This window comes from Dermacentor albipictus, chromosome 4 (assembly GCF_038994185.2).
Source record: "Dermacentor albipictus isolate Rhodes 1998 colony chromosome 4, USDA_Dalb.pri_finalv2, whole genome shotgun sequence".
NCBI classification, from domain to species: Eukaryota; Metazoa; Arthropoda; class Arachnida; order Ixodida; family Ixodidae; genus Dermacentor; species Dermacentor albipictus.
The window spans coordinates 156741664-156871066 of NC_091824.1; the positions used below are offsets into that span (position 1 = coordinate 156741664).

A 129403-nucleotide genomic window follows, 5' to 3' on the forward strand; every position below is an offset into this window, starting at 1 on the left:
AATTTTGCTTTCTTCCTTGAATAGGTAACCAAAAGCAGCAATGGAGGAGTCTTACGAAAGGCTATACGCCCGTAAACATACAGCAAACAGATGTTTTATTCGACATACGATACGTATTTACCCAATCATATGCATTAAGAACTCCTGAAGTTCCTATTTCTATCATGTCTCGGAAATACAAAACCTTGCATTCCCGAGAGTGAAGCGATAAAGCAGAATGAAAGGATCGAGCATCTCACACATTAGTCAAATGAACGGGTGTATTTGCTAGAACCATGTTGCTGAACCACAATCTCTGCTTTAAGGTAAGCTAGATTGTTACATAGAAAGAACATAAACCCTAGTTAATGAATGACTTTAAAAGAAATACTTTGTAGAGCCCACCATTTAGTTTCTGTTGTTAATGTTACCTGCCTTTTTTTTTCAACATTATGCACGCATGCTCTGGAGTTGCAGCATTCACTGGCAATTTAACTCGCGGTAATATAGCAAAAAGTCCTATGCGACTTCCTCCAGACGGTAAACAAGTTCTTCTCATATTCACCAAAAACGGTTTCGTTTCAGTGGCGTCCACACCGACGAGACGTCAGTACGTTGGGCAATAATCCTATACGTGCTAACTGAAGAAAAAGTTGTGTTATAAAACAAAATACCCGCAATGTAATACGTAAAATCTTTATGGTGTCTTAGTTTACATCCTCTACAATGTTTCTGAATAAATAAATAATGCGCCTGACTGCAGTGCTTATATACGAGTTTTGAGATTTGAAATTCAGATTGTTTTATTCCACCATATTGGTACATCAGTACAAAGCGAAAATCTACCTAAATGGTGAGAATAAGGCGGAAACACTGCATTTTAGTAGCTTGACTAGCTTCGCCACCCCCGATTACAAAGGAAGCAGCGGAAACAAGCTCCGATGGAACAGTTCAAAACAATTTTCACGTTTAGAAGTACCAAAACATTCATGATATCATAGCTAAAATAGCGTTTTTCGATACGTGCGTAAAATTTCATCTGTTTGTTCAAACCTGTTTAGTGTGCTCGGAAGAGAATACAGCAATAGTTGCAATCCATAATTAGTTCTCGGCCGGGAATATACCAATGGTCAGTATCTCTTATTAAGCGTGAAGAGGAATTAGGAGTTAAATTTGCAATAAGGCCGCCACATGCACGCTAAAGCGTGCATGTGGCGGCCTTATTAAATCAATTCGTACCTAAAAGCTGTTGAAGGGTGGTATTAGGATGGGTTTTAGCGTTTGGAACATGAAATTTGGCAAGGAGTTCGGGCGTGTGCGCATTGTACGACAAACCTGCAATGCCCTGCAAGGAATTCACTTTTTTTTTTTGCAACATGATCAAGTTGTGCAGTGAGTTCTTGATGCCAGTAGCCCAGACTAGATGACAGTAACACAGATGAGGAGAGAAGAGAGCGTTTTAAAACATAAGCTTTTGTCGCTCTGGCAGTATGCGTTGACATTTTCGCAGGATACCTACGGTGTTACTATGTTTATTTCTTATGTAATCTCTGTGGTGCTCCCAGGACATGTACCCGTGAAACACAACACCCATTCTCTATGCAGACGGCTAAATTTACATTGTAACGGTATTCAAACTTAGGGAATAAATTATTTTTCATTATGTAGATTTGGCCGGGAAAAGGACACGTTTGTTTTAGCACAGTTATTACATGGTGAATTCTTTACTGTCCAAATGTGAAGTCTCTTTATTGCGTCATTTGCAGTTGTTATGGTGGTATCAGCGTTCGTTCCTGCAAAAATTAACTCTTATCGTCTGCATAAATTACGTATTGCGCTGAGGTGTCTAAACTTACGATATCATATATGAAAATAATAAATAGAAGTGGACCGAGTATGCTGCGCTGAAGTGCAACATATCTAATTTTTTCTAATGCCGACAGTTTGGTACACACTTTGGTATCGATCGGTGCAGTAACTTTCATTTAGTTTTAGGACAACGCCACGAATTCCATAACAATTTGATTTGGGTGACAACGCACCATGATTTGTGGTATCGAAGGCCTTGGAAAAATCTGCGTAAATTCCCAAAGTTATTCTTTTTGTCTCTATTTTGTTTAGGGCTAGTTCTTTTTTATAAAGTAACGCGCTTTGTGTTGAAAGACTGAGGGGGGGGGGGGTATTCCGTAAGAGTCCACCTAATGGATTGTCCATTTCGGCCACTCCTGATTGGATGTAGCTGTACGAGCGAGGAGGAAACGGACGGCCTTAGCCAGTCAGGAACGGCCGAAATAGACGATCTACTAGGCGTACTCTTACAGAATAACACCCCCCCCCCTCCAGGTCTAAAATCATATTGTGATGGCATTATAACCGAGTGTTCATCAAAAAGTTTTGACAATATAGTGAATAAAATTTTCTCCGGTCCCTATTAGAATGTTGGCAATATTGAAATCGGCCTATATTTACTCAAATTATTTTTCTCAACTCTCTCGTATATTACGGTTATGTTGGCAGTCATCACACGCTGTGGAAAGGTTCCGGTACTTAATGAAATATTATATATGTGTGTTAAGTATGGACTGAGTATGTCGATAAGAAAAAAAAATTGGCTGTAGTTCTAAGCCATCTAGGTCCTCACTCTCGCTCACTATAGAGCATCTAAACATATTTATTACCTCGTATTCATTAGTTTGCAAAGCAAATAGGTAATTCTGTATTGGATGCGGTGGGTAGTTCAGATCGTCTACATCATTTGGGCTCTCAACTAATGTAGTGAAGTGCTGATTGATTTTGTTAGCCGATTCTTTACCCTTGTACACTTTATTGCCTATTACGGGTTCATCAATATTTTTTGCTGGTTGCCTTGCAGATATTACAGCGTTTTGCCTGTTCCTCATCTCTTCCACGTTTATCACAGAGTCAGCCATCGTGAAATAATGATTAGGCTTGGCTTGCCTCTGAATTTTTGTGAAATTATTTCGAAACTGCTTGAAAGTCTTGAAGGCAACTTGTGATGTGTTAGTCTATGTCTTCCCAGTTTCTCACTTGAATCATCTTTCATAAATGCCTCATTTTAGGCGCGGTGCTTCAGAGCACAAGGAAATGATGAAATTTTTAACGACGGGCACAATTCTTCTTAGTCACCTTTTATGTTCCAAGGTATCCGCACCCGACGAGCTCCTTGTAAGCTTCATTGTCCGTAGACAGGGACGCCGTTCACTGTAGCACCATTATCCTAATGCATTCATTGTGTGCAGAATTGTCAACTATCAGAACTTTAGCGGGACGGTCCCGGTATTTGAGTAAAAGTCCAAACTCCCAACTTTACCCAGTCGGATGGCTAGATGCTCTGACTATAGCTTCTTTTCTGCTGAACAGCAAACAATAAACAAGATTTCCTTCTTACAACATGCCTGTCAGCTCGACGGCATATTCTTCTCTTTTGTATCATATTGCATTGTCATAAACATCAAAGCAGTTTCATTTTTGTCAAGGTTCTAGTTTTGTTGTAGACCCTAGGCGTCCTCAGTACTTCGATAGCTATTTACTGGCAGTCGTATTAGCCAAGCACCTACTGCACCTTTGTTGTTATAACTTCGACATAGTAGAGCTAAAAAAAAAATTGTGCAACTTTGTTGCACGTGCAGATTGGCGGCTCCAGGACGTGACCTATGCATAAAGGGTTAATTTTACAGTCTGACAGTTTTCTTTCATCAGCGAGCAGCTTTCATTTAATTCAAAGAGTTCTTCATGTAGCATAAAAACGTAGCTGAATGAAGGGGTGTAAGCGCTCCCGTCATGTATCAATTGTGGAAAAGCCAACGACAAAAGATACTCGCACGTGAGTTCACGAATTTAAACCAGTAAATGAGCTGACGCGTTAACGTTGTTGGTCAACAGACAGAGCCACAGACGTACATGAGCACACACACACACACACACTCGTTCATGCACTCGCACACGTATGTAAACGTTAGCTTTTGACAAGGACAAGAAAAAACAATTGTGAATAAGCCCTTGTCCTACACCTTTTCTTGTTGTAGTTGTTGTTGTTGTTGTCGTCGTCGTGTTTTGTTGTTCTTGCTTTTTTAAAAGTTGCTATTTCTTTTATTCTATTATTACCAAACTTAGCCGAATGTCTTCAATTTTCTCTATCATTTATTTTTCGTGAACGGACAAAATTGGCCAAAAACTTTCATTCACTAGCGGAAAGCGAGCCCTTTCCTTTTTGTTTCCTAGCGCAGCTTATAAAATACTATGATAAGCCCTTCTGAACAAGCCTCACAGCAATTAAGCCGCTGCAACAACCATCGTCGATGAAGTTGCTCTACAGCTATAACACAACTGTTTAAGCTGAAATACCTTGTGCGATGATTCTTTATTCTGATCCACTATATTCCTATTTCGCATTGATTGCGTCCATTAAAAAAGATTTGCTGAAAGGCGCTCCTACGAACATGAAAAATTTCGCTGCTCAGCAGCAAAGCTGCTCGTCCGTGGGTGTTTTTTTTTTTTTGGCTTCGATTGCGATTAACAGCTTTTTTTTTTTTCAGGAAGCGCTGTCGTGGAGCGTTTATGCATGAAGGGTTCAGGTGGAAATATGTCAGGTAAAGTACGCAGCCATCTTACAAGATTGGTTGCCTGCCACGCTCATGCAATTTTTCTTATCACGCTGCTAGTTGCGATATTCAATCTTGAAGGATTAGCGAAGTACACCACATGTTGCCGCTCCCAAAACGTCTACTTTCAGGCCAAAACTTTGCTTTTGTAGTTGATATCGTTTCTTTAATGGCACCGTACGTCTTTCCCTACTCCACGCTGAACACCGACAGAAAAAAGAGAACATGTGGCATGAAAGATGATTCTCACGGAATGCAGGTCATGCTATAAATATAAGATGGTTGGGTCATTATGCAAAAAAAAAAAATCTTGGGCAGGCATAAATCGCTACAGTTCAACACTGGAAACCAATATTAGGTCTGTTGCTCATACATTCGCTTCGCAAAGGCACTTGAAATGAGTTCTGTTGGCGCCAGTTATATTATCTTCGCATTAACTGCTTTCTACTAAATGAACATGGGTATTTGATTTTACTCAATTTCCTCGTGAATAATGACGCAGAGAAAGGATTAGCCCGGAATACAGTGCACTTGAATATACACTTGGACGTATACATCTTTCTTTCGGCATCTCAACTACCGAAATAGGGGGGTAATCATTACAAAATCCGCAACCTGACATGAGGAGCGCATAGAACAAACACTTTGGCAGACAATACACTGGTGAGCTTTTCCCTCAAAATAGAATTTTATGGAATACATGAAGCACAAACGGTGGCCCCGGGTTGACACCTTCATGGTACCTTAATGAACTTCCTTTCTCCGAAAGCAATGTGCTACGGTGTTTTGTCCCCATGGCAACAAGTGCCCGTTTGTTAGACGGACAGCGAGGTACATTTAAGCAAAGCTAAGAAATCCATTAAAGGCAGAATAGGCGGCAACAGGAAGGACTCGATTGTGCCAAGTTTCTTACAAAAGAAAAACGTGCCCATGGTTGCAGCAAAGCACATAATAACCACCAGAAGACCTCAATATTTTGGCCATGATGGTTTGCGGTTGTCTAACATCAAACACCAAAGCCCGTCCAGAAAGCCTCATGTGACAGGGCACATGAAGTGATATGCACAATCCTCTAAGAAACCGCCTAACTGAACTAAGCAAAGTATAAACAGCTAACTCAGCAAATGATGTTGCTGAAGCAATCGTGTGCACATTTTGAGAGAGAGAGAGAGAGGAAGGAGTGGGACGGCAGGGAATTCAACCAGACGAGCACACGGTTTGCTACGCCGCACTGGGGTTAAGGTAAAGGAGGTATAGGAAGACGAAAAGAGGGAGAGAGTGGAGCACTGAGTGCTCGTGGGATGATGCACAGGGACACTACGAGCGGTCTCTTAAGCCGGTGGGCTTCAAGTAGCGTATTAGTGTATGAATCGCTTTTTGTGCCAGTGATGGGTGTAGCCACGACATATTTTGAAACTGCTGATAAGATTAGGCATTGCTGAACAACGCTGCGGGTCGCCACCCGATGCTTGTCTCGTTGACCACGTAAATATGACGCCAGAAGATTGAAATAAAATCAGAATGGAACAGTTTTAGGTTATACGGCTCTAGGTTCCATTACTTTCTTTCGGCTGGCACCCATTTAATCTTATACTTATAACGTATAGCACGAAAAGGACGGCAACACGGGAAAATAGGGACGACGCGGGCGTGGTACATGATACATGTACTTAATGAAAGTATTCCAACATCAAGGGTTATCTATTTTCGTGGAGATATTATTCTATTACCCTGTGAAGTGTGCTAGTCCCGAGCTGTCCAGTATTTGTGTTTCTCTATTGGTTATTGTTTCAGCTCACTTACAATCTTCAAAGAGAGCACAAAACCTCGTAAGCGGCGAAACTACACATATACCTCGGTCCTTTAGACCCCTTTTTAAACAAACCTAATTGATTTCTTTTTCACGACGGCCTGAAACATTTTATGCATGCATTGATCTCAAGAAGCTAGTCGAATATCGAAAAACAGAAGGATCTGCGTGCGTGGCGGCCGTTCAAGTTATTCTCGTCAGTAGCGGCTGGACGCAGTTAGCAGCAGATCACGTCCTTTCTTTTTTAAAAAAACAAACCCCTTATTGTGTCCTCACTAGCAGGAATATAATAAAATGAACTATAGCGGACACCCAATTTTTAAGTAATTCTCTCTCAAGACTAATCAATAATGACCATCCCCGGTAATTATACCACGCGCACGTCCACCCTTGAACAAAGCTACAGTTCTTGCAGATCATCTCAGAAAACCATAGACAAACATACGCTTTTCGACCGTATTATGGCGCACGGAAGATCATTTCTCGGAAAGCCATGTTTTTATAGTGTTCTGGCTAGGAAAATGCGAGGTTAAAATTTCGAAGCCGAAGCGCAGTGTCCTCGAAAGACTGAACAAAGAGCTGTCAACACAAAACATTAACTTTCTTTCGACGCAGCGTATGAAATTTGGGATAATAAGGCTCAATACTTGCTCGATGAGCTCCGAAGAAATATGGGCGGGCCAGGAGTTCCAAAGATGAAAACGTGACACGTTCCCGGAAGCTCTCTTGGCAGATCCTGTCAGCATGACTGAGCTTTACTTGGGCAGCGGGCGAGCACTTATTGACATATTGATTCGCTCTCATTTTTCGAGGAACAACAAGACCTCGAGACTGGCGTTATTCTTCCGATGATCGAACATGCACGTCTCTCACTTTGCGCTTTATTTTTCTCCAGTAAACTAATCGGTTATGCTAGAAGAAATGGGCTTACAAACACGAAGAGTATATAATAAACAACAGGAAACGCGCTAGTAATGTCCGCAACGCTTACGCTGTAACGTACTTAAGCAAGAAAGTAAGTGGAGCCCTGCGCCTCAGGACGTCATGCACAACTATGAGTTGTTATTTGTTGGGAGGCATATGGTGAGCACTTAGCAGAGTTTCTTAGCAGAGTCCCTTACTTGGGCTGAATCGATACAAAAAATAATTCTGTGCTTTCTGTTGATTTCTTGTCCAGCTTTTAATCCGCAATGAACTTTGTACGTAATGGAAAATACTTGATTCTACACATCTACAAAGCTGCAATTTCAGTTTAAAACACATAGTATCCAACGCATCCTTTATTACGTGAGCAAGTGTTTGAGCTTTGTCTTGTCTGCTATTCTTTCACTGTATTCCCCTTGTTTGAAGTATATCAACCCAAATATACCCAGCTCTCTCTTTTCGTTGCTGAATGGGTGCCTTCGATTAATCTATAACATGTTGAGAAAGAAGGAGGGAAAATTCAAAGGCGTTACAATTTGCGCCATCATTATTAAAATTACTTTCGTGCGCATAGAAAAATTATGCTGCCCAAAACGAAAGCGGCAGGTTTCATGTTCTGTCACGGGTTCCAGATGTCTTTTCTGTAGGGGTGTGACCGAAATTTCGAATACAAATGGAATAATTCTTACGATTCTATTCGTATTTGCTTCGATAATTTAGTGTTCCAAATATTAACGTATTCGTTTCGGTTCAAATATAAGAGATAACAATGCTTATTGGAGTATCGAGGGAGAGAGATCGATGCCAGCCGATTCTACACTTAAAGGACCATGGTTATTGCTCAGAGGCACCACTCTCAAAGTGAACAACTTCCGAGTTCAAGTCACTCAAGAAGAATGCCTTTCTTTCAGGCAACCTATGTATAAATTGGTTCTCTTCATTATGGCAAAGCAAAATTGTGATAATCATCATATTTGCATCCCTTTAAAGTATTTGCGGTGATGTGGTATCACAACGCTCCCCTTGTTCTATTACTGTCGTTGTCATCACGCCCCAGTTAACTGAAAGCACTTGTTTCTCAGTTACAATCTTCTTAGTTGAACTGACGACAAGCTTTAAATTGCGTCACATACATGTAATAAATACAAATAATATTCATTCTTGTACCAAGCATACTCTGCACAAATTTTCAATTTTGATTTGTACAGAAGTGAACTTATTCAATGTTCAATTTGATATTCGACGTTCTTTTTTTTTCTTGTATATTCGTATGCGAGTGGGCAATTACGGTGTTCTAACACCTCTACCTTATGGAACCGCGAAACAAAGAAAGAAACAAAGAAACAAAGCACCCTTACTTCACCGTCATCGGAAGTTACCATAGCTACCAGCGTTTCACATCTGCTTCATTGCTCCTGCATGCTTCTTGACTGACGTTTTCTTTCAAAGTTACCGGCCGAAGTTTTCAGAATTTTCTTTCATTTTAATTTTGCCTATTCGGCCCCAGTATGAGCATAAAACATGAAGAACCCCACAGATGCACACACCTACATTCAACTTCATGAGGGGACCACTATACTGGTCCTGATTGATTGATTGATTGATTGATTGATTGATTGATTGATTGATTGATTGATTGATTGATTGATTGATTGATTGATTGATTGATTGATTGATTGATTGATTGATTGATTGATTGATTGATTGATTGATTGATTGAAAAATAAAATTGTAACACCATGGTAAACACCTTGGCGAAATAAAAGTGAGCACATTCGTCTAAGTTTATTCTTAAAACGCACAGAGTCTGAAGTGAAAACTACAGCCACACAGATGAATAAACGGCGCTTAGAGTTCCATATTCAAGGCTATGAGTTGTCAAAAAGCAGAGCTGACCGCTTTTCTTAACGTGATTGTTTTCAATTATCTGCATTTAGTGAGTTCGCGTGAGCATCATTAGAGACTTTGGTCTCGAGAACCCGTGTTACGTCTACTTGGATTTGTTGCAGCATATAAAGAACTAGGCCTGGTATTCACTGACATTTATTTCTAAAATACCTTGCAAGGTCCCTACATGGGCCATGGAGTAAGAGGGGCATAGAACCAAATAAGCACATAAATGTGGCAGTCTCGTGACTACATGAAAGTGGAAGACAACACCAGCCTACGTAAAGAAAGAAAGCACTACCTAAAAATTACAGAAACATATTAGCGGCATAAAGCTGTGTACCAAAACAAAAAAAGGCTCTAGAATCGTGCTCAAGAAAAATTTGCAGGCAATCCTGATGCTGGACACATTATTAGGGAAGGCGGCCGGCCAATCCCAAAAAGCGCTAAGGAATAACAAGCTTCGTGAGATTGGCCCGTGTTATTTTTTATTTGATTTTTTCAAGTGACACTCCACAATAACAATGCCCACTACGTTATCAAGATTTCCGCTGATTGCTGGCAGTTCTCATAGTACTGGAATAAATGGGAGTAAGAAATAGATATTGCTACGGCACAGTTACTTAATAGAGCAAGATCAAGCATGTATGTGCTTGTAAATATACTTGTTTATAATAATTCCTCTTCAAAATTAAATTATGGGGTTTTACTTGCCATATCCACGATCTGATCTTGAGGAATGCCGTAATGGGATACTCCTGAATAATTTGGACCATCTGGGGTTTTTTTAACGTGCACATAAATCTAAGTACACGGATCTTCTCGCATTTCGCCCCCGTCGAAATACAGCCGCCATCGCCGGGATTCGATCCCGCCGCCTCGTGCTTAGTAGCCCAACACCATAGCTGCAAAGCAACCACGGCGGTTAATTCGCGTGTATCTTCATACGTAACAATATAAGGCTTTCTGAGACAAATGCCTTTACAAAAACACATCAGGTACATATTTACAAAAACAGTCCCCAGCGAGTTAATGACATTCACCCCATGAATTTGAGGTAATCGCAGGCGCATACATAGCCTTGTCAAAGCTCAGAACACATTCCAACACTCCAACGCTTAAGTGATGCCCAAGCCAAGCTTTCTTACTTGGAAACCGCCAAGTAACTGGGTGTAGAGCATTTTCGCAAATGCATGCACAAATACCTAAAGAAGCAATCCTTGCCGCAACGCCAATTTTCTGTGTTCCCTCTGCAGGAGCTTATCCAGGAATTTCATACTGAAGAGGATGGGGGGGGGGGGGGGGGGGCGTGCCTCTTCCTCCATCATTTGTCTATGCCTCGGCATCTCTGCAATAATGTGTAATTCTTTAACTGCTGATCACCTTCAGATCTGAAGACCTATCTTCATTTCCGGACGTGTACCCCACTACGTAACAGAACGAAAGCTAAAGACATGAATAATGAGATATTTCGTAGGTCCATCATACTTATTCCTCTCTGCATTGAAATTGTCCTTGAAGCGCGCAATGCTCCTTCCGTTAGCGTTAGGAAAGCTACACGGACAGTGCAACGTTAACAGCGTTCGTAATCCTTTAACTGCCGCAACTTTTATCAAGAAAGTGAAATAAAGTGATAATTTTCTTTCACTTGAATTCTACATAGTGAATACATTGAATATGAAACCCTGTTTTGGGAAAAGCAATTCTGTCGCAACTTCTAAAAGTCTTCAATGACATTCTGTTAACGCATGACAGCAAAATAAATGTAGAATACAAAAGAATATACATAAGTGCTCAAACCCCGAAGTAGGCCGTAGGCACGTGAACTGACTCATTCGCTGTAATTAAAGTTGTGCAAACTACGCCGCAGACTAGCACAGGACTCTTGTCACTGACGATACTGCTGCAAATTGATAGCAAGAGCACATTTCAGGCTAGGCGCAGCTAAAGGGCTAATGTGAACACAGAGCTTAAAACAGCTCTACTGCGAGGAAGGCGAAGCATTCGAATGAGGTGAATGATTCTGGGCAGCTAAACAATTGTAAGATCACTTCAAACTGCAACGCACATTGATGCAGACAAATGACCCGGGTCCTTTTTTGCTTCCTTCTCATCGATCCTAATAGCAAGAACTGTTTTCACGAGAGTGTAAGCGAAGAGATCTCACTATTTTACACTTGGCAGCTGCGCATCACATTTCTTTACTGACAACAGTAAAGCGAATGCGCTTCTTTCCGTATCAACGACGAGAAATCAGGGAACTAATGTCCTTCGCTCATTCATCCCCGGTACTGCTGTTCTTTTTTTCTTTCAGTCCCCCGCCCCTATCTTACCACTTAGTCGCGAATACCTGCCAGGAGCACTGTATTATTCTTTTCAGCAGAGTGTCGCGGAGAGAGAAATGCAAATGAGAGAAAGGCAGTGAGGTTAACCAGACTTAAAACCTCCGGTTTGCTACCCTGCACTAGGGGAAGGTAAAGGGGAAGTAAAGACGGAAAGAAGAGCGTGACAAAAATAAAAGCGTGAGAAAAAAATATGAAAAGAGATGAAATGGGGTCATTATAGTCTTTCTAATAGGCCACTGTCACGTAGAAAAGTCTACAAACCCTTGACCGACTTTTGCTGCGACGACAGTTCACGTCGGCATTCCAAAACTGACTGTTCTGAAAGTGGCCTGTCGTCAAGGCGTGCCAACGTGGTCGCTAGTGACAGCCGGTGCGCGCTATATTGAGGACAGTGGCAGAGCACGTGTTCGATGGTCTCCTCGCCGCCGCAGTGTCTGCAAGCTGCGCTGTCGTCTATACCGACTCGGAAGGCGAAGGATCTTGTGTAGGCGACACCAAGCCACAGTCGGCAAAGTACTGCTGTTTCTAGTCGAGAGAGTCCAGATGGGGGTCGAAGTCGAAGGGATGGGTCCAGTCGGTGTAGACGTGTATGCTTTAAGCTTGGTGTGTTCCATATAGTTTTGATGGCTTCATTTGCAAGCACACGAATTTTCGTTGCAGCGTCTGTTCTTGAGAATGGAATGGAGTCTTGCAAGCCCTCCTCATGTGCAGATCGTGCTGCTGTGTCGGCAAGTTCATTGCCCATTATGCCACAGTGGCTTGGAATCCACTGCAACGTGATGTCGTGTGCTTGCTCGACGAGGTGGTGAAGCAGCAGTCTGACTTCTAGAGCTAGTTGTTCGTGGGGTCCTCGGCGTAAGGCAGAAACCAAACAATGAAGTGCAGCCTTGGAGTCAGTGAACACGCTCCATTTCTTGGGTATTTCTTCAGAAATTACACGAAGTGCACAACGAATAGCAGCAAGCTCGTAGTGTCGCAGGTTCAATGATGCTTATTATCATGAAGATTACATGGCAAAATACACTTCCAAAAAAAGGGACTCCAAGCTCTCATACTACACTTAGCAAGAGAAACTGAATGCGTTAGCATACACCTTTTGCGAAACTGCGTTCAAGCAAGCGCAAGACACATATTCTACACTGGAATTACCATCGGCGCGCCTACATCTTTCACTGCCTCTGGCTTGTCTCGCAACGTGTCGGCGCCTTTATTATGGAAAACTCGAGGGACCTGCACAATGCTACGCATTTAAATACTATTTATCTCCACCTAAGATTTCATCCTGTGTCGGTGTCGTGTGAGCCATCACTGTCGTCGTGCAACTGTTGTCGTGCTTGCTATATTTGTTGTGTCTGTCTTGTTGTTATAAGATACAGTGAGCTGACACAAACATGCTCTACATTTATTTATTTATTTATTTATTTATTTATTTATTTATTTATTTATTTATTTATTTATTTATTTATTTATTTATTTATTTATTTATGCTGCAACACCACCTTGGGGTTTTTACAAGTTCCATTTCCTGGGTTTTGCACATTGGCGAACACCTGTAGCAATAAAAGAAATACACAGACGGGAAGTGCATAAGTTGGCAATGCAAGCACAATGCTGTATCGGAACGAAGCACAAGAGTATACAGTAAGCTTGGTGCGACATACGAGACAAGTCACTGCTCTAGGTGCACAGAAAAAAGGTTTACGGATGGTTGTGAAACGATTTCGGCAGTAACATTATTCCATTCAGTTATTGTGCTAGGGAAAAAACGAATTCTTGAAAGTGTTATTTCGACTGGAAAAAGAATTTAATGTTCAAGGCATGTCTCTGCCTTATGGCATATACTGTAGAAAAAGGAAGTATCTGCGGTATGTCTACTCCATAACAACCTTTAACTAACTGGGGGAAAAAATTCATTCTCGAAACACGCTTTCTCTCCGGTTGCACAGCGGTAAGGATGAACTTCCACCAAGCTGCACAGAATTAACGAAAAGCTCGTGAAAGCCATTTGCAAAACCCATGCGCACAAGCAAACGCACGCCATGCGACCAGTTAGAAACAAACAAACGAAAGTGCGAGTGTTCGTGCGGTGACACATTTCCTTTACGGTCGGAAAATGTCACAAGTTTCCGCATGCCATGAATTAGAAATAAATTTTGAAGAGATCTAACTGACTTCTTAAGTCCTCTAACAAGATGCGTTAGAAGAATTCTACCGGTAGCAACTTTTAACCTATGTTCTTTGAAGTGAAGGCGTTTTGCAAGCCCGTTACAAGCGTTGCAAGGCCTTTGAAGTGAAACTCTGGCAGCGCATATGCGCTCGAAGTTACTTGTCAAAAGTAATGTAGTCAGGTTCCAGAATTCCTGCATTAGCAGCCTGTACGTAAAAGGAAAAGAAAATCCTTTCTTTATTTTTTTGAAGATTACATTAGCGCACACGTCTCGAGATATGCAGCACAAAATTCCATATTCTTGCAAATCAAGCATACCACTTTGTCCACTCTATGCCAAAACAGCGGGTTCACACACACCTTTCTTTTTTTTCCGCTTGATCGCCAGATGTTCTCCAGGTCACGTGCGCCTCTTTTCAGGACACTGGGTAACGTCGCGATGGGACGAGACGTCACGTCGCGGGAGGACTTTCCGCACCGCCTCCTACGACACACGGGGTGGGAGATATATGCCAGCGTGATGGACGATCCTGCCACGTAGCAAAGCGTTCAGAATTCCTGCTCCTGTCTCGCAGAACACTGCCCGTGCTTTGCTGCCACGTTCGGGCGCGGTCTCCCAACAGTCCGCTCCCACTCCCACTCTTGCGAGCCGGGGCCGTGGCTCGTCTGGATATTGCCAACGTGTGCCGAGCAGTTCCCAAGGCTCCCGCGTTGTTTTCCCGTGTGTCCCCATCCATTATCGGAGGGAGAGGGTATTGTGCCGCTGATCCTCGAAGCACGGTTGACGCTGACGAGCATAGATCATCTGGTTCTCTTTCGTGGATCTTTCTTGTTAGCCCGCCTGGTTAGCCCAGTCGCATAATGAAGTTATTCCAGCTTGTTCGACATGATTAGCCGATTAGGTAGAGGGGATTACATTATCAGCAAAGAACAGCAGGACTCCCTACAAGCGGTGGCAGACACTGTCACCCAATACTCTGAATATAGCAGCCTAGAATGCTCACAAAAAAATCGGAGCTCCTCGTCCTCAAAAATAGATCGAGAAAGAAAACATAGGTATAGAGGCCATTTAAATACACCTCAACCGAAAACCTATAACCGGGGTTCAAACATACTGCATATTAGATGTTCACATGCAAGGTAATGGTCGCAGTAATCACACTATATATGGACTAAGACAAACTGCCTACAGCATAACTAGCATGATCAATTGGGTCGCGAATCGAACACAGGTAATGAAGGAAAAAGACGCACTACGCTTGACTCCTGACCCTTATCATCAGTACAGTCACCTACGCGACACCTTATCTCAACCTAACATCAACAGAAAAGCCCAAATGAATGTATTACTCCGAAAAGCGTACAAACAGCCCTTCGGCCTTCCTCTGGGCACGGGAACAACGATACTTCGATCCCTGTGTATCCGCGACACCTTAGACGAACTAAATGAACCACACCGTCGTGCGCAAATGACACGCCTCAACCTCAATAGAACAGGCAGACCAACAGTCAACAAGTACTCCTCCGATCCCTACATAAGCAAAGAACGGTGGCCCCCCATTCCGCGTAACATGCACCTGGAATGTCACATAGACAGGAGAAAAGCACGAGCCAAAGCAATAGATAGAAGATACGGCACTCTCTCCACTGGTCGCTGGACCGATGCGTTCAAGTACCACAAGTAGAACCACAATGTTTCCAGAGCTCGTTGCGGAACATTGAAAGAAAGAGATTTGCCGAGTGAAAGTATGTACGTGCGCTCGTGCTCTCTCTATTATCGACTGTTGTTTTTCGACTTCTGACATCTCGAGGTTGAAAAAGAAATAGTTAAAAAAATATTCCAGCATTACTAATGCGTATGTAGCTTATTTCCTCCTTTATACTCTTCTTTTTCTTTACCCTTTTATTCCCTTTACCCCTTTCCCCTGCACAGAGTAGCCAGCCGGTACTTACACTGGCTAACCTCCCTGTCTTTCCTCCCCTTTGTCTCCCCCTCCTCCTTTCTCTACGTCTCCCGCTTCCTCCTCACTTTCCTTCTTTTTGTATCAGAAACACATTATAACGTCATTTCGTAAACGCTTGCGAGAAAACGGTTATGCAGTCTTCCGCGATGTCTTCAATTTCGGCTTCAGTACGTGGGAAAACGAAATACCTGTCTTTACGTTTTGGTACATGGGGGCTATGTTTTTTTTTTAAGTATGACGTTTTTTTTCGCAACACTATTGATCTTCGCGATAGTGTTGACCCTACAACCGGACATTTCAGCTTTCATTGCACCCGAACAGCGGACGTACGTATGTCCGTGTGCGGAGCCTTCTTGCCAGCGAGGCCATCAATTTCGTACTCACCGTTACGTATGTAGTTCTGATTCGTGGATGGCAGCCTTGTTGTAAAGAAATTTAATTTAGACGGCTCACGCGCTATTTTAGTGAAGTGCGCTTACACGTACTCAATGCTCGTTTCCATATACAGCGCTCGTCCGAGCCGGCAGTGTATTGCCACGTGTCGCTGCTTTCTTTATTGCAGTGTTCATTTTAACCCAACTATCACAGTTATCGAGCTCTCGCTAGACAGGAAGTGCGCCTACCATAGCTGAAATTTCTTGAACATTGTAATTCTATAAGGGAAAGGTGTTATTACATTGTAGGTGCTTCTCCAATTTGTGTTCGATATTCTCGAATGTACGCAAGCACCAGCGATCATTCTGAAATGTTCGGTGAGACACGTATAAATCCTAATCAGATTTTATTACTTTATATAAGGTTGTTCTTAGAGAACATAACATGCAAGGCCAGGTATTAGAGTCAGAGACTGGATTGCGACCTCCTGTATATGATAGACAGGAAAAAAAAAGGTAACGCGGCAGAAGCTATGACATTAAAGAACATTACGTGTAAAACGTATCAGGAATACATCCATTATAAATGTCTGCAAAAGCAGTCATATGTCGGCAAAATAAACGGAACTCACTTAAACTTACATGCAGAATTCGCTTTTTTGCTTAAGGCTCACTCGGACTCCAACTCACCAAATTTCTACTCACTTGGGCTGACTAAGGCTCACGGATAGACTTGAGACGGAGGGAGTCTGAGTTACTGCCGGCATACCTGCAGCAGCGCTGGAACACCTCGTTTGCAAGATGTTCATTGCATTTCGTAGCTCCAGGCCGAGCATATTTCTCTACTTTCTGTGTTCGGATAATGAGTGTCCCCTCGTATAACGCACTCAAAGAAAACCGACTCTGCACATAGCGTCGTCACTTGACGGTGTCGAGTAAACGAGTGGAGCCGTGTGCACCAAGCAAAAAGTGGCACCCGCTTTTGTATCACGTGACTCAGCTGTTACGTTTTGCAAGTCCTTCCGTTGAGTCCAAACAGCGCAGTTAGTTCGGCGGGAAGCAGGTATTTGAATGTAGCGTCCTCTTATCGCAAAGCTGTTAGTGCGACTAGAAGCACTCGAAAGCGTTATATTCTTGTTTGCAGGTTGTCCTGGAAGAATTCGATCATTCACGGAGTATATATTAAGAACAAAATCGGGTAGTAGCATAATAGGGAAGAAGGGCAGACAAGTTTCGATGTATGGTAATTAGGGATTAAGTAAAAGTTGTTAAAAGCATTTTTTATGCCTGTTCATGGCGTTGTATGACACACCTCGAAGCTGCCACCCTTTAAAGCAGTAGTTGTAGCAGAGTTACTCTCAGGTGAATTGGGGACCATGTCTCGGGTGATGTGTGCCGAACGTTTTAAGTGTGGAGCAAATTATCAGCTTTGAAAATAATGACTAAATACTCATGTTCTCCCTATTATCATGCATCATAGTACGCGCGAAATCTCCACGTATTCTTGTGAACTTAATTAGGCACATTCTATGCATTTCACGGAAATATGAAGCAGGTTCTGGTCCGGGTGATTCAAAAAGAATGTTTGAATTGTTCATGATAGAGTGTGTGTAAGCGCGACTGAACCAGGACGTAGAAAGAAACGGATACACAGTGACAGCGCTAACTTTCAGCTATAGATTTTATTTTCGCACGCCTCGATAAATGTATACCGTACAAGCGGAAACAAATGAGACAACCAAAAAGAACGTTCGGTGTCAGTGAACCGTACACGTGTCCAAGGCATGTTCAAAACACACACTGCAATGACCATGCCTTGGACACGTGTATGGTTTATTGATATGCTCGACTGAATGTTCTTTTTTTGTTGTCTCAGTTGTTTCCGTTCATATAGCGTATATTTATCGATGCATGCGAAAATAAAATCTAAAATTGAAGGTTAGCACTGTCTCTAGGTATCTGTTTCTTTCTGCGGCAGCTGGTGACACTACGCTTTGCTTCTCACGCTTTCTTCATACCTTCTTCCTCCGCTTTCCTCCCCGCTGCAGTCCGCGTTCGCTCTTTCATTCTCCGCTGTGCTTGTTCGCTCGGTTATGCCCAGGGGCACCGACGCTAAACGCCGGTGCGGGTGCCTAAGGACTGCGCTCTAAAACAAATTGCCGATGCTACCATCGTCCTTTGAAACCGGCACGTTTTATTCATTACACAGAGTGCGATAGGTTGCGAAATGTCTTTTTTTTCACCGATTCCCCGCAAATAAAAGCCCATTTTCTGGCGACAGTGTTTCGCAAACGAAAGAATGTGAGGTTAGTTCAGCTCTGAACCCATCCACACAAGAGGCATACATACGCACGAGCGCTCGCGGATAAAGACGGACATCGACGCTCATTCGCACATCAACACGCATCTATTCACGAAAACATATAACCGCGCACGTGCGCGTTAACATACATGGTGTCCACACATATAACCGCAAAGAAGCTCAAACACAATCCAGACCACACAAACATACGTACAGACGCAGGAACAGTACATAGCGCAAGCGCACAGCAAACAAAAAACACTGAACCCGTTTGAAGACATGTGGTTCTTTCAAAAAAAATAACGGTACAGTTGTTGCCCACGTAGTTTGAGGCCGGCATTGCCGCTAAAGATGCCCACGTGGCTGCTACAACAAACGCGGTTTCAGTCCACGCTGCACTCGAAGCAATCAGGGTAATGCTTGGCTACCCTTTCTGAAATAAAGGATAGTAGCACGGATAAGGGCTTCTCGCCACTGCACGTGGTCTTGTGGAAGACCTCAAGTAAGAAAAGAAAGCTTTAGCTAATAACTTCAGAATTGATAAAGGAGTACTGTTCGCCATTTAATATATCGGTGCCAATTAAGAAACACTGCAGGAGATACACTGGATTACTTGTGATGCGAGAGCATCAAGTGGTCCATTGAGCAAAGAAGCCGGCATCTGTCGTCTGGACAACCGAAAAACAACACAGAAATTCCCACTGTCTACGACGCCACGTCACAAGCGCGCCAGTTGTTGCGTAAGCGGCGAGGGCATCACCGCGACGCTACGTCACCCTCGCTCTCGGGAGCCAGTGTTATCCGCGTAAGTTCTCGCCTGCGTTCTAACGCCTCCTCCGTAATCGCTATAAGAAAATTAATCTGTAAAAAAAAACAATAATTTCGAAGGGAAAAACTTTGGCGATAGTAAGTTTCGAACCTACGAACCCATGCTCAGAAGCCGAGTGTCTACCCACTAAGCGGAACCAGCGATTCCTAGATAGCACGTATCTGCACTCTGCTTTATGACGTCACGCTACTTTGACCGAGATTTTCGTTGCCAAGACCGGCGTGACGAAAGCGGTGACGTCAAAATCACCGCGGCTTACTCAGGCGATTTGATGTTAGATACTACGGTAGTCGAGCAAGGTAGCATGACGTCACGGATCGAAGTGCACTGGCCAAGGTAAATATACCTGGCAGCGAAGCTTCCATAGGAGCCCATACTTACAAAACATGGCGGTCCATCGGCGGTTCATGGGGCTTAGCGCCATCTGTATGTGGTGGGAACACTTCCGGCGGAAGAAAATATAATGTGACGCCATGTCTATTAAAAGCAGAAGTGACGTCATTTTGTTTTCGAAGGCGCGAAATTTGTTTTGTTGGCCTGCTTTTGGAACTCTATTTTCAAGTGCCCCACCATTCGACTTCATGGGCGTTTCGAGCTTTCAGCGCGGAAAGCGATGCAGGAAAAGCCTGCCGTACGGATGTCGAAATTGAACCCCTGCACAGAACATACTTTGGAGGCTGACGAAAGCTTTAGGTGTAGGGTGCTGATCCCATCGTCGGACGCCAAGCCCGTGGGGCCGGCGCAGGCGCACAAAAACAACTACACAATTATCTGGCGATCGTAACTCACTACTTTTGACTGAACTGATTAAGAAACGATGAAGCTACCCCCGTTACCAAATTCAGACAAACTTCGACAAGCAGGAAAGAACAAACTGTGAGGGGAGTGTATTTCAACAGGTGAACTTTACGAGTGCGCCTTTCTGCCCATTTCAATACGTGCATTGCATTGCGAGTGATAATGGCGTCAACGCCCCCTCTAACGATGGGCGCTGAAAATAAATGCATTTATTAATAATAATACAATGGAATAAACTTGAATTTCCTAACTCGTCAGGAATATACATAATTGACCAGGAATTTTATTTTCGTTGCATGAATCTAACTGTGCCTCACTTGAATTAAAAAAAAACGCTTTTTTTCTTCCCCAATGTTTGTTCCCTCCAAACATAGTCGAGCTTCAATCGCTGCTCCCATAACCCTTGCTGATGTCAGTGACAATCTGTACTGAACCGCTTTTCGCCCGAAGCTTCACGACCTATTTGGATCGACCTTGCACTGGTCTTGGGCTACCTCGGAGGCGTTGTCCAAGCGTTCCAACGCGCTCGCTTGCCCACGGGGAGTTCATAACTCGAAGGACCGCACAACGCCGTTCAATTGGACATTAATGCTTTCTCATTCACAACTCATAAGACGTGCTTAGGTGTCGTCGAACTTTGCTTCTCAGTTTTGCTTCTCAGCGTCGAAGGGATCTGCCGAAAAGGACCGCTTTGTGTAAGGGCATCAAACCCCGCAATGACGTAGGACGACAGTCACATGAAGATCAGCAAACGCTCCAATGGCTTTTGATCTTCCTAATTGTTGCAATAATTAGCGTTATCTGGCAATGCCAAGTCTTGTCATTTGGTTGCGTTGATTATAAGGAGCGTAACCTAAAAAGGTAAAAGAGGCCTAGAATTTTTATGCATTGGGAAACTATGTGCACTTATTTTATCAAGTTATGTTCTTCAACTAAATGTAAAGCATCTGTTTTATAGGATATTTACGTATTTTTTTATTTCTTTTATTTATGCTCAGGATTAACATGAAGTATTGTAGAAAGGCGGGGCTAATATATGACAAATATGAATAATGTACGTGCTAAAAATACTCGATACAAAAAGGTAACGGTAACAATATTGAGAAAAGGGTGCCTTCGTACAGCAAAGCGCCGCAGCAATTGCAGCAATAACTAGAAAAATAGCACGTACAACAGTCGACAAAAGTAAGCACGTGTAAGGATTTACTATGAGATATGTGTTAGGCGCCATTGGTGGCAAGCGTGGTGTGAAAGCAAAGGGGATCTGTGATCACGGCCAAAGCTATACAGGCTGCTGAATACTATCTCGAAATGTTTCTGAAAGTCGTCCATTGACACGTACCAAGTGGTCCACATATATCGGTTGTTTATATTAAAATCCCAATGAGAGACAGAAGACAACGTAAAAAATGTTCACGCTGACATTTCTTGAAATTTCACAGCACTTTTAGAAATGAATTGTGACATGATTACCGCTCTGAAACATGCAGGTTTACTGAGAGCCCTAAGAAATTTTCATAAGCCGTTTCACATTGTGAAGATAAAGGACCAGTGAAGCTGTCGGAAGCCGCTACTACAACTTCTTACGGCGGTATGCAATTCTTTAAGGCTTCAGAGCAATGGTAGTAGTGCTATGTTAGAGTAATGGTAGAAATGGGTGTAATGTAATTTTGACAGCACGCCACCACTCATAGCGGTGCTGCAACAACGTTGAGTTGCTAGGCTGGTCACTCTCTATATTATATTACATTATATTATATTACATGTTTATTTTGTATGCGAGAGGCTAGCGACGTCAAACCTCACGTTCAAAACTGGCGTCACCGCGACAGCTCGCGCAACGGTAATCTTAACCGGGAAATGTTTGCGGGGAGGGCTACGTGCTTTGCATTACTATAACGACAGTGTTATAATCAATTATGTGGTTTGCATGCCTTTTTTTAGCTTGTTCGTCATTGAAACATATGCGGTTCCCTATGTTGTATGCGTGATTCCAAAGAATGTATGCACTGTTCCCTGCACTTTTCTGAGCACTTGTCACCTCTGCCTTACGGGGGTATGAGCCACGGAATTATTTTTTTTCTTGCTTGCGGGGGTATGACTCATTGATGGTGACAGTTTTATACATGCTGTTTCGTATGTTGTGTGAGAGATTGCAAGCAGTACAAGCACTGCTTGCTTCGCTTTGCTGAGTACTTGTAGCCTCAGCCTTACGAGGCCATGAGCCATTGCATTTTTTTCTTGCTTACGGGGTTATCCAACTAACCTACCAAGCCAACCCCTATCAAGCCGGCCCTCAGCAGCTCGCGCAGATCCAGGAGCCGATCCCGAGACCCCGGCGGTGAGGATGGCGGCTACCAGGACCGTGCCCCTTCTAGGGATCGCTCAACGGAACGTTCGTCTTCCAGGGGCCGCAACGCACCCAGGACCCGCTCCCGCTCCAGAAGCCACTCTCGTGCCAGGGGACCTGCTGTTCAGATCCAGGATCCTGCTGATCGTGGTACCACATGGGCTGACCGGGTCAAAGAATCACCGAAAAAGGTAACGGGTGGTCAATCGCCAGAGCACAACAGGATTGCACAATTGGAAAGAGAAAACGCTTCGTTAAAATACGCGATGGAGCAGCTCGCAGCAGAAATTGCAGAACTCAAAAAAGCCAGCAAGCGAGATACAGTCCAACCCACTCAGGCCCCTGCAGTAGAAACGCCCATGGAGATCCGCGTAGCGGAACCGACGGCCAATGGTCTACCCAAAAAGAGGGCGCTGGCAGTTCATGCCTCAGACAAGAGCGCCAGTGTTCGTAAATTGGAAGAAACGATAAATAAAATTGATGAATCCCTCGAAAAAGTTCAAATTGTGATTGACAAACTCGCTGAGGCGGTCAGATCACTAGGAATCAGATGCGACAATCTGGAGTGCCACGTTTCTACAATAGCTACAACTACATCGTTGGACAAAGTAAATAACACCGACACTGAAAGGTCGGCAGCGGCTGCGCTACGCAGCATTGTATAACACAAGCTAACTGCTACGTCCCACCATGGCGGCACATCACAGGGTAATTAATATCTGGCAATGGAACTGGTAGGGGATTCCATCGCAAAAGGAATGTCCTCCAACAGTTCATTCGGACCCACCAGGAAAAGCCACATGTAATCCTATTACAAGAAACGCTCGCGGATACGGTCAGCCTACCGGGCTATAAATCGCATACCCAATATGGTGATGGGAAGAAGGGAATCAGCACATTCGTCACCAACAAATGTGCGTTCATAGCCCACGATCTGAATCTTGAATCCAATAAGGTTGAGCACTCACTCGTTGAAATCATCCCCAGCGGACAGCTCAAGACAAGTATATTTATACTTAACATATATAGCAGACCCAAAGACCTAAGGCAAAGATTCGCGGCAATTATCAACAAGGCTACAAGCAAGGCCAAGACATTCCCACTACTGGTGGCCGTAGACTTTAACGCTCCGCATCAAGCATGGGGGTACCAACAAGCTAACCGCAAGGGCGTTGACCTATGGCAAACTACAGTCAATAATAACCTCACGCTTATAACAGATCCGGCTTTTCCGACCAGGATCGGCAACTCCTGCTCCAGGGATACCACACCTGACCTCTTTTTCATACGGAATGTGGAATCAGCATCTTGGTCCAACCTCCAAGTGGACCTTGGCAGTGATCACAACATCCTGGCCACCTCCGTCAACGTGAGAAGCGGGGACCTCAAAGAGTTCACTATTACAGATTGGGATTACTTTCGCAAGGTTAGGGAAGAGCGAGCACAAACACATGACTCAGCACTTAGCCTAGAGCAGTGGGCTGAACAGTTAAAGGAAGATATCAGCGCGGCGACAAAGAAAATCCAGACTGAATTGGAGGTAGACAGGATGGATAGCCGCCTCGCTCATCTTCTAGAAGCTAAAACGTCACTGCTGAACAGATGGAAAGGGCAGAAACTCAACCGAAGGCTCCGAAAAAAGATCGCGGAGCTCAACAAAACTATAGAAGATCACTGCCGAACCTTGAGCAGACAACAGTGGGATGAGGTCTGCAATTCCGTGGATGGCCAGATGAGAGTTGGAGCTAAATGGAACGTCCTCAAGCATCTGCTCGATGATACCAACACCAAGTCAAACCAAAGACACGTGATAGTGAAGGTTCTACACCAGCCATCACAATCAGAGATCAGAGACATTGCAGACCGTACTCGACAGACTCGCTCGCAAGTATCTGCCACTGGGCAACTCGAGTGACGAAGACTATCCCCCCTACAAAGGTTCATCTTGCCCCGAGCTAGATAACCCCTTCAAGGCATGCGAAGTAAGGGAAGCTCTCCAGAATCTAAATGGCAGGTCGGCCCCTGGTCCTGATGGCATCCCCAACCGGGCCCTCAGAAACCTGGACGACTGCTCTATAGAATGGTTGACAGAGGAGATTAATGGAATATGGGAACGAGGGCTTGTTCCGGAGTCCTGGAAAATGGCCTCGGTCATCCTCATTCCAAAGCCTGGAAGGCCCCCGAGTCTCTCAAACCTCAGACCTATTTACTCAGTCCTGCGTGGGGAAAGTAGCAGAACATGTTATACACGATCGAATTTCCAAGCACATCGAGAAACAAGGATTGTTTCCGTACAACATGATAGGCTTTCGTCCGGCTCTGTCAACGCAAGACGTGATGAAGCTTATCAAGTGTCAAATCATTGACAACACCACAAGAGATGTAAGAGGCATCTTACGCTTAGACCTGGAGAAGGCCTTTGACAATGTATCCCATGCTCACATTCTTAACTCCATCTCCGAGCTCAATTTGGGAGACGCCTTCCACAGAAACATGAGCTCGTTCTTACGGGATCGCAAGGCCACGCTCAAAATCGGTGACCTGAAGTCCGACAATTTCAGTTTGGGCCCCAGAGGCGCGCCACAAGGAGCGGTAGTCTCACCACTGCTTTTTAACATCGCCATGAAGAAATTATCGCAAAGACTCTCCAACATAGAAGGGATCAATCATACGCTCTACGCTGATGACATCACAATCTGGTGCACCGGAGGAAGCGAGGGAGCTGTTGAATTAGGCTTACAGGAGGCTGTAGATCAAACAGAGATGTACCTGGAAAATACGGGGCTTAGATGCTCCCCGAGCGAGTCTGAGCTCCTCCTCTGCAGGCCAGTCAGGAGAGGTCCCAAACCTAGAGGCTGGAAACCATTGTCAGAAATAAGCATTAAACTCCACACTAAAAGCGGCTGTACCATCCCCAGAGTAGGCACAATCCAGGTGCTTGGCATGTTCATCGAATCCAATGGCAGTAGCAATACGACGCTCAACAAGCTCACTGCCAAGACAGAGAACATGATCAGACTTATCAACAGAGTCTCGAATAGGCGTGCAGGCTTAAAGGAAGACAACCTCCTCAGGTTGTTCCACGCCTTCCTCATGAGTCATATAGTTTATGTGGCAGCCATGCACAACTGGTATAACTCCGAAAAGAAACGATTAAACACGCTCATCAGAAAAAGTATAAAAAAAGTACTAGGCATTCCGTTACGGGCGAGTACGGATCTCCTTATGACACTAGGAGTGCACAACACATTGGACGAGATAAATGAGGCCCAGGAGTCAGCCCAACTGGCCCGTCTATCCTGTACCCCGGCTGGAAAGAAGATCCTGGCGGTTCTTGGGATCAACCCTATCCTCCTGGAAGAGCGGAAATATGAAATTTCAGAAGATCAAAGGAACAACATACGAGTTGCACCATTTCCTCGTAACGTTAATCCTCAACACAACGTAGGCAGACGCAGGGCAAGAGCCCTCGCCCTCCTCAAGCGTACCAAGGACGATCCCTACTCGGCATGTTTTGTCGACGCTGCCCATGTGGACAGTCGTCTAACTTCGCTATTGCCCTCGTTGACCACAACCGACAGATAGTGAATGCGGCTTCCCTGAAGTGCTCAACACCAACCAGAGCGGAGCAGGTCGCAGTTGCTATAGCACTCCTAGACAACAGCAGATCACAAATCTTCACTGATTCGAGATCGGCGGTCAGGGCTTTCGCTTCAGGATCCATCGCTGAGGAGGCTCACAAGATTCTCAAGAACAAGATCATCTCTCCGCACATCATCACATGGTTTCCGGCTCACCTCGAACCCCAGCTTGACTGGTTTCCCAATCTTAATGACATTGCCCACTCCCAAGCGCGTCCACTAACCCACCGCGCGGGAGCAGGATCGAGCTCAGACTCCGGGGTCCTCGAGTTTCGGGACACTCTCACTACTTTCAGCGAAATTACTACGCACTATCACCTGGGTAGGAGGACTTATCCTCCCCCTCACAGCAAACTGGCTAGACCTCTGGCGTCCACTTTACGCATGCTTCAGACTAAGTGCTATCCAAACCTGGCCCTTTTCCACACGATCACTCCAGAGGCTTTTAGCTCTACTTGCCCCGACTGTGGGGCTGTTAGCAATCTCGCACACATGCTCTGGCGATGCCCCTCGTTACAGGGACCCAGTAGCATCACAGAAGACGAATGGAGCTCTGACATCCAGAGCTCAGACCTTTCACGTAAAACCTGGGCTGTCCAGAGAGCCCACGATGCGGCGGTTAGGCTCGGCCTACCCGTCCCCACGTGGGAGCGGCCCGCAGCTCTGCCCTAGGGCAAAGCTTCTCAGGACCTTGTAATTAAAGTTCTTTGTCTGTCTGTCTACGGGGGTATGAGCTAGTTTCAATGATTAGTTTTTTTGATGAAGAAGAAGAATACACGGAGCCCTCGCCACATACAGCTTCGCTGTAAGAGCACTCACGATGTCATCATGTCACAAGAGATCGCAAACCACGACTGTTTTCAACAAGGTTTTAGATCTGCGCTGCTAACGACTTATCTGCGAGAAGTTTCAGGGAAGACTTTTCTTTCACCGTAAGCATAGTTCAATGCTATTTTGAGTGAAATAACAAAAGGTATATGAAGAAAAAGTCGAGAAGAATTTTTTTCTTGAGGTTACTGCTAATTCAAGAAATGGAATGGCAGAGAATATTATGGCTGAATTATCGGCGGGAAGACCGATAACATTATCTGAAGAGCACACTTTTTGGCTGTATGCGATGGAGTGTATGCAAAAGGTATCTTCTTGCTGACCGCGTGTCAGCAAAAAGACACCTTTTAACAGCTGTTGCATAAGTCAGAAAGCCGATGAAACTGGCAACTGTGTGTTAAACGTCACTTCTTTTAACCGGTGTCGACATTAGCTCCTGAACACAATTTCTGGCGCTCAATAAATAATGCTGAATCCCGAATACGCAAGCCCTCAAACAAATCAGCAAGCAAGTAAAGTGCGTCTTAACACTCGAGGATTTCGTAAAACTCAAGAACAATCACACATAAATGGAAGAGAGCACTCCTTTTAAAGTCGTCCATAATGTAATTCGGTCTTATGCAAACATGTCAAGAACATGGCTGGGGAAATGGCTTATGAATGTTGCTATGCATCCCGTACATCGTCTTAACCAAGCCATTTTAGTTTTTTTTATACTTGACGCAAAAAGGCATTAACGTCGCAATTAACAGACCAGTCAACTGCGTCATGTGCAAACTACAATGGGTTTCACAATTTATTTTTCGATGTCATGAGACATGCAGCACAGCTACCAGAGGCACCTTACGGACCTGCTAGTACTTCTAGTACTTCTTTAGAGACCGCCCACAAGCCAACTATGGTGAAGGCATGGATAATGTGAAGTTACCTGTTGCTTATATTCTGCGCCCATGCGTCCCTTTCTTTCACAAGTTTCATTCGTAGGCTAAGACTAACCGGCGCATGGACTTCCAGGAATGATATAGCATGGTATAGAGCCTGTGAACTTCAGGCATGTTGTATCCCCTAAGAATGGCATCGAACCAAAAACGCAACCTCGTTTTAGAAATTTTAATTCCTTAAAGCGGCGATTAGTTACTGTGATGCTTATGTTCATTTTGTTTTCTTGCTCCTTTTGTACCAAATTACTTCTGCGATACGCAGCCCACTCGCATATATAGTCAAGCTACGCTTTCCTTTTTATAGTTATCGTGCTCTATATATACTTTATTTTATTCTTTAATTATGAATAATTCTTTTGGTTTTGCATCATAACGTAAAGTGGACGTGATTTTACAACGCAAGCTTTTCCCCCACTGTCTTGCAATAACACCGTATAATAGGACATCTGTGGGAAATGAACTATAGCTTCCGACACTGCCCTCGCTTCCCCAACTTCTCTGTTTGAGTACACATTTGGGCTACTCGATGTTAATTAATAGGCCTTCGTTGTATCTCGAAGAACGGCAATGAAACCAGATGGTTAGTATACAGATTTACATAGATAACTTCACAAATACTTTTTTTATTGTCAATACTCGCATAACAGCCATTACTCCTTCGTTTGGCAGGCAATTCCCTACACGCGCGCCATTTTCTTTTCTTCTTAGAGTGAATTTTAGGCATCGTCTAATTTATTTTGGCATTCGCTAAGTCAGCAATTACATCAGTATTGTTCAAACTCCAGGCACGATAACTGCGGCACCTGTGCTTAGAATTGTTAAAATTATTCACCCAGTGCTCTTAAACGTAAACGATCATCAGCGATTAAGTGTTACACTGTAATCGTCATCGACGACAACCCGTTTGTTGATTTTCCGGCAGTAAAGTCTGTTTAACTTGCTTAATGTCAGACTAGTGTTCGTCGAGTGTGGCCGCGTATTACGGATCTTGTGGTTGAAATAATGCGCACTTTTGTCACCTGATGAGACGTGATAGATCTGCCGTGGACTAGCAAGTTGATGCGCGGAATACTGTGTTCTCCCGGAGGGATCGGATAGCGCCCTTGGGGATCATGATTCGAAGCAGCAACTGCCATCCGCCATGTTCTAAATAGGTTGAGTATACAGGTACACTATTTCGGCCTGGCCGGCACACCTACGACAGTGCGATTGTGCGAAGCAGGAGGCAACTGTCACGAAAAAAAGAAACAGCAGTACCACAGGCTACAGTTGTAGCCGAAAGACTGCTTCATGTCCAGCGTAAGTATTCTGGAATGTGCTTCGTGAGTTCCCGAGGGCCGCGACTGGCCCAATTGCTGCCATTCGTGCTAGTAACAGCTTCATAATATCGAAATTAGGAGATTGCAATAGTCGCGAACTCTGTAGGAGTAGTTTGTGTTGCTTATAAACGCTAGATTCCTGGTGATATAATTTTTTTAATATACTCGTATCCGGCATTTCGTGGCAACAGAATGGTTAAGTGGCGGGTGTTTCGAAGTATTTCGAATTTCAACGTGTTCGGTATGCATATTCAGTGTACTCAGAGTGGCACCATCCCGAAAAAATAATTATTTGAACAGCTTAGCAACACTTTGTGCTAGATAATGAATCTGGTGCTAATTCAATTTTCTATTCCATTCTTCCAGTGCTTAAAGAAGAAAAAATCCGAGGACACCTAGGTAGGTCTTCTGAGGTGTGAATGCGAAAGTATTAACGTCCAATTGAACGTCGCTGAATGATCGTTCGAGTTATGCACTCGCGAGCAAGCGAGCGCGTTGAAAAGTTTGACCGACGCCTCCTAGATAGCACAAGGCCGGTGTGCTTGATCCGTGACGCCATACTACCGTGCTCGACTGCCATAGAATTAAATGTGGATGCTCCCGAGTAAGCCACAGTGATATTGACGTCACCGCTTTCATCACGCCGGGCTTGGCAATGGGAATTTTGGTCCAGGTAGCATGACGTCATAAAGCAGAGTGCGCAGGCCTGCTATCTAGGAGGCGTTGGCTTGGCGCGTTTTTGACTAGGCCTTACAGAGACTCATTTAGGAGGCAGGCGAGAGCTCGCGTAGACAAGGAACGCGCGGATAACACAGGCTTTCGAGTGCGAGAACGAGGATGACGTAGCGTAGCCTTGATGCACTCTTCCGTAACCTAACACACGGTGCGCTAACGTTACAGCTCTGCTTCGTCGAGGTGCACTCGTTACGTAGCGTCGCAGCCAATGGAAATATAGGCGTCGTTCTTTGCTTTTCCAGATAGAAGAAGCCGGCGTTTTCGCTCAACAGGGCTATTTGACGATTTCGCATCAAAAGCTTCCTCGTTTTTTTTTTCGCTCTACACTGCAACGTACCACGATTTCAATAAGGTTTGAAATCTAAGCGAGAGACTAACATGAGACTACATCGTATTCGTGTGTTAAAATATTTCATGCAATTCTTTTTCATAATGAACGATGTAGAAGAGACGTTTTATGGAGTATTCCAATATGTTTTCCTTTCTTTATATAGTGCGTGATCCTGGCACATTATACGTTATACTATGTTTGTAATAGCACACATTGATGTACCTTTTATAACCCATCAATCGTTCCTTTCGACATACAGTATTCATTACGACCATGGTATTCAGCCTCACTGCTTTTGCTCTTTTTTTTTTGCTAGCCATGGTAATAACGGTATTCGTTGACTGACACCATTTCTAAAATCTACGTTTACCAAGGTAAACATCTGTTAAAGTCTACGTTCTTGAACTGTATGCGGACGTTTTACGAGTGAAAAGAGTTCTAAGCCTGTTCCGGCTCAGGTTAAAATTCTGTCCAACTAGAATAAACCTCAAAAACATCTAATAGCATAAAACTACGGTATATATATCACTTGCGCAACGTTATTTTATGACACTTTCTTGTTCCACGTAAAGGTACCCCTTGATATGCCTACGTGAACGCTGAGCTTCAGGCAAATAATCACTTGAGCTTCAGCAAGCTAGTGCAGTATGTCTCAACAGCGATCTAGAATTTTCGCATGATAATGCCATTTCAACACTCACACAATTGTATTATTATAATACGAGTGTTTTTCGGCCTGGTAATGGTTGCCCAGTGTTCATAGTTCACCCTATATGATAGAGCGGTTTGTAAAAGCACGCCGATGCAAGTCATGACGGCCGACACATACGCTAACTGAAGCCTGTGGCAAACATTTCTTATGAAATAAACAAAATTCAGCTCGTCGTTTCCACCATATTTTCCAAGCAAGAAACACAAGAAACATTTTAGTCTACTTTGCCCATGTAATCTGCCACTCTCATAACAAGGCAACATATAAGAGAAAGCAACCGGACCACTACAACGTGTAATCTCTCCTAGACTTGGGTGATGTATAGGCAAGTGTTCTTCTGAAAAGAATAGCAGGCGGTAATTGAGTATTGGTTACTCTGGCTATAGCTCCGTTAAACGCGCTAAAGAAAACTCTTGTTGGCGTCCACGTGCGCTATCTCAGAAAGAGAAATGAAAGCTTGCGAGACGAGTTGCATGGAGAACGAGGGAAAAAGAAACTGATTATAAGATTATTGGGCTTCCTACAGAACGTGCGCAGGTGAAAGCTTTTATGTCAGCGACTGCGCCACGTGTAGTCAATTTAGGCTATCGTTCTTAGCCAGTATATGCTACTACCTATATCCGAGTTTTATGGCGGAAGCTGGAGAAAAGTGTTTGAATTACTGCGAGCAAATTGGATCGCACGGCTTTTCACTGCGGTGTTCTTTGCTTGGTGTGAGACTGGGCCATTTGCAGCTTCTGTGTAAAGCATGCTAATCCACTAGAAGTCCGGTGCTGTGACTTTGTGGTCTGCGGTGTTCGTTCGCGCAAGCGTATTACTTCTTGTCCCAGAGTTAACGTGTTCAAAGCATGAGCGTTAAAAGGCAGGGATCGGGTGGGGTAATATTCCACGTGCCTTAGTTAGGCTGGGTACAGCAGTAACTCTTGCCACTCGTTCTTTTTTTTTTCCTTAGCCACAACGACCTAGACAAGCGGAATGCTCTCTTCTTGAGAAAATGGACAAGATGCGAAAGTAACTGTACGTCCGTAAGTACATTTGATCCTCTGGGATAAGGAGGGAACTACAAGAAGCACTATAGAGGCAATACAGCTGTTCCCCTTTCAGAGCGAAGCTTCCCTTGTTTACGCCTCCTTCCCTTTCAGACACCTACACGCATCAAGCATCGCCTTGATGCGTCCACTAATCCAGCTACGTCCCGATTGTACTCGGGACGTAGCTGCGTCGATGTCTTACAGCGTCCGTCCACCCGAATTGGTTTTAGCATTATGGTTTAGCTTTTGGACGGTGTATTGCGTAACATAAAACAATGCACATAATGATGTTGAGATGGGCGCTGTCCCCAAACACACAAAAAAAGAACTCATTACCTCTTGCATGGATGCAAATAAAGACAATTGTACGCATCGCGTTTAGTTACACGGTATTTCATTACTGGCGTTGTGCGAATAGGGATTTTCCAGACTGAATGAAATACGAATCGAATATTGTCAGAAGCGAATCCAATTGAATATCGAATAGTTCTGAAATAGTTTTCGAAAAATGAACAGCCGTTATCACAACTAATATAAAAGGATGTTCACGTCCTAGTATTGTTAAATCTCCCTGTAAATTTCCGTCATTACATAGTACGTTACGAAGCGTTTTTTATTAAAAGCGCAAATGCAGCGTTAGGAGCAAACAAGTAGTTTTTTTTTTTTCACATGCACAGGACTCTTGAGTAAGCACGAATTATCCCTGTATACAGCCAGTGAAATACGGCTACTTAAGCGACGTAGCCTGCTCTGCTGTGCAAGTTCTCATGTGCTGTGTCTACACTAGGCCCGCGAAGGGGGAGGGGCGGAGTTTACCGTACTTTTGCTCCAATTTTATGTTTAATTGAGTAAAGTTGACGTTTTGAAGTATTCGAAATGTATTCGGAAAATATTCGCATTTACTAATGGTGACTATTCGATTCGCAGACCGAATCGAATCAAATTGTTATTCAAAATTTTCCAATATTTTCACGCTCCTATTAATTACCCACTTCACAAAAGCTTCGTTCAACATTGATTTCAACATGTGCATGTTATATGAATATATATTTCATTTTATATGGCTGTATTTGAATTTTTCTGTACGGGCTCGATGTACACCAATCTTCTGATTAGTACAGGGTGAGGGCTATCTCTCTAGCCAACTTGATCGAAAAATTTCGAAGCAGTTTTCTTGCTTTCATTATCACGAGCGCACCAGACAAAGGCTACCAGCTTATATACTTTCCTAAAAAAAATTATATGCTCCAGAGGCGATCGTGTTCCACTGTTTCTACGGGCGTTTCTTCTGCATGACATACCTACTGCAATGTCAGCTATACTTGTTACCTATAGCCATTTCAAGAAAACATGAATGGGGATAACGGGTTGTCTAGCGTACCCACCGTCAAATACTCCGCCGTTTGCATACACGTACGCGTGCCGTGCGTGTATGAGAAAGCTTTAAACATGCGCGATAATTTATCTACCTATTTATACCGTTTAATACGTTATGACATGCCATAATCACTTTGCTATTTTGCACCTATCCCCACTAGCAAAACCGTTTGTTTTCTGTGGTGAGTTCCCCGCTATGATTGCTCATGTCACCCATCGCTGACAACCGGAGATAGATCCGAGCAGCCTCATGTCCAGACGAACCCTTGGTGGTCGTTCGCGCGATCGCTTTCCGCCCGCCCCTGATGTCTCAGTCAACCGCCGAAGTCTCGCTGGCCTTCTTTCACTCTCGTCTGCCTTAGGCTTCCGATCGAAACGTCGACTGATTCGATTATGCCGAGTGCGGGAAGCGGCTCGGCGAAGTCGATAGCAGCAGACTGTGCCTTGGAAGGCTTTGTTGGGCTCGGAACGAAAGATAGTATGCTTCAGCTTAGAGCTTTTCCCGTGCCCTCAGGCGAGCATGATTGAGACGCTCGGGGAATAAATCAGAAACGCCGTTTCGATTATCCGCCGCCTGCAGCAATACTGCGAAAGCAGGGCCGGGTTCTTGGCCCTTCGGGCGTCTTTAGAATCTTGCAACAGCACGATATCCTTGGAGCCTTTGTTTGAGAGAGGCGACGTCGCTGTGACAATTTATTTTTATTTTTCTTACACGTACGTGGCAGTCAAGACCCTGGTACTAAGGCGAGCTATTAGGAAGAAGACTTAATAAATCGCAGCATATTTAATGCGAGCAGAAATTATTCATACGAAGCACAAGCTAAAGATTAAGCCAACAGATGTCGATGCTTCAAAAAACATGAAGCACATGCATTCTTGTGAGTGAGAAGACGTGTGAGATTGTAGTTGTTGCTCGGTGTGCTGTATTTGAACTACTTTCTTTCAGGTTCGAAATCATGGGCTTCTTTTCTACTTCCTTTGTTAACATTGCAAGGGTGCAATATGGGTAAATTCTTCTTTCCCTCTTAATTTCTATTCCCTTTCTGTCTGTAAAGGGGCCCTATATAATGAATTATTCATTTTCTATACCGAACAGTTTGCGCACCGTGGAAATCAAGTGCCACGCAACGACACTTAGCTGGTTTTCTACTCAAAACAAAACGCAAGCGGGCAGTGTCGGCCAGAGCAACTTATGCATAGGGTCGCGGTCACAAATCTTTTCGCTCGAAGGAACTGTTTCCCATCGGCCGGACGTGCTCGGCAATAATGTGGCCGACATCACTATTGCCTAGTTTTCTGTAGATACGCCAAGCGTGTGCGGATAATAGCATCGCCGCGTCTTTTCTCGAGGCAGGTATCTAGACCATTTCTCTCGAAGTATCATGTGCAGCACCCGCCGTGGTTGCTCAGTGGCTATGGTGTTGGGCTGGTGAGCACGAGGTCGCGGGATCGCATCCCGGCCACTGCGGCCACATTTCGATGGGGGCGAAATGCGAAAACACCCGTGTACTTAGATTTAGGTGCACGTCAAAGAACCCCACGTGGTCGAAATTTCCGGAGTCCTCCACTACGGCGTGCCTCATTATCAGAAAGTGGTTTTGGCATGTAAAGCCCCATAATTAAAAAAAAATTATGTGCAGCTTTGGCAGCGCAGTCAGCCTGTACGTTGCCTTGTACACCGCAGTAGGCTGATAAACAGTGTAGCACAACGCTGTGGTGCAGTTCTCAGGTTCTGACGCATAGGTGTTTCATGTCCTTGACTAGTTGTTCGGGCGTGCGTGGCAACTTCAGGGATCGCAGTGCCGCTTTTGAGTCGGAGAAGATGACCCAAGACTGAATTCTCAGGTCTGTGATGTAAACAAGAACTGCCGGCTGTGCAGTGAGTTCATTAGCTGTAGCTGACTTGCGGTGACTTAGAGTGGCGTTGATCACAACACTCGAAGGCGGAACCTACACACCAATGGCAGATGGGGTAGGTGTCACTGAGCCATCAGTGTAAATATGACAGTGAGACGTGTAGCTGGTCTTAATATGATCTAGAGCAAAATTCGTCAGCGCATGGCCATGAGTATTTCTCTTGCTATTGAACCCAGGCACTAACTAGACGTCAAACAAGCACGTACTTGCTGGGCCGTAACCCTAAGAGAGCAAAATGGGAACTGGCTGCACGATAGCTTGGCAAGAAAGTGTGCCGCGTGCAGTGTAGCAAATGAAGTCCAAGCGCTCGACATGCTGCTAAAGTGGCATGTCGAGAAACTCGCAGTGATCCTGTAAAATGATCACTGCGAGTTTCGCGTGGCTCAGATATATAAAGTGAGTTTTGAAACAGCTGTTCACTTATTGAATAGTATTATTTTTGGCTTGGTTGCGCAAATTTTTTATTTATACCAGCCATGGCTGACTTAAAGCTCGAGTCCAGCATTTGGAATATTGCCTGTGTAATGGCGACAATCTGCAGCGTGATAAACGCCGAGTCTGGTTTTGGACGCTACAGCTTTGTGCGCAGATTGCCAAGACACGCCGGAGGCGTCGTTGCTCCCACTAGTCAGCTGTGTCGAGGGTGTCTACCGAGCGCTATCGCCAGGTTTTTTACTACCTATGTGAAGTCCACATCATGACGCATTCTTGCTTAAAACTTTCGTTTGACGCTTCTTTTGTGCATTGGTCTTTCAAAAGTGGCGCCATGTAGAAATTGCGCATTGTGTCATGTTTTGTAATTTAACAAAAAAGAAGGTCGTGATGTGCCATTCTATGAGTTTCATTTTGACCTGGGGCGCTATCATCTAAAGCTTTTCCAAACTTTTCTATTTCAATTCTGCAATAAGCCCGCTGCAATTGGTCAAAAACTTTTTGGAACCACCCCCACTTCACCTGTCCGTCACGTGACGTCACGAAAACCACGATAGCTGCCCGTCTGATATGACGTGAACACACTGAGTATGCACAGTTGTACCAAACAAAAGAAAAATAGTCATTTCTCATTCGACGCCTTTTCGCATTAGACCTCGGCTATTGCTGAAAAGTTTTCGGGCTGCAGCCACTTCACCTGCCTGTCACGCGACGTCACAAATTCGAGGGAACACAAACTGACGCAGGCCGCATTTACAGCGCTTGTTGCCTTACGGCCTAGTGCAGTCATAGATCGTCTGTACTCCCGAGTTAGCCATACTGCAACAACAGAAGGAAGCTGCAACAGTCGCGAGCTGCACTGCCAGAAAAGTGCGTATATTACGTAAACAGTGCACAACAGAGCGCTATGAAGGCGTGGCTGGCGCAGCACAACTAAAGGTAGAATGAGAGCAGCAAGCTAACCGCATTTCACAGCCGCAAGTATATTTGATGAGCCTCATTACAGAGAAGCTTGCGCAGGCCTTGCTTGTGAACATAAACAGAGGTTGACCTCGACAACAGTAAGAGATGGTCGCTCGTAACCGTGTGCTTTAAGCACTAGATCGCTGTCGGTCAAATAACTGCCTCTTTTGCTACCGTGTTGTCTTTGTGGCCAGGAGTCCATTCTTTCGCGGGGAATAATAACATTTACGAAGTTTGTTTCTCTCAGGTTTTGATGCTCTCTTTGTTTTTCTTCTTTTGGCCACGCGAAGGCACATAAAACCCCACTGCAGCAAATTCAAGAATATGTATGCAGTGAAAAGAAAGCGAGGCCGTGGCTGGCGTTAACTGCGAAATAGTATGCACCCTCGAGGACACATGTGGTATCTGTTGTCTTTTTATCCGTTAGGAGAAACGGAAAGAAATTATTGAGCCCGAACGCACGTTGAAAGGTGACATCAAGATTTTTTAGAGCAGTGAGCAAAGTCGCATTTGTGTGGGCAATCAGCACTCGCGCTGACAAAGCAGACTGCGCACGTAAACAGACCATTGCGCAGGCCATGTTCAAAACGTGAGCTGCGCACTCCAGACCATCCGTGAACCAGCACACGTTTATGTTCAGGTAACTAAGGGCCGCTGCCACTTTTCTGCAGTCTTATCTGTTTGGCTACGTGAGCAATCAGCCTATTGCTTGCTTGCTTGCTTGCTTGCTTGCTTGCTTGCTTTCTTGCTTGCTTCTTGCTTGCTTCTTGCTTGCTTGCTTGCTTGCTTGTTTGTTTCTTTGTTTGTTTCTTTGTTTGTTTATTTGTTTGTTCGTTCGTTTGTTTGTTTGTTCGTTTGTTTGTTTGTTTGTTTGTTTGTTTGTTTGTTTGTTTGTTTGTTTGTTTGTTTGTTTGTTTGTTTGTTTGTTTGTTTGTTTGTTTGTTTGTTTGTTTGTTTGTTTGTTTGTTTGTTTGTTTGTTTGTTGCAGTTATTTTCTATCTTTACTGTATTCCAAGTATTCCCATTCTAGGGGCCGTAGTACGTAAAAAGAAAAGTTTCTAGCTATTCTCTTCTTTCACGCACCCCAACGTGTGCCGATGTCGGAGACAGCCTAGGGGTGGTGTTCTGCCAAATAATGACGAAGTCGCATGAATAATAATAAAAACATAAAAGCACCATTACGTAATACTAGCTTTCTGCACACAAGAAAAGCAATGTTCCGGCCTACGTTTAACGTATGGGGGTTGGCTGCGAGTTGCCATTATTTTTTTTTTCTTCTGATCTAGTGGTCTCTTTTGCTTTTCTTGTTAGGAAAGGTGCCGTTTTTTTCTTACAGCATCACCAAGGAGCCCTTTTTAAAGAACATTACCGTCGTACTTCGTTGCAGTTGATGTTCATCAAAAAGATCACTGCCAATAATTGTCGCTTTTCTCTGATCGTGCAAGCTTTTCTCGTCTTTGAGGTGAATCGACAGTTATGAATCACTGTTAAACCAAAATTTTCTAGCGTGCAGCGCAGCTAATGCCCCGCGACGCGAACAATTATAATTACAACGCTGTCAATGTCGGCACGCTGGCTCGCTACCTGAGAGACGGCTGGCGTGTGAAATGGCTCATATATATATATATATATATATATATATATATATATATATATATATATATATATATATATATATATATATATATGTGTGTGTGTGTGTGTGTGTGTGTGTGTGTGTGTGTGTGTGTGTGTGTGTGTGTGTGTGTGTGTGTGTGTGTGTAGTGTGCAAAGTCACATTCACAAAGGCTTACCACTGGTCCACCAGCCGAAACGTCAGTCCAATATACTGTGCTTATTAAACGTACGTCGTACTATTTCTTCTACATTATATATATGACAAGCTTCGTGCCTTTCTGTAGCAGATGCTAGCCGCTTTTAACAAGGCTTCTTGTCAGAGTTCGCTAGTTTTCTTCAGAGGTAACGTTAATAACCTTCTCCCTCATGTCCATTTCTTCTTTAGTATTTAAGCTAAGCAGAAAAAAGGTAGCAACAAAAATCTATTTTCGTCCTAAGACTTTCTATATGAAATCGTAATTGGGTCATTCCATGCCAACTGGCCCAATCTTGTCGCTTGACCATCAGTGATTTCCTTGAAAAAAAATTAGGACTATCTGTTCATGCTTCAGTGCTTGCACGTGTTTGCCCTTCGTAGGAAAGCGTCCTAGCGGTAAGTAGAACTTGCGCCCACGCAAAATTTCCTGAGCCGATGGAGGAACACCTAGAAAAGATAATCAGCTCCTCAAGTTTTTATTTGAGTGCTGTATTAGAAATTATTAGCCTAGCCAATAAAAACGCGAGCCCCGATAGAGCGCATTTAAGCGGATGCCGCCGTACAACGACGGCCTGCATAGCGCCGTCACGCGGCATCGGAAAGTTAAGCCGGTGAGTACAGAGTGCAGTTACGTACACTAAGATTTAGAAATGGGCGAAAACTTCGTGAATAAGAAAACAATCTGTTGCTTTATTACGGCAAATATGTAGCAAATATCAGCCAACACAACCGTGTTTTAGCGATCATGTTAGCAATGATGTTAGAGGAGGTGATGTCGACTCGTCATTTAAAAAGATGATGGAAATAAATAAATGCTGTGAGTAGCTTGCTTTCTCTGTCTTTACTGTTAAATATTAAATTCAGACCGAATGAGGCAGTCCGCTCACCTTTGTGAAGTGCAGGATTTAACATCCAGTTTGCGATAACTGAAGAAAAAAATGGAAAATCTCGTTAGGGCTATCGACTGTATAAAGGTTGCGGCTATAATCCTAAAACGCGCTCTTATGCTACTCAGATGCATTATATTTTTTTCACCCCAAACCTAGTATGTTTCTATGCTTGCACTTCCCTTGGTAGTCTTTTTGCAGCATTGTTCAGAATAAGGTAAGAATGACGTCTCTGAGGCATTAACAGGCCACAGTAATTGGTTTAAATAAAAGGAGGGAGATTTCAAGTGCAAGTATTTCCGGTACCTACAGCTACAATGTAGTGTAGTCTGTAGTGGCTCTAGCAAGACATCAGAACATTTATTGGTGATATCTGCCAGAGAAGTCAGACTATATATGGTGAAGCGTGGAAGGACTCATCCAGATCCGCCTAGAGGATTACAGTTTTGACTGTGCCACTTTAGTGTTATATAATAAGAGGGGCATCAGATACTTTTCTTCGCGATTGTGCCTAATAGTCTTTTTGTATATGCGTGTTTAGAGTGGTCGCACTCATTCTTTCATATGTCGGAACGTAGGAATAAAAAAAAAGTGCTATTGATTTCGCACACGTTTATTACATCCGACATGGAGGCAGGAAACCCAGCACAGGCCCCGACCAGCCCGAACGTATTAGAGAGAGTGTGGCGGTAGTCACGTGCTGTTTTCCACAGAGGAGCACTGGGATAGGTACCTCAACTGTCAACATTGCCATAGCAACCGTGCTTACGAAGCTTTCGCTGCTGCTCTCGGTCTCTGAAAAGTGAGATAAGATTTTTCCACCGGTGTCTTTTTCGCAGCACATCTTATTCGCGAAAGAAACCTGACATTGGAGTGCAAGTGTGTAAGCTTGAAAGTTGTGTTTAGGTCTGTGAAGGTGAGTGTCAGCCAGCAACATATTCACTCAAACTATCACGGCGCGGGTCTTCGTCGTCTTCTTCAACGTGCCACGGAAAAAAACAGGAGTGCGTCTGCTTCACTAAAACTGCTACAGAAGTTTCGTAGGCTTTGTTTTCACGCACGTCGACAGCACACACTTCCGGCGGTTCGTAACAATGCGAGTTCAAACTTCGCGCCCATCTACTCCGGCGAGCTGCAGAACCGCTGATGCGAGGCGCAGCCTTTTTACAGTCGATAGCTCTAACGAACCTTCCCAATTTTTTCTTCAGTTATTGCAGACCGGATGTTAAATCCAGCGCTTCACAAAGGTCAGCGGACTGCCTCATTCGGTCTGAATTTAACATTTAACAAGAAAGGTAGAGGAAGCGAGCAACTCATCGTATTTATTTATTTATTTCCATCATCTTTTTAAATGCAGTCATTTGAACTTAAACATGCCAAAACATTTAATGACGAGTCGCCATCACTCCTCTGACATCATTGATAACATGGTCGCTAAAACACGATTGTGTTGGCTGATATTTGCTACATATCCGTCGTAATAAAGCAACAGATTGTTTTCTTATTCACAAAGTTCTCGCCCATTTCTAAATCTTAGTGTACGTGACGGCACTTTGTACTCACCAGCATACCTTTCCGATGCCCCGTGACGACGCTATGCAGGCCGTCGGTGTACGGCGACATCCGCTTAAATGTGCTCTATTGGGGCTCGCGTTTTTTATTGGTTTGGCTAATAATTTGTAATAAAGCACTCAAATAAAAACTTGAGGAGCTGATTATCTTGTCTAGATGTTCCTCCGTTGGCTCAGGAAATTTTGCGTCTGCGCAAGTTCTACTTACCGCTAGGACGCGTTCCTACGAAGGGCAAACACGTGTAAGCACTGAGACAGGTATAACACAAATTCAAAAATTTATTTCTTGCTTAAAACAAAACTTAATTCGATAAAAGTTTTTCAGTTTGTAGAAAAGGGATGTTTCTGATAAATACACTATTTAGCGTGTTTTTAACCTGAACACCTCAGTGGTAAATTTATGACTAAACATAGGCTAAAACTAACTTTTTTGCAACTTTGTCACCACCTGTACAGGCTATTTTACGTTATATTCGTCCCAAATTATTTTTCGCTTACTGGACAACTTGCTGGTAATTAGTTATTGCGAAATATAACCTTTGCATAAAAGTTATCTTTCTGCAAAAAAATTCCCGATATGCACAAAATTTTGCATATTTAGCGCTGTATAAGAACACACGGAAAATTAAAGAACGATAACACCTTTTTTAAGTTAAAGGCCTATCTTTATTCTCAGGGAAAAAATGTGTGCTCACCTAATTTAAGAAGAGAACATTTTTTGAGAATGCGTTTTACGACTCATACTTTTGACCTGTCTAAAAAACTTCACATGTTCCTAGCGGAGCTGAAAATTTTATTTCGCAACAATTCTTCAAAGAAAGGCTTCTTGCTTTAAATAGATAGTCCTGAATTTTTTTTTTCAAAGAAATCACTGTTGGTCGAGCGCCAAGGTAGGGACTGTTGGCGTGGAATGACCCAATTAGGCTGATATAAGTGATATTTTTTGCGATGTTTCGCAGTAAGCCATCAGAAATTACAAGAAAAGGAAATGAGAATTCAATATTCATAAATATATATTAAGGCTAAACACCCTGAGAAAATGTTTGAACCGGTTTCCATATTCAAGCCCCCGGCTCGGAGACTGCACATTATGAACACAGTTTTGTAAAGATAGCGATAGTGACCTGAAGACTCAGAGGTACGATAAAAAATTCTTTTGTAGGAAGTTTCTGGGAGCTTATGTTCAATTTGTAGTGGCACGAGGATCGAGTGACACTCTCGTTTCTTGCGCAGCACTTCCGGTTCATTTCTTTAGACGACGAGGGAGCAAATTCAAAATAAACCAGAAAAAAAAGAAGATGAACTAGTACAGTACAAAATTTATAGGTTTTATTATAGATATGATATCAGATCATAAGTTCAGTGACAAGTTGAATTACTGAAGTGTCTGGAATAATTAGAATTAATTATAAATGGATGATTACCGCACACCAAAGCACAGAATCGTGGACTGTAGTAGGGACCCGCCACGGGAGCACAACTCTAGCGAAATTTCTGGAAGCCCGGAAGAAGAAAACGGTAGTAATGGCGTAACTAATGACGTAACACACAAGAAGATAGTGTGACATTTAATCGGCTAATTAATAGAAAACAGTTGCTTCCGAGTTCTGTTTGAGCATTACGTTCGCCTAATGCTAGCGTAAAGAGACCCAACGCCGAGGTTCGAGTGCCACTAAGAGACACCTAAGTCAAATATTAGGGTCGCCTAGAATTTTTTTTTTCCTACGAACCGTTAATCATCCTGCCACCACCCCCTCAGCTCTCAATGTTAAATTTATATCTGAGCAAAGCCACAACTCAAACAACCGAAAAGGCGTTTTCACAACCACAAGAGATTTTAGTTTTATTTTGCAAAAAACCTTAAGTAATAGACCATGAAATCTAAGAACCCATTGTAAAGCTCGATGAAAATTTTATTCAAACAATGGCAGAGAAGGCAGCTGGTTATGGGACGCAGCAATAAGAAAAGAGTAAAGCGTGGTTGGATACAGGGGTAACCTTTCCGAAAGGTCACGCTTCGTCTGGCGCCATGCCCCCAGACGCAGTGTGGGGAAGCTTGCGTCTCCTGCAGGGAGACCGCGCGGCTTTGAAGTCAGCGCAGCGTGCGCAGGGAAACTGCTCGCGGGAAACTCCCGCGAACTGCGCTGCTGTTTTGGTTGCAGCGTTGGCCCCAAAGGCCTTTTACTCACTGGGACACGCACTGGATCTAACAGCGCCAGCAGCGCGTGGATTGAGAAGTGGTTTTGTCGGTTTGAAATTGTTCCTTTGCGACGGTTTTACAACGAACAGCTGCCTTTTAGGCACGTGGTGCCCATCTAGTGCGACTCAACAAGGGTTCCGCTCGGCTCTCACGCGTCAACGTGCAGGACTGCAGTTTAAACACTCGCCCTTCGCTACGCAGCGCCGCGCAGCGCGCTGCAGCCCCTTACGGTGTGGCCATTCCAGCGTATTTCCCGCTTGTTCTTGAAAACTGATGGCTCATTCGGAAGCGAAAATGCGCCTTTAGCGGATCGACAACCTCGAATGCTTTTCATGTTGGTTTTCCCCCATACAGGCTTAGCTCATTCAGGATATTCTTTAAAGGATTGATTGATTGATTGATTGATTGATTGATTGATTGATTGATTGATTGATTGATTGATTGATTGATTGATTGATTGATTGATTGATTGATTGATTGATTGATTGATTGATTGATTGATCAGCCGTGGTGGTCTGCCAAAAAAATGGAGCACGGAAAGAAGAGACTTTACAAACGACACCATAAAGTAAGAAAAAAATTATGGATGTCCCGTAATCGAGAATAGATGCAAGCATGAAATGGCTACCGGCAAAGTATATTGGTTGGAGATGGTACTAGCCACAATCTTAAAACGGGTATAATGCATGTTTGCAACGGCGCACCCCACCACATCACACCACACGAACCTGTTTTTGAACTGAACCTCATTGCAAGTGTCGCCTTGGCCAAACAGCCATCAGCTGCGCGCCGGACGCTGCCGGCTTGGTCACGCAGCGTGGCGCAATCTCTCGAGCCGCATAACCAGCGGACTGCTGGAGTTGAACAGGCAACCCTGTCTTAGCACCATAAGATGACAATCACGTCAATCGACAATCGTCACGACAATCTGCCTATTGAACGTCGCTATTGGAAGGGCGAATAAAACTTAAGCGTACTAGAAGTTACAGCTTGAGTGATATTCTGAACAAACATTAGGAAGAACTCGAAAGCAACACTTTTTTGTCATTTGTATGGGCACTAACTAGCGTTTATAATGAAGTCCTGTAGAAAAGGCTGGGGCCAGCGAACAAATTTTCTCAAGTTTTGATTGGTTTCCCGTTCGCAACCAATTGATTATTCTCGTTTGACTGCCCTGATAACGGCTAAAGGCATTTCTTGCTTAAAAGTTAACCCCGACACCCACTTAACGTCCAGCATTGTGCGTCCATAGAGAAAGAAAAAGACTTTTTTTTATTTCTCTATGGTGCATCCTCTAAAGGTTGTGCGATAGCACTCAGAGCAATCTTACATTTTAGCTGGGATGAAAACAGTTATTTAAAGTAACTACCTTTAGTGATGAAGAGGGTCGCTTCTCGTGTTTCTGATGATTACTTAGCACGTCATTTGAAATGCGACGATGACAAATAGTCACCTAGCCTGCTTGAGTTATACAGGTATGCTACATATGCTTTTCGTTATAGCACTTTTGTATACATTCCCTGAAAACCTTTGAGCATGAAATGCTTTTAGCTCCCGTTGTCTGTGACCTCCGAGTTACCTTGAGCCAATAACCAGAGCCTTTATCTGAACATTCAAACGAGAACATGCAGGCAAGTCGCGACAATAAAACGAGATCTCCCCACCCTTTGTACAGGACCGCATTGCACACGCTATAGTTACTCCACAACAAGTAACAAAAAATATTGCGTCCGAGTAAAGTTTGTTAACAATATCGCTCATGCTGTAACTTCCAGTACGCTGAAGTTTTATTCGTCATTTTCAATGGCGACGTTCAAAAGGTAGGTACAGGGCACCACACATTTCAATTCTTGGAAATGGAATTAGCTGCGGATCTACTGTGCTTGCCGAGCTGCTCTGTGGCGGGGCGCCGGACGCATGTGGAAGTGCTGCTTTGCCTTCGTAGACGAAGGAAAAAGAGATGGCATTACGTCACGCAGGCAACCTTGGCAAGTGAACGCTCCGTGAAGCCAGCCCTCAGCTCACTGGTGGCCCAACAAGTGACCTCTTGCGTCTACATCACGGAGCAAGAACTGAGATTTGCTGTGACGCTTGGTAGCGACTCTTTCAGGCGCTTCTAGCTTGGCAGTACGCTCGGCCTCCCTGGCCTCTTTCGCTGCCTGTCGTGCCTCCATCAGCCGGTTTTCTTCATCTAGCTGGACAGCGTCCATGTGGACCAGTGCACAGTATGGGGTGGTGTGGCGTGGTGTGGCGTGGTGTGGTGGGGTGTCCCGTTGCGAACATGCGTTACCCCCATTTTAAGATTGTGGCTGGTGTCATCTCCAACTAACCTGCTTGCTTCTACTCTCAATTACAAGGGAGCCAGCAATTTTTTTTCTTCCTCAAAACAGTTCTATTTACCTTCTCTCTGGATATTCTGTGCCATCTAGCAGCGCCGTCGCGAAGTCCACGCGCACCCAATCACCTAATTTGTTGTCAGAGAAGCGGCGGTCGGGCAAAGCCTGACTGTCCCAACGTGGGAGCGGCCCGCAGCACGCTGAGTCGCGGACCTCAGGACCTTATTAAAGTTTTGCATCCATCCATCCAGAGGCTTATTGAAGAGCGTCGCATACACAGTGACACGTAGGCACATACTCACAGGAACGGCCCACATTTTTTTTTCTTTTCTCGCGCGCGCCCGCTTAGAAAAAGTTTCTTTCAATAACGTTTCAGTCCCAATAACGGCACAATTCCACTGCGGGAGCATATACTCCGTTCCATACATAGCATACATAACATACATCGCATTGAAGGCTGTTGAAGCTACGCAAGAAGTTTGGTCAAGTTATCACCCCGCGCGGAACGCCCATGCTTCCCGGCACGCCAACAGCGTTCGCTCGCGAGAGCATGCACGTGAGGCTCCTCGCGACGGGTTGCAAAATAAAAAAGCCCGAAAATAACAAAAAAAATTGTAGGATGCTTAAGCTTCGCCCATTGCTTCGCCTTTAAGAGTGGAACGCGATAGCATTCAAAGATCCCCGAGTGTTTCTCGCGCCTTCCCGGCAACTGCAGCTTATGTAACCGTAATATTTACCGGAAAACGCTGTCGGCGAATGCTATGCATGAATCGAGCTTTGCGATTCTTTTTTTTTTTTTATGGTGTGCGAGGAACCGAGGGAGCCGCGTCGTTCCTACTAAGACAGACCTCAAACGGCAGCTGGGAAACGCTATCGCATTAAAAGGGGTTTGTGTTTGAGTTTCCGCGTAATGTAATTATGTTTTCTCGTATACTCAAATTACAGTCCGACGCTATCATGCCTGCAGGTTGGGAATAAGTCGTACTTTGCGATTTTGCTGACGCACTTTACTTTGAGAGATTCAATTAGTTCAGTAACTTCATTGCCCTACACGGAGGGCTGCGTGGATGGGTGTGCGAATACTTCGTTTCTTACATCCGATGCAACAGTGTGGAAGCTACACGAGTAGTGCGGTCTTCAAATTTTATCACTCCGCGCGTTTCGTCTATGCTTCGCTGGGCACCAGCGGCGTTTGCTCGCGCGAGCATGCACGTGAGTCTGCCGCGGCGGCATGAAAATAAAAAAAACTACGAAAAGCAAATCGATGTAAAACAATGTGTTAGTAGCCGAGTAAGCGCATGGTTTGTCTGCTTCTAAAGGTAAATTCTTATTTTCATTCGGAATGGATCTTATATAGAGAACATATCACAAAAAGCGGCCAAAAGACACCGAACTATTTCTAGGCGCAAATGGAGCCACCGCAAAAAGTATCTCTAGCCTCCACAGCGTTGCACCTGAAACCGACTATAGCTTGATATGCGTCGTCCGGAATGATTATGGCCGAAATAACGGTCGATGTCGGACGCGGGACGCCGGACGACGGCGCCAATGTTTTCTGCGACACGGGGCCCTTAATACTATTGTGTAAAAAAAATGTGATCTAAAACAACGCACTAGCAGCCGTATAGCACGGCGTGTTTATTTCTGAGGATTAAAACTAGTTTCATTCAATACTGAGCCTCTGTAAAAAGCTGTTGCACTCAACTGCGGTCAAAAAACATTGAACTTATCCAAGTGCGAACTAAGCCATTGAAAGAAATCTCTCTAGCCTCCCCAGCGTTGGCTGCTATTCATGGAACGGCGTGTAGGACGGAGTGAACGCAATGTGCGCCTTTAGAACGTTCTAGCAACCGGAGCAGAGCAAACCGCACTAGGATGGAGCCTCGCACTATCACAAGGTTCTATTTTTTTTACTTAAATCATTCAGTTAGTATACGGAAATTAAGACACCTATCTTAGCCAGCCGGTAGAAGCAATTCCTTCATCGAAAAATGGCTGTGGCTTAGCTATGGTTAAGCCCAGGATGCGAAGCATACTAGCCTTTATTTTAGTTGTTGAAGCACTGTTTAGCCTGGTGAACTGCTGTTGCTTGGCTTTATTTGGTTCGGCTAGACGAAGAAACAACTCATGCAGGCGAGCGCACGAGCTGAGACCCGGCTACGTAGCTACGCAGCCGCAAGCGAGCGCACGAGTTGAGCCTCCGCTTTTGCAGCTGTTATGACGTCAGATGGTAGCTACGCGGCCGCGCGCGGCGCAGCAAGGAAGAGCGTGATTGTGCGGCTAGTATGCTTCGCATAAAATTTAGGAGTCGGCAAGTAGTTTTGTAGGACGTCGGCGCTCCCGTCAATTCTGGGTCGTTTGCGAAAATGATTAGGCTCGCGTAAAGAATAGAGAAAGTGATTTTGCAGTAAATGCGAGAGCATCCACGGTTACTGCTCTCGCATTTACTGCAAAACGTCACACCTCTTTAGCTTCACATATGATCTTGCAGTTTGTTGCTATTTCATTTCTCATTCCACACGCGCCTGGCCTCTTCGACGAGCGAGGTGTAGCTGACGGTGGTCCGAGCAGGCTGAGAGAGAGAAGTGGTTCTGCGTGAGGAAGGGCAAGGTGGGCGCTATCTTCTGCAGCCCTTGACGGAACACGGCTCAGCGCTAACAAATCGAGGCGATGGCGGCTCTGCGCCGCCACCCTTTCCCTCTGTCAAGCAGCCAGTCCCAGCTGCGCTGCACTCTCTCCCTCTTTCCCAGATCTGACTGGCTACTATAACGCGCGCGCTCTTCTAAAATTTCACCCGCCGTGGTTCCTCAGTGGCTATGGTGTTGGGCTGCTGAGCACGGAGATCGCGGGATGGAATCCCGGCCGCGGCGGCCGCATTTCGATGGGGGCGAAATGCGAAAACACCTGTGTACTTAGATTTAGGTAAACGTTAAAGAACCCCAGGTTGTCCAAATTTCCGTAATCCTCCACTACGGCATGCGTCATAATCAGAAAGTGGTTACGGCACATAAAACCCATAATTTATTTAATTTGATTTCTAAGATTTCCCATTGACAAGCCCTTGTAAGCTCTCCCCTCTCTGCCTCTATCAGGTGGCCCACTTTACACACCTATGACCGGCTTCACACACATACACTTTTTCAACTTTGAAACTTCTTATGTTAACGCATTAAAACTGCTTTGAAAATGCCAAAAATTTTATTCCTCTAGGTTTTGCACTTTTAGCATTCTACATCTAAGCGCTGATGTCGTGTCGTTATATGGTTTCTTTAGGGTGTCATGTTTATGATGGGAACTAAATAAGCATCGAAAAACCTTGTCATGCCTTGTCACCTCTTTCCTCCACGGACGTCATGAACTTAACCATCACCAAAAGTGACCTGACAAAGGCCAACAAACACTCAAGGTCTAGAGACAAAAATTATGTAGACTACAACGTGAACACCGTGCGCGCTACGTCGTTGACAGAATGATGTCGCTCACTCTTTTTCATCGTAGAACCATCCACATCGCATGTCGGCTTGCTTCAACCTAATTACTTCAGCAGCCGCACGATGTTATAAGCGTAATGACATGACTTTTCAGCCAAACAGTGATGGCTAACAATGTCATCAAGCTCGTTCTGAGCTGAGAATTGGGAATGGGGGAAAATATAAATCGCAGCACTTTCTAAGTAGCAAATGCAAGCCTAAAATGCCGACAGCTTGATTGTCAAAGCAAGAAACAATTAGGGTTGTGCTTTGTACAGCTAGCATTCAGAAAAAGAATGCTTGCTTTCAAGCCACACCGCGAAAAGGGTATGGCGACCTAGAGTGACTTGCAAAACAACCAAGTAGCCAAAGAACAGCGAACTAAGTAGAGCTCGTTTAATGTAGATGGCCGTGCTAATTATGTAAGTTCGTTATCTCTCGACGTAGCACGCTCGGAACTTCTTACAAAACCTACCGAAGATCCCTGTGACAGTGAGGCAGCAAGCTTCATCAAATGAAACGACTTTTAAATGGCTCCCGACAGACTCGAAAATTAATGCTTCTCGTTAATCTGCAGTTTCGTAACGCCCGATCGCGCATCCTGACTTTCTTCTTGTTCATTATTTTTTTTTGTCGTTCTTTAAGGCGGTCTATTTTCTAGGCGCTTAGAAAAAACGGCATGCGATCCTCAGCGAATTTATCTCATCCGGGCGCTGACTACTTTGTAAGATCGGTGCATAGTTCGTGCTGATTTCTTCGTCGTATGGGTAATGATACGTAACTCGGTCAGACCGGCACCCTCGTCACCCGTAGTACCGCGCAAGGTATTTCTGTAGGCTAATACCTCCAGCTCTTACTAACGTCTCCCACACCACCTCTTCTTTCCTTCTTTTTTTTTTAATTCAGCCATTTTCTCTATGGCAAACGACTTATGGGGATCAAATGACGTGCTTGGAGTGTATGGCACCCTTTTCTTTAAAATGCACAAGAACCCCATAGCCTATTTTCACAGCCTCACTCTTTTCAGCTGGATCCATTGCTCACCAAAGCAATGCCTCGCGAGAGAGAGAGAGCAACGAAACCACTTCCTTTGCGTCTCCAGTCGGCAGCGTTTCATCACCGATGAAACATTTGTCGCTAACAGAATATCGATCGTTTCATTAGCAGTGACGAATTATCCACTGTGATCCATCATTGCAGTGATGTCTTGTAGCTAATAAGTGAAAACAGGCAAAGATTTCCATTCATCCAACATAGTCCACTTTCTTAATTGAACTCAAAGCAACAGACCACGAATCAAAATGGCCACAGTTTCTTCACTTTATCAACGCTTATAATATATTTGCCCCTTCGAGTCTCTACCGCCGAACATCAGAATGCCGTTTACAGCACTGCGTCAATACTAACGTGCGGTTAGTTATAGTCGCCACTACCAACTTATAGAAATTACAAATATATGCTCTGCTCATAATAACTCATTATGATGTAAAATGTTAGCGCCATTCGAGAGCGTCTGTCGGCTTCTGATTAGTGACATTGCCATTTAAAAGGTCATTCATCATTCAAGATTCGGTAGATTTGGAATCTCGAACGCTAACGATCAACACTCCACGCAAAATTGGAAAGACCACTTAAAATTGTGGGCACTCCGATTCAAAAGAAGAAAAAAAAGAACCTGAGAGCGCGACAAAGAGAACGTCAAGCAATACCCACAGACGTGTTTAAACACACGAAAAGAGAGGAAGACAAAACACAAATCACACATTCGAAAGCCTTACAGAAGCTCGCGCACACTTATCTACACGCACTCGCACACGCGTTCTAGAAAAGAAGCTTCACTTATACGAAGAAGGTGCGCATTTTCCTCACTACCAACAGGGACGTTGTTATTTTACGGACAAAGCCTCCGCATCGCGTATCCCACATAATGATAGCTCCTGTGGATACCCATTCAAAAAATACCGTACCGTCTGCCATGCGATCACGCAAATGCTCATGCAAATGGGTAGATGGACGTCACGAGCATTAGAAAGAGTTTAATGGCAGCTTCTGATGCGTCACATAATGAAAGCGCTATCGGCAATGAGGCTTATGCCCACCTAAGGTGTTCGCACTGGGACCACTGTTCCATTGGGACCAAAAAATTTCATTTGCTCCTCTTCTTTCTCTGAAGGGCATTAAGGTCACAGCACCGTTTCCCTCGCCAATAGTGTTGTGCACGGGGCATGTTGAAGGTGGATGTATTGACACCAGCACTGAACATTTGCCAGCATGCTTTGATCACTTGCTGACGGGTGCAGCTGTTCGTGACATGAGCCGTCGACTCGTGTGCCGGTCTGGTGCTGAAAGGTGACGCTGATGACACTTGTCCCCGCTTGCGAAATGTTAGTGTTATTCGACGAAACCGGTACAAGGTGCGTGTACCGTAGACGGTGTATCTCCCGCAAGGCGCCCTAATCTCACTCACTTCACCATTTTCCCAAGACCGATTTTGTTCGCTGTTACGCGTAAGCGTACACTTTTTTTCTCGAAGCAACCAAAGGGGTGGCAGTGGAAAAAGCGAGAGAAATGGTCGGGGGAGGGAGGACAAGTGCGAGAAAAAGACAAGGAAACGGCAAAGCTCAATGAAATAAGCCCGCTGCCTTATCTATTTACAAATGGTTGTTGATAAGATATTACTTACTAGCATCAGAAATTCACAAATTTCATCAAAATTGCAGAGTGCAAATAAAGACATCGCAGCACCGCTATTTCCTGCTCGTGCACCCATCTATCTATCTATCTATCTATCTATCTATCTATCTATCTATCTATCTATCTATCTATCTATCTATCTATCTATCTATCTATCTATCTATATATCTATCTATCTATCTGTCTATCTGTCTGTCTGTCTGTCTGTCTGTCTGTCTGTCTGTCTGTCTGTCTGTCTGTCTGTCTGTCTGTCTGTCTGTCTGTCTGTCTGTCTGTGTGTGTGTGTGTGTGTGTGCGTGCGTGCGTGCGTGCGTGTGTGTGTGTGTGCGTGCGTGCGCGTGCGTGCGCGCGTGTGTGTGTGTGTGTGTGTGTGTGTGTGTGTGTGTGTGTGTGTGTGTGTGTGTGTGTGTGTGTGTGTGTGTGTGTGTGTGTGTGTGCGCGCGTGCGCAGCAAAGCTTTTGCATCGAAGCTAATCATAAGCCAAAGCATAACCAGAACAGCCACCAGAAAGTGGCTCCTGGATGAACGAAGCAGGAGATTAGACAGTAATTGATACGGTAACGTTAATGAAAAAACATTAAATTGAAGAGTTTGAGGTGCTATAATCACAATCTGATTACGAGGCAAGCCGTAGCGAGAAACCCCGGATTAATTTTAACCACCTGGGGTTCCTTAACGTGGGCCCAATGCTCGGCACTAGGGCTTGTATTTCGCCCCTATCAAAATGCGGCCACCGCTGCCTGTTTTTTTTTTGTTGATATGATATAAGGAGATGTTGGCGCGCAATTTAAGGCACCGGCTACTCCTTATCTCTTGGGTGGTTCCGTCATACATCATTCAGGGTTCACGGTTACATATCAAATAATCATTTCACACAAGCACCAGGACTTATAAAGCAACGTTTCCACAGGAAGACTATGGCAAATGTCTCCACACCTATGTAGTCGAAAGTCTCAAAAGTAGAAACGATACTGTCGCCTAATAACACATTTTCTAGTCAGCGGGTCAGCGGGTACATACAGTATACATGGCAAATGTCTCCACACTTATGTAATCGAAAGTCTCAAAAGTACAAACGATACTGTTGCCTAATAGCACATTGTCTAGTCAGCGGGTGGTATATACATCGTGTAAACAATCATTCACAGTCACAACAAAGCAGTCAACATAACATAATTCCCAAACAGATTGATATATAGAGTCACATTGAAATGAACAAAACAATGAAAGCACTAATAGCGTCCAGCGATGCCGCTGTCTTCAAAGAAAGTCTTTAGTGCTTTTAAAGCGCTCTTCTGCAAGGCCGTTGTTGGCCAAGGGCCCAAAAGTTTCCTTAAACTGAAAGGTCTGCGGTCTAATTTACTTAGCGCTGATTTAAGTCGGCATCTTGGTGTGTCGTGATGTGGGCAATCTAGAAGGAGGTGATATATATCTTCATCTACAAATCCGCAATCACATTCGGGGGTTTCTGCTCGGCCAATTCTGTGTAAGAAATGCTTTGTGTAGGCAGTGCCTAGCCTTAATCGATGAATAAGCGTTTCCATAGTTCTATCTAATGACAATGAAAATTTGAATTCAATAAATGGATCAATATGATATAAGTCAGAGCTCTTAGAATTCTGGTCAAACCAAGTGTTTCTAGACATGTTGAAAGACGTTGTCCTTATAATGCAGCGTAATTCATTCTTTGATATTGGGAGCGGAGCCGTATCATCCTTCAGGTGCGCTTGTCGTGCTGCTTCATCAGCTGCTGTGTTGCCAGGAATGTTGCAATGCCCTGGTATCCACTGGAATGCTATTGCATGTTTTGCTTCGCTTGCCTTTGTGAGGTATTTAAGTGTTTCATATATTATACTGTCGCTGAATGTTTTCCCCTTTGTGCTGCAGAGTGATGCTAGTGCCGCCTGTGAATCGCTGAAAATTACCCATTTTTGCGCTTCTGCTACTGACAATATAAATTTTACCGCACGTAGGATTGCGAACAGTTCAGCCGTTGTGGACGATGTCGCACGAGATAACTTAAATGATTCTTGTTTGTTGAGGTGCGGTATAATGAATGATGAAGTTGAAGAGGTTGCTGTACTGGAGCCGTCTGTATAGACGTGTGTGTATCCTGAATACCGCATATATATCTGGTATAGTGCTAGTTGGTGAGCAGCTTGAATGAACATGTCTCTTTTGCTGAATATCCCTTCTACTGATAATTCAATTTTTGGAACTGCAAGCAGCCATGGAGGATATTCGATGTCTGAGTTCCAAAATTCATTTTCTGGCAATATGTGAAGATTTTCTTGAATTTCCATATGAACATAACTTCTATCTCGATTCATTATGTCTAGAGCCAATGGGTGGTTTTTATGCTGGGTTTGAAGGCGGAAATAATGCCGGCATGTTTCTGTAGTTCGCATAACTGGAAATGGTGATTGGCGAGCCTCAGCTATTACAAGAGAACTCGAAGTCGCTCGTGGAACTCCTAGACACAGGCGTAGTCCTCTAGCTAAAAGTCTTTGAAGTCTCTCTTCTGACGTGTGGGAAAGTCCGTGTAAGATGGGCGCGGAATATGCAATTTTTTGTCGTATTAATGCATTGTAAACAGTCAGCATGGACGATACTGATCCGCCCCATGATGTGCCTGCAAGTCTGCGAAGTACAGTCACTATGGCATTGACCTCGTTTTCGAGTTTTTTTAAGTGGGGTGCCCAGGATAGCTGCCTATCAAGTATTATGCCAAGAAATCGATGCTGTGTGACAATCGTTAGAGGGTGTCCTTCCAGATTAAGAGTGAAATTTTTTAACACCTTCCGAGTGAAGGGCAATACAGCAGTCTTTGCATGTGATAGTACCATTCCTCTTTCTCTCAAAAATTGGTTGATGATATTTATGCCGTCTTGCAATGCCATCTGGAGAAGTTGAGCTTTAGACCCAGATGTCCAAATACACACATCATCTGCATACAGTGAAACTGTGATGGCAGTCTTCGCGTTAAATCAGCCATGACGCAGTTAAAAAGGAAGGGGCTGAGTACGCTTCCCTGTGGTACTCCCTGTTTGACAATATGTTCAGAACTCTTTCCTTCACCCGTCTGAACAAATATTTTGCGACCTGATAAAAATTCAGAAATCCATCGCAAGGACCGGCCAGACAGACCAAGTTCCAACATGCTTAGCAGAACATGAACGTGACTAACGGTGTCAAATGCCCTCTTGATGTCTAGGAATACTGCTATCGTCATGTTTCCACGTGCACGCTCGTGCTCCACACAGGTTACTATATCTAATATTGCATCCATTGTGCATCTATGTTTTCTAAAACCTACTAAGTAGTTGGACAACACCTTCGTTTCATTACACCACCATTGAAGTCGCGCGTCAATCATTTTCTCCATTACTTTGCATAAACAACTTGTCAAACTAACGGCGCGGAAGGATTCAAGGCACAAGGGCGTCTTACCAGGTTTTAAAATTGGTATGATTCGAGCGACTTTCCAAGAGTCAGGTACAGTTTCCTCTATCCATAAGTTATTATAGATGTCTAAGAGCGCATTTGTACCTGTCGGTCCGAGGTTTCTTAGCATATTGTACGTAATGCCGTCCGGCCCAGCAGCGGACTTTTGGCGACATGATGCAATTGCACATTGGAGCTCGTTTAATGTGAAAGTGTGATCTAACTGAGGATGTTGGGCCCAGTAGCAAGCAGTAATTTTTCGCTTAGCCAACTCTACTGAAATATCAAATTCTGCACATTGTGATGAAAAGGCAGATCTGGAAATTAGCTCACAAAATTCATCTGCAACTAATATTTCACACGTGTCCCTGGCTACAGCGAGAGCACGAAATGGGAAGCTTTGTGTTACAGGTCCGCTTAAAGAACGAATTACTAGAAAAATTCGTGGGACAGCCGTGTGAGGAGACAGCGTGCCGCAGAAATCGCGCCAGCGCCGTTTGCCTAAGCTTTCCATTCGTCTGCGCATTACATTGTGTATTTTCTGAGCGTTTCTGTATGCTTCTAAACTTCCGCTCCGTCGGTAAGCTCTTTCGGATCGGCGTCGGATGGCTCTTAGGTGTTCATATTCTCCGTCAACTGCAGCATAGTCTTTTGGTATTGGGACCTTCTTTGTGCATATGTTCATATTATCCTGCAAAAATTCTGTAAATTTTTCCACTGTTGCATGTTGGTTAATTTGATCCGTTAGGCGGTATCGAAAAGCTTGCCAGTTGGTTAGTCTGCTGTAACGCCTGATATCATAGTGCATGCTAGGGTGGTTAACAAGAATGGGAAAATGATCACTTCCGCGCGTTTCCATATCTGTTGTCCATCCCACACCATTCACTAGATCATGTGAACACAGGGTAACATCTATGCAGCTTGAGTAATTATATCCACGAAGGAATGTTGGCGACCCATCGTTTAAAACAGCCAAGTTGCATTTATCTATGGCGCATTCAATAACATTACCCCGTGCATCACAGTGATCACTGCCCCAGATGATGTTGTGTGCGTTGAAGTCGCCACATATAAATACATTAGAATGAGCTATTTTGAATATATCCACTAGCGCTTCTACTGAAATCCGGTTTGAAGGTTGTAGATATAGATTAATCACTGTTATACAGAGCTTGCCAAAGGATACTTTACATGCGATGAATTCCGGGAAGTCTGAATCACTGGACTGAATTTGATAAGATGGTAGGTCCTTTCTGACGCACAGGAGCACTCTGCTAACAGCACCTTGACGAGAAGTCTTATATATCACATAATTTGAGAGGCGAAAGTCGTCAGTGATTCCCGCCTCTTGAATGCAAAGTATTGGGAAGTTGTATTGCACAAGCAGTTTACGAAAGTCAGCGCACTTTCTTCGAAGACTGTTGGCATTCCACTGAAATATGGAGACATTTTTGTAGCGGTTATTCATGTAGTGCCTGCCGCAGTTTCGGCCCGGATTGTTGACACAACAGTGCTTCTAGAGGCAACAAGGCTTTTACTTCTGGTAGGTTGTTTGCTTCCGGCAAAGCAGATAGGATTGCCTTAAGAGCTGCGAAAAGCATTGGCAAAATCAGTTGTGTCACCGATGCTGTAGTATGTTCGCTATTAGCTGGTGTTACTTCTGCAGTGGATGCGTAAGGTCGCTGAGAGAAATGTGTGGGAGTACAGGAGCTTTCTTGTGTATTACTTTCTGCCTGTTGTCCTCTGGGTTTCCGTAGTACTGATGCATAGGACTGGGCTCTTGACTGTGATCCTCTTGATTGGTCGCTTGATTGCACTGTTGGTTGTTCTCTAGAGGAGGGATATCTTGTTGGTGGTCTTGGCTGTGGTGGTTCCGGTGCCCGCTGAGGTGGGTGATCTGGCACTGGATGAACAATCTCGAGGTTTTGTGCGGGTTCATTGCGTCGCGGTTGTCTTCCATGAATTAGTTCATGTCGACGCATTTGCGCCGCTGCTTTGTTCTGTGGGCAGCCTGAGAAGGAGGCGGCATGGTTCCCCGCACAGTTCGCACATTTAGGTTGAAGAAGTGACTTGCACTGCTTGTGGTCATGGTCTTCTGAGCATATTTTGCATCTACGTGTGCTACGGCAGGTTTTCGCCATGTGCCCGAATCTCTGGCAATTATAGCAGCGATGTGCGGGTCCTAGGTATTCCTCGACAGGGTGACTGGTGAAACCCAAGTAAATTCTTCCAGGAATAGGGCGGTCGTCTCTGAAAGTCAAGATTACCGTGTGAAGTGGATATGACTTCACTGCTCCATCTTCTTGGCGGGAATACCTTATCTGTCTGCGTACCGATATAACTCCTGCGTCTTTCAAGAAGTCTAGGAGTTGATCGTCTGTGTACTGCAGAGGCACATGTTTTATTTTCCCAACGTTTCGCGTGTACGACTCTGGGATGAATGGCTTGACTTCCAGGCCACCTACACTTGAGAGCATCAAAAGGCGTTTCGCCGATGCTAAGGAAGCAACGCTAACACTGAAACTTCCATCTCTGGTCGTCCTGAAAGACTGTACTTTCTCTTTGGCAGCAGAAACTATTTCGGCAGACACTCGGTTTGGATTTACTTGCCAAAAAGTAGTACCTTCATTTGTTGGGCGAAAGACAACCGGAATGCCTTCGGCTCGCTTTTTCTTAAACGTGACCACAGTAAATGGCGCATCTTCACCCATATCTTCATCATCACTTAGCTCATAAGTCGATGTTCTATCATCGTCCTTGCCGTCTTCTAGGCGAGGTTTCTTGGTCTCGGCTTCACCATCAGCCATCATTCCTGAGTTCGCTGAAGTTGATTCTGAGTTGGGGAGAACCAAACGTGCCGGCTTTATGAAGTTTTGTGACGCTTGCAAGGCTCCAGGCTTTTCATTACGGCCCGTAGCGTCATTCATATGGCTTGTTAGGTTTGGACGAGCATAAGGCTCGTGACGATGTTCTCGGCTTCCGACCACCGTAGCGGCGGGGTAATAGACAGGTCTTCAAAAAAGAAATGTCGTACCTGTAAGGCGCCTGGCTCGTCGAATCTTCACCCGATCTTCACCCGATCTTCAATCGTCGTCAAAGGTAACCGTAACTATCCAAAAAACCAGAAAACTCAGAGCACCACATAAAAACAGCGACCGAACAGATACACTTCTTCTTCCTCTCCACCGCTGCCTGTTCTTGATGCCGCGACCTCGTTCTTAGCAGCGTAATGCCATACACGCTAAGACATCACCGCCGGTATTCCGCAATGTCGCAGGACTCATTAAGCTAAATTCAATGTTAGTTCTTTATATTTTTCTCGTACACCGAACAGAACACTAACGAAATTACAACTACTGCACTAAAGAAAAGCCTCGTACTGTTTCTATATATATCGCTCATTGATATCTTCTATCCACTCAGCGAGAGAACAACGACTTGAAAGCATGAGGGAAACAGCAATACAATGCTGTCACTACAATCTTCAATTAACTAAGTTAGACATTTCATACATGCTGCAGAACGCAGAATTCTTACCATCAATTGCGTCCAAACTTGTGTTATGAATGTATGATTTTCACAGCATGATTCTCCAAAATATTTTTGATCAAGCGCATTTTATCACAGGCCCACAAGCGACTGCCACCAAGCGTTCCTAATTGTCTTCTGCTTTCTTTATTATTTCCGAACCTACTTACGATGGACCTCTCTGTCCGTCTCCAGCAGCCTAAGGTCATCACCTTAACTATGCTCCCGGCATGTTTATCATCCTCTTTCATATTTCAACTTTATTTGTGCTTCCTGTTTCTTTTTCGCTACCAACACGGCCATAAAAAAGCCCGGAAGATGATTACCGGCCACTTCCGTGTTGTCTTCATCATATCTAGCGCTATTCGCGCTTTATCCTGCGCGATGTACGAGAAAACGAAAAAGAACGGTAGGAGGGTAAACTGCAAGGAAAGGCGGCGAGGAATATTGGCCTGTACACGCGACCGCCGTTGTGGTCGGAAATGAAATACGCCGAGCGCCTCCTTGTGGTGCAGTCCCCTATACCGCAGCAAAAACAATATTCTTCGATCGATTCCGCACTTGGGGAACCATCACCATTCTTGTTCCGCTACGGTGAACGAGTTCACTCGCTCTTTTCTTATTATTATTACTATTTGTCATGCCCTATCTTTAGTTGTGCTACCACAGCCGAATTTTCTCAGGAAATGAGGTCTGTTCCTTCGAGGAGGGAAGAGTATCCTGGCCGTTTCGGCCATGTGGCTGGTACATTATTTGCGCTTTCCTATTCTTTTATATTATTTCTGTTTGTTTCTTTGTTTGTTTGTTTGTTTGTTTTCGTTGAGGTTATCTTGGTTTCGCAGACAACAAAAGTTTGCCGCATGGTATCCGTCTTTAGCTGTGCTGCGCAAGTATGGCCGCGCGTACGTTCACATATTAGTGCTGTCATAAACTATTTGAATATGATGTGAGATAATATAGCATAGTGTTGCATTGTAAAGTATAGTGTGGTATCATCAGCGTGTGTTGTAATTGATGAGCATACGAATAGTTCGACAAACTGGTGCACACGCCGTGGTTCCCCAGTGGCTACGGTGTTCGGCTGCTGAGCATGAGGTCGCGGGATCGAATCCCGGCCACGGCGGCCGCATTCCGATGGGGGCGAAATGCGAAAACACCCCTACATTTAGATTTAGGTGCACGGTAAAGAACTCCAGGTGGTCGAAATTTCCGGAGTCCTCCACTACGGCGTGTCTCATAATCAGAAAGTGGTTTTGGCACGTAAAACCCCATAATTCAACGAATCGGTGCGAGGGGTCAAGAGAGCATCTGCTCGATTCGTCTAAACGTCCGGTTCTGATAGAGGTGTAAGTAAATGCAGGCACTTTCATCAGTCAATCACAGGATTGCCCCATGCGGCAATTTCTCCCAAGTCTTCCCAAACAGCAGCATCATGGCGAATAAGCAAGAGAGATACACGCTAACGCATTTCAGGACTTTCTGCAATTAATTACAACATTGAGGGGGAAAATGAGAAGACTTCACCAATTCTTACGGCATCTGCCTAAGCAAATGGACTCCTCCTTCATAAAAACTTCTTTGAGAGGCAAAAAGGGTCGTCTTCATTCGCTACACTATTACCTGTTATGTTCCTCGGAAATGCCAGCAGTTTATCCACCATTCTCAGAGTATGCGTTCTGCAGAAAACATGGCAGATATTATCATGCACCGAATCTGATTGATATTGCAGTAATCAGCTGGTATGGTTTGGAAAAACATGTCTTGCTTGGGGTTTACCGCCCTTCCTCCCTTTCCTCCTTTTTCATTTCGGTTATGTCTGTTTCTAGCTTCTTTCGTGGGCCAATCCCTGAAGTAGTCCAGTTTAAAAACGTGGGCTGATCCCGTAGGTCCACCCTGGCCGCTCCATAAAAACAAAAGGTGCGACCGGCCGCGTGCATCGAAAATGCTGTCATCCGCCGCGGCACCACCAGTCGGGGACTGTTGTCTGGAATCGGCACAGAAAATGCGTGAGGAACGCGCTTCCAACACTGTCGCCCGTGGAAACCTATGCGTTCCGTCGCCGAGAGCTAGCGCCGTTCGGCCCAGTCAAGCGGCAGGGAATGCAACTACGGCTGAGACATTCACTCCCGTTGCAGCCCGCCTGATGTGGCAGGCCGCACTTCTTCTTTCTTTTTATCCAGCGACCGTCGCAGTACAGTCTTGACTCGCCATCCCGGCACTGTGAAAGTAGATCTCCAGCGAACCTCTCGCAAAACCTCAACTACAACTGCTGAGGGCGGTATTTATGGTTCGGATGCTTGTTTGGCCTCGTTCATAATAGAAACGTATGCTGTTTTGTGTGTTGTACAGGTGTTTTCAATGAATGTATGCATTGTTCGCTTTAACTTTCCTGAGCGCTTGTAGCCTCTGCCTTACGGAGGTATGAGCCATTGCATTTTTGCTCGCTTCGGGTAATATGGGCCATTCCTGATGATGATAATTTTTGTTCGCGGACGGACATGAAAGATGCCGACCACCAACAGACTAACAACTTCACTGTAAGAATGAGGGCCGTTCCCCTGGGCACGTGCAGTCTGAATATCGGGGCCAATCCCGAAGGTTGTGCAGTCTAATAGTGTGGGCCGTTCCCGATTGTATGTGCGTTCCTGTTTGAGCTACTGCACTCCTCTCCGATACTCGAGCGTCAGCCGGCTTTCTAAGTATACAGCTGGCACAGACCGAGGCAGTATAAAGACGACGGCTTGGCGTCCCGAAAGTCATGAAGCCAAAAATAGTGCAGTCCAAACATTTAAGCAGTCCGACGCTTCTCCTACTCTTCTCACGCGAAGGGTGGCGCGACATAGTGTCGTGTGCAGTGACTCCGCTCCATTCTCAAACCCAACTCGCTGAGAAAGACATTGTCATTTGATCCCATTCAACCGTAGTTTCGAGACCCTTCCAACCTAAATGCATTACCGCTGGGTTATCAGTTCGATCTCCAACGTGGTATATCTGCCCCCACCTCTCCCCCCAACACACACTTTTGAAAGCCGGCTGTAAACTAGGGACTGCATACTGCCAAATCTAAGAAAACAACAGCTGAGGCCAAGTTTTCTTTAATGAAAGCGCCCACGTAAGCATGCGTTTGTTTTGTTACGTGTCTCCCACTTTCGGAGCAAAGTTTCCTTTTCCAGCCTCGCCACGACGTACGGTAGCAGATAACGCTCGGCGGTCTCACTCGGCAGTTAAGGATTAGGAGCGAGACAGACAGACAGACAAAGAACTTTATTTACAAGGTCGTGAGAACCTTTACCCTAGAGCATAGCTGCGGGCCGCTCCCACGTGGGGACTGGTAGGTCGAGCCTAACTGCCGCATTGTTTTCTCTCTGCACAGCCAAAGTTTGCCGTGAAAGTTCTGAGCTCCGTATGGCAGAGCTCCATTCTTCTTTAGTGGTGCGATTGGGTCCTTGCAATGATCAGCATCGCCAGAGCATGTGTTCGAGATTGCTAACAGCCCCACAGTCGGGGCAAGTAGAGCTAAAAGCCTCTGGAGTGATCGTATGGAAAAGGGCCAGGAAAAGGACAAGGAGCGAGAGAATAAATTTTAATAAAATACCAGCCCCAATCCCGAGATCTTTAAAAGTTATAAGGTTCTCCGCTGTGCGAGCCGCCTGCGTCACGCGCCCTGCTCGCTTACGTTGCAGAGGAAGTTGTCGCCGGTTGGTCCACAGCGTGTTTCACCTTGGGCCGCTTGCATCATTCAATTTTTCTTGCGGTCATCTAACCAAACCATCTTTGAAAACACAAACTTAGCGTTGCTTTCAATCATTTGGTGATCTGTAATTAGTGTGAGCTCATGAGCTTAATGAGCTCATGAGCTCATTAAGCTCATGCAATTTCCCCTATGTTGTACTTGGTGTCAGTGTTTGTTAATTGGCTTCTCATTATATGACTAATAATTATCGGGTCCCTCGGTTAACCCCCTCTCTTCTCGTTTGTATATATATATATATATATATATATATATATATATATATATATATATATATATATATATATATATATATATATATATATATATATATATATATATATATATATATAAACGAATATGTATATAAGCCAACAAACGAAGACACCAAGAACAACATAGGAGAAATTCCTTGTACTTCTTACGTGAATTAAGGAAATTATAATTCAATGGAATTGCACGTGGATGGAAAAACAAGTTGCCGCAGGTGGGCAACAATCACAAGTCTTCGCATTACGCGTGCGATGCTCTACCAATTCAGCTACCGCGGCACCGTTTTCCCATCCACTTTCTTGTGTATTTATAACCAACGGGCGCGGTGGTAGCTCGGTTGGTTAGAGCATCGCGCGCGTAATGCGAAGACGAGGGATCGTTCCCCACCTGTCGCAAGCTGTTTTTTCAGCCACTTTCAATTCCATTAATTTATAATTGCTTTAATTCAATTGGTAAGGACAATTTCCCCTATGTTGTCCTTGATGTCCTTGTTTGTTGGCTTCTCATGACATGATTAATAAAAATCGGTCCCTCGGTTAACCCCCTTTGTTCTCATTCATATATATATATATATATATATATAACATAGAAGCCACCAAAGGCACTAAGGACGGCATAGAGGAACTTACGTGTGCTTATAAATCGAATTAAAGTAACGATAAATCACTGGAAATGAAAGTGGATGAAAGAACAACTGACCGCAGGTGAGGAACGATCCCACGTCTTCGCATTACGCGCGCCATGCTCTTCCCACGTAAGCTACCACGGCGCCCTTTTCCCATCCACTTTCTGGGGTATGTATGTTTATCTTCTACTTAACCTGAGGGTGTTAGGCAGCGCCACCCCTCACAGCCTTGACGGCGGATGTGGGGCATCCTTTCTGCCGCAGGCGTCACGTGTATGCGATCTTTTTAGCTGAAGTCAACTGGTTAATAAATCTATTCTTGCTACCTGAAGGCATCAATGTTGTCGTATTAGAGGCCTCGATATGTAACGAACAGTCATTAATTACCAGTGTAAAGCTTCCAGCCCGTAACAAAAATTTGCAGTTGGGCTTTTAAGTAACGCTCTCGCATACCTCATGTCTACTGCTTTGAAGAGCGTTGAATCGAAGGTCAATCAAGCTGATCAGTTCGTCCTTTTCCTTTGATTCTTCCACTTTCTGCACCTAAGCATATTTCATTTTGAGTGTTCTTCGAACATTGAACTGTTCATTTTGCTTTTTCCAAGTATGACTCCTTTCGTCGAGCCGCTTTTGCAAAGAGCATAGCTTAATGTGTCAGGAAGCATAGTCCTTTCGGAAACAACAAGCGCAGAAGTAGTAACGTAAGCACCGTACTAAAATTTCGCCAGGAACCCCAGACCCGCTCGCATCACACTCCACGAATTTCAAAGGCCGCAGACCGACGTGCTCACCTGACAATATTTGCTGCAATTCATAAGCAGCAACTGCATACTGAGAAATTACAGAGATTAAAAGTTGCGCTCAATCTACCCTCTTCCTGTATTGTTTGTGCTTAGCTGTTGGGTAATAGTATTCATTTTCGTTAGCAACTGTCGTCAAAAATGTCGAGAATCGGGCTGAATGGTCTCAGTTTCTTACCTTTCTCACTGGCCGATCACCTCTCGCAAGTTAAGGAGACACGGGCCGCCCAAGTGCAGCAGCTTCAGGAACCTACTCCCTGTTCCCCTTGCGCCACCTGGCGCAGCTAGTAGAAAATGTGTGGTTGTCATTGATTTCAAGCGGCGCTTTCAAATGTGCCATGGTTTCTAGCGACTGTGCTGGACTATCAGTTTAGATGACCTATTGCATCGTGGTGGTATGTCATTTTCTCAGCAGCTGAATGGTGTATAATGAACTTACATAATACAGATACGCTTGTCACACCCTGTCCTGTTTTGTACAGACGAAAGCCCCGCGAATTCCAGAAACGTTCACGTCATCCTGTAATTTTGCTTCTTACTGAATTGTTGCTGATATAGCGTGGAATGGCTGGATACTCAATGAGAGAATTGCTCATTCTCATCTGTTGAACTTCGAGTTAGGCACACACCTTGGCTTAAAGAGCGCCAAAACTAGTGCAGCAGATTCAACTAGTTTGAATCTATATACAGCGAGGCTTTGGGTGTGGGCATAAAGAGTCGAAACACACACACACATTCACAAACACACACACACACACACACACACACACACACACACACACACACAAACACACACACACACACACAAACACACAAACACACGCACGCACTCAAATTACACCGAGCCTTTTGTTAAGCAGAGTTGCTGACTATAGCAAGAAGGGCAGGTGCCTTGAGCAGCATGCGCATGCGGACGTAGCGCAATTCGATTGACTTCTATCTGAAAGACGCGTTTGCTTTCTCAAAACAAACTAATGACGCGATGGACCACTTGCATGCGTATTCTACTGAAAACGGCGCGTTTAACCTACCCATTGAGAACGTTGCCTACACCTTACATTTACCGTGCTGCTAATTTTCTACATACATAAGAAATACGCTTTGTTTAGCTCACCGAGGACACCGGAGAAACAAACTATGTATATCGTAAGATGCATGAAAACACATGGAAAAACGAGGGTTTAGTAAATATCTGTGACGCTCACATTCTAAACATTGCAACTTGATGTTTTCACGGAATTTCAAGTTCGTGTCTGGTGCTCTTGTCTTAGAAGTCAGGGAAACGTTTCGATTAGCGGCAGTGTGACACTCTGGAATACTTGGATGAGAACTTTATACAAAAGCTGTGTTGAACCTGCAAAGAAATAAACATTTATCGCTCGCCACGCACCATAATGATTCGTATACTTCTTATAAATATAAACACTGTGCCGTACTTCACAATGATTATTTCGCAATGAGCAATGAGCAACTGTTTTCAGAGAACATAACCAACCTATACAATTAAACAGTTCGAACTTTCGGTACACGACACCAAAAGATGGCCCTCATTTCTTCAAAATGGGAAATACCTGTTCTCGCTCCTGCTGGGAAAAAAGTAATAGTATTGGGGCGCTATAACGTAAAACTATTCCAAACTTTTCTATTCCAATTTTGCAGTCTGCCTTCCGCGATTGGTCAAAAACTTTTTGGACCACCCCACCTTTCACCTGTCTGTCACGCGACGTCACGAAAACAACGATAGCTCCCCATCTGATATAACATGTACACATGGATTATGCGTGATTTGACAGAACAAAAGAAAAATAGTTATTTCTGATTCGACGCCTCTTCGCCTCTTAACTCGACTGTTATGCCTGTAAAAGATTTGATCAGAATTTTCATGGTGACAAGATACTGAGGCAGCAACGCTATGTACGCTACCTCTGGACCGAGCTTCAATAGTCTCAGTATTTGTTAACCCTACGATTTCATGGCGTAAGGCACGCCAGTCGTTCGGTGAGACTCGTTAAAAAATTTTACCCGGGCTTCCCCTCGCTGGCAGTTTCAATTACCTAACTGACTGCTTTAAAATACAGATATAGCGGTCCTCAAAAAGCTGAAGTGTTGCAAGTAGCGCAAGCTTACATTTGTTAGGGTGGGAACTGCCAAGAGCCTGGCCTTCGCAACGCGAGCGTGTATAAAAAATCCCACGCTTCGTCCGCTACAGTGCGTGCCAAGCAGGCACAAGATATAATCCTACATTCTTTACAAAGTTATTCCTCGAAATATTGACAATGACAGCTCATAAACAAATGTCATGAAACAACACACCCACAGCGCTTGCCTTTTATGTTTTTGTGACATGGCCAGGTCTAAATCACGTCCCGTCACGACCGACATTATTGGAGTGCATCTCTACCACGTCCCGACGTGGTAGAGATGCACGAGCGCCGTGCAAGGCCAGAGCAGCAGCAGCAGCAGCCGCTGCAGCGGGAAAGTCGGAAAAAGAGGCAAGGAAAGCTTCGCTTTAATAGAGCTGTCAAGAGCTTAATGTGGCGGCGCCAAGGAAGCACAAGAGGGCATTGTGCCCGTTCGACGCAACTGGGTCCAAACGAGTTTCCTGCGTCGCCTTTCCTTTCTAACTCGCTCCTGTTATGCATACACACGCTCTGAAGCAACCCCCTTCCCCTCGACAAGGTGTGCCAGACAGCAGCAGCCACAACAGCAGCAGCACTTGCTAAGTCGAAAGAAGAGGCAAAGAAAGGTTCGTTTTAAAAGCTTCGCTTTGAAAACGGTATTTAAAACAAACCGGCCTGTAGGCAAACTGGGCAAAACTACCCGGTACTCACTGTCCATTGATGAAAATCTGTTACAGCAGCCATTTTTTCTGATATGCGGGTAAAGCAATGATATTTAATCATTTCAACGACGCTGTACATCATAATAAGGATGTCGCTTTCGACTGCAGAAGCAGCCGAGTTGGTTTACTGTTAGGTGTTATGTCGAAACGCAGTTTTATAACAAATTTTTCAGGGGTAGAAAGTTGGGCTAGTTCATAAGGATTCATGTTAGAAGAAAGTGAAGTGGGCAGGCGCGGTCACACGAATTGGAATATAGAAAGCACAATGTATACCCGCCGTGGTTCCTTAGTGGCTTTCGTGTGGCGTCGCTAAACACGAGGTCACGGAATCATTACCCCGCGCCCCAGCAGACACATTTAGGTGGGGCGAAATGCAAAAGCACCGGCGCACTTTGATTTAGGCCCACATTAAAGAATCCCAGGTGGCGAAATTCATTCGGAGTTCCACACTACGGCGTGCCACATAATCATATCGCGGTTTTGGCACGTAAAGCCCCGTAATTGAATTAAACAACACACAAACTCTCTTGATAGTCGGCGTCTGTGTTATCCGTATCTTTCTTCTTGCTTCTTTGTCTTCAAGCATATCTTTTTCAACGGAAGCTTGTGTTGGCTCACAATTTTCGGTGGCATTGTGGTCACGCAAGAAATTCCAGTTGCTGCCAAAGCACAGCAGCTAAGCGAAAGTGCGGTTTGATGAGTTCACATCTGTGCCGGCACTTGAGCGTGAGGTATTAGCAAGGATGCAAGCTGCATAGGCGCGGGCTCACTCCACGTGCGCGACCAATAAGAGCAGTTTCGATTCTACCGGGGAGGGAAAGGGCAGGAAAGGGTGTCGCGCACACATGCGCCGGCTTCGTTTCTGTTCATGTCATTCTCGCAAAACAGATGACAGGCCCACGCGTTGTGCATTCCCCCGAGAAACTGGCAGCCTTCGACGAGCGGCGCCGAGAACTCGCCCGTGAAGGGGTTCGCCGTCAGCGTGCCGATCCAGCCGTTAGAGCCACCCGAGTCAAGGCAATCCGACAGCAACCAAAAGATCCCGAGCTAAGGGAGCGGGAAGCTTAAGCAACCCGGCGCCGTCACCTCTGGGTTATTTAACCGTGACGAAGGTGAGGTGCACGAAGGACCAGCTTCGCTTACCCCCATTTTCCTGTAGGAGAACGGTTGGTCATTTTTTCTACCAAAATTTTCATTTGGTTCAGCTATGAGGTTATTTGCATTGAGTTCTTGAACACCCTCTGTGCACTTGAATCCTTGTGATTTCGCTTAATGAATTTGATCAACTCTACTCTTTTGGTATCGCTTGTTCCGACTTATAACAGGAGTATCGTGACTGGCTTGCGCACTAATTTCTGTGCTATACTCAAGTTACTGCACCTCGAATACCTCTGGAAGTGAGTTGGTTTCTTCCGTATACCTTTGTTCGTACTGTCATATAGCTAATTCTTGGTGTAAATTTATTTATTTATTTATTTATTTATTTATTTATTTATTTATTTATTAAAATGCCTTTCAGGCCCGAAGGCATTCCAGAAAAGAGTGCTATACAGGAACAACAATAATATGCATGTGCAGCAACAAAGTTTTAACACAACGTGTCAGTAAAGTTTGGTTCGTTCTCCGTCCTCGCTTCACCGTTGGAACTTGAAGCTTCTCGGACGATGATCGGCAGTTGTTGGTCAAACGCAGGCAGGAAACGATGAGGTCAGATGTACAAGAAATATTTATACGTGAACTTTTCTATATACATGGCAGGTAAAACAAATACATTACAAACTTGAACAATTGAGAAACAAAGTCTCACTCTTCTACTGTCTCAATGACTGTTAGAGCCCAGACTCGTTTTAACGTACATAGTACGGAGGCTCACTGGTCTATCAGCAATCCTGATCTCAGCCAAGTCTAACGTACATGGTACGGAGCCTCACTGATCTATCAGTAATACTGATTTCAGCCAAGTCTGAGGGACAGCATGTCGTCCCGATTTTTATAGCCCAAATATACAAAGAAAAAAAAGGCGGTAGGGCCGTTGGCCCGTCCCACAGGTTCAGTTGCCAATCAGAGTCAACCGTTTGTTAAGCCACCACCCACAGGGATGGGCTTACCCTTAAAAATAAACATATTGGAAAACAAAGCTCTTTTCCTTCTTCGCCAAAACTCCGTTGCCCTCTCATTTCTCCGTAGTGAGTGACCGGCTCAGTAAAACACGCCAGGCCCGAACAAGTTATCGCTAGACCGTTTCAAATGCCAACGGCGTCTAGGCTGCACCTGTCTCGGAAGCAGGGGCACCGGCACCACGAAGTGCCGCTGTACTCAACGTTTGGCCGTCTGGGAGACGGATGACCCTCCTTGTCCTTCAAATTTATTGTCTACAAGACAAAGTTCTTTGAGTGCGTGTTTCCAAGACGCCGTCGTGCGAATGCACTCTTTACGTGCGCACCGCATTCCTACAGCGTGCACGGTAAGCTGGTCTTAGACACCACGCAGGCAGTCGCACCCAACAACAATGCTGGCGATTACCTTCCGGAGGCGTAGAGGATTAGGTCCATGCTCACTGCATGCAGCACGGAGTCAGAGTTGCTAAGTCCTTCTTAACCTCGGCGGCGCCTCCAATTAGTCAGGGACTCGGGCGCCAGGCTCACAATACCTTTTGTACAGCGGTTCGTTTCAAGGCTGGTCTGTGTGACCCGTCGGCGGACTGGCAACATCGTGCGCACAATACTGACTCCTAGGAATCGGCACACGCCCACCTGGCACCTGCCGCGACGCGTGACCCAACCCCGCGCGTTGCCTGTGACCCCGCATAACACAGCAACTGTCGCCCCGCTGACATGGGGGGAAGTGAACCCCCTCTCTATACACAAAGCACGAGGCCGATTCGTGAGACTTAAGAACCCGAACAATCAGAGCGACCTTACACGTCCCTCCTAAAGAGTATACTGGGCTTACAATGTTCCCAGCTATACTACAAGAGCCAAAGGGCGCTGTATCATAAGATTTAGGCTCTGAAGGTTCCGTCGTCAAAGAAAATTGACATACGCTGCCCAACACGGGTGCTGCGGAGTCCGTAAGGAACAGGAAAATTAACTGAAAGGACCATGGAGAAAAAAACAATTTTCTCACAGCGACAAAAAAAAGGGGCGAAAGCTCAACACATTCATGACAGTGAGCATGCAAAAGAAACACTCATGTATGTACAGGAACACTCCAACGCACTGCACGGCACAACAGCAGTAAAGTAACATATGCAGGTTATATACATAGTATATCCATAGTCTTATAACCCTCACACACATAGACGACAACAGCCACAGAAAGTTCCACCAAGGCTGAACTGTCCCACGCACACATCCTTCGGGTGAACGGGAACATTCACGCCTGTCCCAGCTGGCATGGCTGTTTCTGTCTATCCTTTCTTTCCTGCTCTTTACTCGATTGGCTCCCACGAACGATTCGAGAGCCTTGACAATGCATCAGCATTGGCGTTACATGTTCCTTTCCGGTGACGCACCGTTACATTATAGCGCTGTAGTGAAAGCGCCCATCTTGCTAACTTGGCCCCCTGGGGGGTGCTGGTTGTCAAATATGACAATGGGTTATGATCAGAGACAACATTCACCACTGCTCCGAAAAGCCAGTAGTCAAATTTCTTGAGTGCCCAACCTGTGTCAAAGAGGAGTACTTGGTCCCCGACATTAAATTCTTTTGTCCGTGCCCTCCTATCGTAAACTAGAGCATATTTGCTCTGGCACTCGGTGCCTGTCAACTCAGCTACACTCTCGGTTAGTTCTAGCTCCCGCTGACTGGGCACCGCATTGACATCCTGCATCAAACTATTCCCTTGCAATTTAGGGATTTCATCTGTCGTTTCTTCGCAACTTAGACCGCAGTCCGGCTCAGTGTTATCGACCATTTCGACTGATCGGACCCCTGCCCGCGGAATATTTTCCTCTCCAAACTCCTCTTTTTCCTGCGCCCGTAGTAGTTCCCAATCTTCCTTTGACAGCAGGCAGTCAACCCCGTTTGCAAGTTCGTCGGTAACCGCGCACACCAGATCGATCCTCTGCGGTTGTATCACAGCCCCCGGGCGATGCATGCCTACGGGCAGCGTAGCTAGCTTAGCTCGAATGGTGTTTCCGAATGCCGACTCAAGTCTTACTGTTCGTGATGGCTCCTGTAAATCGATGGGCAACATACTTTTACGGACTACCGTTATCTCACTACCTGTGTCCAACACAGCTTCCGTTGCTATATCCCCGCACATGATAGGGATTAGGTCCAGCTTCGACCTCCCCGAGCTAGCATTTTGAGCTACGACATGTACTCTAGCGCTTAGCACCCTTTCTTGCTCTGGTGGAGGTTCTTCACTTACAACAGCAACCTTCTGTACCCTTTGTTTTTGCACAGTCGGTGGCTTCCCCTGCGGTTCTTTATCTGAAGCTTTTGGGCAGTCTCTGGCTAGGTGACCCTGTACATGACACACGTGGCATTTTAAATTTGTCCTCTGTGGGCTAGCTAGTTTTGAGTGCTGCAGCAGTGAGGCTGTTGAGGCTAGCTTAGTTGCTCGTCCTTTCCCTTTAGCTTGCTCGAAAGTCTCGAGCACTTTCGCCACCTCCACTGGCTTAAACCAATCTTCGCCTTCCCGCAAAAGAACATATTCTAGGGCTTCTGAGCTTAGACTAGCTTTCATACGGTCAGCGACCATAAGCTCCGTCATAGCTTCTTTGGTGTTTGCAGTGCGAGACTGAAGGTAATAGGCCAAATAGGTTCTAGCGCGGGACGCGAACTGAGCCCAAGTTTCCTCCTTTCGTTTAGATGCCTTCTCAAACCTCTCCAAGTATTTAGCTGGCGTGAGCTTAAGTTCATCCAATACTGCCTTCTTTACAGTCTCATAATCTGTACATTCCTCGTCATTAAGGCCACGCAACAGATAACGGACCCGCTCGGCCAGCGCAGGCATGATCAAATGTACCCGGCTATGTGCCGGTACTTGAAAAGATGTAAACAACTTTTCGACCTCATCAAACCATATCGGAACGTCAGCGTCACACGGCAACCGGTATGCCTTAAGCACTTTAGCACATTGCGCTATTACATCCGTGATGGCACCGCACCGATCGCTTCCTTCCGACTCCGAAGGCGGCCTGCTCGACTGCTCGAGCTCCACTCTCCGTAGAGCAATGCGCTCGCACTCTAGCTGTAGGCGCATCTTTTCCAGCTCCAGCTCCAGGCGTCTCACCGCCATGGCCTCTGGATCTGTCGTGCTCGGAGCCTGCGAAGCTCCTTGCGTCTCACTATCCATTTCAGTATCCGACGTCTCAGACTCGGTCTCTCCGATGCGTTGTAGTTCCTGCCGTCTCTGACCCTCTCTTTGTTCAGATGCCGTATCAATGTTTACGTTAGCCTCACTCGCATTCGCTGTTCTGCGCGTGAACACCATTAACCCCACTAAACAACAGCCATGCCAACCTAGACAAAACGCAAGGAATCCCGCTCACCCGTTGCTGCTGGGGGCGCCGCCTGACGTCCTCGTCCAGATGAATTGCAACCGTTGCGGAATTGGCTGGTAGCCCTCTGATGCCTTGCGCCTGGCTCGCTGCTCGTTGTGGGGCTTGCCGATCCTGCCGACTGCGCCAGTAAAGTTTGGTTCGTTCTCCGTCCTCGCTTCACCGTTGGAACTTGAAGCTTATCGGACGATGATCGGCAGTTGTTGGTCAAACGCAGGCAGGAAACGATGAGGTCAGATGTACAAGAAATATTTATACGTGAACTTTTCTATATACATGGCAGGTAAAACAAATACATTACAAACTTGAACAATTGAGAAACAAAGTCTCACTCTTCTACTGTCTCAATGACTGTTAGAGCCCAGACTCGTTTTAACGTACATAGTACGGAGGCTCACTGGTCTATCAGCAATCCTGATCTCAGCCAAGTCTAACGTACATGGTACGGAGCCTCACTGATCTATCAGTAATACTGATTTCAGCCAAGTCTGAGGGACAGCATGTCGTCCCGATTTTTATAGCCCAAATATACAAAGAAAAAAAAGGCGGTAGGGCCGTTGGCCCGTCCCACAGGTTCAGTTGCCAATCAGAGTCAACCGTTTGTTAAGCCACCACCCACAGGGATGGGCTTACCCTTAAAAATAAACATATTGGAAAACAAAGCTCTTTTCCTTCTTCGCCAAAACTCCGTTGCCCTCTCATTTCTCCGTAGTGAGTGACCGGCTCAGTAAAACACGCCAGGCCCGAACAAGTTATCGCTAGACCGTTTCAAATGCCAACGGCGTCTAGGCTGCACCTGTCTCGGAAGCAGGGGCACCGGCACCACGAAGTGCCGCTGTACTCAACGTTTGGCCGTCTGGGAGACGGATGACCCTCCTTGTCCTTCAAATTTATTGTCTACAAGACAAAGTTCTTTGAGTGCGTGTTTCCAAGACGCCGTCGTGCGAATGCACTCTTTACGTGCTCACCGCATTCCTACAGCGTGCACGGTAAGCTGGTCTTAGACACCACGCAGGCAGTCGCACCCAACAACAATGCTGGCGATTACCTTCCGGAGGCGTAGAGGATTAGGTCCATGCTCACTGCATGCAGCACGGAGTCAGAGTTGCTAAGTCCTTCTTAACCTCGGCGGCGCCTCCAATTAGTCAGGGACTCGGGCGCCAGGCTCACAATACCTTTTGTACAGCGGTTCGTTTCAAGGCTGGTCTGTGTGACCCGTCGGCGGACTGGCAACATCGTGCGCACAATACTGACTCCTAGGAATCGGCACACGCCCGCCTGGCACCTGCCGCGACGCGTGACCCAACCCCGCGCGTTGCCTGTGACCCCGCATAACACAGCAACTGTCGCCCCGCTGACATGGGGGGAAGTGAACCCCCTCTCTATACACAAAGCACGAGGCCGATTCGTGAGACTTAAGAACCCGAACAATCAGAGCGACCTTACAGTGTCGTTTACGCCTGTTTTGAAACTTGCAATGTCCGGAATAGCGACGATGGAAACAGGTGGTGGTTCCAATCCAGAGTTGTTCTCGGAATAAAGGGATTCAGGCACAACTTTGTTCGACAAGACGGATCGCCAACTTTACGTTGGGGATCCCAACGGGATGTTCTGCATGATGGACGTGTTAGAAAGTATGCATTAAGGGCGGGGTTGAAATTATAGATCTTATGAATAAGAAACGCACAATCGTGCGCATTTATGACGGGATGAAAGTTCAGCTAGACTAAGGGTAAGTTTCGTAGGCGTAACGAGAATAATTAGACAATATTAAACGAGAAAAGCGTTTGCGAACACTTTCAATGAGTTGTATTAAAGTAGCATTATAAGGATGCCAGGTTGCCGAAACATACTCTAGTTTAGAGCAAACAAGTGTTTTGTAGAGAGTTACCATATGTTCACTCAGTACGGCTTTAAAGATTCGGCGTAATTACCCCAGTGCACCATTGGCATTGTTCGTACTGAACTCGCTAAGTCAGTCATTTGCTAGTTGATTGTGGCATTACGGGAAGCGATCTGCGTTTGCGTCGAGACCAGCCTTGGAGTCGGCGTGAACGCGGAATCAACCTGCTGAGGCCTCTCTGGTGTCAGACAACGCAGAATTCAAAGCACTGTAGAAACCGCTAACTGTTAAGTGCACCTACCAAAATTACAAATCGTCCGTGTAGGCGTAGAGCTACTCACTCGAAAGTCACGGCACCTGGAGAAGTAATTCTGAATGCAACAAAACCAGTAAGTTTATAACTTCTCCCTTTAAATGATATTCGCAGCTTGTACCGCGAGAGCTGCTAAGTTTATTTTTACAATTCTTCTTGTTCAATAATGTGAGTTTGGCTTCTAAGTTTAGTAAAAAAAAAACGCAGTCAGGCGTTAGAAGTTTCGCCACAGCGTGCACGCGTCTCCTTCCATGTAGTCCAACAGGCTGTACTTCCCTGGTTGTAGCCACATAAACTTCGGCTCTTCGGCTGAGTACGCGGGCCACTCGATCCCATCAGGTGCGGCAGGTTTCCTGCACAGTCATTAAACCACTGGGTGAGACGCACAGCTATTAGTGTATGAACTACTATAAATCACTGAGCCGAGAGAAACTGGATATTACATGGACAATACAAGACAAGGTTTGAATGGTTAATCTAATGACCCTAATGCCGAAGAATATAACCAAAAAGCTGGAACCCAAACCCACGTTTTCAATAAACATTGTCAACCGTAAACTGGCCCGCATGAAAAGCACATAAAAGAAGCAGGCAAGGCTTACGTCAATCGTTCTTCGTAGTTAGTGACAAATACAAACTGGGCCCATACAACGCCAGTATCCTTTCAGTGATACCACGCTAATTTCTTTTGTTGTGTCACCCCCGGCTTATAGCATCGAGTTCCGCCTTCTGATTTGGTAACATGCGACTAATTATTTATTTCTTTACTCATCTATGCTTTTGCTTCGCCTAAAGATATACTGCGGGTTGGGGGGAATCGTGTGCATCAGGCGATAAATTAAATCCCACGGCGAATTCTGAAACAATGCTATGTCGCAGCATAGGGATCAAATCACAACGTGTATGCCTTAGCCGCACGAATTTGTACGATTTGTTTTGTTGTGAAGAAAGTGCTAGATACATGACGTATTAAAGGCATACGATTGCAATAGTAACGTATTATTATACAAAATAGAGGTAATGTTCAACAAGTTTCTAGGTGCTTTGTTACGTGCTATTTATTTCCGTCGAGATAGGTTTCCCACGAAATGGATGTACATTCGACAAGGCATGCAGAACTTAACCATAGATGGTCGAGCACCACAAGTGGCGGAAATGTTTTACGTACCACTGGTATTACTTTGAACGTCAGTCTGTGCTCGTTAATCTGTATGCCAAGATCAATAGGGATTTTGGTTTCGGTTTCGCTAGTGTGTATCAAATGCTTCTTCACATAAATAATTGTAATAGATGGCGCAATCTTTGTAAAGCACTAAGCAGGCATCGCTTAAAAATGTTATCAGCGCTTTTACTATTACAGCCTTTCTAATTACATTTATCGAGAAACACGAACGAACACTCTGATAAAAGAAATGTCTATTAAGAAACTTGCAAATAACGACCCACATACTTAGCACAATGGCGAATTCATGTAGAGCAATGAGCAAAGTTAGGGAGAGCACGCGAGCGCATGGCCATGCTCCGTGAAGCCCCAGTGCATCCAGCGTGGCCGTGCGTCAAAGCAAGTCCCCGCAGGTGCAGGGGTGCGCGGTGTTCGGCCTCGTGTCGTTTGCTACAGTTTTCTGACTCGCCAAGCCTGCGTTGCGTTGAAAATAATTCCGCTTTCAGTACCGTATCGCCAGCCTTCTGTTTGCGTACAGCATGTGTTTGTGTGCAGCTTGTAAAAGGCAGACGGTTTCACGAGCTTGGGCCTTATGAAAATGCATAGAGGTTAATAAATATTCTGTCAATGCAACACACTGTGCTCCTATTGTTACCTCCGGCTGTTCACGAAGGGAACCAAATACTTTTCCCTCACGAGAGAACAGTTTGCTCGAGGGAATGCCGTTCATTTGGCTCTGGATGAGGCATTTCCTTGCAGTTCATTTTTGACTAGCCAACGAAAGGCTGGCTTCGCAGCTACGACTCTGCTCGTGCAGCACTACTACCAACGAAATTTGACTCAGAGCACGTAGCTTTGGTGCGCCTAACAGTGTGACAGACGACACGATGCCACGCTTGCAGGGTTTACTGCACCACCGCAGGTTTGATTCGATATATGGTCGCGCTAGTTGCACTAACGCACCCTGGTGTGCAACCCCTTGCTGTAGTGTCCACCCTTGGTCTACCTCTAGTATATTTATCGTCACCCTTGGTTCATCTATCGTAGCACATCTCCAGTGCACCTAAATCGGGCCATTCACTTGAGTATCGGCTGCATATATCGACGTAAATCAGAATGTTACACCCACGACTGCATCGCCGTGACTCGAACTGCAATGTTCACTTACCCATCTCGAGCAAATGACACCAAAACCTCCATGGCATATGTGCTGACTTCCCGGTCTTCATCAGTATAGTTAACACTGTTCAGAAAGGGGATTCCAAAAAAGTATGGTATTTCTTCCATATGCGTAACGTAAACCCATTCCGGATCAGTCGACTTTTGAGAACGATGGCCAAACACCATGCCGTACACGTCACCTCCGTGGTCCGAGTGGGCTTCACTAAAAAGCTTCGTTGGGCAGTAAAAATGGTGCTTGGCGATGAAGTCGGCCGTTGTTTGCCTTAGGCCCGCCTTGGTTGAAGAACTGCTGTTCTCCAAGTAGGATAATCCTAAAGGAACGATCTTTTTCTTGAGCCATCTCTGGAAGGTGCTGTTCAAGGCTGTGAGGAAAGCGGAATATTCGTAGTCACTCAAGTCATCTTGAAGGAGTTGTTTATCGGACTGCATGAGGAAGAAAAACCCGCCTTCGTTTGCTAATACTGAAACCGCTACATCCACATTACTATATAGGCCTTTGTCACACGCAATTGATGGCAGGTATGGGATAAACTCGGTGTTGAATGTGGGGAAAAATCCTAACGTACTTGGAGCGGTAGCATTTTCTGTAGCATCGACAATTTCCTGTGCCGGTTTGCTTCGGAGACATTGCAAAACCTTTTCGGGGTGTGTTGTCAGATCTTGGAAGACATTCGCGCATCCCAGTATTGCAGCAACGGCGTTCCCTGTATTTATGCTTTCGAAAACCGAGTCGACATCGGAGTTGCTGGTTACCGTCCCACTCATTGAAAACATGCGATGGAAAAGGCCCGCGCTAAATGGTGACATGAGGTGAAGGTGAATGTCCATGGCTCCAGAACTCTCTCCGACAGCAGTGACGACATCTGGATCCCCTCCGAACGATCTAATGTTTCGCTGAACCCATTGCATAACCATACGTTGGTCCCAAAGCGCCACATTTCCTGGCGCTTCCTCGGTGTTTGCATCGAGAAAACCAAACATGCCTGATCTGAAATTGCAAGAGACGACGACGACATCTTTTAATGCCGCTAATGCAGCCCCATCATATCTTCTCTCGTAAGGAGAGCCAATATTGAAGATTCCACCGAAAAACCACAGCAAGACAGGAACTTTTATCTCATGTGACGCTTCTGGCGTCCACACATTCAAGTAGAGGCAGTCTTCTGAGAGAGGCGTTGGTATATAAAAAATCTTGGGGACACGCGGCTGCATGCATGAGTCTTTCACGCTGGTTGCATTGTAGATCCCTTGCCATGGGGCCAGCGGCTTCGGTTTGCGGAAACGTAGATCGCTGGTCGGTGGCACAGCGTATGGAATTCCGATGAATACCTCAATGTCTTGTCCGAGGACTGTCTTCGAGATGCCACAGACCCTTCCTTCTGTAGTCGACACAACCACGCCCCCCAGCGGCAAGACCCATGAAAGTAAGACAGCTGCGAAGAATGGATCCTTCCACGTGCCTGAACTTCTCTTGCTTGGATGTGGGCTGCATGAAAAGAAATTGTCCAGATTAATTAACCGCTGAGAAGTGTCAACAACATTCTTTACTGAAATGTACAGAGGCCTCTCTCAGTAAAGGCACTCTCTGCCGCCTCACTCAATAAAGTAACACACAGGCATTGCACATCCTTCTTCCTGGTTAAAGGTTATTTGAATTCGTTTTGCACTGCTGAATTGTTTCATGTAGTGCTATATATACCTAAAAGCGAGGAGGACTTCCCAATATGTATTCATAATCGCTACACGGGACTACCGTAGCTGAAAATGAAGGTTATGTCGTGTACTGCTTCCTATGCTCCGCTTTTACATGATGCCATCGTTCTCGATGAGCTCTTTTCCGTGGCTTCCCTATCGTTTGCCTATCGTAAACTCCCCTTCATACCTTAGTGACAACCCTTGGTAACATCTTCGCATTCATATTATAGGTATGCTTAACTGCTGAATATGGAATGAATAGTCATTGAATGCAATTGAATGTGCATGTTATTCTTTTTCCAATCCACGAAATTATGGTTTACTTACAAGCAAACGCCGGAAACACGGCTGGGATAAAGCAAACACAGCCGGGATTGCATGAAATGCAGTTAAAGTAAAGGACCAACATCATTTTGGAATATGAGCGACATGAATACGACGTGAATACGACATGAACCACATCCTTTTGGAATAGTTGTAAAAGTGACACCAATATTATAGTGCAGAATTTCTCCTCTAGCTAAAACGAGCAACCGCAGACTATTTCATTATCATTTTAATGCACAAAGCTTGGCATAGGTCCTATTCGTTTTTAGTCTTTATCAAGCCCGACACCATTATGCACTTGTATCAAGAGCTTCATGTGAAAGGTCCCAACGTCGTGGTTTTCTCACAACGTATATCTGAATTTTCGCTTTCACCACCCCCATGTGCTAGCTTTCTAATGGGTCTTAAAGGTGTTCTTGATGGCCCAATGTTCATACTTGCTAGCCCAGAGATTCTGCTCCGCACCACAAGAAACATCTCTTCTAATTTAGATTCTGGAGTCTACACATGCGCAGTGACACATTAAATGCTAACGTTAAGGATAATCATACCCAATATAAAGTAAGTGCGTACTATAATTGGAAGGGTTGCTTACGTAGCCCATGTGGGCGTGCTACAAGGGGAAACACTTACATTCACGATTACTCAAACTCCAGAAATTTCTGACGATAGGCGTAAATGCCTCACAGTAACCAGGTAAAACTATAATTTCTTTCATTCGTCTCCGAAAAACCGAATATTTATATCTGGACATTCATTCTAATTGGGTGATTTGCCTTCTTTCAATTAGGTCTTTAACTTCGCTCTTTTGCTTGTCCTTCGGTATTATCCTGAAAACGTATCCTGACAACTTACGTCTTTTTCTTACTGCTCATCCCAACATAAATACGCCCCCACTAATACCAGGTAGTCGAAGTTGAGATTAGATAATCGTTTTGCAGAAATTACATGGCTGTCTTTCTTTCCCTCTATCACCTCTCGTCATCTGTCATTCTTATCCTACGTACAGGCAATGTTTTACTTAAGGCACCCTTTATTAAGGCATCCTTAATATTACGCCCATCGTGGCGATGTACTTGTACTTGACGTCACAAAATTAACCTTCTTTTTTTTTTTGTTCACACACCCTAAGGGCCCTTACGGGCATTACATAGAGGGTTAAAAAAAGCTATAAAGTGATCATATTGCGTAACACAGTGAAAAATCAGAAAAGCATAAACAAACATGCGCTCAGGAAACCGGGAACATATCTGGATAAAAGAAGTGTTTGAGGACGCGCACACACGTGGACCACAATGCTCAAGACAATGTAAAAAATAATACACTTCTGACAATAATCTATTAAGGACCAGCACAGAGTAAGCACTTCAGTTTGTTCACAAAGGCGTCGTAATTATTTTCGAAAACGATTATTGCAGGTGGGTTCTTGCTGACGTCACAGTCTGAGCTTTGATTGCTCCATTCTTCCCATAACCATCATGTCCGGCATCGCTTCTGAAGCTGGAGACAAAATAAAAGTTGTTTCCAAACATTGACCTACGTGCTTACACATATCTGAAAAGCCTTACGATATAAACAAAGAGCCGTCTGTGTGCCATGTGCCAGTGGATTTGATTCATGAATGCAGAAAAATATTTCCCGCAAATTCATATGGTTAGTGAAAGAGAGAGGGAAATCAATTACAGGCACTTTGCATGGCTTCATTGTGCCGAATTATAGATGCATGGTAACTTAACTTGACCCACTTGGTGGCCAAATTGGTCCGGAGCCCTCCATAACCGCGGCTATCGATAAACACTGTGTTGTTTAGGAAAGGAAAATGCCATCAATAAGTCACATCGAAGTACTTCGGGCCCCGTTCACCCTACGGATGGAATAACTATGCCTTTATATATTTGTCAGAAAGCTGCGGTACTTCATCTTCATACATCCGTCACGGTGGCTTAGAGGCTACGGCATTGTGCTGCTGAGCACTATGTCGAGGGTTTCATTCCCGGCCGTGGCGGCCACATTTCCAGGGTGCGAAATGCAAAAACGCTCGTGTAGTGTGCATTGGGCGCATGTTCGACAACCACAGCTGGACAAAATCATACAGGAGCACCCCACTATGGCGTACCTCATAATCTGATCGTGGTTTCGGCACCCGAAATAGCAGTACAATTTTCTTTTATCTAGCAACGAGGATGTTTTATACGCAGCTGCCAGAGTATCTCACTGAAAAAAAAATTCGGCAAAGACACTTAAGACTGCTTACGCGTGGGAATGCGAAAGCATTGCAGTCGCTTTGGTGAAATGTTTTCGCTGAGGTATTCATCCGCATGTCGTCGTGCACGTTGTAAACTTGCACGGCGTTCCTTTTGAAACATGATAGCGCTGGTACACCCCATTTTATACGCTCATGATTTGGCGTTGAGAGTGTTGTTTTTATTGTTGTGGTTGTTGTTTTTAATGTTTACTGTCACATATGTGGCTCCTACGCACCATGGGGGATTGGCCAAGAAATTGATACTCCGAGCGCAGCGGTGCCACTTCGTACTGAACAATCGTTAGTGCTTGATAGAACACGATGACAACGGTGACTCACACACCATCAGAGGGGACCTTTTGCACTTGAGGAAAACGTGATGCCGGGTTGTGTGCGACACTGAGAAATTCGACGTCAATCGGAAAATGTCTGGACATGTTTGTTTGCGCCGTCAGCCATTATTGGTACCATGTTTTGGTCACGTCGACGCCGTATGTTAGCGAAATGGGGCATATAATGCTTTAGCATTTAAAATCATTCGTGTGTGAGCCTCACCTAGTTGAAAAGCAATTGCAAACGCAGCTGTGTTTTCCGTGGTGAATCCAACTCCTTACAAGTGCACAAGTTTCATTTGTCTTTTGAAAAACTAAGAAGTGATCTGAACTGAACATACTGCGTTCAATAGCGGCAGATAAGTGCTATCAGAAATTGTTCGAAAAGCTTTGTTAAGTCGCTTGCGTTGCGTATCGTTAAAGAATCCAACGCAAGAACAACTGCTTTAAACACACTTGCCCCTATTGAATGTATCACGAAACGCGGTAACCTTTCACTTACCCCATAGAGCAGTGCATGGCTGGGAAGCATATGGTTCGGCCATGAACATGTCACGCTTTAAATGCCTAAATGTGCTTGAAACCGGAGCACCTTCCTCTTTTTTTTCTTTTGAACTCTAGATCCTCACTGTCCAACAACTAAAGGCATGGCACTCAGTAAAACGTAGAACATGTACCCGTGCGACTTTTCCAGGGTCGCTAAAACAGCTGCCGCAGCATGATCAAGCTTCAGAGGACTTACGAAATGGAATGAGGCCTGTTGTCACTTGCTGTTTTTAGCGTGTATTTTAATGTCAATCAATAGTTTTCTTTCTTTTCTTGTTCTCTCGCTTTCGTGGTCGGAGGCGGCGGGTTTTTGGTCCGACTTTCACCGCAGGTGCGAAAGGCACATGCCCTCACGCAATCGGTTCCGTGTCGCATCTGTCTCCGAACGACAGCAGCAAATATGTCATATTACAAAAAAAAAACATTCCATGTGAGTCTCACAAACTAATAAGTTATAGATATGTCATTTGCAATGGTAAATAAGTATATGTCATTTGCAATGTAAAATAAACTTTCAATAAGCATACAGGACTATCGCGGAGGTTGTGCAAGTGGGCAATGGGTGACAATTCTGAAGGCACGGCTCGGCTTCGTTGTAAACATGCCTTTGTAACATCGTCTCTCAAGGGTAACGGAGTTGCGAGTGTAAGCGCACAGCCCAGCCTGCCGGAGCGTGCTGTAGCGCGACAGCTTACAGTCATGTGATGGTTGGGTGGTGTTGTGGCGCACTCGAGTATGACAGTCCTCCCCCTCTTCAGCCTCCCTCTCCCTCTGTGGAGGCGAGTAGAAGGCTCCTGCACCACTACACATTTACTGTTTAACTGCTCTACTCTCTAGGGTATTACGCAATGAAACAACAAACGCCATCTGAATGTTCTTATTGTAATAAATACAGGGTGTTTCAGTGAACACCTTCAATTTTTTTTTTCAAATTGCCTGTGGCAGGTAGCACAATTCTAGTCCATAAGGCCATCTACTTGAAGTCTACAGCGCTTGTCTTCGCCGTTCTTCCTGTCTCTTTGATCTATGTATGCGCTGTAAGTCACGTTTGCAATGGAATACCAACTAGTCCGTACTCAAACCATGCTACTGGAAGATACATACATTGCTTGCACAAAAAACAGAAATCAACAATCGGTTAATTAAAGAAAATTTATTAATTAGGTCCCTAACAAAGAACCTTGTGGCACATGCTGCAGTTTACAAATTCTAGCGGGTGAAGCTGCAAGACATATCTACTTGAAAAGAAATGTGTGAATGACACCATTTATGTGATATGCACCGTCCAACTTGCGGTAAAAATGCACTTTCCGCATACTTTCCTAACAAAACGTCGTTTTATGCATTGAAGCACAAAAGTAACTGTAACACCATTTCATTTCTACGCAAAGTTCGGGAATTAATATCTCGAAACTGGTGCCATCCTGAGAATTCGTTCCTAGTATATCCGCTTTGCGAGCTGCCTGGCTAGAATGTGTAAATTCCAATGTGTGTCATAAGATAATCAGTAAGAAACTTAATTAGTTACTATTAAATATTTACTACGATTAATTATATCTCTCCACCTTGCAGGTTTCCGCAGAACTATTACGTCAAACTCTTGAATTGGTTCGAGTTGATGTATTCGACTTCGCACTGCCATCTGCTAGCCGCCTGGTTAACTCAGATGGTAGAGCGGCTGCCCCGGAAAGGCGGTGGTCTCGGATTGGAGTCCCGGACCCCGACATTTTTTTCTTCAACTGCGACGCTTTTATTTCGAGCAATCCGTATGGGTTACCTTTCTATCAATTAGCTAGGTCTGGGTAGATGTCTCATTTGCCCCTTATTATTTAATTAGTGAGCATTTGTTAATTAGTCTATCACGCATTCATTTTTTTCTTGTGCAAGTTGTGTCCGCCCTTTCGAATAGACCAGCTCAGGGACTAGAATTGTGCTTTCTGCCACAGGCAATTTCAAAACATTTTTGAAAGTCTTTGAATTTCGAATTAGGATTTTTTGATCGCTTACTAGGAGCGTTCGGCTATTCACTTATATTTACAGTCATCGTCGATGGTTTCTGCACCATTTGCTTTACAGATGCTGGTACCTCATTTCTCACACCAGAATACAGTGTACTTACAGGTGATAAGCTTTCGTAAGGTTGTAGTGATGCAGTTTGGTTATGAACTACGATTATCTGAGAAAGCGCACACTTCTCATACGTCTTTCCCTGTGGCTTTGTTAAGCTATTAGAAGAAAACACATTTATTTTTTAATCCGGATTTAGCAGGTTAATTGGTCGAGTGGCTGACGTTTACAGTTTACCTTTAGAGTTTATAAAGTTTTACTGCATAAGCCTACAAGGCCCAACATCTATATTATCGACTTTTCTTTATCAAAGCCAGAACAGTCATGTTCATTTATGCACATACAAAATACGAGTCATGCTTTAAACCATCAGCCAATGTGTATATTGTAATCTCAAAAAATGGTTATATGCACAAATGCCATGATATTAAAGAAATCACACTGCTTTTTCGTGATCTCCTTCTATTTTTTGCCACTGTGGAATTTATTTGGTTTCACATGCTAAACAAAGGATTGAAATTGGGCTACTTGTGCTGATTCAAATGCCGAGCTGTGCTTGGACGATTCGATCATGACAGAATACCGGTCTCGACGAAGCGCTAGCGCTGAAATGACAGACATTGCATGTCGTTGTTTGCTGTTCATACAACTAAGCTGCAAGCGCAGAACAGAAAAATATTTTTATTTGTGGCTGTGACATGGCGATTCAAGACAGTGAAAGTGATGTAATCTTTATTGAGAAGAGAGGGGCTTTAGGTTTTTTTATATATCCAGACTGAAATTGCCAAACGTAGCAAGTGAAAAAGCAAGAAATAAATACATGCAAGCAAATACGCGAACTTGGCTTGGGGCTGGTCGTTTCAAAGGACCTACTTAGCGCATGCTACGCCAACGAGAACTTTTTTATGCGAAGGACAACGAGCGATACTCCACCAACGGCACCTCTTGCTCTCTGAAGGTGGCAACCGAAAGTCTGCGGCTTAATTATCTACCCTTTGTGCTTAAGCTTATCTACCCTTCTTAATGTGCTTAAGGCTCCTAATGGATGCGCACTCTTCACAAAACGCACAACCTGTCAGACAGACAGAGAGACGCTTGTCGTCTGATGACCAAGAATTCCTTTTTAATGTACCGTCGTGAAATATATACAGCCAGAATGGTCACATGACTAGAACTGGTCAAAGGAAATGAAATCATAGCGCTCATCTCAGCGCGTGTCTGTGGCACAGGCACACACAGTGCGTATCGGGATGACGTCACACAAACTTCCATAAAGATGAGTCACAGTTTAGGGTTCTAATGCGAAAGCTATATAGGCCCCATTAAGCGAAAAATGCAGCTCGTCGCTGTCGCCACCGAGAGGTGTACCAAAAATGGCCGACGGCGCAGATAGTACAAACAGGTCAAAAATTCACAGATGGACGCCAAATTTCTCAGGGTGGTTTATGTGAACAAACTTAATCAATGGCCATGAAAAACAAAAGCTTGTAAAAAACAACCACGACCATGAGGCCCGGGTAAACGAACCCGGGCCACTGCGATGCGATACGCACACGTTTCCTCGACGCCACGAAGCCTCCACGCTTCTGGCCGACTAAAGGTGAGCTTCGTGCGTGCGTGATTGATTGAACACGTCACGAAGAAAGGTGTGGTCTCGTGCATGCGTCATTGGATGCGGGACGGCGCAGCTAATAAGGAGGAGGTGGCGTCATGTCATGAGTATAGAATGAGTGTCTAAAATAAAAAAATTGTCAGTCCTTCCACTCTGCGAAGAAGGACGAGCAGCGAAGTTGTGATGTGTTCTACCTCAATAGATGAACCTATGTATATAAAGGTATTATTATGATTTTTTTTCAAAGAGACACATAATGAAAAAAGGTCTCATGAAAGTGGAGTGATCTGTTCTTATTCTTTTATTAAGTAGTGACACGTGCAAGTGCCGCCGCGATGGCAGATGGTAATTCAACAATATCTACAACTTCACTGTGACCTACGTAATTAAGAAGAGTAGATTAAGCTATGCGTAATGTTAGAGTCGTCTTAGTGGCCAATTTTAGTATAATTTTTTCGTCATAGTTTCGACAAAACTAGTTGCAGCTGTTTTCTGAAACGATACTCCTTCGGTAGACGGCCATGTATTGACAGCAGACGGGATTTCTGTGACGTTTACAACTTCACCGTGAACTAACTAATTATGACAAATGAATGAAAACGGACGTAATGTTATAGTCGTCTTAGCGGCCAATATCAATATAATTTTTTCCAAGATACCTGTCTTGTATTGAGAACTAAAGAGCATTCGCGAGAAACTGGAGACGAAACTGTTTTCGTGTCGACGCGACGCGTGGACGGAGAGAGATCGACCACCGCTGGAGGGTAGCTATATGTAGCTTCGCAGCAAAATTTTGCTGTGGTTCAACAAAGTTAAACCAAGTTTGTCTAGCTATAGCATGGTTTTTCTTGCTTTGGGAAAGGACACAGACGCTGTGCGGTGCCGTTAGCAACTACCACATCTGCAATGGCACTTCACCACACAGACGCTGCTCGGCGCGGCAGCATCAGCGAGCGAATTGACCTTCATGCTGCGTCTCGGTTCAACGCGAACTAAGCATCGAAAGCAAAGCTCATACGAGGCTGCCAGCGCTCGAGGCACTTTGTAGACATCGCAGATCGCTATCAAGAAATGGGGCCCGCGCTGCGTACGCAGCAGCCGCCGCTACTGGCAGGCTAAGTGCACGTTCGACCTTGGCTGAGCTTGACGGTCAAATTTACGAAACCAGGCGAGGCGTATTCTGGGTTGGTCTTTAGAGTAGTGGAGCTCTCACTCTGAAAGCATTAATGTTCAATTGAACGCCACTAAGAGTCCTTGGAGTTGTGAACACCTCGCGGGCAAGCCAGCCCGTTGAGGCGTTTGGCGCATTTTCATTTGGCATTACAGAGGCATAGTTAGAAAGCAGGCGAGAGGTTGCGTGGACAAAGAACGCGGGGGAAGAGATATTTCACCACCGGGCAAACCGAAAATGCCGCCCAAGACCAAGGACTACGTGCCGCCACCTGAAACCATTACAACAAGAACTCCCGAATAATTTTATTCAAGAGAGCGTAAACTTTAAATTCAAATCAGCAAGATTTGAGTCCGGCGTCTTTTAGTGGGTCTGGGCACCCGCCGCGGACGCGGTTCCGAGACCTTGTCTCGAAGCGGCTTCCTCGGCTCGCTGGACGGCCCAGAGTTGTGCTGTCAGGTCAGAGCTGAGCAGTGCGGTCATCCAGCGTGACTGGAGGCTGGCGGTGGAAGAGACGGAGGGGTCGGCACTGCCCGACTTGTTTGTTAGGTCCCGACACTCCCATAGCATATGATTTAGTGTGGCAACCTCGCCACACGATGTGCATCTGTTTGTAGTGTACATGTCTGGATACATGGCGTGCATGAGTCTGGGGTTTCTGTAAGAGTCTGTTTGTAATTGTCTGAAGTGTACTGCTTGCGTCCTGTCTAACATAGCGTGAGGGAATGGGTATATGCGTCTTTGTAATTGGTAGTGTGCCGTGATGTCGTGAAAAGTGGTCATACGATCCTCCCATGCCCAGACGTTTGCAGTACCCCGCGGGGGCTCTTCCTCCGATGCTGCTCGGTGAGTCAGGCCTCGAGCAACGCCGTGAGCCGCTTCGTTGGGGGTGCTCATTCCAGTGTGTGCCGGGATCCACAGCAAATGCCTTCGGTTATCAACGTCGGCCTCTCCCTGGTGTATGGGATGTCGCTGGAGTATCTGATACGCCTCTTGCGAGATGCGCCCATTTGCAAAATTGCGAATTGCCGTTTGCGAGTCACAGATCACGTATGTAGCTTTGGTTTGTGTGAGGGCCAGTGCTATGGCCGCTTCCTCTGCCGCTTCGGCATGTGCCGTGTTCACGGTGACGCTCGTGAGGTGGTTGCCTCGGTGGCTAGTAACTGCTGCCACGAAACTCTTCCTGTCTCGATAGCGGGCTGCGTCGGTGAAGACCGCATCCTTGTCGTTAGAGTAACTTTTGTTCATTTGTTGTGCCCTGGCTTTACGCCTCCCCGTGTGGTGTTGGGGGTGCATGTTGCGAGGCAATGGGGGTACGTATAGTTGCTCGCGTATGGGTCTTGGAATGTCTACTTTGACGCCATGTTGCGAGTGGTATGTGATGCCGAGATTTTCAAGCACGTGTCTGCCCGGGCGGGTCTTGGATAGGCGTTCAAGTTGGGACACCTGTTGCGCCTCCACGAGTTCTTCGAGCGTATTGTGTAGGCCTAGTTCTAAGAGCTTGGTGGTGCTGACTCCAGGCGCAAGTCCCAACGCACATTTGTACGCCTTGCGTATGAGCGCGTTGAGCTTGTTTTTTTCCGCAACCGTCCAGTTGTGAAACGCTGCCGTGTACCTTATCTGGGAAATGACGAAGGCTTGGATGAGTCGGATGACGCTGCCTCCGCGCATGCCCGCGTGTTTGTTGGTGATGCGTCGAATGAGCTGCATCGTGCTGGTGGCCTTTGCCGTTATCTTGCGAAGTGCTTCGCCATTGCCACCCTTATGCTCTATCATCATTCCTAGTACCCGGATTTTCTCTACTATCGGGATGGGTAGGCCATTTGATGCCGTTAATTGGATCTTTTGCTTTTCCAGGGGGGTGTAGCATTTAGGTGGGCGCCCCTTTCTGACTGGTCTATACAGAAGCAGTTCGGATTTTTCGGCCGAGCAGGTGAGTCCCGTGCCCACGAGGTAGTTTTCTACGCATTGGATGGCCTGTTGTAAACGTTGCTCGATCACTCCGTCGCTGCCCGTTGTCGTCCAGATCGTAATATCATCCGCGTATAGCGTGTGATGCAGTCCTTCGATTTGAAACAGTCGGTCGGGCAACCCCAGCAGGACGAGATTGAAGAGCATCGGCGAGATCACCGAGCCCTGCGGGGTGCCCGAGCTGCCGATGTTGATTTGCTCTGACTGTAGTTGCCCCACTCGCATGCGAGCGGTTCTTCCCGTGAGGAAGTCTCGGACGTAGTTGTACGTGCGCAGGCCGAGATTTAGATTGTCGATTTGTCGCAATATGGCATCGTGGCGAACGTTATCGAAGGCCCTCTTCAGGTCCAGCCCGAGGATGGCTCTCGTCGAACGCCCCGGATTGTCTATGATTTGGTGTTTTAGCTGCAGAAGGGCGTCTTGCGTGGAGAGATGTCTTCTGAACCCAATCATGGTGTGTGGAAATAAGTCGTTGTCCTCGAGGTAATCCGTGAGTCTATTGAGAAACGCGTGCTCCATTAACTCGATTTTTCCTCTTCTTCAAAGGGACTATAATGATTACGTATTACAACACGTAAGCAGTCTTACGTGTCTCTGCCGAAGTATTCATCTACCTCCTACTCATCACTCTATAATTCGCAGCTCCTTAAAGGGACAGTAAAGGCAAATACTAAGTCGGCGCATACTGAACATTCCACAAACCTCACAGCGCTTATTTCGTGCCAACGAAATGCTTAGTTTACGCGAAAATTGCCTCTGAAGGGTCCGCATACATTTGGCGCATTTCAAATCACCCGCTCCCGAGCGGTGAAGTCGTCATGTTGCACATGCCAACAGCACCCTTTACTGCCATCTGTGAGTAAAATGGCTCCCGAAATATGGTGTTTCGGTTTTCTGCGCAAAACGCTAACGCGTGGTCATGGAGAAACCGAGCCAAGACAGTGTTAGAATTATAATTCGGAGTGTTGCAGCCATCGGGCTGGTGCTTGAATGTCCCCCCGGTGGAGTCCCTAATCGGGTCCTGCTATCTCAATTTCTCGATTATCAAAGCTCTTTTCGCGATAATGTTGACGTCTTAGACGTTCAGCAGCAATAATCTAATACGTTAGCTTAGCTTAATATTTGCATTTAGTGTCCCCTTAACCACTACAACCCACGACAGCCTGTTCGCAAAGGCTTTGAAGGCACATAAGCATGCCGGATTGCGAGAATTTGCCAATAACATATATGTACGGCATCAACATGATAATCTTAATTGCCATGATCAAATATTATTCGTAACCCTTCACGGAACCTCCCGCAGAACTCTGTGGTTGTGCTATGCCAACTCGCCATTCCCAGATTGCATGATTCAGCTTTTTCAACCACTGAAGATGATGATGCACTTCCAGAACCGTTGGCATCAACCACTGAGTGAAATGTAAACAACCCGTGACAGTACAGATTTGGGAAAATTGAGGAAAACACGAAGCATGCTTGAAGCATGGAAATCAGCATGAAGAAATATATGAATAGACAGAGTAAAAATGCATGGCAAGAACTAGGGATGACAATGTCGGTAATGTACATCTAGCAAAACGGAAAATTCAGCTAGTTGGTGTCGGCAGAGGACGTTAACTACAGGGCAAAAATACAGAGCACAGGTAGAAGAAAGAGACGTGCACAGGCAGCGCTCCTGTGTGTCTCCCCTTACTTGTTCTCTGTATTTTATTTTAACTAGCATTCTCTCGTAGCTTCGCCCAGTTTGCTCTGTATACTGATTTCTTTCACATGCGCAGTGACTCAAGTTGTAGCAGTCTTATCGAGCAGACAACATGGGCCACTGGTTATGTGCTCAAATAGGCAACTCGCTGTCGGCTGCTGTCTGCCCTAGCAGACAGCTTCAGCCGCTGGGTATGTACCACTTGGTATGTGGCTGAACAGACAACTAGAGCCATTGGGTATGTGATATCAGTCTGTACCCGTTCTTCGCCAGTCCATCAAAATGGTTGCGCCAAGGTAGCACAACGGGTACGTAGACTTCAATAAATCAAAGCTATAGCGCCCTATCCGCAGCGGACAGCTTTGCGCTGAGCACGGTCACTTGATGGACAACCGTTGCTGCAATGGTTACTAATAGTTATGAATAGCAAACTTTTGTCGTTCATTTTATTTATTCGTTACCTTAGAGAATCTCGGAATTAAGTGAGGCCGTGTAGGGTGTGTTTCAATACTGGCCACTATTGGATGCACTCCACCACGCAGTTTACGTCGGCAGCTAAAGAGACAGCTTCGAGCCTAAGTTTTAAGACCATCAAGCCCTTATTTCACTTCTTAAAAAGCGTGGGCCTGGATTGCAGGCTTTAAGCAGTCCAAATTACTTACTATATGCTTTACATCTTTCCTCATCATCACCACCTATTATGCGCCTTTTTCTTCCCTCTTTCCTTCCTCCTTCCCCTTCCCCCAACGCAGAGTAGCTCACTAGAGGAATGTATCTTAGGTGGACCTCTCTGCAATTAGAATCATTAAACCTTTCTATCTCTCTCTCTCGAGCCCAAGTAATGGGATGCATTTGAAAGGAGCCTCTGTGACTTGACGCCCCCTCTCGTCAGCAAAAGAAAGCGAAAAGTAGAAAGCATTCTCTTTTTACTTTTGGCAAATTTCGTATGCAAACCTGTAAAGAGCACGACGTACCTTATAACATTCATAGCGTAACGATGCGGGACTACATTTTCTTGTGCGCAGACGACTGTCGCGACAAGTTTCCAAGCATTCTGCTTAGCCGCCACCTTGTAACGACAGGAAAGTAGCGCTACATTGCTTTTTACTTCGATACTGCCTTCACGAAGCTGACTTTCATAGTGTTTCGTCAAAACTTAAACAAGGCATAGTATGGCCGCCGTCAGCTTAGCTGTACATTTAGCCGCCTATGGCTAGTATTGGAACAGAGCCACAGGCATCCAATTTGTGTGTTCACTATTACATTCTCGCCTAAATGACCCATTTGTGCTTAGCAACAGGCCACGTGGGCCCAAGAGCTAAACATTTAGCCACAAAGTGCAAGCGCCGCCTTCCATGTAGTCCACCAGGCTGTAGTTCCCCGGCTGCAGCCACATAAACTTCGGCTGCTCGCGGGAGTACGTCGTCCACTTGACTGCGCTAGGTTCGGCCGGCTTCCTGCGCATTAGTAAGGCCCCACAGTTTGAAACGCACTCCTGCTTACACCAAGGACTAACAAAGCCTTGGAGTCGGAACGAAGCAATTACTACACATGTTGGTAGATAGAACAATCGTTTTCTGCGAAGACGTCGGCGAAAATGCCGTTTCTTACCATTTCTTTTCAACGCATAAAGATGGCCACGCGTTCGTGCCCTTTTGTTTTTCAACTCTAACAGTGTTTTATGTTACGGGGAAATTACAAAGTGTACCATGCTTGAAGGCCTGTTATGAAGCCATGTTATGTGTTTGACGACAGATCCATCTGATAAACTAACGCAGGCGACCGGAATAACTATCTTTAAGGATCGGCCGGGTCCTCACGCAAGTTTTTTCAGAGCAGGTCAGGCCATTGTGTCAGCAATAAATACAAAACGTAGTTAGAGCAAGAATAGAGTTAGAGCTATACAGGAAAAAATATATCTTCCAATGATAGACCCCCTGCATAGGTGCCTTATGACAAAATTAATCGCTCGAGCACTTTTAAGAACCAATTGCAGACGAAGGCCTGTGTCAAAAAAGTAATTAATGCTCAACGAACAATGTCCCAGACTATACAATAAGCTTTCCGGTATAACTACCAATAACAAACATTGCACACAGCTGTATCACTTTGAGACTCAACATATGACAATTTACACACTTGCGGTCCCCTTGATCATCTAGCACTTTAAAGCGCAGGTAAAAAGTAATAGAAAAAAATACTGGAAGGATGGACTTTCGTAAAAATTACTAGCGCAATCATGGGGGGAAAACTGCCAATTTTTTATAGTAGCAAACCGATTGCTGTTTTATTGCTGAAAATGCCGCGAGAAATACGATCTGCCATCTACCGATTGTCACCAATGGTTACTAGATACTACTTAAGAGGAAGTTACTTGTGCGGCTGTGGTAGAAGCCAGTCACGTTTTATTGGATTTGTTTGTTTGTTTATTTGTTTGTTTATTATAAAGGATCCAGAACACAACCGGTATAAGCCAACGAGGAAGGGAGTTGGGGCGGGGAGCCGATGAGAAAAAGGAAGAAGAAAAAAAAAGGGAGTCGTATAATAAAATTAATGAACGGTTCTGAAAATATCCATGCCATCCCTTAAATTTATTTATTTATCTCTATAGTTTTCATTTATTCAGTTATTTATTTATTTATTTATTTATTTATTTATTTATTTATTTATTTATTTATTTATTTATTTAGGTAGTTAATTACTTGCTCATATCGTTATGTTATTTGTTTGTTTGTTTGTTTGTTTGTTTGCTTGCTTGCTTGCTTGCTTGCTTGTTTGTTTGTTTGTTTGTTTGTTTGTTTGTTTGTTTGTTTGTTTGTTTGTTTGTTTGTTTGTTTGTTTGCTTGCTTGCTTGTTTGTTTGTTTGTTTGTTTGTTTGTTTGTTTGTTTGTTTGTTTGTTTGTTATAACGGTCACAAATCTTACAAAGAGGAGTGGGAGTATAAATAAAAAGGATATGACCAGGTACAGTTCGTTACAGTAGTTTTGCATTGCTGTGTGGCTCAGCAAGATAGGTGCATAAGAGCTGTGACACATGTTCAGTGACGGAAAAACGTATTGCTTTAGGTTTTCATAGGAGTAATGCATTTTGTGAAGTATACAGAAACAGTATAAGTGGCCTGGTGCAAGGAGGCCAGTAAGAAAAAGAAAGAGTAATCTTTTAAATTTGAGCAAACAAAATGTTCTTCATCTTTCTTCGGCAGTTTCCTCTTTGCAGAATGGCCTAACCTTGTCTTGTTTCTTTTTGTTTACTTCTTTTTTTTCTTTTTCTTTTGCGAGCCACTGGATGGGCGCGGCGAGTAATTAGAAAAAAGAAAGCGTGCGCAAGGGCAACCATGTGATTACTCCAGGCACCCAAACTCAGCCAAACTAAATATCTACCTTTAGCTGTTACTAGTTTGAGCTTGTTGAAATAGCGAACCCAAGGCAAACTCTCTCTAAGTTTCTTTCATTGTCCTTGCGGTAATTTTCCTTTCCTTTCTTGCCTGCTACAAATATATTTGCAATATAGACAAATACATCCGAGAACAATTCGCCGATTAAAATGGTCATTTACCCATCTCGAGCAAATGACACCAAAATCTCCATGGCGTATGTACCGATCTTCCGATCTTCATCAATGTAGTTGACATGGTCCAGGAAAGGAATTCCATAGAAATACGGGACATCTTCCATATGCGTAACGTAAACCCATTCCGGATCAGTTGTCTTTCGAGGCCGATGACCATACACCTTGCCGTATACGTCACCTCCATTTGCTGGGTTGTCTTCACAGAAAATCTTGCCTGGAGAGTAAAAATCGTGCATGGCAATGAAGTCAGCCGTTCTATGCCTCGTGCTCGCCTTGCTCGTCGAACTGCTGTTCATCAAGTAGGCTTCGCCTAAACGAGTGATTTTTCCTTTGAGCCATCTCTGAAAGGTATTCCGCTACGCAGTCAGGAAACCGGCATATTCGTATTGACTCAAGTCATCCTGTAGCAGCCATTCGTTGTACTGCGTGATGAAAAAAATTCCGCCTTCGTTTGCTGCAGCCGAAACGCATTTGATGGCATGTGCGGGATGAACTCTGTGTTCAAAGTTGGAAAAAACGCTAACATACATGGCGCCGTCGTATTCCCAGGAGTCGACGATATCCGAGGCAGAATTGCTTCGCAGGCAATTCAATACCTTTTCCGGATGTGTTGTCAGGTCCTGGGAGGCAACGGCACATTCTAGTATTTCATCAACCGAGTTTCCCGTTGTAATGCTTTCGGACACCGGCTCGACGTATCGGTTAGTTGTTTCCGTGCCACTCATAAAAAAAATGCACGATGGAAGAGACCCGCACTAAAAGGTGACACGAGATAAAGGTGACATAGCCATAGCCCCACAACTTTGGCCTACCACTGTGACAAGGTCGGTATCACCTCCGAACGCTCCGATGTTTCGCTGAATCCATTGCATAACCATAAGCTGGTCCCACAAACCAACGCTTCCTGGCGCCTCTTCGGTGCTTGTGTCGAGGAAGCCAAACATGCCTGGTTGGAAATTGAAGGACACGGCGATGATATACTTCAGTGCAGTCAACTCGGCGCCATTATATCCTGCCTCATAGGCCGAGCCTGTCTTGAAGTTTCCACCATATAACCACAGTAAAACAGATACTTTTTTTTTGTCTTCCTTATTGCTTTTCGCGCCCACACGTTCAAGTAGAGGCAATCCTCCGAGAGGGCTGCGAGTGAGCAAGCCAGGGCAATAGTGGTTGCATGCATGCATTTTTAAGGCTCCTTTTATCGTAGATTCCCTTCTACGATGGCTGGTACTGCGGTTTGCGAAAATGCAGATCTCATGTCGGTGGCACCACGTACGAAATTCCGAGCAATACCTCAATGTCCTTTCCGAGAACTGTCTTGGACACGCCACGCACCTTTCCTTCCGTAGTCGAGACTACGACGCTGCCCAGCGGCAAGGCCCACGAAAGCAGCAAAGCTGCGAATAATGGATTCTTCGACGTGCCTGCACTTCTCTTGCTTGGACATGTGCTGCATGAAAAATTTCATCGAAGTAACCTTACTTCCGGACGAATATGTTCTAAGATGTCAAGTTTGTATGCTTGCCGTAACTTCATTCATCGGGGTCTGACAGACGCGTAATAAAATCTGCCATTGCCATAGAAGATAATGTCATTGTGTTTTACGAATACCTGAAGCTTTAATATAGTTAGGAGCACATATTGCCCAAAAAAATGCCATTTCCAAAAAAAAAAGAAAGCCTAACTACGTTGCTGTGGCTCCTTCCGGTAAATACTACGTTCTTTTGATGGCTGCATCAATTTTTATGTAGTGTGGCTGTGCTTTATGTTTCTTTTTTTTTCATTATTGGCATAGTCTACCCTTGGAGTCACACCCTTAGAGATGTTCCGGATACTAATAAACAGAAAAAATTTCTCGTTTTGAGAATATTTTTGCTCTATTAGCCACGTATGTACATAGTATAGAAATGTCAGAAAGCAAAAAATTCAGTGCCCTTCCACTCTGTGAACAAGGATGATCAACAAAACTGTGTATGTGGGCTTCTTAATGTTGAACTCCACCTCCGCCGCGGGTCGGCCCGGCATTGCACTATCTTCGGGATCTGCCCGCGTATGGAGAGTGCTAAACACCGACTTCAACTCCGCCGCGTTTCGGCCCGGCATTGCACTATCTTTGGGATCGACTCACGTGTGGAGAGTGTTTAACGTCTCCTTCGTATTATTATTAACGCCTCGTATTATTATTAACGCCTGCGTCACCTCCGCTGTGGGTTGGCCCGGCATTGCACCATCTTTGGGATTTTTTCTCTACACGCGGACACAATAGTTGGTAAAGTAGCCTTTAACAGCTTAGCTGTTATAAAGATTTAAGGGAACACTTCGCTATGTTATCAGAAAATTCTACAATGTACATGTGCTCTACGCTAATGCCTCCCTGCGTTAGCCGCCAACGCGTTCATGGTACATTTGAGTGGCGGCACGTATTTTAATACCACTCTAGCTTCCTTCAGCGACCTTAAAACGGTGAGGGCGGATCATGCACTTTGCGGTAGGTCTCTGGTCTCTATGTGAACAAACAAATCTTTTTTTTTTCTTTCAAGCACGGCATTTACATATACTGCAGCTGTTTTCAAGCCTCTTTTAACGTGAGCGAACAAGTGAACAACAACAAATCTTCAAGCAACGATTTTTGACATCCACAAGTTCAGGAGTACAATTACGTTTCAGTTACCGTTTTCTGCACCCCATGGCTTATTGGCGTTGAAGGTGTAACTTGCTCTTGTAGTTTGTGTCATTTGTGCGGCTCCATCTGCGACTACGGAACCTTACTAAAGTTGGTGCGCTGGAGAGTATAGACCTCACAATTTTTTTCTACAGCTTCTGCCACATTTCCTGGCTCTAAATGCGTCTGGAATGAATGGGCTGTTCCGAGCCTTTAATCTAAGTCGTACAGTCGAAGCACCTCCAATCAATCAGCGTTCAACGTCGTTGCAGCGTGGATGCATTTTTGTTGTCATGGTTACGTATTTTGCCTATGAGTTCCTTTCTCTACCAAATCACTCTTCTTACTGTTTCTTTGTGTTATGAAGCTCGCTTAAGCTCTCAATAATAACGATTCATGTTGCCGCTTGTATTTTTTTGAAGTTATTCGTTACGGCTCGACTACAGCATTCAGAAGTCTGTGTATGATTGCCATTTTATGCTTTTCTTGTTTGTCTCCGCAACGTCGTTCACATTAATACTGATTTGCGCGCCGACCAGACAGAGGTCAATATATTCCATTTTCTTTTGCGGTAAAAGGCCGATAGCGTGAGAACCGATGTAACACCGGTCGGCAGTATGCTTTTGGTCGTTGGCACGAAAGCCATTCACATGATTTGCAGCCGTTGGCGGCGTCGTTGTCAGCTTAGTATGACAAGGTAGCCTCTCAGCGAAATTCTCTACCAACAATTTGGCCAGTCATTGGCATCTTGTCGTCATCAGTACAGACCTTAAACGAGCACATGCTCGTGGTGTGCTAATAGTAAATTTTGGCACCGAATCGAATACGAATTCCGTATAATGTTAGTCAGTTTCACAATTAATGCATAAGGACTTTCCCGTCGTATAGGATTCATATCGTTAGTAAGTTTATCACATGACATGCACGTCATGAACTGTTTTTTACAAGAACTACAAATGGAGAATATATTCAAATAAGGTTGTCTGTGCCATGCCAGCGGAGACGAAATTTATTGTACTTTGGCTCCAAGTACATGTTTGGACCCTCACATTTGACGCTCTGAAATATTCGAAAAACATTCTTATTTACAAATACCGACAATGGTATTTGAAGATCGAATCACATAGGACACAATTCGTTTCCTTAATTGAGAGTTTTGTATATTCTTACACCCCTAATACCTGCAGTTGTGAATGCGTTCCGGCAGCCAGCTAAACAGGGCTGACATTTGAAGGGACTAGGCAACATCCTCAACGTGATGTTTATTTAAATGTGGCCGCAGAGTGATTTAAGGGTTTTCTGACCTCCTAGCTTGTCTTCAGTGATGAACAGGCCGTCGCAGCGTAGTTCAATCCGCAATAGTCCGGGTGACACTCAGACGTAGTACTTTGCCGTTGTAGATTGTAATTTGCAGCCGCAGGCTGCGCACGTTTTCTGCGTCATACCAACGTCGAGCTATATATGGTGTCCTAGCTAACGTTAGCAATGTGGTCCAACAAGCAAATTATTTAAAAATCACAGTGCAAGATGCAATCGTTGTTTGGTCCTCAGACCTTTGACCACTGAACTCCATATGTCTTATAATTGTACGTTTCACAGTATTTTAAAGCGAAGCTATCTTTGCCTCTTTCTTCGACTTTCCCTTTATCCTACTTGCTGCTGCTTGAATATTCAGCAGCAGCAGCATCGGATAACAAAGAGCAGAAACTTAAAAAAAGAAACAATTCATTTTCGCCTTGCTATGTTTTGCGCACCGACCAAATTTGTTTCTCTGGTGTGTTTGATTAAGGATGAGTCCCTTCAATAGCTAGCGGCATTATTTATTAACATTGCTGGCTTTTCTGAACATGCTGCTTCAATTATGTCTCCATCTCTAAAAGATAAGAACACATGTTATCGATTGATATACACTGCTTGACATACACAAGTCTGATAAACCTGTTTTGGCAATAATCCAATTCATCCAGTCGCACTTGTTCGAATGATTGTGAGATTATCTTCAAGTATTCTCGGATGCATATGTACACACCAAGGGCCAATGCGCCTCGGCAGCTTTTTTTGCCGTTCAACTCAAATACAAGGTATATTTCATATACCTCACCCAGCCTCGTCAACGACTGCGGATCAAGCAGCAATTAGCGTTGCACTGAAATACGTGCAAGAGAAGTTAACCAAATAGAAGATTGCCATCTTTACGGACTCCCGCACTGCCCTTATATCGATTGCCCAGTTGTGCGCGACATTATTGACTCTGTCAACAAAGTTGCATCACATGGGGTATCTCTCATTGTCCAGTGAATACCCTCATACGTAGGGATAGACGTCAGACTCGGGAGTTTTGCAAGACATGTAGCGCCACCTGCTCGTGCGAAGAGGCAGTAACTGAGTAGTGCAAAGTCAGACTCCCATACTAAGTTGCCTATGCAGCTATCGACTACGAAACCACGATTTGACTAGATTTTGGTCCATATTGCGAGTGTTTTGCCCATTTAACACCCAGACAGAGAGCTATAAATTTCTCCGCTAGTCGGACGCACCGCCGAGCTACCATAAAGCGCTTGCTGGCTCACTTGGCTCACTCGTCAGACTGATGGCGGAAACGACGGCAACCTCGATAGCTCAGCGCGCTACGAAGAAACGCCGCAATCGATGCTACTGTTGTGTCGTAAATTGCCATGAATGTGAAGGACTGAATAATAACGTTCAGTTTTACCGATTTCCATCGCGGTCGTATGAAGGGGAAAGGCGAGAGTGCTGAATACGGGCCGTTCAACCTGTTGGATAATCGAATTAATTGCATTCCCCACAACACAGCGGCTTGCACGAGAATGTACGACAATTTTATTCTGGTGTAATTGTGTTGCGTAGCCCGGACGGAGGACCGTGGTAACCAAGCGAAAACTCAAAAATCTGCAGCCGCCACTTCATTGGTAACAGAAAAAACAACGTTGCGAACCATCCTGCGTATGTGCCGTCGATATTTCCACCTTTTAACAGGCGTCCACCTCCACTTGACTAAACAAGTGGAACGGAGAGATTTGGCGGGTCAGTTTAACCAAACATTTTGGTTCGTTTATGAATTCAAAATCCTCTTCTAGAGCACCGTTGTATCGCGAGCTCATTTCTAGTTTTGGTATTTTTTATGTCCTGCGCCGAGTACCTTTCGCAATGTGCTGAGCCTGCTCGACTGTGTTTTTCAAATGTGAGGAATAAACTTCGTGTAGGAGCACTGGATGAGTAATTGTGAAGTAACGCACGTGTGTAAAGAAAAAAATTTCGCGTTTGTTTACATTTATTTGTGCGCGTTTGTTGCTCGAAGCGTCTGCGGAAAGTTCAAAGCTACTGAGCGAGGCTGTAGCTTCTGCGAGAAAGAAAGATGCGGCGCGTAGGCACTGTAGGAAACTTATTTTCGCTATGTTCGCAAACTGCTTGCTGCCTTGGAAAACGTTTTCTGTTTGCTGCCCTGAAAAAGGCTATGGAAGGATTTACTCTCTGTAAATAATTGCGAGAAAAAACATTACGATAAAATGCATAAAAATATAGAAGATACCTAAGTCTTGTGTTCGGGACATTGTCAATATGAACCAATTTTAAATGCTTAAATTTTTATGCTGATATGCCTATAAACAAACCTGAAGCTCTCTGTAGTTGCGAGTTGCAGAACGTCGAAATAACACCTGAGACTTCTTTTATATTGTTCACGTACTTCGCCCTGCCGAGTTTCCTCCCTTTCCGAAGCGTGGATGGGCGGAAGAAGCTTTCCAGGTCCTTGATTTTTAGAAAACCGTGCCTCAACACAACCGAAAGCGGAGGGTTGATTGCGGCCTATGCACCTTCGCTTGCGGGCAGCTCTTTTTGCACTACTCATGGCACAATCCTTACTTTTCTAGAAACAACTAAATATAGGTTCACGTTTGCAGTTTACTTCTGTTTCCAGATGACAATACCTGAGATACTATTTCTTCTATTTTAACATCTTTAGTTGCGTGACCTGCAGTGACCAGCCCTACTGCGTTGGACGTGTACTGTGTCTGTTGTGCTTTATTTTGCCTGAAATCTCTCATCTTGTTCTTTCATTCTTCTTTCCTCCCTTTCTTCCTATCTTCCATTTGTATGTTTCTTCCGTGCTGTTGCTCCTCGCTTTCCTTCTCCTGTCAAGTGTATATGCATATACGATTTCAAAACAAATAATAATAATACCAGGCGCAACATAGCTCAAAGATTGCTAGGTGCCTATTTGTGGCCGCCCGTTTTCGAAAGGGTCGCCAAAAGAAATCGTCATCATAGTCATCATTTTCTTCTTCATTATCATCATCGGTTCAGCTACCATAGAAATCAAGGTTATAATATCAATTTGACTAATCTTCGGGCTTGTGGCGTCAGATGTTCTTGGGGCGTTTCTTATGTTTCTAGATTTCCGAGCAATAAAATGTTTCTAAGCACACGAAGGAAATAAGTCAAAGCAAGCACTAATCATAGCAAGTTCTTTCATATGTAGATCGATATTACGTTTAGAGTCAAGCCATTTGCAAAGTCACAAAGCTCGTTTAATGTCAGCAGGACAAAATTTAGGCAAATTTGTGTACTAATTATGTCATTCCCATGTTCCCATTGAATCGCCATACTTTAAGCTTGCGCGCATCTGCGAAGCTCACTTTGCTGTTGTTGGTAGATGTGATGCGTGAAGCCGATGCAGACCGGGATCTTGAGCGTTGTTGCCTGGATCGAGATGGAGTTCCGGCTCCCCCTTGACGGTGTGCGGGAGCGTGGCCTGGTTCTGGTATTGAGGGTGGAGGGGCCGGCTTGTTTATAGGTGGCTTGGCTGGTTGTTCGTCGTTCTCCGATACGCTTGCGGATGACGTACGGGGTTTTATATCGAGCGGCACAGCTTTTGTCCGCGGTGACATGGGGACCACCACAGAGCGAGCCCTTAGGGCTACAGTTATGGTCGGCGGGGGGGTTGCGGACACCGCAGCCCTGGCACATCTTGTTATTTGGGTAAGGACAAACGTCCATACGGTGTCCGAGGCGGCCATACTGGTAATAAATGTCAATTTGCTTCCGATATAGCGAACATGGGAGTAACGTGGAACCGTGGACCTGATAAGGCACATCCAGGCCGTCAAAAGCGATGATCACTGTTGTAGTAGAAGCGATGCGCTTGGCTGCCAAGGCTGTCGGGTTTCGGGCGATGACAATTTTGTTGTGGATCTGCTGGGGAGTCTCCGTGAGTGGGATCCCGCGGATGACCCCCTTCGTCGTGTGCTCAGCTGCGGTTTCGTATGCATTGACCTCGTGGTTGACACCGTTTACATGGATAGAGCGGATGCGAGCGTACCGGTCTGCATAGTCGGAAAGAAAATTTGTTTTGACAATGCCAAGAATGCTATTCGCATTGAGAGATTTCACAATAATGGCAGCTGTTGGAGCCATAAAAAGCACATACTGTATTGGCGTCGCTCCACGCTGCATATGTGCGCCGCAGTGCTGTTTCGACGGTCATGCATGTGCCCGCACAGTAGCAAGCTCTACGCCACATCCTGTCTCCAGAAACAATGTTGAACTGCGTTTTGCTGCATACACATAGTCAAAATTGTTGTGCTCCTACGCACCCCGTCACTAAAGGAGAAAAAGCTGGTGCAGCTCGTAAAAGGTGACTTTGCAGCCAAGTACAACGGTCGCGCTCTTTCTCTGCAGTATGCAAAATACAGGTGAGGTGTCCTTTTTTTATTTCTTTCTTTTGTAAGATCTTCAGTGTTCTCTCCCCATTCGCACTCGACCACATCTGTTGCTTTCAGGATGAAACAAGCCTATAGTTAATAATTGAAAGGGACGCTAAAGAGAAAAACTATATCATTGTAGGACTCGCAGATTATGTTTTTCGATATTGCACTTCAATTTTTCTGGGGAAGAATAGAAGTTCATTATTAACCGAAACAATGACACCCAACTTCCTTCCCTCTTTGTAATATTGCGCGTGAGCCACAGCGTTGATGGCGTCGGTTATGCGACAAACAATTAGGCGCGCTTTACCTCATCACATCCGACGTCTTTGCCTTGCGCGGCGCATCAGTACCAGTTCCGTCTCGTTCGGAAAGGCTTCTCCGATGCATAAGACACGCAGCCGAGACCGTGAACTGTTTGGTGTACCTGCCTCCATAGGCGGCTAGCGAATTCGCGGTAAGCGCTGAAAGCTTTATTTTTTTCATTTTCTTATTTTCTTTTTTTCACGCTACCTTTAAGTTCTGTTCAATTTCGCCGAAAATATATCGCGTATCTAGCCGCATTCATGGCTGCTTGCGTACGGGAGACTCCGAAACCACGTTAGAACCATTGAGAAATACAATGCCGTGCCACCTGCCGCAATCAGCAAAACCCGTATACTGCGGATAATTCAAGCATGTTTTCAGGCATTTTGCCTCGCGCTGACTTTCTAGTGAGAACCCCCCCCCCCCACCCAAAAAAAAAAAATTGCAGCACTAGAGGAAGAGAAAAAAAGTGATCAGAAGGTTTGCTGTATCACGCAAACAATAAAAAAAAACGTAACGAGAACATTTGCAAAGTACGCATACAGATTTTGATCAAGTAAAAAAAAAAACGTCGTAGTTTGCGTCCATTTGTTTCTTCTACATTTGCACTTATATTCGTTTTCGCGGGTTTCTGTTTGTACTCCTGTAGATAACAAGCATGTATTCGCAACTGTGAAAGGACGTCGCTCCGCCTGTATGGCTTGCTTAGCCGAGTTCACTGCCGCCTGCGCACATGAAATTCCGATACTACAAAGCCAGAGCCGTTCAGAAATCGTTCTATATTTTTTATTTGTTTTATTTACGAAAGACCTTACAGGCCCCCGTAGGAGCATGACGTAAGAAGGGTATAAACGGAAACAGCACTATAAGAGCTAGTAAACATATTATGTTGCAAGTGGCACTTATACATTTCTAATACAAAGCCTTCAAACACAAGAGATACAGCATACTTTCAAAATGTAACTGATTCGCAGTACAAACCAGAATGCAACTGAGAAATAACACTGAAAAGCAATAAGTCGATGAACAGATTAAAAGCGTCTTATTGAAAGATGACTGCTGACTTGGTTGCGGAAAGTATCATGGTTTGTTAAGGAAGCGATAGTATCGGGCACATCGTTCCACAGAGAAATGGCACGTGAAGGCGCAGATCTGTTGAAGGTTAATGTCTGACCGAAGATGCGCGAGTAACTAAAATTGTTATGGAGGCGTTTTGACATGCGCAAAGGCCTTTCGAGAGGTAGCGGAGACAGCCTATTACCATGAACGTACTTGTGGAACGAACACAGAAGTGCGATGCAACGGCGAGTTTCATGTGAAATGATGTCATGATTTTGTTTAATCTCAGTTACGCTATGAGAATAGTTATAATCGCAAGAAATAAAACGTGCTGCTCTGTTCTGTGCGGCTTCTAGCATATTGATTTGATTTGTTTGATGAGGCGACCACACAGGGCTTGCAAATTCTAGTTGAAGGCGGACAAATGTTTCATATGCAAGCTTCCGGATTCTGGTTGGGGAGTTTTTTAATTTTCTTCGTAAACACCCGAAAGTTCGCAAGGCTTTGGCGCAATGGCGGTGACGTGGGATGCCCAGGACAGGTTAGGAGCGAGGTGAACTCCGAGATATTTATATGAAGATGCTTCCGAGACCTGTGTCTGTTCCGAGACGTTCTATATTGAGTTACCGATCAGGAAAACACATCTATCGCGGATAAATCAAAGAAGTTTTTAGGCACTTAGGGTCCTTTGGGTTGTACTTGTCGGTGATAAAGTAGCCTCGCCGTCTACGGGATTGTCTGACTGAGCTATGTCGAATGCTTGGTTGCCACAGTCAGAAGTTCGAATGCTTGCGTAATTTTTTTTATTATATTTTTTTTTAATTTGACGGTGGTGAGCTTGAAATTCGCCTCCTCCACTGTACTCCATCCGCACACTTGGAGTGACTCCTGACACCGGTAAAAGATGTCGAGAGCGAGTGAGACTACACTAATCCAGGAACAACCAAATTACGAAGGCCCACTAAGCTTCAACAAAGACACTCCCTCAACAGAACAGGAATTGGCCTCTCTGGTGCAGTATTTGGCCGCCACTTCCCTAATGACTTACTCAATTAACCCATCACCCTCAGTCCCCAGCAGCTGCGGAGCACCTGGCCAACAGAGCAGAGCGTGCTAAGGATCTCTGGGTCCGGACAGGCCGCCAATTGAAACTGACCCTTGCAACGTTTAACACCCGAACCCTCTCAAGAGAGGCTAGCTTAGCAGGACTCTTTGAGGAACTATCAGACATTGCGTGGGATATCATCGGCCTTAGTGAGATTATAAGAGTTGGTGAGACTTATACATTGCTGAATAACGGCCATGTCCCTTGCTATAGAGGTATCCCAGATAAGAAGCAAAAATTGGAGGACGCTTAAGCTTCGCCTTCAAGAGTGGAACGCGACAGCGTTCCCATCGACCTGCCAAGGGGTGTAAGACAATGCGCTACGGCGCAGGGATCACTTACGAGGCGCCCCGCATCGGACTTTGCGGCCACCTATCACACGGAGAGCGTCGAGCGTCGAGCGTCGAGCAGCGTTCGGCGCGGCAACGAAACGTGCGCCTGAGCAAATGGTACGAACCAAAGAACTCGGTATTTCGGAGGGGGAAACGATCTACGCCAGCCAAACGTCGTGATCGGCACGGGCAGAGAGATAGATAGTAATCTAAAGAAAGGAACGGCGCTTGATTCTGCAACCCGCGTGGGAGCACGGCGAAGCGTCGTCAGGGGAGAGGGAGTCGGGGCAACGACGCGCCTGGCACCGGTCCGCGCACAGCGCGCCACCTGTCGGGGCAGCGCCGTACATTGAGAGGAGGGGTCTTCTGTGTTTGTCGCAAGATGGCTCTGCGTGTGCGGTAAGCGCAGAAGAAATGTAGCGGAAACGTACTTCGCTACTCGCGTAAATGCGACTTCTGTAAGTTACATGCTCATAATTACCGATATACACCGCAGTATAACTTTCTACGGCACGTTTTTAAGGCAACACCGCGTTCACTAGAAGCGCGTTTGTACCGCTTTCAAGCATCGAACTCGTGGCTGAGTGGTAGCGTCTCCGTCTCACACTCCGGAGACCCTGGTTCGATTCCCACCTAGCCCATCTTGGAAGTTGCTTTTTATTTATGAAGTGCCTGCCGTGATTTATCGCTCACGGTCAACGCCGCGGACGCCGACGCCGACGCCGACGACACCGGCTTTTCTGCGACACGAGCTTAACGCTATCGCGTTAATACGGGGTGGGATTCCTAATCCATAAGGGCATAGCGGGCAACATTGACATAGTCTACCATATCAATGAGAGGGTAGCAGCAGTCGTAATCAAACTTAATAAGAGGTATAGATTAAAGGTAGTACAAGCCTACGCTCCAACATCCAGTCACGATGAGGAGGAACTAGATCAGTTTTATGAAAATGTTGAATTAGCGATGAGAAGAGTGCAAACTCAGTATACTGTAGTAATGGGCGACTTCAATGCAAAAGTGGAGGAAAATCAGGCTGGTGAACAAGCAATTGGCCACTACGGCGTCGATTCTAGAAACGCTAGAGGAGAGATGCTGGTAGAATTCGCAGAAAGGAATAAGCTTCGAATAATGAACACCTTTTTCGGGAAGCGTATCAACAGAAAGGGGACCTGGAAAAACCCTAATGGTGAAACAAGAAATGAAAATAACTTCATGCGTTCTGCTGAGCCCAGCATAGTGCAGGATGTAGAAGTTATAGGTAGGGTAAAGTGCAGTGATCATAACTTAGCGGGGGCTACGATTCACCTCAATTTGAAGAGAGAAAGAGCAAAATTGCCCAGGAAGAAACAGCTCACCCTAGAGGCAGCAACGTTAAAAGCAGTCAACTTCACGCTGGTACCTGCGAACAAATATGCAGCCTTAGGACAGAGAGATGATGATGACATAGAGATAATGAATGAAACCGTAACTAGGCTGGCTTCAGAGGCAGCAATTTAAGTGGGAGGCAAGGCACCAAGGCAAATAGTAGGCAAGCTCTCCCAAGTAACAAAGGACCTAATAAAGGAACGACGAATAATGAAAGTGTCCAACTCAAGAGATAAGATAGGATTCACGGAACCTTCAAAACTTATCAAGATGGCGAAAATAAGTGATCTTGGAAACTATTACGTGAGAAAGACTGAAGAAGCCGTAAAAAATGTACGAAGCCTGAAATCAATGAGAAAGAAACTTGGCATAGGACAAACCAAGACGCATGCACTGAAAGATGAGCAGGGTAATATCATCAGCAATCTCGAAGGTATAGTAAAAGCAGTGGAAGAGTTCTATACTGACCTGTACAGTACCCAGAGGAGTCAGAATACCTCAATTAGAAATGGTAATGAACAATAGGGAAACTCCTTCCTATAACTAGCGATGAGATCAGATTGGCCTTGCAAGACATGAAACGAGGAAGAGCCGCAGGAGAATATAGAATTACAGTCTATTTAATCAAAGATGGGGGAGACATAATGCTTGGAAAACTGGCGGCTCTTTATACGAAGTGTCTATCGACTGCAAGGGTCCCAGAAAACTGGAAGAATGCAAACATTCTATCAATCTACAAAAAGGGAGACGTTAAAGAATTGAAAAATTATAAGCCCATTAGCTTACTCCCAGTATTATATAAAATATTTACCAAAATAATACCCAATAGAATAAGGGCAACACTGCACTTTAGTCAACCAAGGGAACAGGCTGGCTTCAGGAAGGGATACTCTACTATGGATCACATCCATGTCATTAGTCAGGTTATCGAGAAATCCACAGAATGCAATAAGCCTCACTATATAGCTTTCATAGATTACGAAAATGTAAGTAATTCAGGAGCGATACCAGCAGTCATAGAGGCATTGCGTAATCAAGGAGTACAGAAAGCTTACGTAATACCTTGGAAAGTATCTACAGAGGTCCCATGGCTACCTTAATTCTACACAACAAAAGCACGAAGATACCTTTAAAGAAATAAGTCAGATAGGGCGACACAATCTCTCTAATGCTATTCACAGCGTGTTTGGAAGAAATATTCAAGCTATTAAGCTGGGAATGCTTATGAGTAAGGCTCGACGGCGAATATCTCAGCAGCCTTCTGTTTGCCAATAACATTGTTCTATTCAGCAGCAATGCAGACGATTACAACGTATGATTGAGGACCTTAAACGAGAGTGTAAGAGTGCGATTGAAGATTAGTATGCAGAAGACAAAAGATAATGATGTATAGCCAGGCAAGGGAACAAGAGTTCAAGATCGCCAGTCAGCCTCTAGAGTCCGTGAAGGAGTACGTTTACCTAGGTCAATTAATCACAGGGAACCCTGATCATGAGAAAGAAATTCATAGAAGAATAAAAATGGGTTGGATCGCATACGGCAGACATTGTTAGCTCCTGACTGGAAGCTTACCGTCGTCATTGAAAAGAAACGAAGGTGTACAATCAGCGCATTTTACCAGTGCTGACATATGGGTCAGAGACTTGGAGACTGACAAAGAAGCTTGAGAACAACATCAGGACCGCGCAGAGAGCGATGGAACGAATATTTCTAGGTGTAACGTTAAGAGACAGAAAGAGAGCGGTTTGGATGAGAGAACAAAGGGGTATAACCGATATTCTAATTGACATTAAGAGAAAAAAATGGAGCTGGGCAGCTCATGTAACGCGCCGGTTAGATAACCGTTGGACCCTTAGGGTTACAGAATGGTACTAATAGAAGGGAAACGCAGTCGAGGTAGGGCAGAAGACTAGGTGGAGCGATGAAATTAGGAAATTCGCAGACGCTTGTTGGAATCGGTTGGCGCAGGACAGGGGTAATTAGAGATCGCACGGAGAGCTCGTTGTCCTGCAGTGGACATAAAACAGAATTATTATTATTATTATTATTATTATTATTATTATTATTATTATTATTATTATTATTATTATTATTATTATTATTATTATTATTATTATTATTATTATTATGCACGCTTTGCGTCACTTTTACACAACCATCACTTGTCGGTTTCAGCCTTCGTATACTTTTAACTGCAAGTTATTCATTCCTCGTTCATAAACAAATATGTTGCCCGGAGCAGGCGCTTTGAACTTATTTCTTTCCTCCGTGCTTTGGGCCTGTGATGTCATGCGAAGCTTGTGTGGAAATTTTAAGACGTCTTTGCGTCTTTTTTGACTTATCAAGCCTCTGCTGCTCACGCCGGAAGTGCAAGAAATGTGTAACCTACCGATAAAGCTTGATTTAATGGTTATCTAGTCGCTCCTTTAAATGAAGAATAGCTGAGCGCGTTGCCGGCGCTTACGGGCGTACATACGTAGAAATGATTTCATAGAGAACCGCCGAACTGATTCTAATGAAATGTGTTGCCTAAGGAAAAAGTACTGAATTATATGGATTAAATGAATCAGAATATTGATTCAGGGCCTCAATGTCTGCTTTCTTTTTATTTAGATGTGTAAATATGGGAAGGTATGCTACAACATAGCCGGCTATCCCGAATTCCCAAATTTGTTACTTAAAGCAACAATAAAAAAGGAAAAGTGAGAATACAGCGTCAATAAGCACGATACACAAGCGAACGCAAGCGCCAGACATTGTCCAATATTTGCACAAAAAGTGACGAAATTCGGCAACCTTAAAAAATGAATAACTGAATCACGAAATTTACAGATATGTAACTCCGTACCAAGAACAGATATCGCAGTTATGCGAATGGCTTCTATTAAAGCACCTGAAGTGGACCAATTTGATATGTGAGCTTGCACATTTCGTGAAAATGTCACACTATATACGAGAGTTGCGCAAAAGGGCTATTTACAAATCAGTCGTAAAACACATAAATTTGCCCGTTATAGATATTTGAATGGGTATAGTTTAAAGAAATGTGATGAGTTACTCGATTTTAAGCGTGATATTTGAGGTTTTATCAATTCTTTCTGAATGCGCGATATTCTAGGATTCTTCTGAAACATCTATAAGGCAAGTTCAGTGTTTACTGCAAGCAGTCGGTAGTTCTTAACTTCTTTCTTTTAAGTATGCGATAAACCTAATCAGATTAGTTGCATTGGATGCCGAACAAAATGACTTCTCCATCCCCATATATTAATATAGAAGCGCCCGAAGTAAGGCCTTCTTTCTTTAATTTCAGCTCGAAAGTCGCCTTGGTTTACATTTCCTACCGTCGCAAAGTATTGAGTCGAAGGTAGTGGAGTGAGCCTCGCGATGCAACTTGGCAAGTTCAAGAAAAAGTCAGCAAACGATGACCTGAACGACGTCCTCTGCCACAAGATTTCTTCGCGATCCACTGTTATCAATTGGTAATTCATATGTCTTAACGCTTAAATTCAACATGCGGCTACCTCGCTGGTTGCAAAATACTTGAGGGCATTTCGTCATCCTATAGATGTTGCGGCTGTGGACCTGGAAGATACATTGTCGCAGCGAACGCCGAGGACTTCCAACGCACTTTGTGTTTAGTTTTGAGGCGCAATATAGACGCAATACTTCACCGCCTTTACAGAGTACAGAGTCGAGTGTAACAGTTTAGTGTCTTGACGGAGGTCGCGGCGTATGACAAAGTTTGTCACTTACGAAATTATTTACGGTTATTGCTTTATTAATCATGTCCAATTGCATACCTAAGATTTTTCATTAATTTCCTTCATCCCTTGTAAGTTTCTTGATTAATAAAGTTGGGTAGTTACTAGTTAGTTGTGAGCGAGCAACCGAGCGAGAGAGACGCCGGCACTGCACAGCTTGCGAAGGCGAGTCGCGCTCTTGTATTGAACCCTTGATTACGTCCAATAACAAAACTCTTGCCCATTTCGGAAGCTATGCGTTCTTTGCTGTCCTTTTTTCGTGGACGTTTCGCCCACATCGGTCACGGCGAGACGGTGCCGCCAGAAAAGCGATGACCCCGAGCTTTGACTCCCAGCTGTTCGCCCAGGCACGCCCCGCACGACGCGGGGTGCGTCACCCGCACCCCAGGTGGACAGCTGCTGGTGTGTGCCGGTCCTGTCGGCGATGGCCATGCTGCTAGTGTGCCTGCCGTCTTCATACATGCCGCTGCTGTATGTCGCTTTCATCGAGGACTACGACATAAGCCGGGAGAGCGCTTCTTGGCCCGAAAGCATGCTCGTCATGGCCACCCACTTGTCCGGTACAGTATGTGCACGGTGTGCTCTTTATCCTCGTTTTGTACCTCTTTTTTCTCTCTCTCTCCATCTCTCTCTCTCTCTCTCACCATGCAGTGCTTTATATATCCTTTCACCTAACGGCGACACCGACACGCCCGCAATCTCGTTCTACTCATCTTCCCTTCCATACGCTTACTGCAAAAGAGGGGAGATCGTACCCCTATCTAGTTAATAAAACACACTGACCACCCGGCTACGATCTCAAGAAGTTTCCAGTTGCGTGCCCAAAAATAGGTGTATTTTCTACTCTGCTAACCAAAAAGATTTATTTTACGTGTCCCTATGATAACACCTCTTTCGGCCGAAGCCGAGTAACCTTTTAAGGCTGTACGGAAAAATGGACACACGATTCTTCTTCTTTTTTCGTGCATCATTTAGCAGCATTTGGCGGTACGTCCTCTGCCGAGTCAAACATATGTTTGTGCCACCCGCATTTCACGTGATTGTTTCAGGTCTAGTTCTGGGAGCGCTACAACGTCACCTCAGCGCCACCAATATGATTGTCCTGGCCTCTTCACTTGCGTCCATTGCTTTAGTTTTGTCCTCGTTCATCAGTGGCGTCGCCGGAATGTCCATCACACTGGGAGTCATGTACGGTAAGAAAGCCTGTCCTTCACCCCCTTTCTAGACATTTTCGTTCCAAAAGCTTTCTGTGCACTTCGGCTGAAGTGACTTGGCCTTATTTTAAATATTCGAGCAGCTTGACAAGCCCGTCGAACCCTACAGCGCGTGGCCGCAGTCGGCAATAGTGTTTGATGAAAATAAAAATTACATGTCTGGGTATTCGCCCGAACTAAACGAATTGAACATAAATAACAACACTCAATGCAATTGAAATACTATAGCAAAGCATGCAAGTGAAACAAAAAATACATAGCAGTATCAATAGAGCAGCAACGGATGCAGAAGTATCACGGGCACAGTAAGATGCTATAACCACAAAGATAAATAGTTACATGAAGGACCTTACACAAGACATATTTAACAGTGAAAACGACGAATACACAAGAAAGGAAAAGTACATCACGGTGTTGAACCAGTACCAACTTGGTCAAAATGCCCATTATTCTACAAGGCATAGTGACGATTGCAATTTATACTGATGGTATAGATACACTGTGACAAACCAACATTTGCGTACTTTCTTCCTTCGCATTCATTCACGAAAAAAAATCTGTAAAGCTCTCATCTTAAACTTGTACTTCTTCCTCTTGGCCTATCCCACGCCATAGGTCGACAAAATGAACGGAACTCACTCAGACTCACTCACAAACTATATATTTTGCTTAGGGCTCACTCGGACTCAGACTCATCAATATTCTACTCGGCCAGTCTCACTCGGGTTCAAACTCCCCAAAATTCTACTCAGCAGGGCTCATTCGGACTCATACTAACCAAAATTCTATAGTCGGTTGGGCTCACTCAGACTCAGATTCGCGGATGGTTCTGAGTCTGAGTGAGTCGACTCATGCGCAAGTTTGCTGACCCATGTCTCCCACCATATCCTAGAAGGGGATGTTAGAACACTTTCTTGACTTCCTGTCATCACTCGCTCTATTCGCCATGCTCCTCTTACCTTTTAGACACTTCCGCGAGAAACGTCCCTTTCGACTTGGTTCGCATTGTTTATTTTTTACTAAGCACAAATACCAGAGCGTTTCAAGCTTGGAAAGTGCCTGAACGTTACCTTGGCGATGGTACACATTATTTCACAGTAATTTCGCATGTATACTAAACATATGCGATGAAATATGTGCAAATATAACGAGAACCATTATGAACAATCAGTTTTGCTCTTATACATATAACGGAAGTTTTAGCGAACACTTTAAATTTTTTTAATGTTTACTGTGGCAGATAGCGCAACTCTAGTCCATGAGTTAGTCTACTCGAAGAGGCGAACATTATGTGCACAAGAAAATTGAAATGTAAAATCGACTACTTAACAAAAATTCACTGATTAAGATTTTAACTAATTGTCTTATGGCCCATATTGCAATTTACAAATTCTTCGAACTGCCACAGCGCTATAGCCATTCTGCCGTGTCGCGACAAGTAACGCAGCGTCTAGTGCTCACCGATAAAACGTCGTTTAGTGCATTGAAGCACAAAAGTAACAGGAATGCCAATGCATTTCTCCGCAAAGCTCAGGAATTAATATCTCGAAACTGGTGTCATCCTGAATCTTTTTCCAATTGGATCTACCTGGCGAACTCCACGGCTAGAATTTGTAAATTGCAATATGGGCCATAAGGTAATTAGTTTGAAACGTCATTATTGAATTTTTATTAATTAGTTGGTTACGCATTCAATTTTTTGCGCAAGTAGTGTCCGCCGCTTCGAGTAGACCAGCTCATGAACTAGAACTGCACTATTTGCCACAGGCAACCTGTAAGAATTTTCGAAACTGTTCGCTGAAACACTGCATACCACGTGTCCCATTTAACTTGCCGGGAAACCGTGACGGCGCACTTGGGACTCTAATTTCGTGCACTCATCTTGTTCTGTAGATAGGCGCGCCCGGAAGGTAGGTTCCTTTTGTCCCCTTTAGCAATAGAAACATAGTCTTGCGCAAGCTTTGTCCGTCTAATGCATTTTGGCGGATCTGCACGGCCAGCATATGCTGTTGTCAATTACGTAAATCATTTTTGCTTGACGTGTCATTGCGTAGATAATAACGGGATATCTCAACTGTACCACGCCAGTGGCCTGCTCTTCAAGAAGTCAGCCCTTCACTAATGATCAGCAGGCTAAATAAAATGATCCTGGCTCTGGGGGCGGCGCACGGCGACAATAGGAAGGCAGCCAAGCCATTCCGTATGTGGCATTGTGGAGGACGCTCTAGTCCGTCAGCAATACTTAAAACGAAATCCTTTGCGATACGGGTAGCTTCACAAGAAAGCGACGCAGGACTGTGATGGTAGTTCAATGAGCAGAGAAAGAAGAAGCGGAAGCTGATGTTTTGACATTCTTTGCTGCTAATCTTCACGGTAGTGTGCGCGACACCAGTCCGGAGGCCGGAACCTCAAGGTCATCAACGTGGAGGATTTTTAAGAAAGCTCATGCACCCGTAGCAAGTACAGCTCCATCAAAAAACTGAGGACCAAGATGTTGAAAACTTACTTGACTTTGCACATTGGATTATCAGTAAATGTGAAGAAGAATCGGACTTTCTCACTCGCGTGCTTTGGACGGATGAGGCTAATTTCTCCAGAAACGCACAAGTTAATCTTCAAAACGCGCATTACTGGAGTGACAGGAATCCCCACTTGCTGGCACGAACACGACACTAATACCAACGGTCGTTTAATGTTCGGTGCGGTTTTTCTGGTGGAAACATTATCGGACCCATGTTTTTTTACAACAAATTAGAGACGCAACGCTACGTCAACGACATTCTCGAGGGCCCCGTTAACGACATCTGCTGCAACGTTCCACTTGCGCGTCTTCGGAACATCTGGTTTCAACACGATGGTGCTCCTGCGCCCAGTAGTAGTCAGTCTCGAGGATGGCTCGACAAGCTTTTTCCTGAACAGCGGATGGGACGGCACGGACCTGTACCCTGGCCTGCAAGGTAGCCGGACATGACACCGCTGGACTTCTTCTGGAGCTATGCGAAATATCGCGTGTATAGCAGCGAAACTACCACACCCGATGCCCTAAAGGCAAAAATAAGCAGAGTCTGCCGCGAGATTCCAGTGTCGTTGATCAAAGCTGCAACAGCACAAGTGTTTGAAAGAAGCAGGTACTGTGTTGCTTTATACAGTGACCCCTTTGAGCACGTGCTATAACTGGCCGTGGAAAATAACCGCTCAGAACTGGTGTAAAACGTGACTATTTAACGCACCTTCATGATGTCACCCTATCCGTACATAGAAAAAGCTTGCGACAAAGAGAGGAATGGGTAAAAACTGCTTCGTTTTGCCTCTTTTGCGGAGTTCAGGAGACAGAATTTCTTGTTTAGCTTTGTTTCACGATACGCGAAGGTTAAAGCTATCCCAAGTGGCTCATGATCGAGCACTATATTCTTGCTTCAGCAGATGCTGACGCTTATCGACCCCACTAGTTAGGTTGCGAAACCTCTCGAGCCGTCTTATCCTACATGACGAAGCCTTGTACAATGCGGCGATACACGAAGGCAGCCGTATATCTTTCAAAGGTTGCTTGGAGGTGCTTGAGTAGCGGCGCGCGAGCGTATTTAGGGAACTTTTTTTTTCTTGAAAAAAACAACAACCAGCACACTTCAGCACGAAATAAATGCTTGATTCGGAGGTTATTCAAGGTGTCCTACAACTTTGTAATTGACATGTTTGCGATTCAAGCAGTAATTAAAAAGTTCGGTAATTAAAAGCAATTAATTTGTACTTCGTCACGAAAGAAATACTAACTACACACGACTGCCGCTGCTATGCAGTCCGTACAATTTCTCTAGAGCTCATGGTTCTTTCTTTTTCAATCTCGGTGCAATTTAACTGGGACACCCGGTATAATTCAGAACGTGAGCACGCATTCCAATTACTCTATCTTCACGCATTGTCCAGGGGCAAATCAACGAGTCAGACAGGCAAAAAATACCTTTCTAATCCTCGCTGTACCACTGTGTTCTGGTCGAAAAGTGCGGAAGAACCTAACAATACGAACCCGAATATAACGCGAGGCGCGGTCTTATATTCATGCAAATACTCTATGTTGGTTGTAGGCTACAAACTGAGCACGCGTTAGCGCTTTAGAAGGCTGGAAGCGTAAACTCACCACAAAACTAATATCTACGAATACATTTCTGTTGAAAACAAGCTAGTAGAGCGAAGTTTTCTTTTGCAGCAAATTAAAAAATGGGGGGGGGGGGGGGGGGGGAATGAGAACTGTGATAGACAACTAGCAAAGGCACCGAAGCACTCAACATTGGCCATCACAGAGGCACTCAACATCGGTCACTTTGGTCCGTTATATTTTGTGAATAAAGTAAATAATAAAACCTAATATTGCACCCATGTTTTTCGTGACATAAGCGGACTTCCATTCATTCTTTTTTTAATTGGGACTCGAGTTATCTTTTTATTTTTTTTATTATGTAGGCTTCTTTTCTCTTTTTTTTGAATCTTGGTTCTTCAACTATTTCTTTTTAACTTGTATCTTTTGAGGGAAAACAACTTTTTGGCGGAATGTTGCAAAGGTGACATTCTATATTTGTCAATCTTTTCAAGTTTCGGTGTAAATTGTAAAATGCGCAAACGCGCATCAAAGTTACAAAACTTCTCTCATTTCCACAGTATTCGGATTTTTTTTATTATTTTTATTTCGTGGATAGCATAAAAATGTATGGAACTCATTTACATTTGGCGTATAAAAACGAGCGAAAAAGGTTTTCGACACAACTTTCTTGTTTGCACTGAATTCGATCGTGAGTCGGAAAGTATTGCAGTAAGTAATAGCAGGACAGGGGCCCGCGGCCCCATCTGCATATATTTTTTTCTGAGCTGGGAATGCTTCTTCGAAATAAAATTGTCTGTTTCGTGCAGTTTGTATGTGCCTACATAACATATAACCATATCAGCGGACATGCATGTTCGATTTCTCGTGGAATCACCCTGCTTTGGCCGCGGCGTGGATAAAGGCAGGTATCTATAAATGGAGGCTTTTATTTTATACAGGGACCACCGCGATTTCGAACATTGCTCATGTAAACATTCGTTCGGTTGTATAACTACTAGGTGACTTGAAAAAGTACTCTGCAGTGGAAGTGCTTAGCGCACTAATTCATTCGAGGCTGTTGGGTATTTGTCTTTCTTCTGTATTACCACTCAAAGATGTAATATCGGTGCGAAAAGTGTACACGCCGAGCAAAATAAGCGACAAGCTGGAATTCTCTGAAGCTTAGTCATGCAGTAACGAACTCAGATATGCAGATGCACAGTGTAAGTGCAATTGCGAGCAACATCTTGTAGGCCAGTTGTGCCCAAAAAGGCCTTAATTTCCAGCCTAGAGGCAAACGACACTGTAAGGACGGCCATGTTTTCATGTTTCGCTGCGGAAGGCGTAGTTTTGCACTAGGAGATCGGGATAGGACTCGCTATTGCATATTACAGCAAAGCTGTATATGGCTAGGTTCCTGGGTGTTTTTTTTTTATGCATGCATAGAAGAGGTTCGCGTAGACCAAGAAATCGACGCGCCCGGCGTCGAGGACGCTCGCCCGCGCCGACAACGTCGGACCATAAACGCTAAAGACGCGTTTACAGCCCGACGTTGTGTGTGCACCTCTTTACCGTGACGTCAACATCGCCTAGCGACGTTATCAGCAGTTGCATCATAGAGAAAGGATTCAACAAGAGCTGACACTCCCATAGAGCCCAGCGGCCGGATTGACTGCAGCGCACTAAGCCGCCGGCGTTAATACCTGAACCACACTGCATGTTTCGAGAGCGCGCGTTTTGAACGCAAGCTGGTACGCGTTACGCCGGCTGCGTTGATTTTTTCTTCTTTTCTTTTTTTGCTTCTACAGCTCAACCGCGTGCGTATCTCGTGCGAAATCGTTTTGTAAGATAACGCTGAGGAGCTTAAAAACTAAGAACTCGAAAATTCTGTCTTCTGAACGACTGAAAACAGGCTTTGCACCCACGCATTTCTTTTGAGTGCGAGTAGAAGGCATTCTGCGAGCGTCTAGCATGGTCTGCTGAGAGCCTGTGTTGTGGCCACCTCTGTGTATTCGTAGCCTACTATCGCGTCGATTGTAGCCAAGTTCTATTGGAAACGCGCAATAGCCCGTGTATTCGTGCTCTTAAAGTGCAGGAAATAATGCCCGGGAATGAATGATTGGGAAGTCAGATGTTTTATTCATAATTTATAGTATGGCTAGCAATGATTCAGGTATTTTCGACGCCGGTAAAAGTGAATTGCTTTTGTTTGTAATGTCGCTCATTCACCACTTTGGCACGTTTCCCCTCAACACGAAGCATTCCTATAAGGACTAAGTACCAAAAGGACACATGCTTGTAATATACTTTTTTCGGCTGATGCCGTCCGGTGGAGCTTCGTACAGGAGCTGTACTGTTTACCTGGTGCCACAACGTTGGATGAACGCACAAGAAGCCGGGAACGAGCATATATTGAGCGAAATGAACATTTACTCGTTTACAAGGTGTTTTGCGCCTACTTTATGAAATAGCACATGGCACAGATTCGATGGAGGCTTGTAAAAATTGTTCGCAACCATTTTAATAAACGAAACCGCCCGCAATTGAGCAGTAGAACAAAAGGCGTTGCAGAGTAGCACAGCGCGTGCGAGCTAACGTTTAAAACGCGCGCGCCCAAAACCGAAACCGGAAGGAGTTAATCCCATATGCTTTGTGCGCTACAGTCAATTCGGCCGTTTGGCTCTATGGGAGCGCCAGCTCTTGCTCAATGTCCTTCTCTGTGCCTAGACTATCGTGTAGCCGCCTTCCGTCCTAGGAAGAAAAGCAGCGTGCCCGTGAAGATTGCCTTGGCGACCCGAAATGGGAGTGGGCACAGCGGCGGAGGAAGGAGAGGAGCGGGTCGCCAACGCCAAGCGATGCCCGTCGGAACCCCCAATACCGTGAGGAGGACAGGTTCGGCATTCAATGCTGTGCCCATTTCAATGTAGCAACCACGCGTCATCGGTTATGTATAGGCTTGACATTTGCTAAAAATCTTTCCAGCATCGTCGTTCAGCCCACGGCCTTCTTCCATAGTGACCATAAAGCTAGGATCACTATGGTAAAAAAAATAAAGGACTGAGATCACGAAGTCACGTGTATGTGTCTTTATTCAATCAATATAATAATCACCATATGTTAAATCAATATAGTCGTCGCTATACGCAGTTTCGCTGATTATCCACTTTCACAGAGTGGAATGGCACTAAGTTTGCTTTCCTTCTGTTATCTGCAGGTCTTGGCTTGGGAATGTTCGTCATTTCTGCCACTGCCTACAACCTGGCTCTTTTCGACAAGTACAGAGGCACCACCATGTCACTCATCTATATCGCCTGGAGCGCCGCCGGCATAGTTGCTCCGTTGTTGCTGAATCGCCTCCGCGTCGCCTATCCTCTCAAGGGAGCGCTGCTGTTGACCGGTGCCCTGCTGATGCAGGCAGTTCCCCTATCCATGCTCCTCAGCAACCCATCGCCAGTAAAGATTGCCCGCTTTGCCGCTTGGCTTCCAGTTACAAGGATTGCGTCGGCAAATACCGTTAGCAAGGAACAACTTCCTCTTCCGTATCAGTGTGCACCAAGGCATGATCGCCACAGTGACGCATCGAGAACTGGGTCATACAGGACGGCCGGGGAGTCTATGGGAGAGGTTAAAGCAGAAGAGTCACTTCGCTTCAATGACAAGCGTCAAACAAGAGATCACACTTACGAAAGCCTGGAAGAGACAAGCAAGTGTTCTACAGGTCCCGATCCTGGGAATGCGTCGAGCCCGTTGAAGCATGTGGCAAGCCTGCTCCACACCCCAACCTTCTACATCCTTCTGGTCGCCACTGTGGTGGCAGACTACTCGCAAATGTCGTTCGGCACGACAATTGTAGACTACGCTGTCGACAAGAGCATCAAGCCGGAAGATGCCGCGCAGCTTGTGGCGTTCAGCGCCGTGGGGAAGCTGCTGGGGCGAGTCGTCGTTGTGCCGTTGTCGGACATGGCTCCTGCTAGTCGCTGTCCCCTCCTGGCGGTCGGCTTCGCACTCGAATCCCTGTCGTCACTCATGATGACGGACGCCAGCTCTCTTGTCAGCATCGCGGCCCTACAGATAACCGAAGCTGTGGCGCAGGGGTACTCTGCACCAGCGCGGAGCATCCTGGCTGCCGAATATCTAGGTCTGGACAAATTCATGACCAGCGCGGCCTTCAATGGACTGGTCATGATACCAGTATCCTTTGGCGCTCCTTCGATTCTGGGTGAGCACAAGCAGCCGCGTCACTTGTCCCGATATGGCTGAATGGCTATAGTGCTCTGGCACTTCGAAGAAACTTTTAAGCCACCACTGCGTTTAAGAGCTTTCAACTTTATCCCCAGCCCTTAAGGGTTATGACACAAGGAGCTTGATTGAGGAGATCAGGGAAGTAATACGTGGTTCTCGGTAAACCTCCTCTCCCTTGCGATATCAACTGGTGCACCGCTGTGGAGGAAATGCAACCGCGAGGGCTCGGTTACTCACTACACTCCTTTCGGAGGATCCAAGAATAAATTTCGAACGAACAGTCAAACCGATAAAAACAACGGTCACACGTCCGCTGCAGCAGCAGCCGTAGTATTCGATCGCTCACCGCTAATACTTCTACTGACACCTTTCACATAGAGTAACATAGTAGACACCATATTAATGTATGACTTCCACTTATGCGCAAATTCTGACAGCACAACTTATCCACAAAACAATCACTGCGATATAACTACACCCTGCCCATTATTCTTGTGTATCGCACAATCAGTGACTTCAGCTTCGACGCCAAGGTTATAAATGCAAAAATCAACGCTCTTTTTAATCATGGCGTATGTTGCATCGGAGTAGTGTGCAGTCATACTGCTTATGAGCCTGTGCGCGTCCAGGACTGTTGTATAGAGCGGCTACTCGGAAAGGTACGTTTATATACGTAATCTACACGTAAGCACTTGGATATGGAGATATACTGCCAACTGCACAGCCATTCGAAGTTCGACAAGAGCCATGCAATAGGCAATCTTCTTTTTTTCGGCGAATCACGCAGGACACCAAATTTTTCCCTTCCATTGTATTTTATGAACAAAAAAAACTTCGGCCGCACTTACACATTTTTCAAAACACAAGGTTTCATAAAACGTAAGACAGAAAATTGATAGAATGTAAATAAAAATATTTGTAAGGCCAAGACACGAGAGTGCTTCAAGTGTTATAAAATACAGCTACTTTTATCCTGCCGCTCACAACACACCAACAAAGGGTAACTGGGAAAATGTAGGGTTTCTTTTTAGCATTATACAAGTCTGTCAACTCAAGTTCTTGTAGCGTTGAACGTTTTGGACAGCACGTAGTAAATTCAAAGACAACAGGCATAGTCAGTTCAACACATTTTGTCCACGTAAACAACGTTGGGATAAAGAATGTCGTCCTCTTGAATGCCAGACACCTTTTCTTTTGAATTGACAAAGTTGCCCGAGCGCAGAACGTTGTCCGAAACGCACTTACGCAGACTTTAGACTGCCTCTGCGCTAGTGTCCTATATCGATGGGTCTTCCCCTACGACTCCATGTCATCATGTGGCATTTTGTATATGTAGGTCATGGGGCTGATTGGGTTTGGCTCTTGCTGTTATCGCGAAACGTGTAGTTTTGAGCCCGCATGCACGACCATTCTAATTGGCCTACTGCGCTATTTGCAGGCTTCTTTCGTGACAGCAAAGGTTCGTACAGAGGGTTCTACCAGATGCTGGCCAGCGTGAACGCTGCAGTTGCCATCATGCTCTGCGCGTTCTCTGTTCTTCACTGCACCCACGCCCAGCGAAGTAAGGTGTACCAGATCAGCAAAAAACAGAAGACTACAGACCCGCACACGGCGCGTAACGTCGCGTTACCTCTTTATCACACCACGGTAACCGAAGCGACTTTGAGCACCATTAGACCAGACTGAAAGATCTGGAAGGATATTGACTAGTACCAGAGTCCTTCCATTTTTTTTTTTCTGGTCACGAAACTGCCGCCTCAGTTTCATATAGAGCCAGCGCCCGCCGCTAGAGGCGCAACCGTGCATGAGAGGGCATGCGAACGCCGCTACCGCTGTGGTTGTGTGTGGGGCAGCCTCGGTATTCTAGCTTTCTCAACTTCCTCAGCCGTCGCTTTAGTTTCACGTAACTATTTTTAACATTTAATATGCTTGAATTACTGCCTGAGCGCGTCTTCTGCCATGATATGAGCGCCCGGGACGAAAAAAAAGCCGCTCATAACATGGAGCTTGCGGCGATCTCAGGTAGCAATAATTAAAAAAAAAATAACACATCTGGGATTTTAAGAGCCAAAAGCACGATACGATTATGCGGCATGCCGTATTGGGGGAGTCAGGATTAATTTTGACCACCTGGGATCCTTTAAAGTGCACCTGAATTTAAATAAACGTTAATAAACGTCCGAATGAGATTTATGTAGGATTAATGCAAGACAAACTTCGCTACTAAATGTCTTTAAATGCACCTAAAGGTCTGCAAAGCGATGCAATTTCTGAATTAGATTTAGGTAGGAGTAATGCAAGACAGACTTCGCTACTAAATGTCTTTAAAATGCACCTGAATTTAAATAAACTGGTGTTTTGCCTTTCGCCCCCGTCGAAATGCGTCCGCTGTACACGGCCGGCTGGTCTCGGCTCACATTTCTACATCATCGCCGTTCGCCTCAGCACTTTGGTGGTCTCCGCTTTTTAATATTTGGCTGAGATTAAACTCCGTGCATTCGCAACAAAGCGCCAGTGGTCCCACTTTTCACCAGACGCAAACATATGGGCTGTTGCACCGCCGCTTACCAGTAAGTAAGCGCCAACTCCTCGTTGCGCATAGCGCGAGATTGTTCGCCGAGCACAGCTGTTCACTTTCTGTTTAACTGTGGCAGAGAAGGACTGTGTCTGTGGGCAGTATCTTATAAGGAGATCAAAAAAATGAAATTGTTATTGCAAAGGGCTGCTACCGTAGAATACTTAATGACAAAGAAAAGGAAATTGAGCTGCTCCGTGCGCTTAATATTTCTCTGCAAAGCGATGCCATTTCTGAATCAGATTTAGGTAGGATTATAACAAGACAAACTTCGCTACTAAATGTCTTCGGTGCGGCTTTTAGCAACGGATTGAGGCGAACGTAAAGTGTTAGGACCTGCGCAGTTGAAACTAGCTGTATTGTAATTAGGCAATTGCCTTAGCAAACAGCTGTTTAGAAGCGTCAGTAAGCCCAGCACTTATTCACGCTGCTCGTGGTTTCGACGCAGAAACGACAAGACTAGGTATTTTGGTTCTTAATGCGCAACTATTTACAATATGTTAAAAACTTTATAATTCGATTAAGAAAGGAAATAAGACGTGTTGGTGCAAAAACAACATACAAGCACGATCATTCATTTATCATTAAAATAAGCGGACAGAAATACAGACAGCACGGAGGCGTCCGGTCACGAATGGTCCACCATTCACAATGCAAGAAGTATGTTAAAAGCATGACACTGATATAATAAGCATAAAGAAATAACATCAAACGTGAGAGATATGCATTGGGGGGCAGGAAACAAACACGAGCAAACGAATGGCAATAAATACAGAATGCATAATCGATTGTTTCTAACAACAAGAAAGTCTAAAACATAAGCATTTTATAACACATGGCAAAACAACTCTCAAACGAACACAAGTAGCCGCATCACAAATACAGCAATTTTTTTTAAATGGCTTGTTAGAGATACCACCATTCTACTTCTTCAGCAGTTACTTGCAACACGTGTTCAGCATCGTTGTCCCACCCCGCCACTTCAACTAAACAGCCCAGCACTCGAAAAATTACGCAGCAAATGCACAGAACGCACCCGATCACTCGGCTCGCCTCGCACAGCGCACGCGTTTCGGTACGCGAACGATGCCCTCTGTGGCACAGTGGCGCCGCGTCGCGGCATTTTTGGGCAGTATATGAACCTCTCCCATAGCGTGACGGCGGAGTTTCGTGACCAGAAAAACATGGAAGGACTGTGCTAGTACGTAGGGAGCGGACACAGTCCAGGTGGCAGAATACCGAAATCCCCGTGAGAGCTTGTTATGTGACTATATGCTTTGCCACCAAGTCACAGAAAATGAAGGTGTGTAGAGAAGCCGCCTTTGTATAACTCCATGAAAGTTGCTGTTGGGAAAGTTCAAGTTCGAAACTGGTGCGCCCGTCGAACTTGGTTATTCCTAGATAATATTCCTGTCTTCGCTCCCCATGAAACAGCTATAGGCTTGGTGGTATATTAAGCATTGGGACCGACGTAGATAAGAACGGTAAACTGACTCAACGCCAAGTCTCATTGCATATTGTAGATCCGAAAGACATAGTACCGGCATACTTCCTGCTTAGCTTTGTTGCAGAATTTTTCGACCAATAATGCATTAATTGTTTTCGCATTGCCTGAATAAAGTTCGATTTATTTAACCGAGCATAAGACCACAATCCCTCGCCCCCCCCCCCCCCCCCCCACCTTCCCATAAAATAAAAGGACGTATGACTGTGAAATCCGTATCTCACAAATTGCACGTTCAAAGAGCACGTGTCTCTCTTCAGTGGAAATTGGTGTGAGCGTTCGGCTCTTTGACGAATTAGTATCTCAGCGCTCCTTTGCAGCCGCAGCAGCAATCACAGTTTAACCAACTTCCTTTTGCGCGACCTGTAGGCTGCATGCCATGCAGAGGCGCCAGCTGCTGACCTAGCTAAGCGAGTAGCGGTGCGCCTAGCAGATGAGCCGCTTGCTCCTACACATGCAGCACGACAGCATGCATACAGTGCATGCAATCCCCACGTGGAACATTCCAGATTGCTACCGAGGCCGACACAGCAAGCACGCTGCGAAAAAAATAAAGCGGCCAACAAAACAAAGGTTCAGACTACGTATATACTTGCAAAAGGATAGAAAGTTAGGTGAGTTGGTACGGTAACATATTCTTGGATCGTAGTGCGAAGTGACAGACACACGCAGACTAGAATAGGACAGGACGAGCGCTAACTCTCAACTAAATATTTATTGGAACTATCAACATATATATAACTGATTGCAAATACCGCAAGGATATGAACATGACAACGTCTAAAGACTATCAGTTAAACATATCAAGAGGTAGGGAAGCCAAAGAAACAACAACAAAAGGCACTACTTGAGATTGACACACGTGCTGAGAAAATATTGAAATTCGCTTTCTAACAGATATATTGATGCGTGGCTAACACAAGTCTCTCCTAATCTGTTAATGCGAAATGCCTCAATTATTTCCCGTGTAGTTTTGCATTTGTGTCTTGAAAGGACTTTTGCGTCTTCGAACAAAGGTTTACAACCACAATTGAAAGAATGCGACCTAGATGTGAAGCATTAGGGCTGTTAAGTGATTGCTTGTGTTCTTTTAGTCTGATATTGATAAACCTGCCGCTATGTCCAATGTAAGCTTTCCCGCACATGAGTGGAATCTGATAAAATATGCCAATTTTACAAGGCACTAAAGGGGACACATGCCGAACGCCGCAATCATTGTTTCTTCTTTTGCCCCCCTGTTCAAGTTTCCTATTTATCATAGGGCCCATCATAGACTGTTCATTTGTTATCACTAACCTGTGAAAAGCTTTGGAATGGGTAAAAAGTGCTACCGAGAAACAAGCAAAACAGAAAAAGGAAAAAAGGTTTGCGGTGGTGCCCTATGTACTACATAGACTGTCACACGGTCTACGAAACGTGGCCAGTAGATATGACGTCAATACAGGTTTCCCTTCCCGCTGAAAATTGTATATGATGTTCCCTATGATATATAGGAAACTTGAACACGGGGGCAAAAGAAGAAAAAAATAATGCGGCGTTAGGCATGGGACCCCTTTAGTGCCATGTAACACTGGCATAGTTTGTCATATTCCACTCAAGTGCGGGAACGCTTACATTGGACAGAGCGGCGGGTGTATCAATCTCAGACTAAAAGAACACAATCACTAAACAACCATAATGCTTCACATCTAGGTCGCATTCTTTCAATTGTGGTTGTAAACCTTTGTTTGAAGGCACAAAAGTCTTTTCAAGACACAAACGACAAACTACACGGGAAATAATTGAGGCATTTCACATCAAAATATTAGGAGCGCGACTTGTGTTAGCCATGCATCAATATCTCTCTTAGCGAATTTCAATATCTTCTCAGCACGTGTGTCACTCTCAAGCAGTGCCCTTTGCTATTTTTTTTTGCTTCCCTACCTCTTGATGTGTTTAACTCATAGTCTTTAGACCTTGTCATGTTCGTATGCTGCAGTATTTGCTCTCAATCATATATTTGTTGATAGTTTCAATAAAGATTTAGTTGAGAGTTAGGGCTCGTCCTGTCTTCTTCTAGTCTGTGTGTGTGTCATTTCGCGCTACAATCCAAGAATAGGTATATACTTGACGATATCACGTTCTGCAGTCTGCGGTGAGAGTAACAAGCAGTGTAGATCGGAGTTAAATGCAAGCAATACCTGAAATCACCATAGTTCCTCCCCTAGCCATCTAGCCTGTGAGCCTTTCCAGTCAGATATTTTGTACGCCGATGGTTGTTATTGCCGGCGAAAAAGGCAATCTTAAGTAGTGTATTGCTCGCATACAATGTGAACTGCAGTATGGTATGGAGGCGTGCGTTACAATTATAAATAAGTAATGTTAGTATTTTCAAGAACTATAACAAATCGAACAGTCGTCTTTCGAACTTAAGTATTAGTTTCAAAACTTATCGATTTGATTTAGAAATGCTTCATTTCTAATCGAAGTATTTCATTACCGAAGCAACAACGCTGATGGCGAAGTCAAGTGGCGGGTGATGTCCAGCTAGAATGCCGCAGCGAAATTCTTGCGCAACTTTCCTAGGCAAAAAAAAAAATGGAGGGGTGTGAACGAAAACCTTCGTGGTGACCACGTCGCACTCGCATGTTTGCGAGAAAGGTTAGGCTGAACTTAGCCGCTCACTGCAGTAGGTATCATACGCTTTGGTATAACGAAACGGAACAAAATGTCGCTTACCGATGCTGGTGTACCCTTTCACGTCGTTCACTAGACAAATACGCTAGTACGCCTATAACATACTCAGCGTGTAAAATCTGTTTGATACCATGAAATGCTGTCACAGTTATAACGGTTACAACACAGTTATAGTGTTGGTACGCATTTACACAAAGTCATGCATATAGTTAACGACCCATGAAAGCAGGACTAAAACGCTTCCTCAGAGGTGTCCATATCGAGAAACTCCGGCATACTCGTCCCCTCGGATATATTTTTGGCTACGGTGTGACTAAACCTGAAAAAATACAGAATATTGTTTTGTCTTTAATATTGTGTCGCATGAACTTCGGGAAGCTTAGTGGTGCCCCGTGAAGAGTGCTTGTCGTAAGCTGCGTTAATGAGCAGCAAAGCTTGTTTCAGAAAATGCAACGGAGACAGACACCCACACTGACAGTACTAGGTTACGAACCTAAAATCCTGTAAAATATAAGAAAATCACAGCACAAACACCAAACGTTTGGCTAGCATATGCCAGCCATCAAAACGAAACAAAGCAATTTGTCCTAGTGAACTATAAGGATCAGAGCCACCGAACGTGTGCGTAGTTTGGCAGTTCGTATAGAGAGACGGGACACTGGGAGTAGCCGACGTCACACTCTCCAAGAGTACGACCCCGCTTGGACGCCTTGTAGTAATCGTCCAGAACTGAGAGGTTGTGATGGTCCTTGGGTATCCTGCAGACACAAAGAACGGCGTGGCTTGGAGGATTTTTAGTGACCGACAGTAGCTTTTGTCAAATGGTAGCAAGGATGTTGGCTCCTGTCAATGCAGTCGTCTTAATAAACGGCCGTATGGTTTTATGCATCAGTTTACTTCTTTGTAAAGATTTAACGATGGTTTAGCGCTGTGTCGCATTACACTGTAGCAATCGCATAAGTTGAGAAATATCGGGAAAATTCCTGAAATTGTGGAAGCGATACCGCAATACAGTTTTTGCCTAATGACGTCTCTTTATGCGAACTAAAGGTATCCTGACCATAGATGAGCACTACTTTGATTTTAAATCAGATATTCAACGCAAGAAAGCGCGATTTAAGTTGCGGAAGGGCTAGCACGAGGCTGACAGATTATGACAGATTAATCTTATCTATGCACAACGCCCGACTTTAACTGCTCTAGCTCGCATTTAGTAAAGTCTTGCACAAGCCTAATATCTGCCAACATGTGTCTTAACTGATAGCCTTGCTCGTCTTCGATGGTATCCGTGTCCCTTCAATCCATCGGCCCTGCTACAACGCATTGCGCTAGCAACAGCTGATGCGCGTACATGAAACACGCATAGAAGCACTTAACGTGTTCAAAGCCTTGACCAAGTGACTTACGTGAATAGCGCTTCTACAACGTCTCCCAGCAGGCCTGGAATCCTGGGCATGGAGGCGACTTCGCACAGCGACCTCTTGACGCATGCCTCGCCGTCCAGTCCGAAACGACGCATCAACCACGAGAGGCCCCGATACAGCGCCCATCGGTCGTGTCCGGGCTCCAGTGAGCGCATGTTGACCATCAGCTTTCCCGGGTCTGGCACAACGACCTCGAAGGGTATTGCAACGCCGATATTGGAGCCGATCAGTGGGGTTCCCGTCGGCACCAGCGTCTTCAGTGCCGGCATGACTGTCACTGAGCCGAAGAACGGGAACGTGTGCTCGCTCGAACCGGGATGCCACAGTAGGAGGAGAGAAATCCAGAGAAGCAGCATGTTCCAGGAGGCGCGGACGCTGAAGTGCTGGCCCGCTTAGTCACCTTGGGGCAGCCGCCTTCTTTTGCCACGTCTGCAATGACCGAATCGATTGTCTCAGTCGCCAATGACACTGATGCTTTCACGTTTCGGGTCTGCGATTATAAGTCCGGTGCTGCGTGTGCTGCCGAAGAGCACCGAATTTCCAAGACCCCACTGTACCCTTATGACAAATCAACCAGCAAGATCATCTGCGCTTCGATCCGTAGACTATAACTGCACATCGTTACAATGTTAAGAGGAAGCGTCAGCTCGGAACCAACTGACATTTCCCTATTCAAATACATGTAAAATGCATAAACGCTTTTATGAGAGACAAACGCTGGACCTCCTTGAATGAAATTCCTGGTATTTGTGAGAAAAGGCTAAATTATAGCGACTCTGAGAAGTTGGATTTAATTTAGGGACTGGAGCTTTTTCCGAAAATTCTTGAAAATTGGCAAGTATAAAAGACTGAACCATTAAGCTTACACATCTGTAACTCCGGGCCGAAAACAGATCTCGCAGCTTTTTAAGCTGCGTGCGTTAGAGCATTTAAAGTGATGAAACTTGATGTGTGAATTTGCGGCTTCAGTGAAATTGTTACAAGGTTTGCGAAAGTACCACAATTTAGTGGTACTTGTCAGAGCGGTGTTAAAAACATCAATAATTTCCACTTTAAATTTACTATTGAGTTCACAGAATCGTAGTATTTGTTTTCATTCCTGAGCTGTAAAGTTGTAAACTTGATAGTTCAGTTTTATTGGAATTCTGCAACTTTAAATTATTATTTTTATTGACGGCCTAAATAAAAGAACGACTTCCTACAGTCACTAAATAAAACTTATTTTCTTTTAAGTGCAACAAACCTCATAAAACTCAGTATAGCGGTTACTGGGGAAAAATTATTTATCCGTTCCCACGCAAAAATAGGAGCTTCCGAGCTAAAGCTTTTATTTTTATG

The 129403-nt window shown here is 44.9% G+C and overlaps 2 protein-coding genes across 2 annotated transcripts; one reads left to right on the forward strand and one right to left on the reverse strand.

Annotated features, from left to right (window-relative positions):
• Nucleotides 1-29466: 29466 nt before the first annotated feature.
• On the forward strand, nt 29467-121572 carry LOC139046693 (monocarboxylate transporter 12-like). Its single transcript, XM_070537996.1, has 6 exons — nt 29467-29479; nt 31811-31883; nt 110691-110915; nt 111405-111548; nt 118859-119863; nt 121325-121572. The coding sequence occupies exons 3-6, from the start codon at nt 110780-110782 to the stop codon at nt 121570-121572; spliced, it is 1533 nt and encodes a 510-aa protein (XP_070394097.1). The 5' UTR covers nt 29467-29479; nt 31811-31883; nt 110691-110779.
• A 5438-nt stretch (nt 121573-127010) lies between these two features.
• On the reverse strand, nt 127011-128628 carry LOC135903816 (uncharacterized). The gene is made up of 2 exons (XM_065434234.1): nt 128048-128628; nt 127011-127399 (listed from the first exon to the last, which is right to left on the reverse strand). Exons 1-2 carry the CDS (start codon nt 128419-128421, stop codon nt 127246-127248), a joined length of 528 nt encoding a protein of 175 aa, XP_065290306.1. The 5' UTR covers nt 128422-128628; the 3' UTR covers nt 127011-127245.
• Between the last annotated feature and the right edge of the window lie 775 nt (nt 128629-129403).

Bases quoted from the DNA above. Each gene is read 5' to 3' on its own strand.
- LOC139046693 (XM_070537996.1), top strand. From the start codon at position 110,780: ATGGCCATGCTGCTAGTGTGCCTGCCGTCTTCATACATGCCGCTGCTG. The intron at 111,549-118,858 runs GTAAGAAAGCCT...TGTTATCTGCAG, and splicing joins CACACTGGGAGTCATGTACG to GTCTTGGCTTGGGAATGTTC. The intron at 119,864-121,324 runs GTGAGCACAAGC...CGCTATTTGCAG, and splicing joins TGGCGCTCCTTCGATTCTGG to GCTTCTTTCGTGACAGCAAA.
- LOC135903816 (XM_065434234.1), bottom strand. From the start codon at position 128,421: ATGCTGCTTCTCTGGATTTCTCTCCTCCTACTGTGGCATCCCGGTTCG. The intron at 127,400-128,047 runs GTAAGTCACTTG...TTGTGTCTGCAG, and splicing joins GTTGTAGAAGCGCTATTCAC to GATACCCAAGGACCATCACA.